The sequence below is a fragment of the Marmota flaviventris genome, chromosome 1 (assembly GCF_047511675.1).
Source record: "Marmota flaviventris isolate mMarFla1 chromosome 1, mMarFla1.hap1, whole genome shotgun sequence".
Lineage (NCBI taxonomy): Eukaryota > Metazoa > Chordata > Mammalia > Rodentia > Sciuridae > Marmota > Marmota flaviventris.
In genome coordinates this window covers 29196277-29340455 of record NC_092498.1, presented here as the reverse complement: position 1 = coordinate 29340455, position 144179 = coordinate 29196277, and the positions used below count along the sequence as shown (strand labels likewise).

Sequence of the window (144179 nt, the reverse complement as noted above, 5' to 3'; positions counted from 1 at the left end):
CATTTTATTTAGAGACAAGGTCTCACTGAATTAGCACCTCACTTTTCTGAGACTGGCTTTGAGCTCATGGCCTTCTACCTCAGCCTCCTGAGCTGCTGGGATTATAGGCGTGCACCACTGCACCCGGCTCATTTGTTCTTTTTTGACTTAAAATATTTGTTATAAACATTTAGTAACCTTTAATAAATTAAGCTCAACAAAGTCGAAATCTTTCTCCTTAAATCTGCAAACTTCAGAATTTTAAAAATATACATATGCTTTATTATATATCCTGTTATTTGTCTTTTGTTACTTACTATGCTTTCTCCAAGAGTAATGCCAGTTTTAACTTATCTCTTGTATTTGATCAACAGATGTAGACAGTTCAATATGGCTAAATGCACCATTTTTTTCAATGATATCTACTTTATAATATCTGATTTCCAAAATTTGTTTAGGAAATTTTGTCTGGCTGGGCGTGGTGGTGCATGCCTGTAATCCCAGAAGCTTAGGAGGCTGAGGCAGGGGGATAGAGAATTCAAAGCTAGCCTCAGCAATTTAGCAAGGCCCTAATCAACTTAGTGAGACCCTGACTCTAAATAAAATACAAAAAAAGTCTGGGGATGTGGCTCAGTGGTTGAGTGCCCTGGATTCACTCCCCAGTACAAAAAAAGAAAAAGAAAAAAGAAAGAAAGAAAAAAGAAATTCTGTCTGATTGCAATGTCATAGATATTTTGTGTTTTCTTGTAGTAAAATTTAAATTTTCATATTTAGATCCTTATTTATGGCTTATATTACTTTGGGGTATGAAGTAGAGATGTTCACAATTTCATCTCTATATGAAAATTACAAATCCCAATATTATTTCACTTATTGATATGAAATGTCTCCATTTTACACAAAACTAATATTTGTATTTGTGTCTGCTTAAGCCCATATAATATTTCTCCTAATTAATTGTCTCTCCAAAAAGAATAGAAATACTGATTAAAGGGGATGGATTCCAGGTGGCCATATTCGCTACTCACTCTCTTGGAGTGGGCACATCATAGGTCAGGTGTCATTTCTGATGTCATAGTTTGTCTTCACACCTGCCTCCCTGACTTGAGTAAAGGGCAGTGATGTCCTTCACCTCCACATTGCCAGAATCTGGCAAAACGCCTGGAGCTTCAGCACTGTGCACAGTTTTTTGAAGAGCAGAGGAGTTGGCATGGTGATAATGGAGATGACTCCTCAGCGGATGTCTACTGATCACCAATGGAGCTGGACACTGACAACCACTGTGCTCTCCTCCACTGCCTCTGCACTTTGTGATTTTTAAGTCTGAACTCTAAGACCTTCCCTGAGTCAGCTCCAAGAGTAGAGCCAAACCCAGCTTGGAAGCCCTAAGGTCTTGACTGTAGCTTAACAATCTTAGTTCTTTTCAGCCCTTCTTTGATGAATTGGCTCAATATCATTTTCTCACTATCAGTGTCCTGTTTCTTGTAAACAAAATTGGATTTGGCCATTTGCTCTGCATTGACTGCTGTGAGGATTTGTGGGTAACTCCATAACTAATATCTTGAGCCAGGGAAACAAGAATATTGGAAGAGCACTTGCATGGGTGAGGACCTCAGTTCAATCCCATCACTGCAAGAAAGAAAAAAAAGAGAATGCATTATCTGATTGGTTTATGGAAGACTGAAAGATTCAGTTTCTGTAAAAATGAAATGGATTCTGGAAGCATGAAAGATTAGGCTGAGTGAAGCCAGAATTAGACAGGCAGTCAGTATAGATAGGTAAATTGTGTCAGGTCAAACCAAGGAGGCTAATTTTGAGTGAGTCTGGGAAGTTGGACACTGTCCCCTGAGGGATTGAAATGTTAATTCCTTCAGAGCCCTTCCTCCACCCTTCTCAAGAACCTACCCCTGCTCCATCCTATTTCCAAGGTAACCTGTCCCAGGAATTGCCCCTTCCTACGGTGGCTCTGCCACTGAGCCACAACCCCAGCCCAGCTATAAGGTTGTTAATGTGTCCTTGGCTACTCCATCCTGCCCTTCCCCCTTCTGCCCCTGTTTCCCACCTTTGGGCCGTCCCACCAAGCATTCCTGGGCCTAGTTCTGGGCCTAGTCATATAGGCAGGAAGGAGAAAGATAAAGGGGGGGAGGCAGGAGAACAGGGCTGAGGTTGTGGCTAGCATGTGCAGGGTTCTGGGTTTGATCCTCAGCACAACATAAAAATAAATAAATAGAATAAAGGTATTGTGTCCAGCTACAACTCAAAAATAAATATTAAAAAAAGGCAGGAGAACAAAGGAAGCCTAGGACATACAAAAAGGGCAGAACACCTCACTTCTTTGGATACCAGGATACCAGCTATGGCCCTCTTCTCCCTTGAGGGAGAAGTCTGTGTTACCCCTTTTTAAATAAACCCTGCTTTATATGCTTGCCTCCATGTGAAAGGCAAGTGACTTACCCAAGATGGAGATTCAACCAAGAGATTTTATCAGGGGGCTGCCCGAAGAGGAAGAAAAGGAGAGGCAGAGAGCAGAGAGAGGAAAGGAGGAGGGCAGAGAGAAAGAGCAGAGAGCAGAGAGAAAGAGAGTAGAAGAGAGGAGAGAAAGAAGAGGAAGAGGGCAGAGAGGAAGAGGGCAGAGAGTGTGAGCTTGCAAGCTTCGGCTTAAAAAGGGTTGCATAGGCGATGTGGAGGGTGCTGATTGGCAGGGTGACTCAGGAACAGCGAGTGGACACTGTGTCCTCTCGCTGGTTAAGAAAAACCTTTGAATTTGGTGCTCTTCAGCTTGGCGCCCTTTGGAGAGGAGGGGGAGGGGTAAGGGATTCCGTGATGTTCTGGGAGACTTAACTTCAGCGGGGAGTCTCCCACACACCCAACACGATGTACTTTTCTAATGTTCAAACTTCAACATGTGAGGAAGCAGAATTTGTCACTGGTAACCGGGGGTATCACAAGGACAGGCTCCAACTGGTAAAGAATCGAACCCAGTGCCTCCCACATGCTAGGCAAGTGCTCTGCCACTGAGCCACAACCCCAGCCCTGGTAAAGAATTTTTAAAAAGCAGCAGCAATCACTGGTAATAGCCAAAGTAGGGAATATTTGGTCATTTTTTTTGTGTTTAGGACCATACTCAGGATTTTATCTGTGTTCACAAGTGATTATAGAGTTGTCTTGTATTCATGTTGACTCACTATTGGCACAAAGGGTCTTGTCTGATGTTGAAGTTCTTTGAAATTATTCAGTAGGAGAGCACAAAGGGCTAGCTCCTTGCCACACATTTGAGCATAGTTGAGTAGCATCCAGCTAATGGATCTCAGGACTGCTTTTCTCCTTTTAATGTGGTCTGCCATTATGTTTCTTAAGGTAAGCCTGAGTGTACACATTGGAGAATGAATTCATTTTGTGCCTGAAGTAGCAAAAATAACATGCTGTGGTCATAATGTGGGTTGAAAGTAATATCTTTTTGACTAACCATGGGCCTGTGAGAGCTTTCATACTGAAGAAAGGCTCACAGCACAATGGGTAGCACAGAAAATTGGACTATAGAAAGGTGAAGTGAGAGTAGTATAGTAATTAAATTTACAAAAGTGGATCAGAGCTCAATGTTTCAGGTCCCTAGAGTCCAAATGTTGCAAAATTTTTGCTTCAGTGAAATAACAAAAATAACAATTACATTAAGTAATTGTAATGAATACTTGACAAACAATTTCCCTATGCTAGATTGTGCTAAGGTCTTCTAATATATAACTCTGGGAAGAAAGTGGATTCAATGAGTAGTATAATTATAGCATCTATTTGATTAAGAAGGAAAATGGTGGATTACTTCAATTTGCATCAGAAACATTATATCCTGTAGCATATAAGAGAATGAATGAGCTTGGTTTTGAGTCAACACATGAGATGGTAGTTTCCTAGGTTTTTAAGTCCAGGTATAAAAGTTTGGTCCCTTGGATTGACATTTATATTTGTATTTGTACTTGGTATTGGTGTCCTGGGTTGAAATTTCACCCTAAGTTCTTTTTCATGAACTCTTAGTTTGGCATTCTTCCTTCATCTCAAAGGGCTTTCTTTTCTTTTCTTTTCCACAAATATTTTGCACACAACTTTGATAGATCCCAAACTCCAGGAATAGTCCTTGCAGATTCAGGGAGCTCTGTGACTAGTATCACCAATGCAGCTCCAGACACATGCTTCTTCCTAGACTTCTAGATAGTTTCTTCTTCCTGAATCTTTTTTTCTGTTACATTTGCTGCTGACAATCTAGAGCTATATTCAGAGATTTCCTTCCCCCACCAAAATTTCACCCAGTTCTGACACCTGATACATTCTTGCCTAAAAACTACATAAGTATTTCTCCTAGAGCAGAAAAGTAATGATGCTTGGGGACAATGTCAACCTGGGATTTGAAAAGGAGAGTTCAGATTACACAGGGAATCCTGAATTCTTAACTATTATGGTGCTAGGTGGAACCATAAAGAGATGTTGTAAGTTCAAAAATTTAAAATCATATTTGAAGATTCTGCAAGAGAACAAATTGGGATGAATAGTACAGGAAGAAAAAAAAATGGATGTGAATGAGGCAAAGAGGAAACAAAGAAAACATAAGAACTGGACAATGTCTTTGAAAGTACTAAATATTGATAATTAAATGTCATCGATATCATATAGGCTATGCATATCCTAGAGTCTATTCAGGTAATAGAGGTATTGCAGGCCAGAGAAGCTACTCAAATCACAAAGGCTACTCAGGCCATAGAGTCTAGTTAGGTAACAAAGGCTGCAGAGATCATAGAGCATATGCAGGTCAAAGTAGCTACTTGGGTCATAAAGGGTGTGCTCAGGTCAAAGATGATACATGGGCCTAGAGGCTAGAAATCATAGAGGCTATGCAGATCATAGGCGCTACAAAGCTCATGTAGCTACAAAAATCACTTGGACTACTAAGGCCATTATGCTACATGGTTCATTTAGGTTTTTCAGGCCACAATGACTACACAGGTCATAGAGGGTATGCTGGTTAGAGGCTACTATGTCACAGAGGATATGCAGGTCATAGATGCTACTCAGTTGATAGAGGAGAAGCAGCTTACAGAGGTTACACAGTTTATAGAGGCAACTCAGATCATAGGTAATATAGTCCAATAATATAGTCAGGCTACATAGGCTGCTCATGGGCATAGAGCCCACTTTGGCCACAGAGACATTAGAAACCACAGAGGCTATGAAGGTTATAAAGGCTACTATAGTCATAGAGAGTGCTTAGGATGTAAGGTTACTCAAGCCAAAGAGGCTATGTAGGTTCTTGAGGTTAATAAGGCCAAAGAGGTTATGTAGGTAATAGAGAGTATGCAGGCCATTCCACCAAGGAGAATACTCAGGCCATAGAGGCTATGTAGTTCATAGAGTCTATGCAGTTCATAGTGGCTATTCAGGCCATAGAGACTACTCAGGTCATAGTGGATTCTGTTTTCACAGATACTATTGATGTCATTTAGGCTACACAGGTTATAAGGACTACAGAGGTCATAGAGGCTGTGCAGGCCATAGAGAGAGGCTAATCAGTCACTAGATTCTATGTAGGTCATAGAGGTTACTGTAGTCATAGAGACTATTCAGGTCACAGAAGGAACACAGGCAATAGAGGTGATTTATATCATAGAAGCTACACAGTCCATAAAGGCTCTTTTAGCCTTAAAGATCTTCATAGGTTAAAAAGGGTACCCAAGTCAAGGACGATACAAAGGTCATAGTCTACTAAGCTCATAGAAATACAGAAGACACAGAGGCTTCTTTGCCACAGTTTGTATAGTTTATAGAGGCTCACCAGGTAATAAGGGCTAAGGTCATATGGCCACAAAGGTCATAGAGACTATGCAGGTCATTTAAGCTACTCAAACCATAAAGGCTATATAAGTCATAAAAGCTACAGTGTTCATAGAGGCTACTCAAGTGCATAGCCTATGTGGGTAACAGAGGCTACTAAGGTCATAAAATATACTAAGGTCATCTAGTTTACTAAGGCCATAGAGGCTAAGTAGGTCAATTAGACTACTCAGTTCATATAAGATACAGAGGTCATAGTACATACCAAGGTCATAATAGGCAACAAAGGCTACAGAGAATATGCAGGTCATAGAACTATACAGGTAATATCACTAAGGTCATAGAGGCCACAACAGTTCCTGAAGATACTCAGGAAATAAAGCCTTTGAAGGTCATAGTGGCTACTGAGGTAATTTAACTATTCAGATCATAAAGGCTATGGGGTTTATAGAGGCTGTGAAGTCTATAGAGGCTAATAAGGTCATAGATTATAAGCAGGCCATATGGACTATTCATGTCCTATAAGTTACTCAGGCATAGAGGCTATGCAAGTCATAAGTCCATAACGGCTATGCAAGTCATTGCAGACAGGCAGGTTGTGGGTGTAAAATAAGTCATGGAGGCTACCCTGAAGCTACTCAGGGCATATAGGCTAAATAGATTGTAAAGATACAGTCCTGTAGTCTATTCAGGCCATAGAAGCTATGGCCTAGCTCTAAGGCCATACAGACCACAGAAGACAAAGAGATTAAACAGGTCCTAGAGCTATACATAAATCATAAAAGTTACACTGGTCATGGGGCCTATGCAGGCCATGGAAGACACATATTTCATAGATGTTATACAGGTCACAGAGTTCACTTTGGCCATTGTGGCTATGCAGATTGTGAAGAATATGCAGGCAATAAGGACTTTACCCATCAGAGAAGCTATGTCTTTCAATGAGATTACCTACCCTGGTCATAAAGACTACTTGGACTACAGAGCCTATATATGCCATTGGGGCTCCATAAATCAGAAGAGAATACAAAGCTCATAGAACTACTGAGGTCATGGAGTAAGCTATTCAGTATTGAAGTCTAAAAATGACATAGAATATTCATAAGTCTGCTCAGGCCATACAGACTACAAAAGTCATGGAAGCTATTCAGTTCCAAGAGTCTACTCATGACATAGATGATCCAAAAGCAATAGAGGCTACTCAGGTGAAATATGCTACACAAGTCATAGGAACTACTCAGGTTATAGAGGCTCTGTAGGTCAAAGAGGCTATGCAGTTTATAGAGGCAATTCAAGCCATAGAGGCTACACAGTCCACAAGAACTATCCCGGTCATAGAGGCTATGCAGGTCATAGGGCAAAACAAGTCATAAAGGATTTGTAGGTCATTGTGGCTACTAAGGTAATTTAGGCTAATAAAGGCACAGAGGCTACAGAGGTTACTTCATCTACTCAGGCCATAAAGGCTAGATAGTGTCTATAGTAGTCATACTCAGGTGATAAAGGCTTTGTAGGTCAGAGAGGCTACTCAGAAGAAAGAGGCCACTCAGTACATAGAGTTTACTTTGGCCATAAAGTCTCCCCTCTGCATAGCCCACAGAGGCCACTCAGGTCCAAAAGAATATTCAGATCATAGAGGCTACTCAGCCTGTAGAGGGTACACATTCTATAGAGCATACACATGTTATAGAGGCTATAAAGATGATAGGAGCTGCAAAGGTCATTTAGGTCACTGAGAACATAGAGATTATACAGGTCAATTAAGATATTCAAGCCATAAAGATACTGCAGGTACTAAAGGCTACCCTGATCATACAGAGGCTACTATGTCACAAAGGCTAAGCAGGATTAGTTGTTACTCAGTTGTTAGGAGTTATGCAGTTCATAGAGGCGAATAAGGTCATAAAGGCCACAAAGGCCAAAGAGTGTTCTTAGAACATACAGTGACTCAGGCCATAGAGCTTACTTGTGCTAGAATTCACAGATACAAGACAGGCAGGTTGTGGGTATAAAACCCAAGGTGATGTAAGTCATATATCTGCCCAGGCCATGGAGGCTGTGCAGGTCATGGAAGAAATACAGGCCCTAGATGTTGTGTTGATCATAGATGTTACACAGCCATACAGGCTATAAAAATCTCAGTGATTATGAGGTAATAGCAGTTATGCTGGTCATAGGGGCTAATCAGTTTTCACAATGCACTAAGCACATAGAGGGTACACAGGCATAAGAGGCTTCTCAGGCCAAAGCTGCTACATAATTCATAGGAGCCACTCAGGCCATATAGACTACTTAAGTCATAGAGTATATGAAAATCATGGAAGATATGCAGGTCATAGATGTTATACAGGCCACAGAGGCTACTGAGACCAGACAGAATATACCAGAAATAGAGGTTGTGCAAACCATATATGCTATGTAGGTCATAGAAGTTATGCTATTCATAAAGGCTACTCAGTTTCAAGAGGTTACTTGGGTCATAGGGGCTATTCAGGCTCAAAAGACTTTGTAGGTCATAGAGGCTACTCAAGTCATACAGTCTACATAGGCCATAGAGGCCACATAGGCCATAGAACCTACAAAGATTTAGAGACTTTAAAAAGTCTTAGAAAGTTTATGCTTGTGATAGAGGCCACTTAGTTCTCTGTCTACACAGGTCATAGATGCTACCCTGTAATAGATGCTACTCAGGCTATAAGACTTATGCAGGTCATAGGGGCCACTCAGATCATAGAGTCTACAAAGTTCATGGAAGATACAGGTCACAATGGCTATTTGGGTCATAGAGGCTACACAGGTAGTAGAGGCTACTCAGGCCTTAGAAGACATGCAGAATATTTGGGAGATTCAGTTTATGAGTGTATGAAAGTAATACAGGTAATTCAGGCCACAGATATGGGTAGGTTCTAGAAGCTACACAAGTCATAGAGGCCATTCAGGAAATTGAGGCTACTTGGTCCCTTGAGAGAACAGATCACAGGTTTTACTCAGTTGAGTTAGACTACTCAAGACATAAAGGATATACAGTTATACAGAATTCTCAGGACACAGAAACTATGCAGATCATCCAAGCTACACAAAACATAGAGGAAACCCGGATGATCAAGGTTACTAAAATTATTTAGGCTACACAGGTAATAGAGGAAAGGCTGGCCAAAGTGTTTTCTTGGTCATAGAAGCTCAACATGTCAAAGTGGCTACTGAGATCATAGAGGCTAAAGAGGTCATTTAGGCCCCTGAAGCCATAAAGGCAACATAGGTCATAGAACTACACAGGACACGGAGGCTATGCAGGTCATACAAGATAAGCAGGTCATAGATATTACTTGGTTATAGAGCCTATACTGGCCATAGTGGCTATGGACATCATAGAGGCTACACAGGTGATAGGAGATTCACAATAGAAGCTAAGCATGTCATTGAAGTTTCATGGGTCATAGAAGTTACTCAGATCATAAAGACTATATAGGCCATGGAGGCATCATAAATACAGAGGAATCTCACATCAAAGAGTAAGCCATGTAGGCCATAAAGTCTATGAAGGTCACAGAATAAATGTAGGACAAATAATCTACATGATAAAGACAATACAAGCCATAGATGTCTCAGCACATAGATCCTACACAGGTCTTACTATCTATTCAGGTCTTTAAGGCCATACAGGACATAAAGCTTACATGAGTCTTAGAGGCTGCGCAATGGCATAGAGGTTATGCTTATCATGGAGGCTATGCAGATGTTAGAGGCTTTTTAGATCATAGAGGTGATGAAGGACATGCAAGGTACAAAGATCATAGGGACTATTAAGTGAATTAAGTCTAATAAGGCCATACAGGCTAGGAAAGTCATATGGGCTACTCACATTATAAAAGACATGCAGATCATAGAGGATATGTAGGTCATAGAGGTTACAAAGATCATAATGGCTACTGAGGTTATTAGTCTATTCAAGTCATTTAGGCAATTCAGGTCATAGATACTACACAGGTCATAGAGGCTATGCAGGATGAAGGAGCTACTCAGGCATAGAGACTGCACTGATTATAGGGGTTTCTTAGGTCATAGGGGTTATGCATGTCATAAAAGTTAGGCTAGCAATAGAAGCTTCTCAGTAAAGTACTAAGTATTTTACCCAAGAACAATGGAAGATATGACTTGAGGGCTTCTCAGAAATTACTAAGACAACACCCATCTCAGGCTTAAGGTTGTAAAGGTAATCTGGCATAACATCTGGGGGCTTGTCCGGGATCCCCAGACCCCAGGACCCCCAGACCCCAGGACCCCTGAACCAGAGAGTCTAACACCGATGAGTCTTGTTTGTTATTCGTGTGTCTGTTGTCTGCTTTGTTCTGACTACGGCCCCTGTAGAATCTGAATTCTGCGCTGGCAACAGGCCTTACCATAGGGTCTCCAGCCGGGGCTCCTGGGAGACTTCCCAGACCCCAGTATGAGGGGGATACTCCCCAATCTGAAAGATAGAAGGGAGCAGGAAATCTAATATTTGGTAAATAAACTTACATAAAATAAAATGAGAAAAAGAAACAAAAATATAATTAATTCAAAGAAAACTCTCTCTCTTTCTCTCTCTCTCTCTCTCTCTCTCTCTCTCTCTCTCTCTCTCTCTCTTTTAAAAAAATTGAACCCAAGGGAACTTAAACACTGAGCCACATCCTCAACACTTTTTATATTTAGATACAGAGTCTTGCTAAATTGCTTAGGGCCTTGCTAAATTGCTGAGTCTGGATTTGAACTTGTGATCCTCCTCCCTTAGCCTTCTGGACTTCTGGGATTACAGGCATGCACCATTTTGCCTGGAAAAAAAGATTAAAAACACAAGTCAAAGGATGGAACAAAGTAATAATTATTGTTTCTGATCAAAATAGGTTAAAAACTTAACTGGGTAATATAGCAACTCAAAAATAAATGGAAATGTCAAGAAAGAACATGAGTTCAACTTTTAGTGCTAGAAGACAAAAGAACTTGGACTAGAATTATCATGGATTGCAGGTAGAAGTGGGACAGGGTGGGAATTGATGGATCCAATTACATTATACAGTTTTCTAGGAATAGTGTTCCAACTTTAGGTCTTTTAAGCCCTTGTCAGACATGACCCTGCAGATTCTTCTTCCATCCTGCTCTGTCTTACAAGACTATCTCTTCAGGACTATCTCAATTCCCATATTATATCCACATGATGTCTCTTGGCTTTTATTTCATTGCTCCTCCTGTCTTGATCAAATATTATTGTGTTGGGTGAGTGTATGATTGCTTGTTCAACTTAAAAGCATTTCTGGTCAGAAATTTGGAGGAATGTATCTGTGTATATCTGATCTCACATGATACTGGGTTCCCAGTGTTTTTTTCCAACCCAAAAGCCATACATGGATAATCATAAGATTTTAAGAGCTAACACAATTATCAATACTTTAATGTCTATGAACTGTATTTGAAAATGCATCCAAAATAATCAACTTGATTGTGAAATCCAGTAAACTAAGAAATGACTTAAAAAGTCTACTATATAAGTATAGTAAAGGACTGGGATGAACACTAAATACATTTATATATTAAAAATGAGAGGAGGGTATGAAAATTGTGAATAGAGAAGAAAATGCAAACTTTCCAAGGTTTTATAAAATGAAAATAGCTACAAAAAACCTGGAGATATGCACAGAGGAGGAGGTTAAGATGTGTTAATATCTTCATTGCTAATCTCAAGATTAAATTTATGCTTCCCTGAACGATGTAAAACCACACCCTTTTCAATATCTTAAAGCTTTTTATCTTAATTACATGGAGGATTTTAAATATGAATACACTAATGTTTATGAAACACTTAAAGTTTAACAACATTGTTAGATTCCTGCCAGTTTCATTTTTTCCAACAAATTCAAGAATTATTAAATTCAATTTGTAATCTAAAATATTATCATTCAATTTTGAAGAATAAATTGTTTCACTTTCCATCATCTCTTTTTCTCACATGCATTTATTTTAAAAACTTTATTGATGTATAATTGATATGCATTAAAGAAATACATTTAATTATATAATTGAATGAGTCTGATTCTTCTACCCATTTTGCCTTCTATTTATAGGTAGGGATAGATATGATATTCCTTTGTGATAACATCTAACTCATGTTGAGAATGGTTACATTTGAGTAATAAACTCAATAACAAGTTGAAAGCCAGCCTCAGCAACTTAGGGAGGCTCTAAGCAACTTAGAGAGACCCTGTCTCTAAATAAAATATTAAAAATGTTGGGATGTGTTTCAGTGCACGCTGAGTTTAATCCCTGGGAGAAAAGAGAAAAAAAAATTCTTTGAATTAATTATATATTTTTTCTTTTCTTCATTTTATTTTATCTAACTTTATTTACCAAATATTAAATTTTATGTTCCCTTCTATTTTTAAAAATTTATTTTTACTTTAATTTGTTATATATGACAACAGAATATATTACAATTCATATTACACATATAGAGCACAATTTTTCATATCTCTGGTTGTACACAAAGTAGAATCACATCCTTCATACATGTACTTAGGGTTGTGATGACCATCGCATTTCACTGTCTTTCCTACCTATGCCCTCTCCCTTCCCCTCCCTCCCCTTTATCCCCTCTAGATAGGACAAAGGGGAAAAGGGCTCCCTTCTATTTCTTTCAAATTTTAATTAGGCTATTTATTCAGTTATGCACTTATTTAGTATCAGAGCCCTAAACTCTGCAATTATTTATTTATTTTTAACATTGATCTGCCATCTGGTCTTGGAGTTCTTTATTAAATTTTTTGCATGATTTGTATGGCACAAAACATTATTTTGTAATTGCAATTTCATTCCTTCTGTTAATGTTTAATTTTCAAGTGACATTTTGTTTATTTTATTCTTCTTTGTTTTGTTCATTATGTTTATATCGCTGTGTCATTTCATTTCAAACTTTTGCTCAATTTCAGATTTCTGCTCTCACAATATTATATTTTACTAGAGGTGACAAATTAATGTAGATTCAATGAGATCTATTCATTGATTTTGATTCATAAATAAGGATTCATCATATCAATTCATCAATGTAGATTGATTGATATCAATTTGTCTATATAGATTCATTGACATTAATTTATCAATATATTTTAGAGATATAAATACACTGATTGGTGTATTGATTTAGATTCATCAATATAGATTTATTGATATAGATATCTTGATATAAATTTATTAATACTGTTTTTTGTTTTTAATATTTTTTGTTTAGTTGTTGGTGGACCTTTATTTTATTTATTTATATATGGTGCTGAGAATCAAACCCAGTGCTTCAAACATGCTAGGCAAGTGCTCTTCCACTGAGCTACAACCCCAGTCCAATATTGACTCTTTGAGATAAATGAATTGATAATGATTCATTCATAACAATTCATCATAAACATTTGATATTGATATTTTAATATCAGTATCATTGATACAGATTCATCAATATTGATTAAGTGATATAGATTCTCTGATGGAGATTGATATCATTTCATTCATATAGATTCATTCATATAGTCATTGATATTGGTAAATCAATATCAATTCATTAATATAGATTCATTGATATGATACATTGATACACATTCAGTGATATTGATTCATTGATATATATTCATTGATGTAGATTAATTGATATCAATTATTCAATATCTCATTTCATTGATATAGATTCATTGATAACCATGAATTGATACAAATTTATCAATGTCAAATCTTCAATTTAGATTCATCAATATAGAATCATGGATGTAGATGCCATGCGGTCTGCATGGTGACTGCTGTAAAGAGATGCTCCGACAATGGCAGCTCATCATGATCGTGGGGATGCTACATGAATACAATGAATAAATCTTTGAAAAGCACACAGAAGGGGGCCTGACACTTAGGTAGCACTCTCTGGGGGGCTGTTTTACCAGTGTTATTCCAGCTTCTCTCGGTTAAACTCATTTGTTTAACCCTCTGCAGCCATGTTGATCCCATTTAATAGACAGTATCCCTGCACCTCCATTTGGGTAGGTGACCATGCACTGAGCAGTGAGATGCTCTTTGGAAGGCAGACAGATGTCCTCCCTGACAAGGGTAGGCTCATGGAAAGGCCCCTTACTTTCCTGGCTTTCATTCATGGCCAAGCACCACCTGGGACGTGGAGCAGGCTTGGGGGTCAGGTATTATGTCTCTCGGGTTAGACTGTATTTTCACTCATGATATTCTTTCGTGGCCAATTAGGATCAACACCTTGTGTGCCCAGGTGTCACAGAGCCACTAGCATGGCCTTGCTGACCAGCATCAGGCTTTGAGCCCTCCCAGCCTCCCATGGTAACAGGTCTCTCAAGTAGCCCTGGCTCCATACCAAGACTGTTTTTCCCCAGTGTTGAAAATGCTCCATCTGTGAGAGTGAAGTTTCCCAGGATGTGGAGCTGGCTTCTGTTCCATTTCCTAAAACCTGAGTCCCCACCTGTAAGATTGACGTATCCCACTGGTGAGCCTGCTAATCAGTGAAGGCCAGATCCCCTGGAGCTCTTCCCAGGAAATGCTGGGAAGAGCTCCAGGGGATCCAACAAATAATTTGCTCGCTCTTGCTGAAAGCAAGGCTGAATGCTAGATGCTCATTTGGGGTATATTCATGTTTTCCTGTTGGGAATCAGTGTGACCAGAAGAACAGGCCAGGTGTGAACATCCACAGTCCTTGGCACTTTCTATTCTGGGCATGTTTTTTAATTGCAGCTCCCCACCTCAGAGAAAAACCTTTACCTGGAAGGTTTTCTGGCCACCAGACTCCCTTCTTCCCATCAGTGAGGCATGTTGGAAGTGTCAGGAAATCAGCATCTCCCTGGAGCATCCCTCAGCCCATGGCTGACAGTGTTGGTGTATAAATACTCAGCTCCCTCGCACCTCAGGTGAGCAAGCTCTGAAATGTGCATGCTTTGCACAGCCCTTCAGGGGTCCCCAAGAAGATTAGGCACAGTTGCCTCTCATTGAAACCTGCTTGGTAATAGCCCTCTACTCTTGACCTTTACTATCCTGTCTCACTTGACCTTCCTGATACCCATGCTTCTCAGGAGCACCTCCCAAATTATCAACTTATACTGGGGTCCTTTTCTGAGGAAATCCTGATGAAGCAGTGTATTTAGGACAGGGCTTCTCCACCTTAGCTGCTGTCATGGCTGGAAGCATCCTTCATAGGATGGGGTTGTTCTGTGCATGGAAGGATGCCTGAGCAGTGTACCAGGGCTCCACCCCTTGCAGCCAAGTAGCAAAGCTTTCATGTTCCTCCAAGTTGTGACAACAAGAAATGTCTCTAAATATTGCCATGAGTCCTCTTGGTGGACAGAGGGTTTGCAAAATTCCACCTGCTTGAGAACCAGTGATTTAAAAATAAATCTATTACTTTATTCTGTTCTGCCACTGCAGGACACCCCATGACCCTTCCTGTTCAAGTCTCCTTTTCTAGTCTGGAGAACAGGGTAACAACACTCCCTACCCATGTTGAATTCTTAGGGGCCAGAGCAATGATTTGTGAAATACCTTTCACCAGGTGTAGGCCCTATCTTTGGCAGATGCTCAGGTCACAGTCGCAGATTTCCTGTACCAAGCACCACCCCAGGCCCACCTCTGCACTCTCTGTCTTAATTCATTTAATCCCCACCACAGCCCTCCCAGGCAGGATGTCATCACCATCCCCTGTTGTGCAGAGGAGAAAACTGAGGCATGGAAATGTAAAGCAATTGATCCAAGATCACACAGTTGGTTTTTGTCATGGCTGGACTTTGAATACAGGTGGTCTGGCTCCCAAGCCTGTGCCTCTAACCACCAGTCCAATGCACAATGGTCTGATGGTGAGGGAGACGGCAAAGTGGTTTCACCCACTTCATCCACAAGTCAGAGGCAGCCTCCCAAAGTGGTGACCCCGTCCCCATTCTTGTTTGAAATTTTCAGGGGCCTGAGCCACACAGGGTTTACAATAATAATAATAATAACAATTTAAAAATTATTAGATTATTATTATTAAAGATGTACCTTTGAAGTATTTTATTTTGGAAGAGAATTGAGTCAGGTCTGCCTGGAAAGAAAATGAAAAAAAGAAAAAAAAACCAGAAGTCAACAAACACATTCCCTTGGGCCACATTTTGCAAATAAAGATTTATTGGATCCCAGGCACATCTGTTCATTTACTTATTGACTGTGGCTACTTCCATGCCTTAATAGCAGAGTTCAATAATTGTGACAGAGATCATATGGCCCACAAAGCCAACAATATTTATTTTCTGGCCCTTTGTCAAGAAAGCATGCAGATGCTTGCCTTAAATGAGAAGACAATTATTTCATTGTGAACCATGGCCCTGTAAAGTTACTCTTCAAGGAAAAAAAGCCCCTTATTATTCTACCCATAATATCACTTTAAATATTATTGCAACCATTTTTTAAGTCAACAAACTCATGGATGGATTCCAGGTCTCCTACCTGTCCATAACATAATGTCTTATCTATACCCAATGATGAATTAATATTACTTAGTCACATTTTCTTGCTACTCTCATAGCCACTATTATTGCTATCACTATTGCAGTAGCAACTGTTTCTATAGCTGCTAGTGTGTTAGCCACTTCCTTGCAAACAGCTCATAAATTGAATACTTATATGAAACACACTACATCAATCACAATTATGAGAACAGATGAATATTGATCAAAAAATATTAAAAAGATTATTAGCCAGGGAAGTTAAAATAAAGAAAATAAGGAAGGAAGGTAGGAAGGAAGAAAGAAATAGTTTTGTTTTGGAAAATATGACAACAATATGAGGGAATGAAATCTTTAATATTTGTGGCAAATACTTGGTATCATTAATGTATAAAGAGTTCTTAAAGACCTTTAAAAAAGAAGACAAATACCACAATAAAAACACGGGCAAAGAAAATGAACAGGCAATTCAAAAAGGGGGAAAATTCAAGTGATTGATTATCAGCCTTTAAAGGTTCAAACTCACCAATGAAATAGAAACATGTGCTGGGCATGAGGGTGTACATCTGTAGACACAGTGACCATGGAGGTCAAGGCAGGAGGATAGCAAGTTCAAGCCCAGCCTGGGCAATTTAGCAAGACCTTGACTCTCGAATGCTTTTATGTAATTCTGAAGTCAAGGCAACCCTGTGTGAGAGAACTGGTAAAAAAAAACAAAAAACAAAAAAACAACTGACTTTATCATTGTTTACACCTAGAGCACGGGCTCTGTTAACTTCGGGGATCTCTGAACTTTCAGGCAATTTAAACATGTGTTTGAGTTTATGGGTTTCCTTTTATTTTATTTTTGTTTTTTGGGAGATCAACTGTAGGTTTCCAAAGGGGTCTAAGATTCATGATTATAAGATTATTTAAGGGGTATGGAAAAGTTGAATACACCCATGTCAGTTAAAGCTTGAGGATCATGAAATTAAAGATGTACCTTTGAAGTATTTTACTTTGGAAGAGAATTGAGTCAGGTCTGCCTGGAAATTTATAGCAAAACTAAACAGGAAAATGGGAGAATAGCTGAGAATTGGATTTAGACAGGCCCACAATGTAAAATAGGGTAACATTCAATTATATAGAATATTAAAAATATTAAAAGTGACTTAGCAAAATAAAAGTTATTTCTCATTCACATAAAGATCAGTGTGGAAATTCCTAGTTAGTAGGCAGTCTTGTCTGCCATCATTCAGAGAACCAGGCTCTTTGCATCTTGCCTCTGTCTTCTTGTATGGCCTTGGAGCCAGCCCTCTATTACAACCCTGTATCTAGACAATCTGCAGGGAAAGAGAGAGAAGGTGTGGGGTCAAACGAAGGCAGGACATCATTTCTGCCCACATTCCTTCAGTTGGATTTCAGTGACATGACCAAATCTAACTGTAAGGGAAGTTAGAACATGTAGTCTAACTCTACACTCACAAGGCAGAAGAAATGAGTTTTGGTTAACACATAGCATCTCTACCACTTAAACGAAACAACAGTATCAGAAAGCAGCTGGAGGTGAAGATGATACACTGCTTTAAACACCAAGATAAAGTCCAATGTCATAGGCAGACAAGATAGTCCACAGATGAGGCAGAGTAGGCAGGCTTACAGGAATAGGAAAGTGTACAAAGGACAGGATGGTCACAGTGACATTACAACCTATGAGCAAAGTGCTCAGAGTTTCAGGAATGGAGGAAGGAGGAATTTGGGGAATCAGTCATGACTAGTGGAGACCTAGTGACCCAACAGGTATTTAGGAAGACTAGGGGTAGGAGTGGGGAATAGGAATAGGGTAAAGCAGGAGCTGGGATGGAATAACCAAGCTCTGGGAAGATCACAGACATGGGGAACAGAGCACAAGTGTGGCTAGTCAGGACAGGTTATCTGTGAGATGGCTTATTCATGAATAGCATGTCAGACAAGAGCTGGTCAAGTTCCTTTTGCCCAGGATCAGCATCAGTCCCTGAGTAATCAGAGCCTCTTGAGAGGAGTCAGCTGTAAGGAGAGGCATAAGGGAACAGGTAAGACCTGATATAATCCCTCAAGTGTTACAGTAAGTTTTCTCAGCTTCTTGGTCACCAACAACAGCCCTAACTAACCCTAACTTCCTCACAAATGTCCTGGGATGAAATAGCATCATCGAGTCAGTTCAAACCCTCTAGAGCACAAAGCAAATGCCCATTAAGAGGATGGAGGACCTGGGGTGGTTTATTTACTTAGAAGAAACAATAATAAAAATAATGTTCAATATGTGCAAGGCACAATTCTTGGGCTTTTGACATGTTTAAGCATTTAATTAAATGTTTAAGCATTTAATCTTGATTAAAAACCTATGATTAAAAACCTACAATTTACCCCAGTATTACAGATTAAACACTGAGCAATGGAGGTTTACTAAGTGATTTATAAAAGCAAGCATTAGAGCTGGGAAGAGAACTGACTCCAGAGTGGATGATCTCAGAAAGGCCACGTTTGACCAAAGTTTCATGGGAACCTTTACTCACTCAGTGGATGAAGATGCACCCTGAAACTCTTTCCCAAATATCTGATCTAACATTTTGTTGTCAGAAACCTACCCTATCCTTGTGCAATGAAGACTGAGTCTCCCACCTCCAAGAAGACATTAACAGTTCCCTGATGAGGCCATACTCTCAAATAATGTAAGCTATCTCCACTAAAAAGCTTTGAAGTAAAATATGTCAGGAATGATTGCAGAAAGTCAGGGTTAGAATAAATTTCAGACTGATCTACCTGCACTAGGAAACCACATTACTCAGCATAACTGAGTCAAGAGGGTTATGACTCAAAAACTTCTGACAGTGATACAACTGCTCTAGTTCTTAAATGGCTAAGGGACAATGATAAAAGGGCTCAATTTCATAGGATTTATTTTTTAGGAATTGAGGAATCTAGTATCTTGTCTAGCTAATCAAGAATTATATAGTAATTCATCCATCCATCTATCCATTTATCTGCCCATGTATTTATTTATTTGCTAAAATATTCACTCATTCAAAAATATCTACTGAACCAAAACTTGTACTAAATCCTATGTGTTTCTAATTTTTTCAAACGGGATTCTTCCTTATGCCTTGTTTTTGAGATTTTGTTAAGCTCAGAGCATGGGATTCCATCATGTTAATAAAGTTTATATTAAATATGTTTCAGGAATCATATCAGGTCATTAATTATGGCACAGTTTGAAGGTTCCTGCCACTAATCCAAAGTGAAGAATTCACTTTTAACTTTGGAATTCTAAGAGGATATCTTAGAACCCAATTATGCTCCAAGATGTCTTTCCCATGCCACATGCTTAGTCTCAAGCCAAACGTGAACAAGGTTCAGTCAACAGTATATTGTTTTCAGAACCAAAGAAGTACTCAGTTTTCTTTCTTTTTTTTTAAGTTTTCTTTTTTTTTTTTTTTGTCTTTATTATTTTGTTTCCTTATTTTTATGTGGTGCTGAGGATCAAACCCAGTACCTCATATGTGTGAGGCAAGTGTTCTGCCACTGAGCTACAACCCCAGCCCCAGTACTCAGTCTACAAATAAGGTCTACAAGAATGGTAAGGTTCTTGCTGTCCTCAGTGAAAAGTGCATCCCCCATGACAAAGACATGTATTCTGAGTTACCACCCTAGGCTTGCAGGAGAGCAGGAAAAAGGCCTAGAGAATGACTCATGGTCTGGAATACTGACTGGCTTGAAAGGCTTTTTTACTATCTGGTCATCAAAGTTATATGCAATAGCCATGAAGAACTCACTTGGCTAGCAGCATGTCAATCATTCAAAGACTGGACAAACAGAATTCCAGGATGCTATTTCCATTTTGGTTTTCCAAGTCATATGGTTCTAACTGATGATCTTCTAATGTTACATGATTTACTTGTTTTTCCACTGGAGACCATGCACACCACGGTGTTGACACAGCCAATTTTTACTTGTGGTATAATTGATGGAAAAATAAAAGTTTCCTAGCAGAGTAGAAAAGAGTCAACTCATTGCTCTTGACTAGATTATTTAAACAATCAAAGCAAGGTGACGAATCTTCTTAGGTAATTGAGCCACTGTCGGTTGAAATGTGTTTGTTTTTATTATATTATATACTTAATTAGAATCCTGAAATTGAACTCAGACTTTCTCCTCATGTGAAAGAACACTGTAAGACAAAACTGGCTGGAAAAAAAAACAAGAGAATGTCTCTAGGCCTTTTTCCTGCTCTCCTGCTAGCCTAGGGCGGTAAAGAGGCAAAGGAAACCAGTTAATTCTGCAGAGGGGTGCTGGGTCAGTGTTTTTGATGGGGACAACACTCACCTCTAGGGAGAGGTTGGAAACTTGCAGGAGCAGTTTATGGTTATCATAATATCTGAGGTTGCCAAAGGAACGTACTGCTGAATTGTTTTCTTTTTCTATTTCTTTTGGTACCAGAGGTTGAACCCAGGGTCCTTTAACTACTGAGCCACATTCCCAGTCCTTTTTATTTTTTATTTTGAGACACAGTCTTGCTAAGTTGCTATGGCCTCGTTACGTTGCTAAGGCTGGTATGAACTTGCGATTCTCCTACCTTAACCTCCTGCACCACCATATCTGGTTGGTATTTACCTAGGTGAAAACATCACCTTTTTATCATTTTCTGAGTCTAGATAACAACTCTGACTTACACATTAAGAATCATTGTGTGGTGTAGATATACACAGAGTATACTAGCTTCAGTTCTATCATCCACTGGCACCCTTCCTTATTTTTTGTCTTTTGCACATGGAATAGCTTCTAACATTCTTACTTGTCTCACATCCAATATTTTTATTATCTGTATAAGCATCTGACAATTTTTATATCTTTTCTCATGAAGATGTGCATAATTGTTATATTGAAAGTCATATTATTAAAAATTACTTTCTTCTTATTTCTCCAGCCTCAAACTAGTTCCTGAAGCAAGATTTATCTGTCCTACAATAATCTTTCTGCTCAGTCCTCCTGCCCATACCTATTGTGTTTTTTTTTTAAATGTTGTTAAATTCTGAGAAATGTTAGCATTATTATTGTGAAACAGGTAGCTTACAAACATCTACCTGGGCTTAAAGAAATAAAACAATTCAGTAATATTACTGAGGTAAAATTAAATTTGAAACCATAATATATAAAAACTGTATAGTCATTTTAATATAAAGGATCCTAGGATAACTTCTTCCAGAAGGGCCTTAAATTTATATTTCCTCAGTTTGGAAATCATTGTTATTCTGATCTCACTCTGAACTTTAATCTATATGATATACCATATTTATTTTAATTAATGTGCATATTATTTGTCTACAAGTTTTGCTTAATTTCTGATTAAATTTAATTTAATGGGCATAGTCCCTAATAGAACTACATTTTTTAACAGCTTATGAAAGCAGTGTGATGAAAAAAAATCTAAAATATCTAAAATGAGCCATAGAATGATACAATCAAGCCTTGAAAGCATCTTAATATTGATTTCAATTATGCAGATAATTTGCACAATAAACATTTTTTGGCCTTAGTCTTGTCCTTTTGCCTAGTCATGTAATTCAAGTAGAAAAAAATTTATTTTTATCTAAGATGTAGAAAACTTGCACATATTTCTGGAATATGAATTGGTGAGAAATTTTTGGCTATGATTTGAGAGACATTTACTAGCTACCTATGCCCTTCCTTCTATTCAGCAAGTCTATTCATCTAGAGTCACTGTCACACAGTAGCTTGAAAATACATGTTCAAGTCTTTTCATTGTAACTTTGTTTATAACAAAAGAAAATTGTTAAAAAAAAATGAACCTAGCCTCAATTATATATAATTAAGACATGCATGTTCTTTATTCCAATCTTAACTTTTTACCCTACTCAAGTAATTGTCCTCAAGGCCTTCTCTCCATGCAGTGCCTCAGAGGGAATGTGAGCCAGGTCAGCAAAGCCACACACACCAACAGTTTGACCCAGGGCTCAGGTGTCTGAATCTTCTAATCTTCAGAAAGTGGGCTTTTAGAAATCTTCCCTCCCACCTTATCTTAATGGGAAAGATTTTCTTGAGATCATTCCTGCTTTAAATCTCATCTGAAACTTTTTTCATGCCATGTATTCACAGAGAGTAGAGAATACACCAGGCCTTGATTCTTACCTGTATGTATTAATTCTATTTCAGAGACATCCAGTCTTAGTATTAGCTCACATAGAGAAAATACTGGTGTGCTGACCTAGTTTAAATTATACCAGGTGTTGAACAGGGGCTCTGAAATTCCATGCCAGCTTTGAGTCCTGGGAAAGCACAGTGGCCACCCATGGCAGCTTCCTTGAGTGGTGGTATCACACTTGTACAGCTTGGTCCTGTATTCCAGCAAGCTCAGATTCAGGGTTTGGTAAGTAGAAGAAAATGCAAGGCATGGTGGGAATAATGCCATCCTTTATTCAGAGGCAGCCATAGCTGCTGCAGTCCGGCTGCAGCAAAATAACCGGGGGGGTGACGAACAACTTGTGTACGTTGATACAGCAGGAGTAGGAGCCTTTTATTGCAGGACAGGAGCAGTATTTATACATTCCACACAGCTTATCTAATTAACATAAACTAGATACAGCAGTCAACCAATCAGGAATCTCCACACTTAATGGCTCGCTTTTGTTACTTCTCAAACCACTCCCTCTGGCATTTTGCCAGGCACCATCCAGACTTGTTTACGAACTCTAACATTCCCCTGGCAAAATGCCAGGTGTTATTTTGACTTGTTTACAGACTCTAACAATAGCAATTAGCCAGCACCCCCCTTCAGCTTCAGCCCCCAGCCAGTTCCATTTTAGTCCCTCCTCACACCCATTTCCATAGACCCTTTTTATATGCAGTCCAAACAGAGAAGGCACACTGCCAACAGGTTACATGGGGGGGGGGCGGGGGGCAGGGGATGCTCACAAGTTCATGTTTATGACCTTGAGTCTATATGCTGAATCACAGTGTTCCTGACTTTAACTAACCATAACAGCCAATTCCTAACTCTGGCTATATAACATAGCCCACCAGAATTCTCAGTGAGGAGCCTAACTATAGTCATTTCTGGCCTGCCCTCAAAGTCTACCCCTTTAGGATTCCTCATTGTATTATCTACACATTTGAAGTCTTCTGCAATGATTCCTTTGTAAGGAGAGCAGAGCTCTGTATTCATAACAACATAAGCTGCAACAATATACAACCAAAAGACAAGCCCCATCCCTTATGATTACTAAAAGTCATTGCCAGTTTCATCCCATACTGAGGTGGCAATTAAAGTCTTTCCAGCCACGTTCAATTGTTCAGGGACAGACTTGATTCACCTGGGTTGTCCAGCAAAACTTGCAAGCATTTCAGTGCATACCCAGAAAGAATCTCTGGTATAGGTGTGTGTCCAATTCACAGTGGTGTTGGTGAGGACACACCTACAGATGAAACAACAAAGCAATTACAAGCATTAGCACAGGTAAATCACATCCATCTGGGAAAATCCATGCTAGCTTTGAGTCCTGGGAAAGCACAGTGGCTGCCTGTGGGGGCTTCCCTGATAATGATATCACACTTGTACAGCTTGATCCTGTACCCCAGGAAGCTCAGTGTGCACCAGCACCAGGGAACTCATAATTGGTCAAAGGGAAATAACAAATGTGCACTTTAAAATCTGTGTCCCATCTGTGGTACCTGGGCCAAGTCATTCAGGGGGAGGGGCTTCATTAATTATCCATGGCATTACTGTGGGGCTAACAGTGCTACCCAGTGAAGGTGGGAGAACTTTTCTGTCCAGAGTCATGTCCAATCCACAGTCTGCCCCTCTAGTCATTCCAGTGGGAACAGGCAAAAAAAAAAAAAAAAATTCTCGTTTCCCAAGCCCAGTCTTAAGTTCAGCATCCTTTGTTGTCACCTGGATGCATATTGGTGCTGCTGTGTGACAGCAAAGCTTCCACAGTAGCTGTTCCTCCTCACTGGGGACCCTCATTTAGAGCTTTCACAGCTAACCATAGGCACTGTGACCACCCACTTTGTGGAAGGTGTGTTGGCTGCAGACCTAAGTCCTTGCTTTAGCAGCCCATTGTATCTCTCTATCATGCCTGCAGCCTGTGGGTGACATGGAACATACAGCTCCCATTGAATCTGAGTTGCCCATCGCTATACATCCTGACCTATAAAATGTGTACCTTGGTCACTTTCTATTGTGATGTGCTGGTTATATGAGGCTGTCAACACAGGGTGCAAATCATAGTGCACTGACTTGCTTGACCACTGGGTCAGGCTAACAACAAGCCTGTGGTCATATCCACTGCTGTCAAGGCAAACAATACAGGGTGATTGTCAACCTACCATTGTGTCAAAGTGATGTGTCTCCACATTACCTGGCAATCTAGGACTCCATGGCATGGTAGGTTTGTACACCCCTGAGCCCAAACCACACATGCCTGGCAAGCCTCTACCAGGGCATCCCATATTAAAGGCAGACCCCACTGTTTGACTACACTCCACATCATCTTCATACCTGCATATTGAAGGTGGCAGTGCAACTAAGCCACTAAGTTGGTGGGAGGCAACCACTCTAACCACTGCACCCTCGCCAAAACATCTGCTTCATCATTCCCTGGGCTAGCCGGGGGAGGGGGGGCATGGCCCATACACGCCTTATAGTCACCTGTTCTTGGTGGCTTAGCTCCCAAGGCTCTTGACACAGAACTTGTCCCCAATACACAGCACAACTGTCAGTACACATCACTATGGGGAATGCTTCATTTGCTATCACCATTTAGCTCAGCTCACTGGCTTCCTCGTCTTTACCTATATCAAACCAGACAGTGCCTGTTTCTGACTTCAGAGCCACAGCCATCCACACGGGCAGTTGTTCATGACTGGAATCATTAGTGTAACCAATATTGAAGAGTATGGGTGCCTTACTTCTGAGGTATGGGCTTGTTTCTGGTTCACCTACATAGGTAATAGGCCCTAGCACCTCTCTCTTTTTTGGTTTATGCCAGCTCCTAATACACTTGGGCTCTCTTGGCACCTGCTGGCTCCTGGCACATTTGGGCTCTCTGGTGCCTGCCAGCTTCTAGTATACAGGGCTCTCCTGGCTCCTGATGGCCTCCAGCACATCTAAGTCAGAAGTTTGTACAGGATCCATAACATGTAGCACATGGGGTGTCTTGCCCTTCTCAGCCAGCAGCACCTTTAAATCTCACAGGCATAACAACAAATTGGCCAGGGGCTCTCTTGGCCTCTGTCCAAATTATTTTCCCAAGTCCACCAACTCCAACTCTACTGGCAGAACCGGGTGAACTTGGTTACTGGGCCAGCCCTGCTGGCAGCTGCCCATTGGAGCCATCAGCTGCGCTGTTTGATTTTCTCCATGACCATGGCTGGGCTTGCAGGTGTTAACCTTCCTCCTCCTACTGGGACTCCATCAGTGTGATGGGGGAGGCTGAGGGGTATTTTCAAGGTAGGCAGATCCTCTTCTGGCAGCCATACTCTGGCTCTCAAGGCCTCTTCCTTATCTTGTATCTCCTTCTTCTTGGCAGTCTCTGGTAAAGCTGCATCAGTTTTTGCTCTCAGAGCTGTAAGACACGTTTACCCCATGGCCCCAGCAGCTGTGCACACAGCTCCTCAGGCTGTTTCTCTGTCTCACTGGCACCACCACTGCCATCTTTGTTCTTGGCCATGGGCTGGCACCTGGGCTACACTGCTCAGTTCACAGTCTGCTCCAGCGGGTCCACATTCACTGCAGGACAATCAGAAGTCTTCTCTATGCCCACAAGGGACCCATTCACCATATCCCAACTCTACACAGGAATTTGTGCTAATAGGACCTTGGCAACTGAGTGCTACAAGTTGCTCATTGGCCACAGGTCCCTCCTGTCCACTAGGGTTAAAAATCTCTCACCTGTGGAACATCCTGCCAACTATGTCAAGTGTCATGCGGGGGCTCAGACCCAGGAAGCAAATTCAGCAGGTAGAAGAAGATGTAAGACATGGTGGGAATATTGGTCATCCTTTATTCAGAGGCAGCCATAGCCATTAGCCAGCTCAGCTTCAGCCCCTAGCCAGTTCCATTTTAGCCCCTCCTCACAACCATTTCCATAGGCCCTTTTTATATGCACTTCAAACAAAGTAGTCACACTGCTGACAGGTTACATAGGGAGATGGGGATATATGCTCACAAGTTCATGTTTATGACCTTGAGTCTATACCCTAAATCCATTTCCTGGGTCAGAGTCCCTGCACAACAGCAGGACACAACTAACAACATGATTGTCTGCTTTGCAGCTTCATTACCTAGCTGGTGAAGTGTCTGTGGTGACAGGACAGGAAAAAGGTGTGGTCCGAACTGACTGAGATTAGACACTGGTGTTTTAATTTCTATTTTACTTTTGTCTTTTTAAAGTTAATCAGACATTCCTGTACCTAAAGTACAGGTATGGGAGTGACTTCATAGAAATATTTTAGGTAATCCCCTGCACACACACAAACATGCATACTTGACTAGTTTGGTAATAAGGATCAGTAATTTCCACCCATCCTCACTGACCTGAGCACAATAAAGACATGAAAAATCCTCACTTGTCCCTGACAAAGAAGATCTGGTTCTGTTTGGCAACTGTGCACTAAATCATTTCTTTACCATTGACCATTTTTGGATTTCATAATTTAACTCTGGGTCCTAATGTTATGAGCCAGGCTATCTAGGCAATGACCAAACAGACTCCATCTTGCCCTGAGACTCCATATCATGTAAGAAATGCTTCTCCCATGGAAAGCCCCACCTCTGTACCCATCAACAGTTGCTGAGCATAGCATGTTTGGCAACACAAAATGGCAATTTTTATACAATGTAAAAGTGTTCTCTCTTTGGTTCCCATTTTTTTCTTGAACAAGACCAGAGATTGATTGTGTAGATGTTAGTAACCATTCTTTAAATTGTACTCACCTAGGGATGTTTTGGCCCACTCCCTTTTCTGCTTATGATTTTAGATCTCATGACATTTGTTTATGGTTTTGGATCATAGTAACAGCCACTTTTGCTTTAATAGGGTTTGGGACTATAAAAACTGTACTAAAACCCTGGGAGGGGGTCAAAGGGTGTAGACTTGCAGCCTACCCTTTGGCCCACCAGTTGGTGGATCCGGAATGCTGGCTGGTGAATAAAGTTTCCATCTCCTGCTTTAAGATTGACTCAGTGATTTATTGCAATCTCTCCTTAATACTAATGACTTTTGAGAGGATGTTTAGCTGCTAGAAGTTAAAAATATTCAACAGTTCAGTAATGTTCTGGGAAGATTACCACTTTGCACTTTGGTTTTAATTTTTTTGTTTGTTTTGTTTTTACTATGAGTAATACGCTTATATGTGGAAACCTAGTTTTTTATTATTATCTATTATTAATTGATTAATTGATCATACAAGCCATTGGGAAAACAAAGAACAGAGATTCATTTTAGCCCCCAAAAGAAAAAAGAAAGAAGGAACTGTGTGTGTGTGGCGGGGATACACATGAAGAGGTGTAGCTTAGTGTCAGAGTGCTTGCCTATCATACAAGAGGCTCTGTGTTCAATCCCAGCAGCAAGAGGGAAAACAGTGAGTGGGGGTGTGCTGGATGTGCTCAGTACACCCGTGTTCTCAAGCATGTTCTCAAGACCGTAAGTGTTCAGTATACGCTGCTGAATTGAATTGAAAAATCATTAAGTGCCAGAGAAAAGCAATTATTTATAGATAGACTGCTTGAGTGGTATTGGACTCACAGAGCTTGTAAGCTCAAAAAATAGTTGTGAGAAGCTGGATACGCTGGTCCACCTACTTGTAGTCCCAGCTACTTGGGAAGTTGAGGCTGGAGAATCACTTGAGTTTAGGAGTTGGAGGCCAGCCTGAGCAACACACTTTCAAGGAGATACTTTTAAAAAACATTCATGTAAAACATTGGAAATGTGTGATTTTGCCTTGGTCCCCCTTCCTCTCAGCTGGGTGACCATGGGAGCTTATGTGATCAGCATGGATACAGCCACTCTGCACTTGACTCTTTCCTTCAGAGCACATGCTTAACTTCATAATCCTTAGCCCGGATTATTTCAACCAGTTGGTGAAAGTATCATGTATGATGAGCCCTTAAATCCCCTGGGTAAGAATCAGAGAGCTGGGGCACAGGAGGATTGCATCTTTAACCTGGTTCTATTGATATCTTTCTTCTTTATTGCTAAAATGTAGATAAAATTTTCAAGAAATCCTTTAAAGGAAAAATAAAGCAACATTATCTGTTGAACAAATATGAAGGAAACACCATGTACCAGACATGGTGCTAGGTTCGTTTCACTAAAATGGTGAGTTGAAAATAGGTTCAGTCTCCCATCATTTACAGTCTAGTGGAGGAGACATCTAGATCAACTGTCAAATGAGATTATCAGCATTAGAATCCCATCATTCATTGAATGCACATTATTCCACAGGAGTACTGTCTAAAAATGCAATGGGAAAAAGCATTTGACAAAATACAGCACAACTTCATGTTCAAAACACTAGAAAGCCTGGGGATAGTAGGAACAACACATCTCAACATTGTAAAAGCTATATATGCTAAACTGAGGACCAGCATCATTCTAAATGGATAAAAAGTTAAAGTATTCCAACCACTATGGAAAGCAGTATGGAGATTCCTTACAAGACAAGGATGTTCTCTTTCACCACTTCTATTCAACATCATCTTTGAAACTCTAGCCAGAGTAATTAAAAAAAGAAAGAAATTAAAGAGATACAAATAGGAAAAGAAGAACTCAAACTATCATTATTTGCTGATGACATGATTCTGAATCTAGAAGATCCAAAAAATTCCAAAAGACAACTTCTAGAACTAATAAATGAATTCATCCAAGTAGCAGGATATAAAATCAACACCCATAAATCAAATGCATTTTTATACATCAGCAATGAGTTCACCGAAGGAGAAATTAGGAAAACTACTCCATTCACAATAGCCTCAAAAATAAAATAAAATAAAATAAAATACCTGGGAATCAATCTAACAAAAGATGTGAAAGACTTCTACAATGAAAACTACAAAACACTAAAGAAAGAAAACCTCAGAAGATGGAAAGATCTCCCATGTTCCTGCATAGGCAGAATTAATATTGTCAAAATGGCCATACCAGCAAAAAGAGTTATACAGACTTAATGCAATTCCTATTACAATCCCAATGACATTCTTCATAGAAATAGAAAATAAATAAATAAAATTTATTTGGAAAAATAAGAGAAATAAAAATAAGAAGATGCAGAATAGATAAAGCAATCCTTAGCAAGAAAAGTGAAGCAGGACACATCACAATACCAGACCTTAAACTATACTAGAAATTAAAATGGCATGATATTAGCACCAAAATAAACTTATAGATCAATGGTACAGAATACAGGACACAGAGACAAACCCCCATAAATACAGTTATCTCATACTAGACAAGAACTCAAAAAACTTAACACCAAAAAAACCAGATAACCCAATCAATAAATGGGCTAAGGAACTGAACAGACACTTCACAGAAGAAATGTAATTGATCATCAAATATATAAAAAAATGTTCAACATCTCTAGCAATTAGAGAAATGCAAATCAAAACTACTCTAAGATTTTATCTCATTCCTGTCAGAATGGCAATTATCAATAATAAAGTCATTAATAAATGTTGGTGAGGATGTGGGGGGGAAAGATACACTCATACATTGCTGGTAGGATGGCAAATTGGTGCAACCACTATGGAAAGCAGTGTGGAGACTCCTTAGAAAATTGGGAATGAAACCACCATTTGACCCAGCTATCCCACTCCTTGGTTTATACCCAAAGGACTTAAAACATACTATAGTGACACAGCTACATCAATGTTTATAGCAGCTCAATTCACAATAGCTAGACTATGGAACCAACATAGGTATCCCTCGATAGGGGAATGAATAAAGAAAATGTGGTATATATACTCAATGGAATATTACTCAGCCTTAAAGAAGAGTGAAATTATGGCATTTGACAGTAAATGGTTAGAGTTGGAGAATATTATGCTAAATAAAATAAGCCAATCCCACAAAACCAAAGGCTGATTTTTTTTTCTCTAATATGTGGATGCTGATTCACAATAAGGTGAAGGGAACTAGGAAAGAATAGCATTACCTTAGATTAGGTAGAGGGAAATGATGGGAGGGAAGGAGAGGGAATGTGGAGATAGGAAAGATGATAGAATGAAACGGACATTATTACTGTATGTTTATATTTACGTGACCAATATGATTCTGCAACATATACACTCAGAAAAATGAGAAATTATATCCCATCTATGTATGATATATCAAAGTGCATAAATTCATTCTACTGTCATGTAAAACTAATTAAAGCAAATTTTAAAAATTTAAAAATGCAATGGGAGTTATATTTAAAGGGCAAGAGTGCTGATATTAATTAGAGAAAATAGAGTAAGGGAATTATAGCAATGGATTCTTTGATTTTACTAAGTGTTAAGTGTTTTTAAAAAGCCATAGTTCGAATTCTATTTTAGATAATTAATACAGGCAACTGTGATGGAATGCTGTCTCATTAGGGAAATAATCTTGCAGCACCTTTCCCACCACTATCCCATGTTCAGACAGTTATGTTCACAGTAGATTGTGTGGAATCATAAGAATGTTTATGCCAGTTTCATAGAACAATGATGTAACAATATATTAATGTAATATTTTATATTTAATTTTTATTAAATTTAGGTTTTAAAACTTAAACCATTAAAATACCATAATAATATTATACATTAAAATATAAATTTTATATTAATTATTATATATAAGTATACAATATTAATATGAGAAAATATAATATTTATAATTTAATAATATCAAAAGATATAACATAAAATGCTATAAAATAATTTTATATTATATTATTATAAATATGATAAGAAGAATAATTAATACAGAATGATTTTCCCCTATCTCGGAAGGGTCTGATAGTCAATTTCTCCCTATTCTTAAAGACAGGAAAAGGAATGGGTTCTTAATTTAATGTACTTCAGTCTATTATGAAGGAACACAGACTAGGTTTGGGAAAGAGAAAGAAGAATTTTAGGGAAGTCTATGAAATTTTTTTTTAAAAAAGCAAGGATGTTCCTAAGACCAATAGGATATAAGAGGATGAAGGAAAGAGAAAGTGGAATTTGAGGGTGGGCTGGGGGCCTGGAAAAGTTTCTTAAGACTTTAGAGCTCCGTGGTGTGTGCCTGTAGTTTCAGCTACTCCAGAGACTAAGACAAAAGGATCACAAATTTAAGATCAGCCTGGGCAAATTAGCAAGATCCTATCTCAGAAATTAAATAATAATAATAATAATAAAAGGGTTGGGTATATATCTCTGGGTGGAATGTCCATGGGTTCAACTACCAGTACCACCAAGAAGATAAAGAAGGAGAGGATTAAGGAGAAGGAAAGGAGTAGTTGGAAGCTATGGTTCAAACCTGTAATTAATCCCAGTGACTCTGGAGGCTGAGGAAGGAGGATGGCAGGTTGGAGGGCAAGCTCAGCAATTTAGTGAGTGAAGGGAAAGTGAGGAACGAGAGATGAGTAAGCCAGAAATGAAACATGGAGACCAGGCAGAGATACACATGACAGTTTATTTGTCAGAGCTAAAAAATAAAGGCCATCTCTCTATAAGAGAGAGGCAAAACAGGCTTGGGTTCTGGGACTTTTGTAGGGCAGACTCAGGAATCAGAGCTGAGCGGGTCCTAATGTGGGCAGTTAAGGGTTGGGTTGGTATGAGGGAGTGGTGAGCCTTTCTGAGAAGTGCCCTTGGGCAGGAAAGAAACTTTTTCCTTAAAATGAAGGCTGTCACTTAAGATGGTCATCCAGATGCTAAGCAAGGACCTTATAGTAAGACCCTAAGCAACTTATTAAAACCCTGTCTCAAAATAAAAAATAAAAAGGACTGGCGATGTAGCTAAGTGGTAAAACATTCCTGGCTTCAATACCCAGCACACCCAATAAAAAGAGAGTGGGAAGAACATCGCCCAGGATGATCTGGGTAGATGGATGTCACCAGTGGCACTATTAATAATTCCTCGGGGGTGGATTGTCTTTAAATGCAAGCGTATATTCAATCACACCAAACATCAAATATAAACAATTAATGCAAAAATGTTGAGTGTGCTGGAGCACCCCAACTAGCATTCAATGTACACTAATTAAACACTATAAGCTAGTGACACAATCCTAAGGGCAACCATGAGCCTCCAAAATACCTCCACTGCCGGATGACTACTCTTAGCCAAAGAGCAAAGTTGTCCCTGTCTGGTGGTTCTCTCCAGCCAACAATTGGATGTCAGGAAATGGTGGAGTTGATCTGGGGATGGACAGCAAGGCGGCCTGTCTCTCTGATATCCTCAGAATAGCCTTGTTGATGTAGCAGGACAAGTGATTTAAATATAGTTCCAAGTTGGTGGTGTATGTTGGTGATTGGTTTCACCCAGTGAAAGTCAATGTCCACTGGTTATGTCCAGTGAGATAATGTGTATTTGCAACAAGACATGTTTTTTGTGCATGTCCATGGAGCTGTGCTCCCTATCAATTGTAACGGGTCATTGTTAGGTGTGCCTATTGCTAGTGCTCCTTACAGCTCCTTATCAATTGCAACCAGACATGACAGAGCATGCCTATGGCTGCTGTTCCTTATGGTCAGCAACTTAATGAGTCCCAAGCATGTTCCAACAAGTCCATGGCTGATGCTCCTTACAATGGAGAAAGCACCTTTATGAGGATTATTGGTCTTGCACCCAGGAACTTCTTGGGAACTGAGCCAGCACTTGCAGTTGTCTTGCTTTCATTCAAGAAAAAGTCTCCAATACCTGTACTAGGGGACAGTTATAACTGCCTTCCCTTGGGGTCCATGAGGATGTCATGCCTCTATAATTTACCCCTATTAGGGATAGGAGGACTTGCAGTCAACACCATCTCCTACCTGTTGTGATGGGCAAATGTGCAACTTATGCAGTCGAGAGGGAGAAATAAAGAATGTCCACATGCTTCTGTACTTTCAATGCTTTATTTACTCAAATCACTCAATATAATTTCACTCTATAGGTTCTTTTTAAAATTTTATTTATTTTATTCATTTTAGTTGTTGATGGACCTTTAGTTTTTATTTATATCTGGTGCTGAGAATTGAACCCAGTGCCTCAAACATTCAAGGCAAGCGCTCTACCACTGAACCACAAACCCACCCCCATCACTCTATAGGTTCTTAATCAAGAAAATGACAATCCTAATGCCAGGCACTGCAATAGACATAATCAATCCACAGCAAACAATTCTAGATTAATTCTAAACACTGAAAACACTCTTAATCATGAGAGGCTCATGACAGACATTCCCTCTACATGCTAAGCTCAAGTGTCAGATCTAAAGTCCCAAACCTTAGGCTCTAAGTTCACCAGATGCACACACACTCAGGCTGCGGTGAACAGGTCAGGGACTGATGTAGGCTTCTCCTGGGGTGGTGCTGATGGCCAGTTGAGGAGAGGGTCATGGGGAGAAGTTGCATTTCTCACCAGGGTCAAATTGTGACTATAGAGTTTGAGAGTGGTGAGGAAGATGTAGAGGATCAGGCAAACGATAATAAGAGTTGGGATGTCAGTCCAGGTCCTCAGCAGGCTCTCTGGCATGAGAGAATTAGTGTCGGCTGGTGAATGTCTGTTCATTTGCTCCATCATTCATACTAAATTTGGGGGCTTCTGGGGGCTGGGGTTGTGGCTCAGCAGTAGAGCACTCGCCTAGCATGTGCAAGGTGCGGGTTTGATCTTCAGCACCACATAAAAATAAATAAATTTGGGGGCTTCTGACCACCCTTTCAATCCCTGTCAGCTACTACCAGATTTCTCAGTGATGTCATTTGCCCTGAGGTTAAATCATCTGATGGTTAAAGTATCAGGTGGTCCCCACCTGGATATTCTTGCCTTTCCCCCTTATGGGACAAGGGTAACATGACACAGACCTCACTCTGAGTTTGTCAGGTTGGGGAGAAGTTGCCTCTAATTCCAGGAGCTCGGGAGGATCACCAGTTCAAAGCCAGCCTCAGCAATGGTGAGTTGCTAAGCAACTCAGTGAGACCCTGTCTACAAATAAAATACAAAATAAGGCTGGGGATGTAGCTCAGTGGTTGAATGCCCCTGAATTCAATCCCTGATACCAAAAATAAATAAATAAACAAACAAATAAATAAATAAATATAAAAATAAATGCTGGGGAGTGGCTAGGGATATGGGTTAGTGGTTAAGCACCCTTGGGTTCAATTCTTGGTACCTCTGGCCTTGCTGTACCTCAGAAGGATTCAATCTGAGGTCAAATAAATAAAATATTTAGTCACCAAAGTAACAGATTAAATAATTCAAGTAATCTCCTTATTAGCAGAGACAGAATATTTGTGAGCCTATGAATATTCATTATCATTGCTTTGTTTAATAAATAGTTACTTTGTGCATTCTCTGTGCTAGACACTATTTTAATTCACCAAGAATTTGCGTGGTAGACATTATTTTAAAACAGTGCAGATATTAATTCATTTGATCCTCATAACTGGCCTACGGGATGATGACGATCATCATCACCTCTCATAGATAAGGAAATTAAAGTCCAGAGGTTAAGTAACTTCCTTGAGACAACACAGTCAATAAGAGTAAGAGCCAGGAATTAAAATTCAATCAATCCACTTCCACCAACTGTTATTTCCCCACACCCTGCCTGGCACTGGGGATTGAATGCAGGAACACTGTACCCTTGAGCTACACCCCAAGGCTCTTTAAATTTTGAAACAGAGGTTCTCTAAATTGCCCAGTCTGGTCTCAAGCTCAGCCTCCATAGTAGTTGGGACCATAGGAAAGCCCCAACCTCTATGCCTGGCCACAGAGCATGCTCTCAACTAAATCAGGCTTCATCATCATCCTTGCCATCATCGTCGTCATCACCACCATCGTCTTGAACCATAAACTGAGGGTGACGCACAAGGCATTAATGTGTACATATTAATTGATTATTAAAGTTTTGTTTACACAATAAATATTTTCATAAAATGAGTACATCACTTAGGTAACCTAAATCATATTTTAAGTAAAAATTTTGACTTGCAAATGAAAAAGTACATATGGAATCATTCAAGAAGGTTAAAAAAATGTTAGGTCAAAAACTACAAGAAGGGATGGTGTTGTAGCTCAGTGGTAGAGTGCTAGCCTAGCATGTGTGAGGAACTGTGTTCAATCCTCAGGACCAAATAAATAAATGAATAAATGAAATAAAGTTATTGTGTCCAACTACAACTCAAAACCATTTTTTAAAAACTGTAAGAAAACTTAGGGCTCATTCCTTATCTTTTCTCGTTTATTTGTTTTGTTTGTACTGAGGACTTAACCCAAGGGTCTTTACCACTGAACTACATCCCATGCCTTTTTGATTTTTTATTCTGAGACAGCAATATTAAGTTGCTTAAGTCTTTGCTAACTTGCTGAGGCTGGTCTTGATCCTGTAATCCTCCTGTTTCAGCTTCCCAAGTCACTGGGATTACAGGCATGTGCCACTGGGCCCACCTACTTTCTCTTCTTATAAATTTGCTACAAAATTGTTTCATTAATAATTCCTACTCATGCCATGCCCAGTGGCACATGCTTGGAATCCCAGTGGCACATGCCTGTATTCCCAGTGACTCGGGAATCTGAGAGGAGGATCACAAGTTTGAGACCACCTCGAGCAATTAGCCAGGACCTGACCAACTTATCAAGACACTGTTGCAAAATTTAAAAATAAAAAAAGCATTGGGCACTAACAAAAGAGATGAAAGATCTTTACAATGAAAATTATAGAACCCTAAAGAGAGAAATAGAAGAAGACCTTAGAAGATGGAAAGATCTACCTTGCTCATGGATAGGCAGAATTAATATTATTAAAATGACCATACTACCAAAATCACTATACAGGTTCAATGCAATTTTGATCAAAATCCCAATGGCATTCCTCATAGAAATAGAAAAAGCAATTGTGAAATTCATCTGGAAAATAAGAGACCCAGAATAGCTAAAGCAATTCTAAGCAGGAAGAGTAAAATAGGTGGCATCACTATACCAGACCTTAAACTATACTACAGAGCAATAGTAAAAAAAACAGCATGGTACTGGCACCAAAACAACCTAGTAGACCAATGGTACAGAATAGAGGATGCAGAGACTAACCCAAAAAATTACAACTACCTTATATTAGACAAAGGTGCCAAAAGCATGCACTGGAGAAAGGATAGCATCTTCAACAAATGTTGCTGGGAAACTGGAAATCCATATGCAACAAAATGAAATTAAATCCCTATCATTCACCATGCACAAAACTCAACTCAAAGTGGATCAAGGATCTAGGGATTAAACCAGAGACTCTGTGTCTAATAGAAGAAAAAGTAGGCCCTAATCTCCATCTCGTGGGGCTAGGCCCCAACTTCCTTAATAAAACACCTATAGCACAAGAATTAAACTAAGAATCAACAAATGGGATGGATTCAAACTAAAAAGTTTTTTTTCTCAGCAAAAGATATAATATGTGAGGTGAATAGGGAGCCTACATCCTGGGAACAAATTTTTTACTCCTCACACATCAGATAGAGCTCTAATATCTAGGGTATATAAAGAGCTCAACAGGATAAGCACCCAAAAACAAATAATCCAAATATATGAAAAAATGCTCATCATCTTTAGCAATCAGAGAAATGCAAATTAAAACTACTCTAAGATGCCATCTCACTCCAGTAAGAGTGGCAGCATTATGAAGACAAACAACAACAAGTGCTGGCGAGGATGCGGAGAAAAAGGTACACTCATACACTGCTGGTGGGACTGCAAATTGCTGCAGCCAATTTGGAAAGCAGTGTGGAGATTCCTTGGAAAACTGGGAAAGGAACCAACATTTGACCCAGCTATTCCTCTTCTCGGACTATACCCAAAGGACCTAAAAACAGCATACTACAGGGACACAGCCATATCAATGTTTATAGCAGCACAATTCACAATAGCTAGACTCTGGAGCCAACCTAGATGTCCTTCAGTGGATGAGTGGATAAAAAAATGTGGCATTTATACACAATGGAATATTACTCAGCTATAAAAAAGAATAAGATCATGGCATTTGCAGGGAAATGGATGGCATTAGAGCAGATTATGCTAAGTGAAGTTAGCCAATCCCAAAAAAACAAATGCCGGAATGGCTAAGATGGTGGTGAAGGGAGTGCATCAGCCCCGTGTACCGCGTCACTGTGTGGGAGAATGACGAGTTAGAACGGATAAAAGCTATCTTGTTAGGAATTTCCAGCAAAATTGGGGTGCTCCAAAACCTAGAGGAAGGATTTCCATTGCACGAGGATCAGCTACGGGGGCTCAAACGCGAGAGATTTGTCCGCACAGAGGGTCACGCTGCTTATTCAGCAAATCGCCCCGCGGCTAGAGTCTGCGGCGCGCGCTGGGAAACGACGAGATAGCAACGCAAAGATACAGCTCTGCGGGCTTCTGCCAGCTGTGCAATCACCGTGCTCAGGGATGAATTATGGGTTTGAGATGGGGGAAGGAAGTGGTCCAATTCAGTTCTCCACACCGGTCAGACCACAGAGGAAGCCAGCTGCCACCATCTTGGAGAGCTGACGTCACCATCCCTGTTTTCGACTGATCGCAGCTCATTCAGCCATAGAACAGGTAATTTCAGGCTGCCATTCGCCTGCGTCTCGCAGACAAATTACTCAGGCTCAGTACTAAAGAACCTGCGGAAACTACTTCTTGGAGCCTGCTCCTATCAGAACATACACCGAGCCCAGAGCAGCCGAATTCCGGCTCCTGGAACTGCTCTGGCCCAGGGCTAAAGAACCCGCGGAAACTGCTTCTCGGTCCGGGTCCTACTGAATACTGTGGAGGTAAATACCAACCGAGGCTTCATAGGCAGTGGCAACAGGATTGAGACAGGGCTTGTGAGGGCCGGTCAGGACTCACCCGTTGCTTTGGTCACCCAGAAAATGGAACGAAATGCTGCCATTCACATGGGATATCAACATGGCAGAGATCTGATGTCATCAGAAACCGGCGGAGGAGAGAACTTCATCGATACCAGCGGCGACAGAAACAGTTGGTCTCCTGGTAAAGAAAGTGAGTCACAAACACCAGAGTCTTTCTCACTTTGTCATCAAGCCAGAGGGGCAGAGCAGAGCCGCTGCCCACGCCCGGAACAGGCCCAGCAGCCCACCGGCGCGGTAGTCACGTCACCCCAATTGGAGTAGGGGCAGAGCAGAGCCGCCACCTGCGCCCGCAAGGTAGGCAGACCTGCGACCGACCGGCAGTACAGGCCCAGTGGTCCGCGGGCGTGGTAGGAGGGGCAGAGCAGAGCTGCTGCCAGTGCCTGCAAGGTAGGCAGACCTGCGACCGACGGGCGGATCAGGCCCAGCGGCCTGCCGGCGTGGTACACACGTCACCCCAATTGGAGTAGGGGCAGAGCAGAACCGCCGCCTGTGCCCGGAACAGGCCCCGCGACCTGCCGGCATGGTAGTCACGACACCCCAGTTGGAGTAGGGGCAGAGCAGAGCCGCCACCCGCGCCCGCAAGGTAGGCAGACCTGCAACCGACCGGCAGAACAGGCCCAGTGGCCCGCCGGCGTGGAAGTCACGTCACCCCAATTGGAGGAGGGGCAGAGCAGAGCCTTCGCCTGCACCCGGAACAGGCCCAGCGGCCCACCGGCGCGGTAGTCATGTTAACCCAATTGGAGTAGGGGCAGAGCAGAGCCACCGCCCACGCATGGAACAGGCCCAGCGACCTGCCAGCGTGGTAGTCACGACACCCCAATTGGAGTAGGGGCAGAGCAGAGCCTTCGCCTGCGCCCGGAACAGGCCCAGCGACCCGCCGGCGTGGTAGTCACGTCACCTCAATTGGAGTAAGGGCAGAGCAGAGCCGCCGCCCGCGCCTGCAAAGTAGGCAGACCTGCGACCAACCGGCAGAACAGGCCCAGTGGCCCGTCAGCGTGGTAGACAGATCACCCCAATTGGAGGAGGAGCAAAGCCGCCACCCGCCCCTGCAAGGGAGACTTTTCAACTATACAAGAGCAATATAAATATATAGGGGGGAAATTTCAAAAACACAACAGTTTCACCAAGCAGAAAGAAACGCGAGCAGTATGAAAAGACAGGGAAAGAAAGGACCACAAGCAATGCAGGTCAACTCAACTTTAGAAGAGGTAATAGCTGCAGCAGATGGAATGTCAGATAAAGAATTCAGGATATACATGCTTCAGATGATCTGGAGTCTCAAGGAAGACATTAGACAGCAAACTCAGACAATGAAAGATCACTTCGACAATGAATTACATAAACAAATCCAGGAAGCAAAAGATCAACTATACAGGGAGATAGAGGTTATAAAAAACAAACAAACAGAAATCCTAGAGATGCAGGAAGCAATAAACCAACTTAAAAACTCAATTGAGAATACTACCAGCAGAGTAGAACACTTAGAACATCAGACAATGAAGACAAAGTATTTCAACTTGAAAAGAACATAGACAGCTCAGCGAGACTGTTAAGAAACCATGAGCAGAACATCCAAGAAATATGGGATAACATAAAGAGACCAAACTTAAGAGTCATTGGGATACAGGAAGGTATAGAGGTCCAAACTAAAGGAATGAGCAATCTATTCAATGAAATAATACGAGAAAACTTCCCAGACTTGAAGAATGAGACAGAATCCCAAATCCTAGAAGCCTACAGGACGCCAAATGTACAAAATCATAAGAGATCCACACCTAGACACATTATAAAGAAGATGCCTAACATACAGAATAAGGAGAGAATTTTAAAAGCTACAAGAGAAAGGAAGCAGATTACATTTAGGGGTAAACCAATCAGGATAACAGCTGATCTTTCAACACAGACTCTGAAAGCTAGAAGATCCTGGAATAACATATTTCAAACACTGAAAGAAAATGGGTTCCAACCAAGAATTGTGTATCCAGCGAAATTAAGCTTCAGGATGGAAGATGAAATTAAAACCTTCCACGATAAACAAAAGTTAAAAGAATTTGCAGCTAGAAAACCATCTCTTCAAAACATCTTCGGCAAAACATTACAAGAAGAGGAAATGGAAAATAACAATGAAAACCAACAGAGGGAGGTAGGACAGTAAAGGGGGGAAAATAATCAAAGAGGAAAACAAACCATGTTTAGTAACATAAATAAACAAATATGGCTGGAAGAACAACCCATATCTCAATAATAACCCTAAATGTTAATGGCTTAAACTCACCAATTAAGAGACACAGGCTAGTAGAATGTATCACAAAACAAGACCCAACAATATGCTGCCTACAGGAGACGCATTTGATAGGAAAAGACATACATAGACTGAAGGTGAAAGGTTGGGAAAAATCATATCACTCATATGGGCTTCGGAAACAAGCAGGAGTGTCCATACTCATATCAAATAAAATAGATTTCAAGCCAAAGTTAATCAAAAGGGATAAAGAGGGACACTACATACTGCTTAAGGGAACCATACACCAACAAGACATAACAATCATAAATATATATGCCCCAAACAATGGTGCAGCTATGTTCATCAAACAAACTCTTCTCAAGTTCAAGAGTCTAATAGACCACCATACCATAATCATGGGAGACTTCAACACACCTCTCTCACCAATGGACAGATCTTCCAAACAAAAGTTGAATAAGGAAACTATATAACTCAATAACACAATTAATAACCTAGACTTAATTGACATATATAGAATATACTACCCAACATCAAGCAGTTACACTTTTTTCTCAGCAGCACATGGATCCTTCTCAAAAATAGATCATATATTATGTCACAGGGCAACTCTTAGACAATATAAAGGAGTAGAGATAATACCATGCATCTTATCTGATCATAATGGAATGAAACTGAAAATCAACGATAAAAGAAGGAAGGAAAAATCATGCATCACTTGGAGAATGAACAATAGGTTACTGAATGATCAATGGGTTATAGAAGACATCAAGGAGGAAATTAAAAAATTCTTAGAGATAAATGAAAACACAGACACAACATATCGGAATCTATGGGACACATTGAAAGCAGTTCTAAGAGGAAAATTCATTGCTTGGAGTTCATTCCTTAAAAAAAGAAAAAACCAACAAATAAATGATCTCATGCTTCATCTCAAAATCCTAGAAAAAGAAGAGCAAAACAACAGCAAAAGAAGTAGAAGGCAAGAAATAATTAAAATCAGAGCTGAAATTAATGAAATCAAAACAAAAGAAACAATTGAAAAAATTGACAAAACTAAAAGTTGGTTCTTTAAAAAATAAATAAAATCGACAGACCCTTAGCCATGCTAATGAAGAGAAGAAGAGAGAGAACTCAAATAACTAGCATACAGGATGAAAAAGGCAATATCACAACAGACACTTCAGAAATACAGAAGATAATCAGAAATTATTTTGAATCCTTATACTCCAATAAATTAGAAGATAGTGAAGGCATCGATAAATTTCTTAAGTCATATGATCTGCCCAGATTGTGTCAGGAGGATATAGACAACCTAAACAGACCAATATCAATTGAGGAAATAGAAGAAACCATCAAAAGACTACCAACTAAGAAAAGCCCAGGACCGGATGGGTATACAGCAGAGTTTTACAAAACCTTTAAAGAGGAACTAATACCAATACTTTTCAAGCTATTTCAGAAAATAGAAAAAGAGGGAGAACTTCCAAATTCATTCTACGAGGCCAACATCACCCTGATTCCTAAATCAGACAAAGACACTTCAAAGAAAGAAAACTACAGACCAATATCTCTAATGAACCTAGATGCAAAAATCCTCAATAAAATTCTGGCAAATCGGATACAAAAACATATCAAAAAAATTGTGCACCATGATCAAGTAGGGTTCATCCCTGGGATGCAAGGCTGGTTCAATATATGGAAATCAATAAATGTTATTCACCACATCAATAGACTTAAAAATAAGAACCATATGATCATCTCGATAGATGCGGAAAAAGCATTTGACAAAGTACAGCATCCCTTTATGTTCAAAACTCTAGAAAAACTAGGGATAACAGGAACATACCTCAACATTGTAAAAGCAATCTATGCTAAGCCTCAGGCTAGCATCATTCTGAATGGAGAAAAATTGAAGGCATTCTCTCTAAAATCTGGAACAAGACAGGGATGCCCTCTCTCACCACTTCTGTTCAACATAGTTCTCAAAACACTGGCCAGAGCAATTAGACAGACGAAAGAAATTAAAGGCATAAAAATAGGAAAAGAAGAACTTAAATTATCACTATTTGCAGGTGACATGATTCTATACCTAGCAGACCCAAAAGGGTCTACAAAGAAACTATTAGAGCTAATAAATGAATTCAGCAAAGTGGCAGGATATAAAATCAACACGCATAAATCAAAGGCATTCCTGTATATCAGCGACAAACCCTCTGAAATGGAAATGAGGACAACCACTCCATTCACAATATCCTCAAAAAAAAAATAAAATACTTGGAAATCAACCTAACAAAAGAGGTGAAAGACTTATACAATGAAAACTACAGAACCCTAAAGAGAGAAATAGAAGAAGATCTTAGAAGATGGAAAAATATACCCTGTTCATGGATAGGCGGAACTAACATCATCAAAATGGCGATATTACCAAAAGTTCTCTATAGGTTTAATGCAATGCCAATCAAAATCCCAATGGCATTTCTTGTAGAAATAGAGAAAGCAATCATGAAATTCATATGGAAAAATAAAAGACCCAGAATAGCAAAAACAATGCTAAGCAGGAAGTGTGAATCAGGCGGTATAGCAATACCAGACTTCAAACTATACTACAGAGCAATAGTAACAAAAACAGCATGGTACTGGTACCAAAACAGGCGGGTGGACCAATGGTACAGAATAGAGGACACAGAAACCAATCCACAAAACTACAACTATCTTATATTTGATAAAGGGGCTAAAAGCATGCAATGGAGGAAGGATAGCGTCTTCAACAAATGGTGCTGGGAAAACTGGTAATTCATATGCAACAAAATGAAACTGAATCCCTTTCTCTCGCCATTCACAAAATTTAACTCAAAATGGATCAAGGAGCTTGATATCAAATCAGAGACATTGCGTCTGATAGAAGAAAAAGTTGGCTACGATCTACATACTGTGGGGTCGGGCTCCAAATTCCTCAATAGGACACCCATAGCACAAGAGTTAATAACTAGAATCAACAAATGGGACTTACTCAAACTAAAAAGTTTTTTCTCAGCAAAAGAATCAATAAGAGAGGTAAATAGGGAGCCTACACCCTGGGAACAAATCTTTACTCCTCACACTTCAGATAGAGCCCTAATATCCAGAGTATACAAAGAACTCAAAAAATTAGACAATAAGAGAACAAATAACCCAATCAACAAATGGGCCAAGGACCTGAACAGACACTTCTCAGAGGGGGACATACAATCAATCAACAAGTACATGAAAAAATGCTCACCATCTCTAGCACTCAGAGAAATGCAAATCAAAACCACCCTAAGATACCATCTCACTCCAGTAAGATTGGCAGCCATTATGAAGTCAAACAGCAACAAGTACTGGCGAGGATGTGGGGAAAAGGGTACACTTGTACATTGCTGGTGGGACTGCAAATTGGTGCAGCCAATTTGGAAAGCAGTATGGAGATTTCTTGGAAAGCTGGGAATGGAACCACCATTTGACCCAGCTATTCCCCTTCTTGGTCTATTCCCTAAAGACCTAAAAAGAGCATGCTACAGGGACACTGCTACATCGATGTTCATAGCAGCACAATTCACAATAGCAAGACTGTGGAACCAACCTAGATGCCCTTCAATAGATGAATGGATAAAAAAATGTGGCATTTATACACAATGGAGTATTACTCTGCATTAAAAATGACAAAATCATAGAATTTGCAGGGAAATGGATGGCATTAGAGCAGATTATGCTAAGTGAAGCTAGCCAATCCCTAAAAAACAAATGCCAAATGTCTTCTTTGATATAAGGAGAGTAACTAAGAACAGAGTAGGGTCGAAGAGCATGAGAAGAAGATTAACATTAAACAGGGATGAGAGGTGAGAGGGAAAGGGAGAGAGAAGGGAAATTGCATGGAAATGGAAGGAGACCCTCAGCATTATACAAAATTACATACAAGATGAAGTGAGGGGAAAGGGAAAAATAATACAAGGGGGAGAAATGAATGACAGTAGAGGGGGTAGAGAGAGAAGAGGGGAGGAGAGGGGAGGGGAGGGGAGATAGTAGAAGATAGGAAAGGCAGCAGAATACAACAGACACTAGTATGGCAGTATGTAAATCAATGGATGTGTAACTGTTGTGATTCTGCAATCTGTATAGGGGGTAAAAATGGGAGTTCATAACCCACTTGAATCAAAGTGTGAAATATGATATATCAAGAACTATGTAATGTTTTGAACGACCAACAATAAAAATTTAAAAAAAAAAGAAAAAGAAAAAAAAAAAACAAAAACAAATGCCAAATGTCTTCTCTGATATAAGGGGGGTGACTCAAAATAGGGTTGGGAGGGAGAGCAAGCGAGGAAGATTACCTCTAGATAGGGAATAGGAGTTGGAGGGAAAGGGAGGGAGAAGGGGAATAGCATGGATGATGAAAGGAGACCGCATCGTTATACAAAATACATGTATGAAGATGTAAATTTGGTGTCAACATACCTTATATACAATCAGAGATATGATAAATTATGGTATAAAGGTGTATTAAGAATTGTAATGCAAAAATAAATAAAAAATAAAATTTTAAAAAATCACACACATAAAAAGGGTTGGGCAGGTTGAGGCTACAGCTCAGCAGTAGAGGGCTTGCCTCATAGATGCAAGGCACTGGGTTCAATCCTCAGCACCACATAAAAATAATTAAAGATATTGTGTCCATCTACAACTAAAAAATAAAAATTAAAAAAGGCAGTAGGGAGGCTGGGGATGTGGCTCCACGGATAAGTGCCCCTGAATTTAATCCCCAGTATGAAAAAAAAAAAAAAAAAGAATTTCTACTTGCTCTCAAGTTAATAGAATGACCAAATACAAATATAAGCCATTCTAAAAATACAAATATAAGCCATTCTAAAAATAACAAAAAACTGTAGAAATATAAGCTACATTATCTGCCATTTATACCCCAACAGAAACAGAGCAGACTTTATTTGTATCCATTATAAATGGACACATAGATGCATATACCTCCTTGGAAAAAAATCTTAAAGCCTGGGGCTGGGGTTGTGGCTCAGTGGTAGAGTGCTTGCCTCACATGTGTGTGGCACTGGGTTCAATTCTCAACACACATATAAATAAATGAATAAAATAAAGGTCCATCAACACTAAAAAATATTTTTAAAAATATTTTTAAAAAACCCTTAAAGCCTAAATAATAACATTCAGTTCGTGTTGATTGCCACTAGGGAAATGTGATTACCACTCTGACAGGGACTTAAATTTTCTTGAATCTCTCTCTCTTTTTTAAAAACTGAGATCAAATAATGATATAAAGAAATAGCACCAGACATAATTTGACCAGAGGGGCAATAAAGAATTCAATTTCTGGGGCGGGGCTTGTGGCTCAGTGGTAGGGTGCTCCCTAGTGTGTGTGAGGTGTTGGGTTCGATCCTAAGCACCACATGCAAATAAACAAATAAAATAAAGGTATTGTGTCCAACTATGATTAAAATTGAAAAAACAAAGGGGAGGGGGGGCTGGGGATGTGGCTCAAGTGGTAGCACGCTCACCTGGCATGTGTGCGGCCCGGGTTCGATCCTCAGCACCACATACAAAACAAAGATGTTGTGGGGCTGGGGATGTGGCTCAAGCGGTAGCGTGCTCACCTGGCATGCGTGAGGCCCGGTTCTATCCTCAGCACCACATACAAAGATGTTGTGTCAGCCAAGAACTAAAAAATAAATAAATAAATATTAAAATTCTCTCTCTCTCTCTCTCACCTGGCATGCGTGCGGCCCGGTTCTATCCTCAGCACCACATACAAAGATGTTGTGTCAGCCGAGAACTAAAAAATAAATAAATAAATATTAAAATTCTCTCTCTCTCTCTCTCTCAAAAAAGATGTTGTGTCCACCAAAAACTAAAAAATAAATATTAAAAAAATTCTCTCTCTCTCTCTCTCTCTCTCTCTCTCTCTCAAAAAATAAAATAAAATTTCTGTAAATTGTAGTGGTACCCACCTGTAATTCCAAAATAAAAAGAACTGGAATGTAGCTCAGTGGTAGAGTGCTTGGCTAGCAAGTGGGAGGCACTGATTTTGATCCCCAGAACAAAATAAATAAATAAATAATAGTTACAACTTCAAAAGTTCTAGGCACAAATTTAGTAACTTATTTACATCATTGCATATCTAACGAACCAAAATATTGTCCAGAGCTTCTTTTTTTTTTTCCAAGCCAAACTGTATCCAGCTTTATTAAAGGTACTTTTCATAAACAATCATGGTATTTCAGGCAGGACATGGGCAGTCAATCGTTAACAGTATACAACAACTTTCAAACTCCCTTCTTGAATGGACTACCAAAATCAGAAAGCCACTATAAAACCCAATGAAGTCTTCATTTGATGCTCTGAATAGGGAAAGTTTAGAGTGAGGGTTGACATTTCACATTTAGCATGTTGTTTAACAACTTTTCACAAGCTGACCCTGACTTTCAGGAAATGAAAGGAAAATGGCAAAAATTTTTAATCTGAAGATCCACAATCTAGAAAAGGAACTGCTGCTCTTCTGAGGGACATTATTCTCAATGATGTCACTGGAAAGTCCAGATCCCCCCCCCCCACTGGTAAAACCTGTTAGGGTCTGTAAACAAGTCAAGATGGCGCCTGGCATTTTGCCAGAGGGAGTGGTTTATGAAGTAACGCCAGCAAGCCATTAAGTGTGGAGATTCCTTATTGGTTGACTGCTGTATCTAGTTTATGTTAATTAGATAAGCTGTGTGGAATGTATATATACCCCTCCTGTCCTACAATAAATGGCTCCCACTCCTGCTGTATCAATGTACACAACTTGTTCGTCACCCCCCAGTTATTTTGCTGCAGCCGGACTGTGGCAAAAACCAATCGTTGGGAATCAGGTCCCAATAGGTCTGAGTTTAGGGGAATTAAGTCTATGCCGATGGCAGAGAGGGACAGGAGGACATACAGATGAGTTTGAGTTTTTCCATACCACAGGGCATTTGTGCCAAGGTGGCTATGTGTGCCAACATCAGGGAATCCCTTCCTCTTGGGAACAAAGAGGAAGTCTCTCAAAACTAGAAGGGAAAGGTGTCTTCCCCCACAGCAATCCAGCTTTGGAGACATTCTACTAGTGACATATGCTCCTTACCCCCAAAACAACAATGAAGTGTTCTGTGTGCTAACAACATAGTCTAAAAGAAAAGTAAAACAAAATTCTGCATTTTTATAAAACTTGATAAAAAATAGTATTTCAAACTGTACAGTCACCAGAAGTACACAGTTATCAAAAATGCACACACTTCACTTGGCATCTCCAGCACCTCAGCTGTCTGTGCCTGGTCTGTTTGGGCATCTCCATTTTCTGCAGGGTTATTCCCATCCTTGCCAGCGTCAGCTTTTCCCTTTTTCCCTTTGGGTACCTTCTCTCCCTTCTTTGCAGGGGCCTTTTTAGGCTTGGGCTCTGGCTTTGGAGGAGCAGGTTTGGCAGACAACCTTGCTGATCTTCTCTGTGGTTCCTCTTTCACTTTGGCTTTATCTCCTTTAGCATCCCCTTCAGCCTTTCTCTTGGGCATGGTGGCGACCATGACGGAGGCAGGCGCTGGACTCAGGGATGCAGCGCGCTCGGCTTTGGTCTGTCTGGGGGTCGTTCTCGCTTCTTCTTCTTCACACTGCTCCTGTCCAGAGCTTCTTATGGTTCACATTTTGTACCTGATACTTTTTTCCCCTAATTTTTATTTTTAGATGGACAAAATATCTTTATTTTATTTATCTACTTTTATGTCGTGCTGAGGATTGAACCCAATGCCTCACATGTGCTAGGCAAGCACTCTACCACTGAGCTACAACACTAGTCCTGTACCTGATACTCTTCAAGTAATAATGGAATTAGAGGCCAGTGCTCAGCTGTGATGAGCAGCTTCCCATCCTGACTCCTAACCAGAGCTCCTGCCCTGGAGGAGCCCAGGCTGTGATAAGAGGTGGTTGGGATATAGTGTGACACAACTATGTGGCCAGGGTATTGTGTCCAACCCCCGCTCAAGGCTGTTCGTCTAAAGAGTATGACCCATGTTAAGACATTATGGAAGGATATTAATATGAAATTAATTAATAATCCACATTTAATTTTATTGTATAAATGGAATGATTACTAGGATATTGTTGTTATTTTAAACACTTTGGTGTTTTTCCATATCACAACTTTATTACATTTAAGGACGTAATTTCTTCTCTCTCTCTCTCTCTCTCTCTCTCTCTCTCTCTCTCTCTCTCTCTTTTGTCTAAGAAATGAAAAAAATACTGGGAGAAAGTGGTATCCTTTGATTTGGTCCTGTACCCCCTCCCACCTCAGGTTATCAAGTAATAAGATCCTGATAAGTGTCTCTTAGTTCTTGGAGATGCATGTCAGAGTTGCCTAGAATAGACAGGGCTTTTATTTTTTTTTTAATAAAAATTTATCTGACTCTAGTTAACAGAGTAAGGAAGACTTTATTGAGGACTATTGTGATAGATCAAAGTGTTAAGACTTTGGCAGTATGGAAGATTTTTTGTTTGTTTGTTTTTGTTTTTGACATTGAGCACAAGTATAGTTAAGGAACAGGCTGGTGGTAATGGTGGATGGAAAATTACTACAACACATCAAGGGTAGGGAAGATTCTTACTAGAATTACTAAGCAGGATTCTTGCTAAAGTTAGGTTAGGGTGATGAGACATCAAGGGCAGGGAGAGTGAAGAATTTGATTAAATACTGACAGTGATAAAAAGCCAGGGTAGGGAGATTCTGCCTAAACTGTTGTAGGGAAAAACGAGGCAAAGCACCGAAGATAGCAGGAAACAGTTTTATTTGGCTCAAGCTAGGTTCAGAGGGTACAGCTTTTGCTGTAATCAATGAATCCTCTGAACCTTGAGTTCAGGGAGTTTCAGAATTTTATACCCAGCATATAAGGGGAGGGCCTCAGAAGTTCACAGTCTGCAGAAGTTCACATAAACCCGCAGCTTTTTCTTTCACTGTTCTGGGCAAGTTAACCCTTCAAGGACAGCACCTGGGAAGGGGAGAGCTGCTTCTCCCCTCTCTTTTTTCCCCCTGCCAGCTGTTACCATGGAGCCCATTTGTAACTTATCTTAAAAATGTAGAAATCTCTGTGAAGCCCAGATCAAGGTCAGAGGCCTTGTTTGCACATTTCTCAAAGTACTATACTGGATGTTTGTGAAAAACTAATAAGGAGGTGTCCAGCACCTGGAGTGCTGGTATCTTCTCAGCCAGTGGCCAAGTAAAGTAGGATGATATGAATATAAGAAGTTTATCACATTGAACTCTTTTTTTTTTTAAAGAGAGAGAGAGAGAGAGAGAGAGAGAGAGAGAGAGAGAGAGAGAGAGAATTTTTTAATATTTATTTTTTTTAGTTTTGTATGTGGTGCTGAGGATCGAACCCGGGCCGCACCCATGCCTTGTGAGCGCACTACTGCTTGAGCCACATCCCCAGCCCTACATTGAACTCTTTTGCAGAGACTCTTTTGCTGACAGTCCTAAAATCAGTCATGGTGAAGAGGGCTTTTCTATGGAGAAAGGGGTGCCACTTCAAAACTAGGCTATGGAATGTGAGGCTTAGTTGAGAAAAGTGCTCAAAGGGACATGGTTAAAGTTGACCAGAATGAGGATCTGTTCAATTCAAATGTATAGACAGCATTGAAACAGGTCCCCTTTGAAATTAAGAGCAAGTCCTGACCAAGCTCCTGCCAAGGAAGTGAAATTCACATTCTCTGGCTACATAGCAAAGCTACATCTATACATATATATCTCCTGTCTTTTATTTCTATAAATTGTAACCAGTTTCTTTAGGGCCTGGAGAGAAATAATCTAGCTGCTTCTTCCCAGTTTGGTCAACAGGCATAAAATTTGTATTTCCTTGCTTCCATATTTCTTATGCATTGGGGCAGCTGAGTCTTGCCTGCAGGATTGCTGGCCAGGTGGATTATCTGGCTGACTGTCAGTATCAGCATCAACACCTAAAATTAAAGCAGAATCTGGCTGGGCCCTGTTGTCTATAATCCTAGTTACTCTAGAGGCTGAGACAGTGGGATCAGGAACTTCAAGGCCATCCTGGGCAACTTGGCAAGACCCTGGCTTGATATAGGAAAAGATGGGCTGGGTAGGTATAGATCAGTGATAGAACATTTGCCTAGCATGCACAAGGCCCGGTGGAATCCCCAGTACCCCCCCCCCCCCCCGACACACACACATACTGAAACAACAAATCTAAAAAACAGAATCTGGCTCACTTAGGGCATCAGTTTGAATTGAATTCTTGCCTGTCTTGGAGAATGGAAGGCAATAATCAAAATTTGTAAGTGCAACATGAACTCCCTTTCCCAAAAGTTTTTAGCTGGTGTGTCACCAGCCACCCCCATGTTTGAGTAGAACTCAGGGCATCACCCATGCTAGGCAAGCACTCTACCACTGAGTTACACCCCCAGCCCTAGTTTTCACCAGCATCAAAGGTCCACTGAACTGTCCTTGAGTCCCGGGGTCTCAGAAGCTCCTCTACATTGTTGAACTCCTTGTGAGTCTTCTGTTTGTTCTGAATCATCAAGAAGCTCCAGGCCCCATGTCCACAATCTGCAACACCTATTTACCCCCCTGACCTAGGATTACTCACATGTATATTACTCTCCTAAACTTCTCAACTTCTTATTTAATGGGCTTGACATTTCCCCTGAGTACACGGATTTCTGAAGACATAGTAGCAGTTCTGAAAGGGTGAATAAACAAGAAACTAATCAGAAATCTAACTAAGGAAACCCTGGAAAGGAAGTTTCCAGAGCTATTTCTACCTCTACCCTGCTGACTTTGGCATCTCTGGCTGTGCTGTCCCCCATCCCCTCCAAAAAAAATGCCTTTATATTCTCCAAAGAAGTAGCCTAAGAGATGAGATGGCTCTGGATTACTAAGAATCTTTTATCCCTGGTTTTGTGATACCATGAATGTACCCTTTTCCTCTTCCCCAACACACATGCAGCTTGAGTAGAGGGCAGGGATTATCACGCTTAAGCAATCTCTGCAGTTTTGCACTTCCAAAGAGCCTTGAGTTCCTGGTTTGTAGACATGGGTTAGCAGAGCTCTTCCAGACCTCCTGGAGGGTACCTTAATGTAATGATTTCTTCAGGCAGTTTTACCTTTAACAGATGGAAAAGTGACTTCCTTTGGAGTTGTAATAACCAACTCATTTGAGGGAGTGGTGGAAAGGGATAAGTAATGGTTAGTGTGGAGATGATTATTTTGACGTGAAGGCAAATACCAGTCTGCCTTCATTCATCTGCAGTGTTTAGCATTATTGTAATTCCAGCCACTCCAGAGGCTGAGGCAGGAGGATTGCAAGTTCAAGGATGGAAACTATCCTTATGCCTCCGAGTCTGAGCTATCTGTCTTATTAGAAAACTTATGGGTGTTCTGGCTGTTCAGGAAACATCCCTTCTCCCCCTAGATTGTGACCTGTGCTTCAACTCCTGTATGACTGGGTGGCGTCTTTGGAAATTTACATTATTTGCATAGTATACTATACTTAGCATTTCCCTTAGGTCCTGGATATTTTGCTCAATTTAGATGCAGCCTGCTCTTTCTTGCAAAAGGGTCTTGCAAAGTTGCTTAGGGCCTCACTATGTTGCTGAGGCTAGTTTTGAATTTGCACTCCTCTAGCCTCAGCCTCCTTAGCCATTGGATTACACACATGTGCCATCGCACCTGGCTCTTTCCCTGCTACTGTATGTGACAGTTTGTCTTAAGGTTTTTCATGTCAGTAAATGGAAACATAAATAACTTAAAAAAACATTTGTAGAACATTTTCTTTCTTTCTTTTCTTTTCTTTTCTTTTTTTTTAGTTTTGATGGACATAGTACCTTTATTTTATTTATTCATTTCTATGTGGTGCTGAGAATGGAACCCAGTGCCCCATACATGCGACACGAACGCTCCTCCACTGAGCCACAATTCCAGCCCTGGAACATTTTCGATATTCCCAAAAGTTGAGACATTGTGCTTTTGCCACTTTTCCCCTCTTCAATAGTTATTCATGCATGGCCAGCAAAACCATTGCATTAAATGTTCTCTTATGTATCTCTCAAAGCTAAATCTTCTTAAATATTCAAGACTATCAACAGTAATCATTATTATTGTCACACTGGTGGTGTTTGGATTTCCTTAGTTGTCTCAAAACATGAAAAGTTTGTTTGCCTCATGGTCTAAATAACTTCCCAAAGGCTGAGTGATATTTTGTTTGGATGCACTCTAATTTACTCCACCGTATGGAGGGAGTGGTGGTGCCAGAAGTGTACCATTAGTGTGCTGAAACTTATCTCTTAGGGGGAGGACCCTTCGACCTTGAGGGTGGAGTCCACACCCCAGGATATGGATGTGGCTATGTAAAGGAGGTCCAAAGTGATTCTCCCTTTTGTGAGGAGCCTGCAGGAAGGTGTCTTAAGCAATTTGGAAGCAGTCTTCAATCTCCAACTTTTACACCTGCAAAACGGTAAGAAATAAACGGTTGTTTGTAAGAAAGAGATGCAATGAGGTTCTGTTTTAGAAGCCTGAATAAGCCAATGCACAGATATTGCCTCATACTAGTCTGCTGTTGTTTGTTTAAACTATTTTTGCTAATGGGGATTGAGCCTAGGACTACTTTATCGCTGAGCTACATCTCCAGCACATTTTTTAAAAAATAGTTTTTAATTGCCAATGAACCTTATTTTATTTGTTTATATATGGTGCTGAGAATTGAACTCCTTGTCTCACACATGGTAGGCAAGCGCTCTACCACTGAGCCACAACCCCAGCCCCGCTTTTTACTTTTAAAGACAATGTCTCCCTCAGTTGCTGAAGCTGGCCTCAAACTGGGATTCCTCCTTCCTCAGTTTGCAGAGTTGTTGGGATTAAAGGAGTGTACCTCTGTAACCGGATGGACATTCATTCAGTTGTGTGTGCGTGCATGCGGGTGTGTGTGTGTTTGATACTGTGGATTCAACCAAGAGGAGTTTCACCATTAAGCCACATTCATGTGGTTTTTTTTGTTTGTTTGTTTGGTTGTTGTTGTTGTTTTTTTACTAAGGATTGAATCCAGGGCGCTTAAGCACTGAGCCACATCCCCAGCCCTTTTAAAATATTTTATTTAGAGATAGGGTCTCACTGAGTTGCTTATTTAGTGACTTGCTAAGTTGTTGAGGCTGGCTTTGAACTCACAATCCTCCTGCCTCCCCTCCAGAGCCTCTGGGATTACAGGTGTGCACCACCTTGCCTGGTTCAGCCATGACAATTTTTATTGCTTATTTTGGCAAAAGGTCTGAATTCCCAGGCTGCTCTCTAACTTTCATTCCTCCTGCCTTTGTGCCTTAGTTCCCTCTCAGTGACTGAGAGGGGATTACAGATGGTCACCTCTGGGCCTTGCTCTCATGTTTTCTAATGAATACTTTTCCTTTTAAAGTATTTATGATAATCAATGGTAATCTTATGTATAGTAAGTTGTATTGGTGATTGGTGCTGGTAGTAATGTTTCCACAGGAGTGTCACTATTGTACATATATCTTTTGTTTGTTTGTTTGGGGACCTATCCTTTTGTTTGTGAACTGCTTTATTTTTTTTTTCTTATTATTATTTTTTTTCTGGAACTAGGAATTGGACCCAGGGGTGATCTACGACTGGGCTTTATCCCTGGCCCTTTTTATTTTTTATTTAGAAGCAGGCTAGCCTGCAATTTTTCATCCTACTGCCTCACCTCCGAAGTAGAGCTATTTCATATTTGTTGTTGTTGTTTGTTTTCTTTTTCTGGAAGAGGGTCTTCTTATGTTTGTCCAGGCCTGCCTTAAAGTTTGGGGCTCAAGTTGTCCTCCTGTCTCAGCTTTCTGAGCAGCTGGGATTACAGGCTTGTACCGTCTGGGTCCAGGATTAGGTGATTGTCTTTTGTTTTCCTTTTGATTTTCATCCAAATAGAGATTTGACTCCAGCTGGGTGAAGTTTTTCATCATGTTTTGCAGTTTTATAACTGTAGAGTTTGCTTCAGAGTTTATTCCTAGATGTTATATATTTTTAACCATTGCTTATTTCTGTGCTGAGGGTCTAGGGTGAATGTTGAGTATGTGTGGAGGCCCTGGGTTTAATGTATAGCGTTTACGTGGCACGGTGGTGCCAACCACCTCCGCATCCCTAATAAGTTTTTCCCCATTATGTTCTAACTGGTTATTATTGTTTATAAAGATATTTGTTTTCTAGTATTCTTATAACTTAAAGAATGTCTTTTAATATTTTTTGACATTATAGATGAACACAATACCTTTATTTTGTTTGTGTATTGTTTTATTTGGTGCTGAGGATCGGACCCAGTGCCTCAAGCATGCTAGGCAAGCACTCTACCACAGAGCTACAGCCCCAGCCCACTTAAACTATTTAATGAATGACATAATCTATGTACTCTGTTTTTGGCAGGACTGGGGATTGAATTTAGAGCTGCACTCATGGACCAACATCCTCTTTTTCTTTCTTTTTTTTTTTTTTTCCTGTTGGGAATTTAGGGGTTGAACCCATTTATTCTCTGTCACTGATCTATATTCAAATCCTTTTTGCTTTCTGTTTTAAGACAGTGTCTCCCGCAGTTGCTGAGACAGGCTTCAAACTTTGATTCCTCCTTCCTCAGTTTGCAGAATTGCTAGAAAGGTGTGTACCTCATTAACAAGTTGGACATTCATTCTTGTGTGTGGTGTGTGTGTGTGTGTGTGTGTGTGTGTGTGTGTGTGTTTGATACTGGGGTTTGAATCCACTGAGCTACAGCCTTTGAGTTTTTTGTTTTGTTTTGTACAGGGGATTGAACCCCGGGGTGCTTAAGCACTGAACCACATCGCCAGCCCTTTTTAAGTATTTTTTTACAGACAGGGTCTCACTGATTTGCTTACTGACTCATTAAATTGGTGAAACTGGCTTTGAACTGTCAATCCTCCTGCCTCAGCTTCTGGAGTCACTGAGACTATAGGTTTCCACTACCTCACTTGACTTGGCCATGGCAGATTTTATTGCTTATTTTGGCACAAGGCCTAAATTGCCCAGGCTGTTCACTAATTTTCTTTCTTCCTTCCTTATTCCCTCAGTGACTGAGAGGGAATTACATATGGTTACCACTTTCATGTTTTTTATTTGTTTTTTAATATTTTTTTTATTTGTCAATGGACCTTTATTTTATTTATTTATTTATATGTGGTGCTGAGAATCGAACCCAGTGCCCCTACCTGCCAGGCAAGCTCACTACCACTGAGCCACAACCTCAGCCTTCTCATGTTTTTTAATTAATACTTTTCAAGTGTTTATGATAATCAGTGGTAATCTTATGTATAATAAGATGTATTGGTGATATTTGCTGGTAGTAATGTTTTCACAGGAGTGTCACTATTGTGTCTATATCTTTGTTTGTTTGTTTTTGGTACTGGGGATTGAACCCAGAGGCAATTAACCACTGTATCACATCCTCAGCCAGTTTTTTATATTTTATTTAGAGATAGGGCCTTGGTGAGTTGCTTAGGGCCTTGCTAAGTTGCTGAGGCTGGGTTTGAACTTGCATTCCTCCTGCCTCAGCGTTCCATATTGCTGGGATTACAAGGCACTGCAGGCTTTCTATTTTTTTTAATGATTTTATAGAACTGTTTTAAGGGTTAGTAAGCAATTGGAGCTTTTATTTAAGCAAGGTATTAAAGCATTCAATAGAGACAGAGGGAGTAGGATTATAAAGAATGTGGAAATTTCATCATTAGCCCATGAGTATGTAAATTTTTCCTGTGAGATGAGTGCCTTCACAACACTCAGTTGTTTGGGTTTTCATAAAAGGCAGTGTGTATTCTTGATGTCTTAAACCCAAAAAGAGACTTCTAAAGTGCATATATAAGCCTTGTTCTGAGATGTAGACAGGTTCTAGTTGAACCATCATGATCTGAAATTGTCCGTCTTTAATTTACTAGGTGTAGATAGTAGAGATCTCCATACCTTAATTTGCTGAACTGGGGTTATATGGGTGCCCTACCAAGGAACTATAGCCCCAGTTATTTTAAACTTAATTTTGAGACAGGATATCACTAAGTTTCCTAGCTGGCCTCAAACTTGTGATCCTCCTGCCTCGGACTCCCAAGTCACTGGGATTCCATGCACATACCTCCATACCTGGCTTCCAACTTATTGTTTTATGTATACCATTCATTTAAAATTTGGTAGTTTTGCTGGGTGTAGTGGTGCATGCCAATAATTTCAGAAGCTCAGGAGGCTGAAGCAGGAAGATCACGACTTCAAAACCAGCCTCTGCAACTTAGTAAGGTCCTAAACAACTCAAAACCCCATCTCAAAATAAAACACAAAGTAGGGCTGGGAATGTGGGTCAGTAATTGAGTTACTCTGGGTTTAATTCCTGGTACCTAAATAAATAAGTAAATAAAAATTTCTAGTTTGTTATGATATAAAATAGTTTCCAAATTTCAAAATGAAAATAATAATAATAATAATTTATTCACTTACCTTTATATACTTACTGGTCAAAAAAAACACAACCAATTATGCCATCATCCTAAGGTACTGAGTAGTGCATATATCACGATTTATAGTAAGAACAGGTTTATGCTACTCAACTAATTTGAACGAAGTGTTTGTGATAATGGCACAGAATTCTTATACTTTGTATCACTTTGCCACTTTCAGAAATTCTTCCCGGCTCATCAAAGGTGAAAATACAGTGGAATATTGAGAATGAAGAAGAATGCTATGCAATTTCCTTTCTCTATACTTTCATTAAAATTAAAGTTAAAATTTGAACTTTGTTTAACCATTCACCTCTCTGCATTGTGAAATCCTGCTGACTGCCATTTGTTGTGTATGACAGAAATGAGGAGATGATTTAATGAATCAGAGTTTATTGAAATACAATGAGAATTGTTGTGTAGGTTTACAATGCTCAGAAGGGAGAGAATAATGTAAAAAAAAAAACCTCATAGAATACACCATGTAGATGAAGTACTTTAACTACATAGTAGGGTTTCCAAAATTCTTAAAGTCCACTTGTTCAATTAATATGGAAACAGACCCTGTGAAAAGTCAAGTCTCATTGAAGCTGAGGTTTTCCTGTACAGGAGCAGTACTTGGAGAAGCCGGCTTGACCATCTCGGTGGACAGTCACGATAACAGATAAGGTCTCTTATTGCTAGTTGGTAGCAGGTGGTATTGGTGGGTGATTAATTTGCAGCTGATGAGGCTTTGCCTTGTCACTTCTTGGCTCTAGAGAACTGTCATGGGCTTTCACATGACAGTGTGGCTCTACCTTAACCTAAACTCTCAAGGTGTCTGTAAAACTCTTGAGTTAGGATCTTTTCTGAAGTTCAGTAGTTTAGATCAGTAGCTGACACGTGGGAAGTCTGATGGGACATATGAGGTCTGGCAACACATCATGCTGTAGCAAGGAGGAAACACACTTCAAAAACATCAAACTTTAGAAGTATTTAGAATCATTTCATAGTTACATAACACACAGTCCAACACCAAAACCAAGCCACCCTCTGCTCTGGTTCCAGGCTCAACCCATGGACAGGTGGACACACGGTATCATTATTCCAAGCCTTTGTACATTCTGGAGTCTGAAAAGGCTATCCCGGAACTATAAGGAAAAAGTGGGTAGAGAGAATGAGTTCTTAGATGAAGAACCCGACTGGTCTGGTGGCCCATGCCTGTAATTCTAGTGACTTGGAAGGCTTAAGCAGCAGGGTCGCAAGTTGGAAGCAAGCCTCAGCAACTTACAAACGCTGTTTCCAAAAAAAATGGCTACAGGTGTTACTCCATGATAGAGTGACCCTGGGTTCTATCCCCAGCACTGCCTTCACCACCTCCCTCCACCTCCAAAAAGCCTGTTTGCTCTTGCCAACAGGGCTGTGGGGTTCAGAAATAGACAAAGCACTCACACCGGGTTCCCTTTGATCACAGCCACTCTTTTTTTTTTTTTACATTTATTTTTTAGTTGTAGTTGTCAATACATTTATTTTATTTATTTATTTTTATGTGGTGCTGAGGATCAAACCCAGGGCCTTGCACGTGCTAGGCAAGTGCTCTACCACTGAGCCACAACCCCAGCAACCCCCACTCCACTCTTTACAAGGTTGGCCTCCTTCTCCACACCTCTTCAAAAATCTTTTCCAAGGACTTTATCTTACCCCCAAAGTTTGTAATACTGATTAAAATTACATTCATTGTGACATCTTGTTTTCAAAATTAATGGTTTTTTGACCCAAGCAGGGCATGTGTTCACTCCAGTCACCACATGTGCCCCTTATTGAAGTTTGACTCTGCGTATTTTTTATGTTGCTTGTTCCTGAGGACTTGAACTTTTTATGTATGTTGTGAAAGGGACTTTTTTTTTTGGTGGTGGTGGGGATTGAACCCAGTGTGGTGTGTATGCATGGCAAGCACTCTATCAACTGAGCTATATCCCCAGCCCTGAAAGGGACTTTTATACGAGGTTATTGCTGATTCAGTGATTTTTCTAATGATTTTCATGAGAATGAGGAATGAGGAATTTTCTCTCTCTCTCTCTTTCTTTCTTTTCTACTTTGTGTAATTGGTTCAGGTATCATCAGGTAGTAGAAATGTTTTTCAGCACTCCTGTCTGGTTCCTGAGTGCTTTTGATCTTTAGCTCGTAGCCATGAGGCTGGTTATAGAATTCAGTTGTACATGTGTTAAAGTCTTATTCAGGTCAAGTGGGTGTTGACCTTATAAAATATGTTCCTGAGGCTGTGAGGTTAGATTCAGGTTCCTAATGTTTACATTTGTGGTCTTGTCTCTAGCTGGAAATGTGGCCTCTTTTATTTATTTATTTATTTTAGGTACTGAAGATTTGAATCCAGTGATGCTTAACTACTGACTCACCTACCCAACACTTTTTAATATTTTACATAGAGATGGGGGTCTCATTAAATTGTATAGGACCTCTATAAGTTGCTGAGGCTGGCATTGAACTCATAATCCTCCTGCCTTAGCTTCCTGAGCTGCTGGAATTTCAGATAGGAGCCACCATTCTCAGCCTGAGGCATTATTTTCAGGTTTTTGCGTCACTATTAGACTTTTTAAAACCTCTGCCATTGTTGTTGTTGCTGTTTGAGAGATCCACACAACCCAACCATGGCATTTTTCTCTGTACTTGAACTTTATTTCATTTAGTCAATGACTACCTGTGAGTCAAATTTGGCCTACCACATGTTTTTCTAAGTAAGGTTTTATTGGAACAGTCATGATTGCTTTCTTGGCACAGGAGCACAGTTAAGTAATGGTGCAGACTGGATGACCCACAAGGCAGAATTATTTACTGGTTGGCCCTCCAAGGATGCATTTTCTAGTCTGTGTATCCCTATATCCTTCACCTCCTCTGGACAAGGCTTGTGGCCTGTGTTAGTCATGTTTTTGTCACTAAGAACAAAATACATGACAAGAACAACTTAAAGGACTAAAATTTTATTTGGGCTCGTAGTTTTAGAGGTTTAGTCCATGGTGGACATACTCCATTGCTCAGGGCCCAAAATGAGGCAGAATGTCATGGTGGAAGGTCATGATGGAGGAGTGCTGCCCCATTGTTGTTGGCCAGGAGACAGAAAGGGGAAGGGGAAGAGGCCACAGGGAATATGGGCCCATTCAGGAAAGGTACCCAGTGACCCACTTCCCCACCTGCTTATGATTCCTACCCACTTATTCTATTCAAAATAAGGTGAACTGATTTAGGTCACAGCTCTAAGTCTAATCATTTCACCTTTGAATAGTTCTGCATTAACAGTTTTTCAGGACACTTCATGTCCAAATCATAACATGATCCTTTTCAATCTAGACTGCAGGGCCCTTGCTTCAGTAGTTTCCTTACCAGGAAAAATGCTGCCCTTAAAAGGGTATACTCTCTAGTGGGGGAGAGATTGGCAATAGGAAATAAATTAGTAGATGGTGCAGTAAGTTGCAAAGTGATTGAGCAGAGGGTTGAGAGGAAGCAGTGGGATAGCACAGTGGACACTGAGGTTCTTCCCAGGCCTGGCATCCATGAGCTCTTCCATTTGTCCTTCAGCTTTGACCCTTCAAGTGAAACTGGACTTTTCACACCTCCCTCCTTCACCTCCCCAGCTGCAGCCAGTGCCCTTCTTGGTCTCTACAAACTGTGAGTATTCAGGGGAAGAACCTACTGGACAAAGTCCTAGGGTGAGTGCAGCTGAAAATGCACACAGGGGTGTGTGGTTGGGGGTGGGGAGCTTCTGGAAGAGGGAATTGGAAGGGAAGTGTTGTTAGGTGGCCTGGCCCATGCAGATGCAACAAGGTGGACCCTCTTTCTGTGTCAGACCCCTTGGTGGGTCTCTTGGTAGTCTGTCTTGCTTTGGAGTTTGTATTTGACCTGTGGGCATTGACCACATGATATTGACATGGGAGTTATAAGAATTTTGGTCACTTGTGTGTTTTATAAAATGATAGAAATAATGGACCCACGTTAGGACTGTAATGGAAATTCAGTAGAAGTTATTTGTAAAGTCTGGCACATGGTTAAGTACCAGCAGCATTGGCCAAATGAAGTAAAATAGTTGTATTCCATATAGTTATCAGTGCTCAGGAACTTTGTTTTTATGCTTAACTGTTAGTAATAGTTGAGTTTTATCTTCTATAAGATGGAAAGGAATGATCAACTTTAATTTCCATTTACTATTCACTCAAATGGTTAAATATAGGTTTTTTAAAGAAAAATGAATATAAGATGTACTTAAGGAATACATTTGTTATTGGTTTATGTTAATGTTTTTAGCCATGTTTCCTTACTGGGAGGCACATTTATATTTTCAGTATAAAGATTTTATAGAAAAATAAGCCAAGTGCCTTTATCTTAAAATTAATTATAATTTCAGTTATGTATTTAAAAAATTAAAATACTTTTGTATTGGTACTTGTCGTCAAGTTCCTTTAGATTAAAGCCTCCAAGATATTAATTGTGAGGAACAGAGACTTAGGCAAGTGGTATATTTCTGGTGGTGTAACTAATAATTTTATTAAGTCAATATTTGTGGTTATATGATTGAGGTTTTATATATTTGCTAAATATTTTTTAAGAATAAGTTTAGGGCTAGGGTTGTGGCTCAGCAGCAGAGCGCTTGCCTATTATATGTGAGGCACTGGGTTCGATTCTCAGTACCACATATCAATAAATAAAATAAAGGTTCATTAACAACTAAAAAATAAAAATAAATAACAAAAGAATAATCTCACATGAAAAAAATATAAAGATGCTATGTTAGCTTTTCATGGCTGTGATCAAAATAACTGAACAAGAGCAATTTGGAGAAAGAAGAGTTTATTTTGGCTCATGGTTTCAGAGGACTCAGTCCATGGTCAGTTATCACCATTGATCTGGGACCCAAATGAGGCAGAATATCATGGCAGAAGGGTATGGCCAGGAAAGCTGCTCAGCTCTTGGCAGCAGGGAAGCAAGGTAGAGGAGGAAGGGGCCAAAGAAAAATACAGTCCTCAAGGAGGAACCCATAATGACCTACTTCCTCCATTCATGACCCATATGCCTATACTCTTCACCACCTCCCTGTGGTCCATTCAAATTATTAAGCCATCTATTAGATTGACCCACTGGTAAAGTCAGAACCTTCATGAACATTCACCTCTGAACATGGTGGCATTGCCTTAATCATGGGCTTTCCAGATTAAAAAAAAAAAAGTAACAGATTATATTATTGGTTCTAATTAGGATAATTTAGTGGTTATAACTGAGTTTCATGATGTAATTTGTTTCATGACTTTGTATTATCCAAATGCGTAGAGTATCAGAAGACTCATAAAGGGCAGGACATGAGGGAGGTTATTAGGGGCAAGGTTATAGCAGGGGCATTGATCCTATGAAGTTACCAGAATTGACATGTTCACTGTAGAGCAGTACATATCTGAGATGAGAAACAGCAAGTTCACTTGAATTTGTTCTGGTTTGGTAGCCCCATGTTTTTGGTGGAATTAGCAGACTAAGGCTCTAGGTCTTGTTTCGTTCTTGCCATTCTGGTGATTAAAACCATTTTTTTTTATTGCTTTTTCCTGAGGACTTGAACTTTTTTTGTATGTTGTGAAAGGGACTTTTTGCAAGCTAGGCAAGCAATCACATGAACAAACTGAGGTTTGAGAAGAAAGGAAGGGCCAGGTTGACCCATTCCTAACCAGTAAGCTCTCTGGGCACCTGATGTGTGAGAATCATGTGACTGAAATGAAGAGGAAGAAGCCCTTTCCATAATGAGGAGCTATACTGGTGGCCAACCCAGGATGTTCCTGCTTCAGATGGTAAGTCTCCTTCCCTCATATAGTGGTGGGGTGGGGTGGGGGTAGGGGGTTGACTAGGACTTTGGGTTTCCTGGGATTGGATTGTCAAGGTACTGCTGGGTTCCTGTCACACCTGGGGCTGAACAATGGGTCACAGTGGCAGAGCTGGAAACATCACAGGCAATCTAGCCCTTTAGCTCTACCATGCAAGTGTGAGAAATAGGGTTATGAGGAAAGGCGACAGGTGCACAGTAGGTATGAGTGCAGGAAATAAGATCCAGCTGGACAGTGCAAGTATGGGCATTGAAAATGGAGATGTGGTTGGGCAGTGCAAGAGTTGTGGCCTTTTTCGGAGGAAGCTGCAAATACTCCCTAAGGCTCCCTATGCCCCAGCCTCTCTTCCTTTTGTGTTACTGGCTCCTTACACCTAGATTTCTTGCTTTGGACCCTTGCTACATTTCTTTGCCGCAATCCCTGCACCAATCCTGTGCCCTTATCCCATTCCCATGTTTACTTCCTGGTCTTAACAACTTGACCTCACAAAATTACCATGCCATTGTGTACAACTTTCATGGCCATGGATTTGCATCCTTGCTCTCGGTGAAAAGACCCTTTCCTTAGGCCCATTGCCCCAATACTTGCATGGGCCACTTATTCTATATACTTGTCCAAGGTACAGACAGTCCTGACCCTTGTAAGGGACTCTTATCTCTGTTGCCCAGTCAAGTGAATGTTACTGACAAAACAAGACACAGTGTACCCCTTGCCTGGTTGCCATGTACTCTGTTGACACTTAGCCCTGATTCCCATCCACTGAGACCTTAGAGTGGGTGATGTTTTCATAGACCTCCTCCTACAGGATTCCTTCCTTTACCTCCCCCTGTTCTTTGCATTGGACCTCTACCCCTCCACCATGTCCTTCTGTATATGTCCTCTGTACAGATCACCTTGTGCTTGGTCCCTGGAACTGATTCCTCCTTTGAGGACATTGCTACAATCTACCCAACACATCTGGAGGCGAGCCCTTGCGTGGGCCTTCGGGTGTAATGCTCTAGAATCACCTTGGTCATCTCATCTGTTGGCCTGTCTAGCCCCTTGCTTAGATTCCTGTTTTGATCCTTAGCTGCCTGTCCATTTGCATGGAACTAATACATGCTACGTTGCTGGGCTCCTTATTTGGGTCCATTCTCTGAACCCTTGCAATACCATTCCTGTTCTGACATTGTGCCCTTCCAATGCCCTTCTCCCTACCCTAAAGCATGTAGGCCCATTTACATGATCCATATTTAAGAATAGCTCCTTCGCACTGGAAGAAGGAGAGATGGAGTCGAAAGTGCCATGTCTATTCCAGGGGCTTGTCCCAGGACATTAGCCCTGCCACTAGATGGGCCCTTGGACTTTCAAAAATTAGCCCTGTTCCCCTTGAGCAGGTCATTCTCTGGGTGTCCTTGATTGAAGCCCTGGTCACACATCTCAAACCACAACTCCCATTACCTGGGGGCTTCTTGCTTTGGCAGCCTCCTGTAGTCCCCTGTTTCCTTATCCTCCATCTGCCCTGGCCCTCTCCTATCTGTTTCCTCTTAACAAGGCCCTTGGACTTGCTCCCCAAGCCTGGCACCCAGCATGGACCTGGGCTTTAGCTTACCTCCCCCTACACCATCCCCTCCCCTCCCTTCCCTCCCTAGCCCTCTCCTTTCCCTTGAGCCCTGGCCCTGGCCCCCACACATGGCTCTCCATTGCAAGGCTCAGCTTCTTGCTTGAGCCTTGGTTGCCCTTCTGGAGGACCTTGTCCCTGTCCCATGATCTCAGGCCCCTTGCTTAAGCCCCCTCCTGTGTTTCCCCTCTGTTCCACTTGTGCTATGTATCCTTGCACTGCCCGCACCCTCCCCTCCCCTGCTTGCCCCTAGTCTGGGCTCCTTGATTGGGTCCTGCTTCTCCCCACACCCCCGTTCGGGACCTGTGTATCACCACACAGTGCCCTCCTTTGGCCTTTGTTTGTTCCAGGTCTGTTAGTGAGGATCTACTGCCCTGGTGCAGTGGAGTGGATGTGGCTGGCCTGTGAGCCCTGCAGGCTCCCTATGGGAAACACAGACCTTGCTCCTTGACTGGGCCCTCATTGGCTGCCTGAACACTGACATCAGGCAGTGGACGTGGGCCTTGCGCCTATTTCCCCTATGCGATGCCCTCCCTACCCGTCCCCCAAGCTCTGATCTTGCATGCTTCCCCCTATCCCAACCCAGCCTTCCCTAAGCCCGACCCTTCCCACTCCAGACCCCTAAAACCCTGACCCCGTTCCTCAGGTCGCGTGGCACGGAGTGGCATCCTGTCTGAGCTTGGGCCCACTTGCTTGGGACACCTACCACACTCCATTTGGTGCACATTGCACTGCCCGTCCGCTGTCTCCTTCTCCTAAGGCAGCCCCTTCCTCCCTGCCTGCTTTCCCCTTACGCGGTCTCCCTGCTCCTTGGGTCCCTCTAACTCCTAGGTCCGCTCAGTCCCTAGCCTGGGCTCCTTGCTTGGGTCCTGGCTCTCACCCTCTCCACACCCACCGTGACCCTGCGTCGAGCCCTCCATCCCCTCCTCCTGACCTCATCCCTTGCCAGGCCCCCGGCCCAGGATTCTCATCTGGGCCAGAGTGCCTATGGGAAACACAGCCCTGCCCCTCACCTGGGGCCCTTGCTCTCCCTGGCCCCTTGGTCCTGCTCCAGGGAACCCTAACACCTGGCAGTGGCCCTGGGCCTTGAGCTTGCCTGCTCCCTGCTGGATGCCCTGCCTTCCCTCCCCAGCCCTGTCCACTGTCCTGAGCCTATTCCCTGGCCTGGCTACTCACTTTAGCCTCTCTGGTGGCCCTTGATGCCCAGCGCGTCCCTGGGCGTTGACTGTGGGCCCCTTGCTTGGGCCGCTTCCCTGTTCCTCTTGGCTTCCCTGGATGGCAGTCCATAGTGCCGCCCGCTCCTGCTCTCCCTTGGCATGGGCCCTTCTCTAGGTCCCTCGCCTGGGCTCCTTGCTGGGGTCCTGGCCCCCACCCCAACAGCACCCATCCTCCAGCCCTACCTGCTGTGTCCTCCTTTGGTCCCTGCCAGGACCCCTTTCCTGATCCCTGTCCCAGGATGCTCACCCGGGCCAGGGGAGTGGCCCTGGCCTCCTGGCCTACCTGACTCCTTAGGGGAAAACGTAGCCCTGCCCCTTGCCTGGGCCCTGTGGCCTCCCTCATCCCGGGCCTTGCTCCCCAACTCTGACACCCTGCACTGGAACTGGGCCTAGATAAGCCTTCCTCCCCCTGATCCAATCACTCCCCTTTCTCCCCTCCTTCCCCTTCCCAGCCCTATTTTCATGCACCTTGGCACAGGCCTCAGCACTTGGCCTCCATTCCTGGGCCTGGCTCCTTGCTTGAGCCCCTGGCTGCCCTTCTCGAGGACCCTGTCCCTGTCCCTTGATTTCAGGCCCCTTTTCCCACCCCCCTGGTGTGCCTCCCTTCTGTTCACCTTGTGCTGTGGTATCCTGGTACTGCCCGGATCCTCCCCTCCCCCTGCCTCTCCCTAGCCTGGCCTCCTTGAATGTGTTTGGGTTTCCCACCAACCTCCCCACCAGCATTCCTGGACACAAGGTATACCCTCACAGTGCCCTTCTTTGGCCCTCATTTGGTCCAAGTCCTTCTCTGAGGATCTACTCCCCTGGGGCAGAGGAGTGGAGTTGGCTGGCTTCTGCACCCTGAATGCTCCCTATGGGAAACAGCCCTGCCCCTCACCAGGGTCCCCTTCACCACCAGAACCCTGACTCCTGGTAGTGGACGTGGGCCTTTTGCCTAACTTGCCCTGCGAGATTCCCTCCCTTCCCTCTTGCCTTGCATGCTACCCCTAACCCAACCCAGCCCTCTCTAACCCTTACCCTTTGTGCTCTAGTCCCTGGGCCTGTCTGCCTGCCTCAGCCCCTGACTGCGATCCTCAAGTCGGGTTTGACCTGGGGGCCCCTTGCTTGGGCACCCTAGCACGCTCCCCTTGGTGCCTGTTTAGCCGCACACTGTCTCCTGATCCTTGTTCTGTCCCTTCCTCCCCTTCCCTTTGCACTTTCCCCTAGCATGCGCGGGCCTCCTGCTCCTTGGGTCCCTCATCCTCAGTTGGTGGGTCGGTTTCTTGCCTGGGTCTGGGCTCTCACCTTCTCCGCATCATGACCCTATGTCCTGCCTTCCCATAGCCCTCCCTCCTTGCCAGGCCACCTTTATCTGGCCCTCCATTCTCATCTGGGCCAGAACTCTATGTGGGGAACAGAGCCCTGCCCCTGGATTGGTTTCCTTGCTCTCCCTGGGCCCTTGGTCTAGCTCCCGGAACCCAGACACCTGGCAGTGGCCCTCAGCCTGCCTCCCCCTGCCTTCCCTGCTCAGCCTTGTCCACTGTTCTAATCCCCTTGTCTTGGCCCTGGCCCTTGGCTCTGCATTCCCTAGCCTGGCTCCTCGCTTGAGCCTCTGGTGGCCCTTCTTGCTCCATTTCTGGGCTTTGTCTGAGGGCCCCTTGCTGGGGATGCTTCCCTGCTCACCTTGGCTTCCCTGTACCCAGTACCCTAGTGTCACCCGCCTTCCCAGCTCCGCCTTTCCCTGCTCTGGGCATGGGCCCTCCTCTAGGTCCCTAACCTGGGCTCCTTGCTGGGGTCCTGGCCCCCACCACCCATACCCATCCTCAGGCCCTTCAGGCTGTGCCCTCTTCCAGCCCTCCTGTCGTTCCTGTCCCTGCCAGGCCCCTTTTCCTGATCCCTTTCCCAGGATACTTAACCGGGCCAGGGGACTGGACCTGGCCTCTTGGCCCTGCGGGCTCCCTTTGGGAAAACGTTGCCCTGCCCCTTGCCTGGGTCCTTTGGCCTCCCTCAGCCCTGGCCCTGTTCTGGATCCCTGACACCTGACAGTGGACCTGGCCCTTGAACCTTCCTCCCCCTGTGCCAACCGCTCCCCTTTCCCCCCTCCCTTCCCTCCCCAGCTCTGTCTTTTTAAATGCACCCTGGCTCTGGCTCTTGCACTTGGCTCTCCATTCCTGGGGCTTGGCTCCTTGCTTGAGTCCTGGGCCGCCCTCTTGAGGACCCTGTCCATGTCCCTTGATTTTAGGTCCCTTTTTCCAGCCCCTGCCTGTGCCTCCCCTGTTCCCCTTGTGCTGTGGTATCCTGGCACTACCTGGACCCTTGCCACCCCCTGCTTCTCCCTAGCCTGGGCTCCTCGAATGGGTCCTCCTCTCCACCGACCCCCCCCATCTTTGGACACAAGGTATCCCCACACAGTACACTCCTTTGGTCCCATTCCCTCTCTGAGGATCTACTCAACTGGGGCAGAAGAGTGGAACTGGCTGGCCTCTGTGCCCTGAAGGTTCCCTATGGGAAACAGAGCCCTGCCCCTCGCCTGGGCCCCCTTGGCTGCCCGAACCCTGACACCTGGCAGTGGACGTAATCCCTGCGCTAACCTTGGCCTGTGTGATCCGGTCCCTTCCCTCCCTTGCCCTTTTCGCCTTGCATCCTACCCCTACCCCCAGCCCTTCCTAACCCTGACCCTTTGTGCTCCAGTCTGAGGTCCTCACTGCTTGCCTGAAACCCTGACAGAGTTCCTCCTGTCTCCTGGAGTCGCTTCATGTGGGGTATGACCTGGGGGCTTTGTGTCGGGTATGACCTGGAGCCCCTTGCTTGGGCCCCCTAGCGGACTCCCCTCGGTGCCCCTTGCGCTGACTGCTGTCTCCTTGTCCTTGCGGGGCCCCTTCCTCCCCTTCCCCTGGCGCTTTCCCCTGTGCCTCACCTCAAGTCAAAGCAGAGGAGCCAGCCAACCCTGGACTGAATCCTATGAAACCATGAGCCAAAATAAATTTTCTTCCTTCTAGTAGATTTTCTCAGGTATTTTGTCACAGCAACAAAAAGCAGACACAGTAGTTATATTTTTAAATTTCATGAGGAATCTTGATACTGTTTTCTATAATGGTTGGATTAATTTACATTTCGAATGAGTGCCAAGGTGGAAAATATGATTTTGAGATTCTTAATTATTCAATCAAAATGTTGTGGTGCTGAAGAGAGAAGTAGGAAAATCCTAACAGTAAAAATCTTCAGATTATTTTCAATGTTTTTCCCATTGCAGGAGAAAGCTTATAAACTATTTACCATGACACCTTCAAATAACATTGTTAATTATAACACTGTGTATTAAACAGTGTTGTGTTACATAGATCTCCTGCAGTTGGCCAAAATGTAAGGAAGCTTGAATTTTTTTCAAAAGAGATTCTTGAGAAAATTTAGGACTAGTTCAAGATCAAGAGTTTTCTCTGTAGAGAACGATTCCATGGCAGATGGCTCTTTAACAAAGGGAAGAAAAGAAAAACTACAACATCATATGAAAATGGACTCCTGTTAAATAAAAATAGAGAAAGGAATTTCAATTTATTTCAAAGACTGTGATAACCTAATATCTTTCCACAACAGGTTAAACCAACACAGACCAAAGTTCAGCATAAATATAAACCTTGGGTAAAAAACATAGAAACAGACAAAACACCAGTGGTTCTCTGTTTAAATTACATAGCTTCCTTACCCTAGCTTTTGCTAAAGTAGATATAACACTACTACAATGGCTACAATTATAAACTATGATTATATATAATAATGTTATGCCCAAATCTAAACAGACGTCCTACAGAAACTCTGCCTTCCTGCTAGGTGCGGTGTTGTATGCCTTTAATGCCAGTAACTCCAGAGGTTGAGGCAGGAGGATCACAAGTTCAAAGCCAGACTCAACTAAAGTGAGGCACTAAGCAACTTAGTGAGACCCTGTCTCTAAATAAAATACAAAATAGGACTGGGGATGTGGCTCAGTTGTTGAGTGCCCCTGAGTTCAATCAACAATACCAAAAATAAACAAACAAATAAATAAATAAATAAAAAGAAATATATAAAAAAAAAAAGAAAAAGAAACTCTGCCTTCCTAATCCTGTTAATCCTAATTCCGTTAAGTTAAATATTATATATTACATGCTTTCAGAAGGCCTGCTTACTTAAAATGCATTCTTTATAACAAAAGTATTATACTTTAGAATTTAATTTGATAGTTATATTAAATATAATGTAAATATTCTTAAATTAGGTATCAAAAGATTGAGTTGATATTTCAAGTAGTTTGAGGGGAGGAGTTATCTGCTGAACAGTGTTTTCTGCTGGGTTTTGATGTTAACTCTTACAACTTCAGGTCAAGAAAGACTTTTAGTTTGCATGTATTTATGCGTATCTGCTGCATGTATTTTAAGAGTATCCAAGGAACACCAGTAGAAGGGGATTTTACTACACAAAACACTGCCCAGAAATATGAAAGCGGGGGTAATGTCCAAGAAGAAGAAACAAAAACTTTTAGAAACAGAACCTAAAATGTCCCTTTCATATCCACTGGGTAATGTTTTAAAATGCTTCTTAAGTTAAAAATATATCTAGAGATAGACTGTGTTGTTATTTTAATATGTCAATGCATTAAATATATTTTTGATATCCCAAGCCTCTGAAATAGAATTGTTCTCCTATCAAATCCTACAAAACACACACATACACACACACACACACACACACACACACACACACCCCAAAGTTTTCTTGTCCTGTTATTAATTCTTTGTTGTGAAAAAACAAATAATATCTAACACCTTATGAGCATGTCTTATTTACCAGATACTACTCAAAGTGGCTGACTTAAGCAAAAGCAATGGATATTGGCTATCTTTCCTAATTTTGCAAGTTAGCTTAATCTAATATTATCAAGTGATTTGATTTATATTGTCTTCATCCTTCAAGTTGGTGATTATGAACAAACATATGGGCATTTGCCAGTAATTTTGTAAGTTGATATGTTAACCCAAAAAAGATTTTGTACAAAATGCATTGAATATGCTACTATAATGTAAGGTATGGATGAACCTTGAGGACATGGAATAAAATGAAATGTCAGCTACAGAAAGATACCACATGATTCTACTTAAATGAGGTATTAAAAATAGTCAAATTCATAGAATTAAAAAAGAATGGTGGTCACTATGGGTTGAGAGGAAGAGGAAATGAAGATCTACTTATCAACAGGCATAACATTTCAAACAAGATGAATAAACTCTAGAGATCTACTGTACAACATTGTACCTATGGACAACACTAGTGTACTGTACTCTTAAGAATTTAGAAAAAGTGTTGATCTTATGTTCAATGTCCCTATCATAATAAAATAAACATTAAAAAATTCAGTTAATATCTACAAGGGACTACCACTTGCCAGTGCTGTGTTGTCATCATTTTATAAATACTATATGGGCCAGTTGCTTTCTACAAATATACTCTTTATCAGACTACTAGACAAATCCCTTCCCGCATCCCACACTCTACTATGGTGATTTTTTTTCTCATCTTTCTAGTCTCTGTTTAAACAAGCCTTGTTCTGAATTGTCTATGTAAAGTTTACTTTCAGAGCACCCAAACTTTTATATACTTGGATGAGAGTATCTGAAATCTTAGATCTCCATTCCCTAACAGAAAAGAGGAATCTGTTTTTGCTAAGGGCTCATTAATAGGTCTCAGTAAAGATCTACTGTTAAAAAGTGAAGATGGCAACCAGGCTCACAAATTAAAAGGGCAGTGAAAATGAGACTCAAGCACAAAATGAAGTGTGGGGGAAAAAAGTTATGAAACGAAGTGTCATAAGGTCTGGAGGAAAGCCCACAGAAGAATCCGAGACAGGACTCTACCTACAAGATCGTGGTGTATGGAACTAACTAGGACAGTTTGTTCATTCTTCTGTTAGCATACAAATCCCCATCAACTCTCTAGAAGTTCTTGAGGACCTTCTGATCCTCAAGAGAATTGCTCAGTGATTGTATTTTGCTTTTACTTTGAAAATATATATATTTTTCTGAACCACACCATCCAGCACATGACATAATCATGAAACAGCAGAACATGCTTCTCAGTATTTGAAAACACTTTCATAAAAGAAAAAAAGATTCATCAATATTTAATCACTGATTGGCTTCATGAAAGTATTATAAAAATTCTGGAGTCTAATAGAGGTTATCACATCTGACAAATGCAGCAAATACCACTACTGTGCTGTAAATACTTTTAAAATACAATAGCTTCTGTTTGCAATAGAAATATTCCTCATGGCTTTTCCACAAAACATTTCTAATTAGGTTAATCCTAGGATAATATTTAAAATCTCATGTATTCTCTAGGTACACATTGATTAAACAAATGAGGTAGATATAACTGCAGAAAGATGTTCTAGGATTCAAATTTGTATTACAGAATAGTCCATACATTGATTATTCAAGTTAAAAGTATAGAGGTGTTATTAGGATAATAGATAGATTAGGATAATAGATTTTTGAAATTATCGACATTATGTTATATATATATATATTTGGTTTTCATCTATGGTTCCTAGCTCATGTTTCCCTCCCCAAGGCATACCATAGAAGCTAGTATTCCTCTTTCCTAAGGTGGGTCATAGAAACTTAACTCTAATTCTTCCTGTCTTGGAACTGGCCATAAAGAAATTCTCTGACCTATCTTATCTAATAGTAGATAGTAAGACCCCTATTTTAGAGGGAATCCTGCCCCTACCCGGGAGGAAGGAATGCTGCACAAAGGTCAAGAAGAACCTAAACAGCAAAGCCTTGTTGGGTTTCCCCACTCTATTAATATTAGATCACATCTCCTTTGTCCTATCACATTTCAAAATGGTTGTCCACGCTTAAATCACAACTACGCAATGATGTCTCTGCAATGAAAACCCAGGACAGAGTTCAGAGAGTCCCTGGATAGCCAAACACATGCAAGTTTCTGAACAGTAGCACATCTGGAGAGTTCATGGAAGCTCCACAGCCCCTTCCTCCATAACTCCATGCATTTCTTTAGCTGTGTCCTTTGTAATATCCCTCATAATAAATCAATAAACATAAGTAAATATTTCCCTGAGTTTTTTTGTGCTATACAACCAAATTAATTGAACCCAAGAAGGTTGTAGGAATCCTGATTTGTTGCCAACTGGTCAGAAGCAGAAGTAAATGAAACTGGGGCTTGCAACTGGCATCTCAAGTGTGGGAGGGGTAATCATTTAACCAGTGGGATCTGAAGCTACCTCTAGGTAGACAGTGAAAGAATTGAACAGGAAGACACCCATTGATATCTGCTACACAACTGATCTCCACACCTCTTATTTTTCCCATACAATTTTGCATTAAGCAAATATTAAAATATACCTGTCTTTTACCTTTTCCCATCAGACCTTGCGAAAAGGTAATTTAGAAAGAAACTCAACCAGAAAGAGAGAATTTCATTATAAGAACACATAAGACCTTTTAAGGGCATTTTAACAGCAGGATATAGGCTTGCCTAAGCTTTTGCAGAATGAGCAGCCAGACTATAATTTAGATTTCACAACTTTATGCCTCAGTGAAAAGAATCCTATATAGCTGTTTCAAAAAAACATTGCTAATTAGGAACCACCTTCTCATAAATGTGTCAACCATTCTGCATAATCATTATTTCATAAAAACTGGTGTTTGGGTAGTTTAACTGTTTTTCTGGCTTAGGAATTTTGGTCTCATTTTTTTATGTTTACTATGTCAGGCTTTGAAGGTAAATCTTAAGTAACATACTCACTGTTAAGCAATGGAGACAAATTCACACTCAGATCTAACTCCATTACCTATACTACAATTCTATCCTGCCTCACAGTTTTACTTAAACATTACTATGTACTCATTAAAAAAGTGAAATGATGTGTCACAGCTCCAACAGGATGCAGAAGGTACCAGAAATTGGGTACTAGTTGCCAACACAATAAAATGCTGCTTCTGACATTTATTTTTTTAAGATTGGTTAAACATGTCCATCCTTCAGTTGAATAAACAATCTGGAGGCTGGTTGTAATCTTGAGAAGACTCTTGCCAAAGCATATTTTGTGAGCTAAAGCAGGGTAGTTCAGAGAATAGACTATGGCGCTGAGATGAGACAATTCTCTATCGCTTGCTGTGTGCCTTTGGACACATGCCCTCACTTATCTTTGGTTCCTGTGTAAATTAGGACTCATTTGTAATAACTGTAGTGACACATTTGGCACCTGTGACCATTAAGTGAGTTGAATACATTTAAGCATTCAACTGACACATAAGCGAAGAATGTTGTACAATATTCAAATCCAAAGGCTTATTTAGCCCTTGCCTATCTTTTTAAAAGTATACTTCATTTTTTAAAAGAGTAGTTTTAGGTTCATAGCAAAATGGAACACAAGGAGTCATTCTTGGTAATACCTATTTTTATGGATTTTGATAAATGGATACTGTCATACATCTATTATCATAGTTCCCTATAGAATAGTTTTTGCTGTCCTAAAAATCTTGTGCTCTGATAGTCCCTGCTCTAACCCCTGGTAACCACTAATCTTACTGTCTCCATAGCTTTGCCCTTTCCAAATGCCATAAAGTTATAATCATATAGTACATAGTTTTTTCAGCTTGCCTTCTTTCACTTGGTAATATGCAGTTGAATTTTCTACATGTCTTTCAAGGCTGGACAGCTCATTTCTTTTAACTGCTGAAAAATGTTCCATTATCTGGGATATACCACAGTTTATCTATTCACTTATTGAAGGACATCTTGTCTGCTTACAAGTTTTGGCAATCATGAATAAAGCTGCTGTAAGCATAGCACACAAGTTTTTGTGTGGACTCAAGTTTTCAACTTATTTGTGTCAATAACAAGGAGCCACTGCAGTTCCATACCATAATAATGTTTAAATTTGTAAAAAAAAAAAAAAAAAATTGCTAAATGCCTTCTAAAGTAGCTGTACCAATTTGCATTCACATCAGTAGTGAATCAGTTTGTTTTCTCACAACCTTTCCAGTATTTGTTGTTGTCAATATTTTGGCTTTTAACCATCCTTACAGGCATGTGCTGTTATCTCAATAGTTTACATCCTTATTAGTTTTTGTAAAATACATTTGCTAGAAAGTTACCCCCAAAGAATGTTACAGTAATACTAACTACTGATGCTGAAAACCTAAGCAAATGTTTATTTTTCTAAATTCATTTCATTGTGGTTTGCTTATTTTTTTTCCCAAAGTTTCTTTGATGAATTAGTGTCACAGTCTTCCAACTACCCTTCCTATACAAAGGAAATCCGGATTGCACAAACAATTGAAACTGCTAAAATGATACAGAAAAAGAAGTCACTAATTATTTACTTATAACTGATATTGACTACAATCTCACACAAAGTAGTGTGAATCTCCATAGTCGATAGATATAAGACTATTAGTCGTCTTTTAAAAATTTCTTTCATTCCAGTAAAGAAATCAGAGTGTAACTAGTTTCATAAACAAGTAAAATGTGATTAAAATTTTAAAAAGGGCCTGTAATACGCATCAGACTGAGGGCATTATAACCCTTTAAAAACTAAAGATTCTGAAAAATTGGTCTGGGGGCGGGATCTGAGTATAGGTCGTTTCTAAAAGCTCCTTAGATAATCGAAGAGTGACCAATGTTCAAAACCTGTACTAAACTTTAAAAGGGCGGTGCACAACACAGTAGCTTCTTCCTAGTATAAAACAGCGAGATCACAGTCTCCAAGAACTGCATCAACCGCCCAAGCAGATAACACATTTTAAGCACTTTAGCAAGGCTGACCAAGCACGACGGACTAGATACACACTCGGTTTTCTTCCGTACTTCAATCCGCTCCACGTAGAGGCTCCCAAGGCTCCGATGCTCGCGGAACTAAGAAACTCGTACCGCAGAGCCTAAGTATCTCCAGAGCCAGAAACCACGGTTGCGCCAAGCTTTCCTAGCCTGAAGAGAGAAGACGAAGGGCCGACAACAGAGACCCCACTGACCCGCATAGAAACAATCCCGAATAACCTGGAGTCTTTTTTCGCGCTCTGATTTAGCCGGAAGTGACGCTAGCTCCTGGAGCGCGGCGCCGCCCCGCGGGAGAGAAGGGCGGGAGGGGGAGGGTTTGGGAGACTGGGGGCGGGGCGCGGCCGCAGCTCCGTTTCCGGTGGCTCGTTGCGTTCGCTCACTCCAGCTGCAGCCACTCTCGCCCGTGGCTGCTTCCTCCATCCTGGTATTTTTTGGAGCCTCCATCCTGGTTCTTCCAAAGTGCCCGGACCCAAAACAGGAAGTAAGTGCGATGGAACCTTCAGGTCCCAACCGCCGCCAGGGCCGCTCCGCCCAGTGGAGCCTGTCCGGCCCCCTGGCTACCCGCTAGCTCTCTCTGACCAGCGCAAGCTGCCGGCGCCTGGGCACAGCGGGCGGGGTCAGAGCCGGGCCTTCGAGAAGCTGAAGCTGCCGTCCCCGCACGCTCAGGCCAGGGCCTCCTTCTCAGGGCTGGGCCGGCTGTGGTGGCTCGAGCTGCAGAATAGAGGAGCGAGCGGCCGCCGCGGCACCACAGCGATCCGGCGGGGGCGGAAAATGGCGGCGGCTTCGGAGGAGCTAAATGGCGCCGGGACCCCTGGGGGTGGGGTGGGCCGGGAGCTTTGGTAGAGAATTGGGCCAGGGAGTGGGGCCAGTAAGGAAACACTACTTGTTTTCTCGTGGTGTTCCTTTTTTGGTATTATTTTTTGTTACTGTTTCTAGTTTGGTGGTGTAGTCCCACGAAGAAGAGGTGGGCTTGGGTGGGGTTGAGTGGGGGCGGGTCTTGCCCCAACCCCCCAACCCCTTTTTTTCCTTAACCTTATTTGCGTCGTAGACTCTTTCCTCATCTTTTTTGTGTTCAGTCTTTCTCAGCGGTTCACGGCGCCAAGCAGAAAGCATCGGGGTGTCCGGCCAAACCATTTCTGTCAGTTCGAGAGTGTCTTTAGAGGAGGAGGGACCTGGGCTTGGTGTGGGGAGTGTCCTAACCGAGCCTAGAAAATGCGTCTGCAAGGGAGTAACTGTAGAGTGCGGAGTTCCGAGGAAGCTTAAAATTTGGTTTAAAATTTTTTTTTGTCCCCCGAAATGGACTTTGTTTTGAGAATCTCTTCGGGGACATATGTAGAGTATTTTAGCCTAGTCTCGGGTAGATTTGAGAGAAGTGTCTAAGTGCCGTCCTATGCAGTTGAATGATTCAACATGTTTTTATAATAAAAATATTCGGTGAGGATAAAGATAACAGTGATAATTCTATGAAATGTGTCCATCAGAACTACTCCCTTTTTCTGATTGAATTTGTTTGTTTGCCTTTCTCGTGTCTTGATTCATCTTTGTGTACCTCCTTTCTGACTGTCGGCGACGCTGCTCGTTGGGACATCTGAAAAAAATTCATGTCCTGGACTAGTACTTTCTAATGTCTTAATCTTAAAATGTCACTATGGACTTTTTAAATTAACTACACCTATATTTTAATTTGTGTACAGCAAGCATTTGTAGCTTTTTTAAAAAGTAATTTTTAGTTGTTGATGACGTTTATTAATTAATTTTTATGTGGTGCTGAGAATCGAACCCAGTGCCTCACAAATACTAAGCAAGTGCTCTCCCGCTGAGCTACAACCCCAGCCCCCCATTTGTACCTTTTAAGCGCTAGTTCAAGAAAGAAAATAAACTATGTTGAAGTTTTCACAAACAGAAAATCCATTTTTCTTTCTCAGTTGCGGATTTTCATATTTTTCTATTCACATTTTTTAAGCTGGTTTAAATTTACTTCAAATAACTTTTTGAAGATTTTTGCATCTTGCTTTTTTAAGATAATTTGAGTAATTTACCACTCTCTATGTTAACGTTTAAAGATTCCAGCTGTGGGACTGGGGATGTAGCTTAGAAGTGAAGTGCAGTCTCCAGCACTGCAAAAAAGAAAAAAAGGACTCCAAAAACTAAAAGGTTAAAATTACATTCCTTTATATAAAGATTATCATGCTGAGAAATACCAGTCTGGTGAGAGAATAAAGAATAAACATCTTTCCATTCACAAAATACAAAAAATAGTTTGATCCTATCTGGGGAAAAATACTTACAAGTTATGAAGAACAGTACGTTATATGATTTGTGATGGTTTTATCTCTAATTTTAACTTATTAGTATCAGGTTTCTGTGTGCTACCAAACAACATAATTTTTATTTCACTACATCAGTTGATAGGCTCACCCCAAAAATGCTTTTGGGATTAATATTACAGTTGATTTAGATGGTGGAGCCAAAATACTGTGGCCCTTTCTTTGTCAACATTTAAGAGTAAGTACTGGGCATTCATACTTCTAGCAGTTACAGGAATAAGTATACTATTGTGTATACATATTCATGCTATATTAACATTTTTCTTTGGGTGTTAAGGCTTTAGAAGTTTTGAAGGAAAGAAATTGTAGTTTTGGATTTAGGAATTGAGCTTTGAAAATAGAGCATGGCTGGGAAATGGTTGCTGAGAGAAACATTTAAAGTAGGTGCAGGACCATAATCCTAGTGGTTCAGGATGCTGAGGCATGAGGATTGGGAGTTCAAAGCCAGCCTCAACAATTTAGCTAGACTCTTTTTTAAAATATAAAAAGGGATGGGGATGCAGCTCAGTAATTAAGTGTCCCTGAATTCAATCCCTGGAACCAAAAAAAAAGTAGGTATGTATGCTCTTTAGTGTTGTAACACCCCCACTTTTTCTTAGGTACTGTTGTGTTTTTGTTTTTCCAGCTAGATAAAGTTTATCTCATTCCACCTCAAAGGTGCTTTTAAAGGGGAGGGAGATTCGTGTATTTATAAAGTTAGGTAGTCATTAAATTAACAACAAACTTCCCTTATCTTCCCCCCACATAATGCTTATCTTTCTATTAGACTCACTTATCTCCCCCATTGACTATAGACCCTACTGTTTATTGACTGTATAATAAATTTATATGTCCTGAAAATAACATCTCTTTATTTTGAACAGTTGCTTTTGTCATACTCCATTAAGTACATTAGTTTAAAATTAACATCTGTGAGGATGAATAGAAGAAACAAGTGTCTCTAAGAACTTACAGCTTGGCACATAAATGTTAAAATATTGAGGGAGATTAGCAGTGTTTTTTGAAGTGTGGAGGACCTAGATCACTAGTATTCAACACACATCTCTCTGTTGCAAAAACGTAGAAACTTTAGAACAGCAACAACATTTAGGAAGGATTCATTCCACTTATTTATATCATATAGAGGCTGCCTATTAATACAGAGTTGTAAAATACTGTATTCTCAAAATGAAGTGTTCCTTTTTAATGCTCCATTTTTTTTCTTATCACTATAATTTTCAGCACTGTGTTCTGTATAAAAAAGATTCCCTGGTAATTGGTACATTTAAGTGTTTTGTAATTTAAACTCCAAAAACTTTTTCTACCTCTTGAATGATATAATAGGAAAAAGTGTTAAACCTACTGCCAAGGGTTACTTGGAAAATACAGATAGTTATATAAGATGTATGTACATTTGTTTGCTTTCATGTCATTTCTTTGTTTTTGAAGGTGTTTTTGTGAAGAGATTATGACTCCCTAGAAGTAAATGATGATAAAGTTTAAATAAAAGGACAAATCTATTTTTCATGTTTTTTCAAGTTTGTGGAAAGATAGCCCATTCTGTGTGTGAAAAACAGAAAGGAGTTGTCAGGAAAAAGCACACTGGAGAACTCTTGATGACCAGTTTTCTTTTTCTTAATGTCATATTTTAAAATGTCATTTGATTATGTACACTGTTGTCAGGTCATTCTTCCAAGCACCAGTAGTGAAAACTAATTATTCACTTACTAACCATTGTTATGTAACAAAAGAAATGGATTTTTGTTTTGTTATAATTGCCTATGTGTATTTTTGTAAGGAAGTATGCTTTTTAAATCAGGGGTATGTGGTGATAATTTGTGGTTCCCATTAAAGAGCTTCTGATGGTAACCTGTATAAAAAGTGCTCAGTTTTGAAAGGATGAAATCTTACAAACACACACTGTAATCTCTTCAATTATGAGCTGGATGAAAAAGAAACTCCTTAATTAAAACTGCCAAGCCTGATATGAGTCTTATACCAAGATATGACCCATATTACCAAATAATTCCATTTTTTTGAATAACAATGACATTTTTTCAATAGTTGATAATTGAATCAACATTTTAAGCGATTTAAATTTTATTAACAAGTCTATTGATGCATTACTGTGTATTGTCATATTTTTATCTTCTTAAAACCCAAGTCTTGCTGGGCATGGAGGCTCACACTTGTAATCCCAGCAGCTTGGGAGACTGAGGCAGAAAGATTAAAAATTTGAGGCCAGCCTGGGTGACTTGGCAAGATCCTGTCTCAAAATAAATTAAAAGGTCTGGGGATGTAGCTGCATGAAAAAACACCCCTGGATTCAATACTCAGTGCCATAAAAATAAAACCAAACCATGCTGAACATTAGGTACCTTAATTTGTTATGCTTTCATTGATTTAAAAATCTTCTCAAACTTTCCCACAAGGTATACAAAGGAACCAGTTTTAGGGGTCAGCAATTATAGTCCAAGCATTCTGCCTTAGTGAAGGTTCTGTTCCTATTGGGGAATAAAACTGATGCTTAGGAAGATGTTATTTTTTGGCTTTGTCTGTTTTCTGACATCCCTCTATGTATTTTCAGGATGTAGGAATTCTTATGTTTTATCTGCCATGAAGATTTTTGTATTTAGTAAAGTTGTATTCTTTCAGAGTAAAAAAAATTGTAAATGTATTTTCTTTGAATTGTTATATGTTACTATGCAAATCCTCAAATATTTCCTAAGGCATTACTTATATACAATAACAGATATGGTGTAAGCATTATGGAATTTTTATAATAGCATAATCTCAGAAAACTAAAATGTTCATTAATATGTAATGGTTAGACAAATTTAGATGCTATGTATCTATTAAAAGTGGGAGAATAAATATTAGAATTGAAAATGATTTTAAAAAATTATAAAAGATCTCGATATTTTAAGAACTAAAGTTGGTATATAGATAAAAGACTTGGAAGGCGTTCAAAAAGAGAAATGTGGATAATTTTTTCTTATGCTACATTGGGTCAGGAAATGTGAAAACTAAATGTGTCTTTGAATTATGCCTTTTAGCCAATCTTTAAATTCATTCAATAAAGTTGTTATATATTCTATACCTTGCTAAATTCCCCGTTATGGGAGTATTTTGCTGTACTGAAGGTTTTTCATGCCATATAGTTTTCATCCCACCTCCCGTTTTAGAATCAGCTCTAGGCATTCAGGGTGTATAGTGGTGCCTCCTCTGCTTCTCATGATTTGCCACTGATAGTACCTTACTTACCTTACCTAGCCCCCAAAACTAGGAAGAAACATGACTTTTCCCTGTTTGGTTTTGAATTCTGTGTTAAATTAATAAATCCAGGAATGGTAACTTCTTTATGCATAGCCCTTTCTTTTTGTTCTACCAGGTTGTTTATATATTAAATAGGGTCATCTTAATCCCTCTCCCCCACATTTTTTATTGGCATGTGATAGTTGTGCATAATGGTGGATTTGTTGTTACATATTCATACATGCACACAATATAACAATATAATTTGGCTATTATCATTCCCCAGTATTTTCTCTTTGCCTCCCCCTGGTCTCTTTCCTCTCTTTTATGGTTCACCCCTGGATTCTTATGAAATCAGGGTCATCTTATCTATCAGGAGCTCTAAATTGTTACAAGCAACTGTATTTTCCTGTTGTGAAGATACATAAAAATGCCATTATAAATGTTTATTACACTTAACGTGTTTATTTCTTGAATTTATTAGGGTATTGTTGTTTAAAGATATTTACTAAATGATGGGAATATATTAAAATGTGAATTCACCAGTTAGAATAAAATGGCTGTTTAAATTTTTTTCATTATGTCTTCTCATTGCTAGTTAGCGTAAAAGTGGTACTTAAGGTATAGCCCTTTAAAACATAAGAAGGGAACGCTAAAATATGTTGATGATGTTATATTTGTGTGTTCCAAAAAGTTTATGATAGAGTTGGAATTCTTCCTGGTATATACCCCTGATAAAACAAAGACTGGAAGGTTCCAGAAAGTAAGCATAGTTTCATGTATATTAAAAAAAAAATTGAATAAAGGCACTAAATTATTCAACTTCTTACCTTACCATTATAAATTGATGTATCACCAACATTTCTCCATTTTAACATCGTAACATTAATGGAAGAACTCTTCTAAATAACATTCTTGACCCCACTTGCTCCTTTCATCCTTTTCACCCTCAAAGGTAATGCATATGAAAGAGGTCTTTCCAACTTTCCAATTTCTCAGTTTTCTAGTAGGCCTCTGCCCCTTCTATTCTACTGAAATGACTTTATTCATATTGCCAGATCATATAGTTATTTCTCTGTCATCTAATTCAATATAGTTGACTAATGTTCATTAAGAAAACATTCTCGTGCTTTTTAGTTCATCATTAGTTTTTTCTTTGTGACTAGCTGGTGCTTCCCAGTCTACTTGTCTTCCTCTTGACTGTGAAATGTATATAATAGAGTGTTCTAGAGATGAGATCTAGGCCACCTCTAAATTCTTGGTAATCTGAAAGAGTAGTTTGTGGGCTGTGGATTTAGCTCAGTGGTAAAAGAGTGCTTGCCTAGCATGCATGGAGCCCTGGGTTCAGTCCCTAGCACCACATACACATATTAGTTAGCATGCCACTAACTCCAATTTATAGGTAAAATCCTGTTCTGTTGAGCTTAGTTTATATATACCAACTATCAATTTAGGATTTTCTTTTGGATGCTTTGAATCTTTTTAAACAATAACACTGATATTTAAAAAAATTAATGTATAATAAAACATCTCTAGATTTTAAGTGTCTCAAAAGTTATCTATTCAAGTCAAAAGTCTGGGAATTATCTTGAGATAGCCCCTCTTTTCCTAGTCTCTGTCTTTTATTTAGAAAATTCTTTTGGCCCTTTCCCTGTATCCTCTGTTCAGCCCCTTCCCTTTGCGGCCACTTTTCTAAACCACACAGTCATCTCTTGGACAGTATATCTTTATAACATTGCCTTGTCCATTCTCCATACTGTATCTCAGTGAAATTAAAAATGTAAATTTTTGTTATAATCATGAAATACCAAGGCGGACTTACTTTAAAAAGACATATAATTCAGTTTTGGAGGCCTGGTGCTGGCTCTGGTGAGGGTCCCATGGCAAGTGACAAAATCCTGTGCAGGAAGAACAAAAAAAAGCCAGAGACTGAGGGGGTTGAGGTTGTAGAGTGTACTTTTTTAGCATGTGCAAGGTGCTGAATCCAATTCCCAGTACCACAAACAAAACAGGAGACTGAGTTCCCACTATCCCTGAGGGTTTGCTTCCAATTTAACGGAAGACTTAACACTAGGCTTCACCTCTTTAAGGTTCCACACCATCTATCGCCCAGCTCCCAACACATGGATCTTGGTTGAGGAACCACATCTAAACCATAACAGGCAGTAATGACTTTGCACCTGTCAAATAAGTAGTTGTGTTTTGCTTTGAAGTTTTTACTATAATTTTTGGTGCTGGGAATCAAACCCAATGTCATGGGTCTGCTAGATGGGCACTCTACCACTGAGCTACCTTCCTAGCCCTGAAGTTTCTTTTTAAATAAAAATGGCACGGTTACCAAGGGTAGAGTTTAAACCGAACGTTAAGTTTGTACAACCTTTTTGGAAAATAGTTTGCTGTATCACTAAAAAGTCTAAAATTTCATCATATCTATAGATTAGTTTTCAGTTACTAATGCTATTTAAGTAAATTGTATTGAATGTTTTGGTATGATTTAAGGAAATTAAATACAGGGAACAACATACATGTCCAGTGATAGAGGATTTGTTAAATAATGTCATATTTTTTATGCCCATAAGTTTTAAATGTTACACAAAAATTCCTGTGAAATTATTTCCTTAGCATTTTTCATTGTGAGTGAACGCTAAAGGAAGATATAAAATTGTAGTCTTTGCATATAAACAGGAGATAAGAAGGAACCACAACAAAAATGTGTAATTTTTGATTTTTTTTCATATGTTTATGTATGATTTTAAACTGTCCCTTTTTTAACATTTTGTTCCTCTATCTTCTGTAATTGGTATTATTGACCAGCTTTTTAAAATAATTTAATGGATTCAGATATGAGAAGAATGTGGAATCTAATATCTGGAGTTCTAAAGAGCTCTAGCAGAATCTATATCTTTTCACTGCAAATTTATGTACAACAATTTTCTAATACAGCCATTCTGAAGAGAAGTTCTAATTAGAATGCTGAGAGAAATGGAAATTTTAATTCTTAATTTTTGTTGAAACAACCCCCATAAACCTCAGATCCTGTCTTTTTAATTAGTTGGCCTTTTCGGATGAAGATGAGAAACCTATTGAAAGAAACCATTAAAAACTGATTATTTCAGATTGTATAATATTTTATATTAAGAATAGTCGTAATTTACCTTTTCTGGTCTGATGGGGTTTTTCTCCACAAATTCCTAGATGTAGTTCACCTGTCTTCTTAAAATGGTTTATGAATGAAGATAGTTGTGTAGTTTTTAGTGCTTTAAAATAAAATCGTGGTATTATAAAGAATTCACCATAAAGAAAAAATATTGTTACTGGTAATATTTATGGTAATTAGTTGGTTGATATACACACCAGATGATGCCACAGTAACCACTAGCATTGCTAAACCTGTTTTTTCAGAGAATGTTTAATTGCTTGATGAGAGACAGCTTGGGTTAAGAAACTCATCATTTCTGTTATTTCTTTATTGGAGAATACATTTTGAGGCTCAGTGCCAAAGGTTCTACTTAAAAAAGTATTTTGTTTTTGTCTTAACTTTTTTGGTTGAGACATCACAGAGGCTTGAGGTTAGAGTATTTTAGAATACTGTTAGTGTTCAGTTATTAAGTCTCATTTTGTAATGCTGTTAATTTTTCAGTGTTGCAGAACATGGGGGAGAAACAATCTGGATAACATGAAAGTGATGCGGCTGGATAAGGGAAGGCAACTTGATTCTGTGGGAAGGGCTATAGCTGATCCAACCGTTGTTTAGGTAAGAATACCTTTGTTGCAAGGTCCTTCCCTCATGGTTTGCAAATTTTAGTCATATCTAGATCATGATTTTCATTCATCTTTGTCTTGAGAATGTCATCAATACAATCGTAAGATGAATAATGACTTTTTATAGTAAAATTTCAGTGAACCATTGGATTTTCACAGTGTAAATGTTATTTCCAGTGAAAGGAAAACACATTAACTTAAAATGGTAAATACCATATATGAATGGATTAATATCTTGTGTGTAAAAGTCAAAAAAGCAAATATTGAGTGACTGAGTACACATCAAGGCTAAGTCTTTCTCAGTTGGCAGAAAGTATGTGGACAAGACCAAAGCTAAATATTGAGACAGGAGCTCCATTGAACAGTATAAAATGATTCTGAAGACTTCAACCAGACCATAGATTGTAATCCAATATATTGACCCCTACCAACCATGAGATTGTATTTCTAAGACTGATCTGTGAACAAGAATAAAATTAGAAAAGACAATGATGGATATATTTACTTGTTTCATATTATGAAAAAGACAGCAAGAATTATTATTTAATGTTCCTATTTTTTAGATAAGAGAGCCTAAATACCTATAAGAAGTGTCTTGTAAACTAATTTGTAGATCAGAATAAAAGTTTTGATGAATTTTCTACTAAACAGTCAGAAGTTAATATGACAAGGTGCCAATAAAAACAACCTGCTGGGCACAGTGGCGCACACCTATAATCCCAGCAATTTAGCAAGACTACTTAAAAAGTGGGGGGCAGGGATGGTTGGAGATGTGGTCAGTGATAAAGCACCCCTGGGCTCAGTCCACTAGGACCCAAAGAAATGAAACAGATTATTTCAAACAGATTCTCATTCATTGGGTATAGTAAAAACAACTCTTTTTTAAAAATACATGCTTTGTTTTCGAATTAAACCAGATTCTTGCAGATGATCTGATTCTAATTCATGAATATGAACTATTAATAGCAGTTTTTGAAATCTGAATTTATAATTTCACATAAAGAACACTATAGGCAATACCCAAATAAACGTGGGATATTTGGTTGAGGGAGGGGTTACCACTTCATGTTTCTATCTGGAAATAATTTTTAAAATTCTAATGTGGAGTCTATTCTTGTACAGATTTGAGTATGAGCACAGTTGAAGAGGATTCTGACACAGTAACAGTAGAAACTGTGAACTCTGTGACATTGACTCAGGACACAGAAGGGAACCTCATTCTTCATTGCCCTCAGAATGGTAGGAGAACTTGCTGAACATATACTTGTGACTCTTGGGATTTCTGAATTCCTTATCAGAAATACCCAGACAGACAGTATAGCCTAGCAGGGTAGAAAAGGAGTTAATCTCTTTGGATCATGGCTTAATCTTAGTTCATATATTTTTAAAATTTACTTTTATGTTTTTAAATTTATCGTAAATTTTAGACTTTATCAATCTCATAGTTATTTTATAAATGGGATCTATCAAATATCCAAAGATGGTGATGGAATAACTATAAGACACATATATATGTATATATATGTATGTATGTATATATGTGTATATATATGTATGTATGTATATATATGTATATATATGTATGTATGTATATATATGTATATATATGTATATATATATGTATGTATATATATGTATATATATATGTATGTATATATATATGTGTATATATATATATGTATATATATATATATATATAATATCAATCACTTGGTGCCAGCAGTATTTTGCGTTTAAGTTCATCTTTATTAATATGGATTCTGTTTTCTTTCTACTCTTTAAAATTCTTGGGTTACTTTATTCAAACTTGTGGTTTTTAACTAGCACAAACCCATTCAAATGATCTGTGCTTCCTATAGCCACCTTAAATTTCACACATCCCAAATAGTTCTTTCAGACACTTCCTAAACCTGCTTCTTTTTTATTTAGTGTCCCAGGTCATAAATTACTTAGGAATACATTCCTTCTCTCATTTCCCACATTCATTCCGTTATGAAGACTTGTTCATGCTATAATATTTTAAAAATCCATTTCTCTATTTCAAGTCCCTCTTTCTTAGATCAGATACTCTTTTCTCATCTAAGTAACTCTAATAGCCTTTAACCAGTCTCCCACCTCAAATTCATCTTTCAGACTGCTCAAGAAATTGGTCATGATACTCAGTAGCTTAAGATTTTTTTAAACCTTCCAGTGTTTAGAATATAGTAAAATCCTTTAATTTAGCACTCAGGCCTTTCATCATGTTATCTTTCTTACTGGCCTCACGTCCTGCCACATGTCATACACTTATGTTTTAGTAGTTATAACTATTTTTTGTTTCCATAGCATACCTCAGTACCATTGCACATATTGCTCCTACTGCCAGGAAGAATAATCATTTACCCTGCCTTGCTTTCAGATTTAAGATACTCTGTTAGGAATCATTCCTTCACCTCTAGTCTAATCTCTTCTGTATTCTCAAAAAGGCTCTTCATTCCAACTTTATAGCTTTATTGTTACATTACTTTCTACATTATTTTGAAATTATTGGTTTAGTCATCTCCACTGCACTGCAAGTTCCCTGACAGGCAGGATATCCTTCATTGTTCTATTTGCATTTAGAACACAGTAGGCTTTTAGTAAATATTTGTGAATTAATTATATAACTTGCTTTTGTCTTTGTACATGAAATGTTTTGAAAGTCAGGTTGGTTTAAAAGGTGGCGTCTTTGTAGTTCCTAGACATAATACTTGTAACAGTACTACAGTAGGCATAGAGAAGATTATGTTATTTGAGGCCTGTTTGCATAGCTGGGTTTAAATAAGCTAATGGGTAAGAAAATCATTGTAGAATCACTACTAGCTGGAGATTTTGTTTTTTCTTTATTGGTTTGAAGTTTTTGAGATTTTTTTTTTTTTTTTTTTTGGTTTATTGTTCTTTTCCTTCCATTAGAAGCTGATGAAATAGACTCAGAAGATAGTACTGAACCTCCACATAAGAGACTTTGTTTGTCCTCTGAGGATGATCAGAGTATTGATGATTCTACTCCTTGCATATCAGTTGTTGCGCTCCCACGTAAGTCACTATATATTAAGAATGTAGAATTCCCTTTTGAAACCAAATTTTAGCTTTCAGGGGATTCAGTTGGCCTTTTTAAGTAGATGTAGACTCTTTACTTTATGAGTGCTTACTATATGCCAGGCATAGTTATTAATGCTTTTAAATATTGCATAATATAGTCTTCTCAACTCTTTTAAATTCTCAACCTGTTGATAGACTCCATAAAGAGCCTTTTAGACATTTTTTTGTTGAGTACTCTCCCACCATGTACTGTATGTATTTTTTAAATGTACTATATGAATATCTTTACTTTGTTCATAAATATTTTTTCAACTTACCTGGTAAGAACCATATTTACATAATTGAGAGAAAGCATGTTCTATAATAGGTGCTATTTTTATTAACATCCCCATTTTATAAATGAAGAAAATTAGACACAGAGAAGTCTAAAATAATATTCAGACATTGTGGTTCCTATAGTACATATTGTTAATCCCAATGCTATAGTGCCTTTTCCTTATGTGGAAATTCAATAGATACCTAACTAGTTTATTCTCACTAAAAAAAGTTCTTGTTCTTAACATGTTTATATCTAAGATCATTTAAGGTAGACTAGGTTCTAGAGGACATATAGTATTTCAGGATTTGGTTATACATCTGATTTTTTTAAGCAAAGAGTCTGGAATCCTATTGAAGAGTGGTTATCCTACAAAGCCAGATGTCTTAGTCCATGGTGATCAGAATGGGGCAAGTGGTTGTTGGTGGCCCTCTTAGCACAAAGGAGAGTTTTGCCATACCCAGGAACTCTTGACTTTGCACACAACACCAAGCAAGATGACATCTTCATCTAGTGAAATAAAACCAAGAGTAGATTTTTAGCATGAAAAATCATGTCTTAACAAATAGGTATGAACTTTGTATTCAGAGTTAATTTATTTTAGGCAGATTATTTACCACTGGGCTATATATAATCCTAGCTCATTTGCTTGTTAAATTGAACAGAAAAGAAGCCATTTTGTTTCAATTGACTATCACATTTATTGAAAAATTAGTGTTAGTATTGCTTCCAAGTATGACATATACAAGCATCACATATTTCTAATTGTTCCTTCTAAAAATGATTCTTATGTTTTTTTCAGTTCTTTCAATTGGACTGTCATTATGTTGTTGATTAAATTCTGTAAATTGCTTGGCCTATTTCCTAATCTATGTGGATATTTTCTACTAGAATTTTTTAGTTACTTTGGTATAAATTATGATTAATACATTTGGTTGAAATAAAATGCCTTGTTCATGATCATAGGTTCTGACTGGGCATTTTGTTCTCTTTTATGGTATTGAACTGAATTCTTCATACCTTTTTTCACTTAACCCCAGGTAATATGGATATACTAATACTAAAGACATGAGTTGTGTTTTGTGTGTGTGTGTGTGTGTGTACTAGGATATTGAATCATAGCAATAGTACTTTTGAAATACAGTCTGGAGTAAAAGCATGAACTTCAGCCAGGCGCAGTGCTACATGTCTAATCCCAGTGGCATAGGAGGCCGAGGCAGGAAGATTGTGAGTTCAAAACCAGATTCAGCAAAAGTGGGGCACTAAACAACTCAGTGGAGATCCTGTCTCCAAATAAAATACAAAATAGAGCTGGGGATGTGGCTCGGTGGTCAAGTGCCTCTAAGTTCAATCCCCGGTACCCTCCACCCCACCCCACCCCACCCCCCAAAAAAATAAAAGGCATGAACTTTGTTCACTCACCTACCCTCATCAGTTTGACCTGCTAAGTCCCACAGGAACCATCAAGGTAACCCTGCTCACCTACCCATAGCTCTGGAAGCAGCTGGGCAACCCACTTACCCTGTGCCACTCTACCTACCAAGGACTCCAGAAAGCAGCTAGGCATTTGGTCCTGAGAAGTTCAACCCATTAAGACCTTGGGAAACCTCCAGGTACTCCTATATACCCACAATTCAGGAAGTAGGCAGCTAGTAGCCACCCTGAGCAAGCTAGCTCTCGAGACCCTGAGAAGTATCTGAGCTTCCCCCAATACACTGATGGGTACACTCTCTGTAATGTATACCAGTCATCACCACTGTTAGTTATAGCTACTATACTACTACACCTACCTGGAACCAAAGCCAAAGTAGCCTTCTCAACCAGTACCTTAAGACACATCTCCAGGAGAAATTTTTCTACTACAGAAACCACCTATGAAATGTGTAGAGGCAAATGATCTGACAGATGTGCAAACATAGGTTCACAAGAAACATGAAAAAGAAAGATAACATCATGCCTCCCAAGGGAACACAAAGCTCTCTAGCAACAGACCCCAAAGAAAAGGAAATTGACAAATTGCCTAAAAAAGAATTCAAATTAGTAATTTAAGGAAACTCAACAAAATAGAAGAGAACATAGGCCAATAATTCAACAAAATTAGGAAAATAATATGATCTAAATATGGATCATGAAAAAAGAATCGAAAAAGTCTTAGAGCTAAAGAACTCAGTAAATTGAGTAAAAATATACTTGAGAGCTAAATACAAAACCAAACAGAAGAAGGAATGTCTGAGCTTGAAGATAAATCTTTAGAAATAACCCAAACACAAAGAAAGCCTGGAAGACTTACAGGATATCATTAAGCAAATGTTCATGTTGTAGGTGTTCTAGAATAAAAAGAACAGCATAGAAAACCTATCAAAAATAGCCAGAAATTTTCTAAATCTTAGGAAAAAATACATAAATTCAGGCCTAGGAAACTTAAAGAAAGAAACCTAAGAGATTCAACCAAAAAAGATATTCTTTGAGGAATATTATAGTCAAACTGTCAAAAGCCCAAGACAAAGTGAGAATTCTGTAGGTAAGTGTCAAGTTATATATAGTTACATAAGTGTCAAGTTAATCCTCATTAAACTAAGAGTTTTCTCATCAGAGTCCTTATAGGCCAGGAGAAATTGAGATATATATTCAGATATCTGAAAGGAAAAAAATGCACACAAAGAATACTATGCCTAGCAAAGCTATCATTCAGAAATGAAGGAGAAATAAAATCTTTCCAAGACAAGTAAAAACATAATTCATGGGCAGAGGCTGTAACTCAGTGGCAGAGTGCTTGCCTTACATGTGTAAGGCAATGGGTTCAATCCTTAGCACCACATAAAAACAAATGAAGGCATTCTGTCCATCTATAACTCAAATTTTTTTTTAAAAAAACGGTAGTATTTATGAAATACAGTCTGGAGTTAAAAACTGCTTTAAAGCATGAACTGCAGCCAAGCACAGTGCTGCATGTCTAATCCCAGGTGCATAGAAGGTCGAGGCAGGAAGATCGTGAGTTTATCGTTATCAGATCAACTTTACAAGAAATGCTTAAGGGAGTTGTTCACTAGGAAAAAGAATAGTAACTACCATGAAAACATGAAAGTACAAAACTCACTAGTAGAACAGATGCACAAAAGCAAAAAAGAACATAGTTAAATCTTATGTATGGGAAATACCACAGAAATGAACATGAGAGGAAAAAGGTATGTACAAAAGAACCAGAAAAAAAAAAATTAACAAAATGACAGGACTATGTCTTATCAGTAATAACCATGAACATAAAAATGGATTAGAATTCCTAGTTAAAACATTTAGTTAAGCAAAATGAATTTTTAAAATATCCTGCTTATAAGAAATTCACTTTACCAATCGACACACATAGGCTGAATATGTAGGTGGAAAAATATTCCACACAAATGAAAACCAAAAGCAAGTGAGAATAGCTGGGAACAGCCATAAAGATAGACTTTAAGTCAGAAACTATAAAAAGAGACAAGATCACTCTAATAATTAGAGATTATTTCAACAAGAGAAAACAACAATTGTACATTTATATGCACCTAACACCAGAGCACTCAAGTATATAAAGCAAATATTGTTAGATCTAAAGGGAGAGAGAGAGAGACTGTAGTTTAATAATAATTGGGAATTTCAGTATTCCACTTTCAGCTGTGAACAACTCAGACAAAAAATCAAATTTTGTAGTTTACTATAAATCAAGTGGACCTAAAAGAGAACATTTTATCTAATAGCTACAGAATATACATTCTTCTCATCAATGCATGGAACATTCTCCAGAATAGATAAAGCAAGTCCCAACAATTTTTTTCTTTAAAGTTGAAATTATATTATGTGTCTGACTACAGGATAAAATTAGAAATTAGTAAGGGGAACTTGAGAAATTATATAATCACATGGAAATTAAACAACATGCTCTTAAATGAATAATGAAGAAATCAAAAAGAAAGCAATTTTTTTGAAAGAAATGAAAATGGAAATAAAACATAACAAAACCTATGGAATACAGATAAAGCAGTACTAATAGGGAATTTGATAGCAATGAGGGTCTACATTTAAAATAAGATTTCAGATAAGCAAACGTTGTACTCAAGGACCGATAAGAGCAAGAACAAACTGAACCCCAAATTAGAAGGAGAAAAAGAACGGATCAGAGCAGAAATAAATGAAATAGAGACTAAAAAGATAATATCAAGAAAACAAGGAGTCGGTTTTGTTTGTTTTTTTGTTAGGGGTTGAACCCAAGACCTCATACACGCTAGGCAAACCCTTGTTGAGCTAAATACCCAGCCCAAAGAGTTGGTTTTTTGAAAAGATAATAAAATGAACAACGCTAGACTAACCAGAGAAAAAAAAAGAAAAAAACCAAATAAATAAAGCCAGAGATGGAAAAGGAGACATTGTATCTGACACCAAAGAAATACAAAGGATCATTTATAGGCATATACAAAATATACTATATTGTAAACAACTTATGTCAGTAATTTGGAAAACCTAAAAGAAATCGATAATCTTCTGACACAGATACCCTAATAAAATTGAATTACAAAGACAGAAACCTGAACAGACCAATAATGGGTAACAAGATTGAGATATCATTTCACCTCAGTTAGTATGGCTATAGTTAGAAGATAAAAATAACAAATGCTGGTGGTGATACAGGAACAGAGGAACTCAACAGAGGAACTGTTGGTGGGAATGTACATTAGTACAGTCATCATGGAGAACATTGTGGATATTGCATACCAAGTAGAACTCTGCCATGTGGTCAAGCTGTCCCGTTACTTGGTGTCTTTCCAAGGAAAATGAGATCAGCATGTTGCAGAGATGCCTAGATTTCCATGTTAGTTGCAGCACTGTTTATATTATCTATGATATGGAGTCAATCTAGTTGTCCATCCATAGATGAATGGATAAAACGTACACAGTGGAATATTAATTCAGCAATAAAAATGTGGAATCCTATCTTTTGCAAAAACATGAATGGAACTGGGATATTCTCTTTGATGAAGTGAGCTAGGTACAGAAAGTTGCGTATTGCACATTCCAATTCATTTGTGGAAGCTAAAGGGTTTGATTTCATGGAAATAATGGGGTAAAATGAGGGTTGCCAGAGGTTGGAAAGACTGGCGAGAGAATAAATACTAGGATACAGTTGCATGGAAGGGTGGGTTCTAGTCTTCTGCAACACAGTAGGTTGACTGGTTCCTAACAGTTACATATTTTGTGAAGCAGAAAGGGGCTTAAGGGTTCCCAGTGCAAGGAAATGGATGTTAGGAGGAGACAAATGCTGGTTGCCTTTGTTTGATGTTTGCATGTTTTGTGCATGTATCAAGTTGTCACACTGCCCTGTTTGCATATGCACAAGTACATGTTGATTTAAAAAAGAAGAAGAAGAAAGAATACTTGAAGTTCTATATCCATCACAATGATCTGGTACTGAGTAAAGCATTATTTGCTAGACTTCATGGAGTTGAATTTGTTTTCTAAAAATTATAATTAAATTTAATTTTAATATTCAAGTTTTCTGTTCATGCATTATAAGACTGATAAAATATATATTAGGGCCTGAAAAGTCTTCTCAGCATCCATAGTTACCTCTCATGTTAATCATTCTAGCTCATTTACCACTTGTGTAGTCATCCACTACTGTTGTTTATGCCATTTACTATTCATAGTGTTATATGGTGATTATTGCATTCATTTAGAGGATTCTTTCAGTACCTTAATTTCTTACTCTTTGTTCTCCATTTTCATTCCCTTTACCACTCTTGCCATTACCTAATGAATCTATTTGTTATCTTTTTCAGTTTTGCTTTTTTTTTCCCTAATGCTACTTCCTTTCCATCTCACTTTTCTGGTACTCTGTAACTCCTATAGTCCTTTGCCCCATTGGAACCCATTGATCTCACCACTTTTTCATTTCATTGTTCCTTCTGTATTTATATCCTTTTTTCCCCCTTTACCCAGTTGTGGTTTCATGATTAATCATTATAATCGCTGTCTTGCATTTACCTTCAAATCCTTTTTTCTTCTGTACTTTTATTGTTCTTTAGTGTTAACATAATCCTATCAAAATCTGTCTTTGTTTATGTCTTTGAAGGTGCAGCTAATTGAAAGCGATTAGAGAAAAACAGGACACACAAACTGATAGATCTTATTCCTTATCAATAACCAAAGTGGGCTCATAATACTGCCCACCAGTCATGCCATGCCTCTCTAGTAATTCTTTTTCCTCACTGTAAGATGACCATTTCATGTTCTGAAACTTCTGATAGTTTTTCTACCTTTCTTAATTCTCAACTGACAACCTTGATTTTTACTTTACTGAAAATATTGGAGTAACCAGAAAATAATTTCCATACATTCCCATTACCATACCCATGTGTACCTATGTCTGTATATTCTGTTATTCTAGCTGAGGCCTATTCTTTCTTCACCAGATCCCATCCATTTTGCCTACTGAAGTATATTTTGTGGGGAGGGATACTGGGGATTGAACTCAGAAGAACTTGACCACTGAGCCACATCACATCCCCAGCTCTATTTTGTATTTTATTTAGAGACAGGGCCTCACTGAGTTGCTTTAGCACCTTGCCTTTGCTGAGGCTAGCTTTGAATTCACAATCTTGCAGCCTCAGACTCCCAAGCTGCTGGGATCATAGGCATGCACCACCTTGTCTGTGAGGATGTCCAACATCCTTTCTTAAGGGTGTTGTTCCAGTGATTCTTTCTTCCTCTCTTTTGCAATCATTAATTTTTTATTCTCTACCTGAGCCACTCCTATCAGTATTACAAAAAATATTTTAAAATGCCCTTTAACCTACTTTTGGCTCCTATCCAATTTCCTTTCTTTCCTTTAACACAGAGCATTTGAAATAATTGCCTGTACTTGCCTCCATTTTTTTCTCCAGTTTTCCTTTTCTTCATGCTCTCCTCCTTACCAAACCTTTCTTCCAGGTCTCCACAGACCCCCCCTCCCCCACTTTTTTTAATGTGGTACTTTGGAGAACCCAGTGCCTCACACATGCTAGGCAAATGCTCTACCATTGAGCTACAACCCCAGCCCTCCACAGACCTTCTTGTTGCTAAATCCAGTGGTCATTTTTGGTCTTTGTCTTACTTGATCTATCTGTAACTCTTCATAGTACTTATTTCCTCCTTCCTGAAATATTTTGTCACTTGGCTTCTTAGTGAGTACTTTTTCTTTTTACACTTCTGTTCATTCCATAGTTTGTTTCTTTTTCTTTTTTGAGGATGAGGGTGGTGGACAGTACTGGGACTTAAACCAAGGGGTGCTCTACCACTGAGCTACATCCCCATTCTTTTTTTTTTTTTTTAATTTTGAGACTGGGTTTCACTAAGTTGCTTAGAACAGCAATCCTCCTGCCTCAATCTCCTGAGTCACTGAGATTACAGGCATTCATTCACCACCAAGCCTAGCCATTCCGTAGTTTCTCATGTTAACTTTTCCATATCACCCAAACTTCTAAGTGTGGATCACCCCATAACTCAGTTCTTAGATGCTTTTTTCTTCTGTTTTTACTTATTTCCTAGGTGATTGCAATTCATTGTTGTAAATACTTTGTCTGGTGATGACTTCCAGATTTATTTAAGTCAGATTTGTCTTTGAAATCAAGTGTATTATCCATTATATAAAGTAGCCAGCCCCAGCATTCTCTTTAAATTCTCAGGGTTTAGTAGGTATCTCAAAGCAGTATGTTTAAAACTAAGCTCTTGAGATTCCCTAAATGTTTAAATGTACTGCTTCTGCACTTTTTTCCTCGTCTCATTAATGGCATGTCCATTTTTCTATTTGTTCAAATCAAAAAAAAAAAGTATCATCCTTGTCTCTTCAGTTTTTCCCACATCTGGTTGTTTCTGCAAATCACATTGTCTCTACCATTAAAATACATATAAAATTTGAACTACTTAAACCTTCACCCTGGTCCAAACCACTGACCTTTCTTATCTGAATTACAGTACTACCCTCTTAACTGATCTCTGTTTAGCCTTCTGCCCTTCATTATTTTTCTCCCTTCATTATTTTTTTCCCCATAGCAGCCAGAGTGAACCTGTTAAAATAAAAATCAAATCATATCACTCCTCTATTCAAAAATTTGCAATCATATACTACCTCATGGGTAAATTCAAAGTCTTTACAATTGTCTGTAGGGCCCCATACAGTTGCCTACTGTTATTGTTCATTCTGCTCAGTCACCAATGGTCTTATTGCATATACACATGAACACTCTCCAAGCATGCCATATCTCAGAGCCTTTGTACTTGGCTCTCCTTGAAATACTCTTCCTTGCATGACTAGCTTTCTTCCTTACTTTGTTCCAATTCTTGGCCACTTTCCCTAGCCTCCTGTCTACAATTTCAAACACTCCATCACTCCAGCATATCTCCTTCCTGCTTTACTTTTTCTTCTTGTAATCACTATCCAACATAGAATTTTGTTCATTTTGTGTCTATCCTCACTAGACTATAAGCTCCATGAAGGCAGGATTTTTGTTTTGTTTTTCTCACTGCCATATTTCCAGCACACAGCAATACCTAGTATGAATTAGACGTACAATAAACATGCAACAAATTAAAATGTACATGTGGGGATGTATTGACAAGGAATGTGTTAAGAAATTATATGGCCTTATTTTTTCAGTAGATATTTTTAACTAGATCCTGCCATTATTATTCTGAAGATGATGAAATTTTTCATTGAAGTTTCAGAAAATGATCAGAGCTTTGAGGTGACTATGACCGCAACCACAGAGGTGGCAGATGATGAGATTACTGAGGGAACGGTGACACAGATCCAGGTATAGTACATGTTCTAACTGGCCTCAGGAAGGTGATCACAGTTTAGGTAATAAAATGATACTTTTGCAAAATAGCAACCACAAAATTGAGGTAAGACACCATTTAATTCAAATTCAGTCTCCACATGAGTCTTAGATTATAAAAATTGATGCCCTGTAGAGTGGTTCACATCTCTTGAAACAAAAAATGATGCATATACATTCACTACTTGTAGTGATCTCTTAACAATAGTAATGATGGCAATACTATTCCTTTTGGTACATGCAGAACTAGATAAATTTACCATGTGTAGAGAAGTTGAGTAGTAGTCAGATCATACTATTTCTTAAGTGAACTTTTTAATTGTCTCTTACAAGCCCTAGCTGAGATACTTGTGCCAAAAGTAGACAGACATGGTGGCTCTGGAGGCTAAGCCAGGAGCATTGCGAGTTCAAAGTCAGTGTCAGCAATTTAGTGAGGCGCTAAGCAATTCAGGGAGACCCTGTCTCTAAATAAAATACAAAATAGGGCTGGGGATGTGGCTCAATGGTAGGGTGCCCCTGACTTCAGTCCCCACCCCAGTACCCCCCCCCCAAAAAAAAAAAGTAATAAGTATTCTTTGCTATCTTAGATATTCTGAAGCTTAACTCTATATTATAAATTTACCTTTGGCTGATTGCCCCTTTCTTTTTTAGTAGCTAATTCTTTTGCTCATCCCTTCATTTAATAAAATATTTATTTAATAAGATATTTAAGGTGGAGGCATGACAGTATTTTTCTTTTAGAAAGCATCACATTGACCATTTAAGAAGTATAATAGTTGGAAATTGATATGTAACATCAAGGACTGAGGATATCTCAGATGTGTGTAGTCAACCTTCTGTAATAATAAGCTACTTTCAAAAATCACACAATTTCCAGAGGAGTGAATCTCATATAGATCAGACAGCTTTGAGTGAGGATGGAAATCTTCATAATTAGTCCTTTGATATCAATGGATGATTTGGACAGGAATTTTTTTCAAGTCCTCTGAACCAGTAGATAAATCCTTTCTTCGAAATGAATGTTGTCAAAGTTATTCCAAATTTAAAGATTATGTAGTCTCACTTCATTCAGTTTTCACACAGTAAAAATAACATCCTGTATGTGATTTGATTTACAACATAGTTATTATAGGATTGAACAGTGGTACAATATTAGTCCTTAGTGTAAGAGAAATTATGGAGTTTTGTTTAATTTGTGCCCATTGCCAAAAAGTAAATGAGTTATAACTTAGTATTTAGTTTCTTGATTTGTTATTGTTTTAGTGAGTGAAAAACTTGATACTAACTTCTAATATTTATTTAATAAGATTAGCATTGGGTTGTGAATTGAAAGCAAATTAAATTGTTCAGAAATAGCCTGCTTCTTACTACTTTTCTGTAAACTAGGAACATATAGCTATTTGACATAGTTCAGTTGCTAATACATTGCATCTCATTCCAGTGATGAGATTAGCTTGACAAAATAATAAACTCTAGAACATTCCATTATACTCAGTACTTTGTGGTTTTAAGAGACTTTGAATGGGTTCAATGTTTATTTTTAGATTTCTAAGTCCTTTATACATTACAGACATGAAATCCTGCAACTAACAAAGATTTAAGTTTAAAACAGAGGCCTACTAATAAAGCCTGTGTAATGGCTTTATACATAAAGTAGGGAAAATGGAGAGAAGATACTATGAAACTACATATAATACAGATACTTACCCAAGTCCCCCACTATACTCAGCAAACTCATTTGTTATAGACAGTGTTAAATATTACTGCTTCTGCTTGATTATTTGCTCTTTTGATAGCTATTTACAAAGATTTTAAATAATAATTATAACTCTTCATCAGGAAAATTTGAGTCATAAGGCATTAAATGCCCAGAGATAGCAGTTAATCATCAAAACAGACTTATTCTTAAGGTTCATGAAATTGGCTCTATTACATATTTAGACACACTTTGGAAGGTAGTGATTTGATTGTCTTATCCAGCTGATAAAGAGAGCATCTAAGAGTATCATCTGCAGTTCTTAAAAGTGTATAGTGTGGCGCATGCCTGTAATCTCAGCAGCTTGGGAGGCTGCGCAGGAGGATCTCAAGTTCTAAACTAGCCTCAGCAAAAGCAAGTCCCTGAGCAATTTAATGAGACCCTGTCTCTGACTAAAATACAAAATAGGGCTGGGGATGTGGCTCAGTGCTCGAGTGCCCCTGAGTTCAACCTCTGGAAAATCTATCCTCCCTGCCCCCTCCCCCCCCCCAAAAAAAAATTGTGTAGTGTATGTCAAGGTCTTTTGATAGCTCTCTATTTCACCCTTTACAAATGCATAATTCCTGTATCACATTTCAAAGAATTATTGACGAATACAATACATTGTCTGATCTGTCTCAGTTTTCTGCTCAATCTTGTATAAAAAATCTAAATATCACACATAAAATAATAGGGCTTTAGAATTGTTCCCATAATTTTTAGCTGGATTTAAAAACATTCATAAATACAGCATATTACCACCAGCTATAAAAATAAAGCAGCAACAATAGAGACACAGCTTTCCTTGTTGTGTGCTGGTTGTTCCCTGACAACTCTTTCCAAGTAAGATGGGTTTCAGTTCCTTTTCAGATTAGAAATTCAGTTTCTTCTTATTCAAGAACTATTCTAATCTTTGTTAGAATTTACCTCTAGCGAGTTATATAATTTAGTAGTTTATCTAAATCAAGAGACTGATTGAGTTGAATGACCACCAAGCATTTGGTGGTCCACTTATCCTGGTCTGCCTATGAATATGGGCTCATACCTGAGATGGTAGCAATATTCTTAATTTACACTGTAGCTTCCTTTTGGCCAAGGTCAAATCTGTTCAAAGATTCTTTGTTCCTGTATAATTTGCTAAAGTATGTCTGTAATTGAAATGTACTTAGTGATGTATCTTAACTGCAAGAATAATATTATTACTAATTATTTCTTTTAGAGGAAGAAACATTAATAAGGCTGTGAATCAGCTCTAGAGATAGGCTAAAACAAAGTTTCCAATAAATAGTAGCAGACAGTGATTTTGCAATAATGTATTTTGATTATCCCTTTAATCCTTTAGGTTCAGCAAGAGATTACATTATGAACAACTGTGTATAGTTTAGGCAGCAAACTACCTCCAAGGACAATAACCAGCCATAATACTCAACCCTAGTATTTCCATTTTCTTATCTGGAACTGATTATAACTATATTTATAAACTCATTTATACATGTACACAAGTGTTTTTGGAATAGCCTGTATTAATTAAAATATGTAATGCATTCTTGACCCACATTATTAAAACTTGAAGCCACTAGTACTTTCTAGGTACTTTCTTAAATGGTCATATATATTAATGTTAATGTTTTTATACTGCCATAATAAAAGAAGCAAGAAATATATGTCTTTTAAATTGAATGTATTTTACTATACCTAAAAGAGTGAATTCCATATTATTACATTAGGTTTTTAGAATGCCTAGCATCACAAAAGGTAATCAAGTTTGGTATTAAATCAAGCTACTACTTAGCTACTACTTTTTTTTTTTTTTTAAGATTTTACAGAATGAACAACTAGATGAAATATCTCCCTTGGGTAATGAGGAAGTTTCAGCAGTTAGCCAGGCTTGGTTTACAACTAAAGAAGATAAGGATTCTCTAACTAACAAAGGTAAGATGTACTATAAATTTTAGTGCCCAGTGGAATCAGCTGAGGGACTTGCAGACATTAAGTTTCTGAGTTGGACCTTTACCATTGTGATTTGAGTAGTTACAGTATTTGAGTTTTTGTAATTGAATTAAATTTTGCCCTGAATGTCTTTGAATGGGACCATGAAACCAACATTTGCTTTTCAATAATTAATCATTATTTTTCTTTTTTTGATACAAAGTAGATTGTCCTGTTAATTTTTGAACAAATGCATGATTGTAGTATTTAAAAGACAGTACAGTCATTGCTTATGAGAATAGGTAATCAAGCCTTTTCAAAGGTCTACTTACTGGTTTAAAAGCATCTTAAAAGATTATAGTGTTTGTAGAACTGCTGTGCTTTTGAATGTAGCTAGGGAAATTGATACTAAAAAATGAGGGTATGTACCACTTTGGAGTAAGGAGAAGAAGCAGAAACAAGTACATTTATTATTTTCTACCCACTGTGCAATAAATATTCTAAGAAGACATTCACTTGTCATCATGTTTACCTTCCCTTAGAATCTTTTTGTACATATCCCTTGCCTATAAAACTTTTTTTTTTTAATGGGGGGGTACCAGATATTGATTTCAGGGGCACTCAATCACTGAGCCACATCCCCAGTCCTATTTTTTATTTTAGTTAGAGACAGGGTCTCACTGAGTTGCTTAGCAGCTCACTGTTGCTGAGGCTGGCTTTGAACTTGCCATCCTGTCTCAGCCTTTCAAGCTGTTGGGATTGTGGGCAGGCTTATTTTTCGTGGAAAAAATTTTCAAAAAGTTTTAAGAATAATTTGATTTTTCTTAATTTTATAAGTCTCTTTTTAGCAGTTACATACTTTTGAAAGGATGTGAGAAGTAAGTAATAGTTTTAAAAATCTTTTAGTTGTCATTGTCTTTATTCAATAGGTCAGATGTTTTCTTACTTAAAAACCAGAAGGTATGAAAGCATCTTTACTTTAGGATCTTTCAGGTTTAAAATGAGTGAGAAATTAAATTTGCTGTTTTATGCCCACTGATAATTTAATCACAAACCACATCTTTAATATTTTCTTCTCACAAAGTAGTATTTTCTGAATGTTTGTTGCTTTCTTTTAAAGGACATAAATGGAAGCAGGGGATGTGGTCAAAGGAAGAAATTGATATTTTGATGAACAATATTGAACGCTATCTGAAGGTACCCTATGACATATTTTTGTGTTTCACTAATTTGTTTATTGCCAATTGCAAAAGTAGTGAAGCAGTATTCCATATAATTATTATGAGATTTTCACTAATTTTTGTAACAGATTATCAACTAATATGTTATAGCTTAATAATACTAAGGTGAATGATTACAATATAAAATTTTTAGCCAATTTTGAATTCTGAATTTAAAATAGTTTTGTTGCTTTTAGTTACCATCTGAAGTTTAGACAGTCTTAATAATCTCCCAGCATATTGAAGTCTTGTCTTTTCAAGTAGCCTGTAAGTTAGAGTTTAATTTATATTGTTTAAATCCTAAGATATACATCTGCTTTGAACTTAAGATTTCATAATAGTTCTTTGCTTTTAAAAATCTTTAAAAATAGTTAATTTTCATATTCAGACATTACTTGCTCGTTAGTTCTCTTCGTTAAATGCCCTTTTAATGTAGTATTGTTGAAATAGGACAGACAGGACTCTCCTTAACATAGAATGTTTGCTTTTGAAAAGCTGTGGGTTCCTTTGGGAAAACTGAAACAGGTGAAGAGTGACATAAGGCGTTTTACCATGTGATTGATATATGTTAGTCACACTGCAAGAGTTTAGAGAGGGAATAGTTTATTCTTGGGATTGGAACAGTTAGAAATTTTTGTAAGAATTTGAGCTGAGTCTTCAAGGGGTAGAACTTGAACTAGAATAGGACTAACTAACTGGATGGACTAGCATGCATAAATGGTAAACAGCAAGGAATCAGAGATCAAAAGACCCTGCAGATTAATTCCTTTAAATTGAATCTTCATAAATGCCTCCAGAAAACTAGCCTTTAAAAACCAGACCAGAGAATTAGAACTTTATCCTATAGGAAACAAGAGGCATTGAAGTATTTAAGAAAAAGGCTGATTGCTTAGTTAAGTGAGACATTAATAGGGCAGATCCAGACTTTTCTCCTGGAAGTCTCTTCCTGATACTTTCTACCTTTCCCCATAATGGCATTAAATTCAAATAGTCCAAGTTTGAAATGTGGAAATTAGTATTGTTTGAGAATGGGAATGTACAGCATCTATTTAACCATTAATTTTCTTATTGTTTGATATATGTATGTATACAATATAAATGCATCATTGCTTAGAATATGAACAGTCTTCCCAAGCTAAGTTTTATAAACTATAAAGTTGATAATCTTTTATTATTTACTAATGAGTGAAGATTCCTCTACCAAGTTTATGGTTTGAAGATAAAACAGTGAACATTGAAAAGTATATCCAGAAGTATATTAAAGGTGGTTCACAGTACTAGGGTTTTGGCTCAGCGGTAGAGCACTCGCCTTGCACATGCAAGGTCCTGGGTTCGATCCTCAGCACCACATAAAAATAAATAAATAAAATAAAGATATTTTGTTCAACTACAACTAAAAAATAAAGATTAAAAAAAAACAGCTGTTCACTAGTCACATATACTAGTTAAAACTGAAAAAGTGCTGTATATTTAATTGAGGCAGTAAAGCATGATTTAAAAAACAACAACAAAAATACCACTGGGCTTGGGGAAATAAGATGGTTTCTTGTATAGGAAATAGAATAAATGATCCCAAAGACTCTTCCAACATAGTGATTAATTGGTGAGTGGCAAGGACTTAAGTAGAATTATAATATACAGGGAAAAGACAGATAAGCAAGTAGAGTCTATAAGGAATCCTGGTGCTTAGGTGTTGGGAAAGAAGTAGGAGAAGAGTTGGAGTAACTTAAAAGAAATTTTAATTGGGCAATTGGGAGAATGATGATAGAATTGACAAAAATAGGAAATGTCTACAGGAGACCCTGCCCTGATCTTGAGAAAAGATAATTTGTTTGGTTTTAATTTTCTGACCGTGCTTTTTATTATATAATGCTTTTCTAAAAGTGCTGTGGAGCCATTTTTAAACCTTAGAGAATTCTGAGTAAATATCATATATTCTATTTATATAGAAAAGACAAATGAAATTAACTACCACAAGCAAAAAAGTGGTGGTAGGAAGAAAACTCTTTAATCTTTGTGGTTGTCCTGCAACACGGTACCTTGCATGTAGGTGTTTAAATGTTTAGGTTTAATCATTTACAAAAGTGAAACTGCATAAAAGAGAATTTTAGAAAAAATTCCAAAATTGAGAAAGTTTTCACCATGAAGATTCATACCTTCAAAAGTATCTAAAATGCATGCCTGTATAATTTTACCTGGTTTTGAAGGCTACCCATATTCATTTAACTACCCATATTCATTCTCAGGATATTTTGTAAGTTGCCCTTTTACTCTGCATTATCATTTTGATATCCATCCCCTGTTGATTTAACTGTTTTATTGTGCAGATATACTACATGTTACTCATTCCACAGTTAATGGTCATTTGGGTTCTTTCTGGGTATTTTTGCTATTAATTTTCACATCTAATGTTTTGTGAATGGTTTCAGTTTATATTCCTCCAATAACATTTTTATATACTTATTGGCCATTTGCCTTTCTTCTTTGAAACTCCTCTTTGTGTGCTAAATACCAATAATGCTTTATTGGTCATTTGTGTTATAGCTATCTTGTGTTAATTTAGTGGCCTATATTTTCCTTTTTAGGTATATTTGATGAGCAGAAATTTTTAATTCCAGTATTAAATTTATCATTTTACTTTTATGTTTTGCATGTTTAAGAAATCTTCCCCTAGCTTCAAAGGCATTAAGATTTTTCTCAATTTTTCCTTTCATATTGTCACCTCCATAAATGTGAAGTAGAGTTTTAGTTCTATCTTATTATCCTAGCATTGTTTTGGGGGTGTCAGTCTTTTTCCCAGACTACAGTGTCTGTTCTATCTTAAACCAAGCTTCCATAAGTTTCTTTTTAGGTTTTCTAGGTTCTCTTTGTTATACTTGCTTCAGTACAACACTGTCTTCAGAAATCCCAATATGTGGTCGGACAAGTCTCCTCATGAATGTCTTAGCTCTTCTTGGCTCTTTACTTTTCTATATAAATTCAGAAATAGTTTGCAGTAAATTAAAAGCTTTGATAGAATTTTCATTGGCATTACATTGAACCTGTACATCAGTTTGGGGGAATTAACATCTTTTCAGCATTTTATCTTCCTCTTGAATGTGGTATAACTCACCAGTTTTGCTAGTTCCTTGTTAAATTTTTTCAATAAATTTTATGTTCTTTGTATAGGACTTTTCATAACTTGGCCTAAAATTTAGTCTTGGTGCCTTTAATTTTGTTGCTATCACAAATAATGACTTTTAAAATATAAGCCTTGTATAGAACTGCAAATAACTATATATTGATTTTATATCCAGCAACCTCGCTAAAATTTAGCCTTTTTGAAATCAACGATTTTTTTGTTGAAATTGGGCTTATACATGTATTGCATATTAAAATGATTACTTTCCAATCTTTTTCCTTTTTATTATTCTTGCATTAGACGACCAGAGCAAATTGTAATTTGCTCAGCTTTATTCTATATCAACATTGAATTTTTATGAATATTTTCCACATTTCTTGAGATTTTATATTCTGTAAATTATTGATGAGATTAATTATATTAGTAGTTTTTCCTGGAGTTGACTCAAGTTTGTATTCCTGTGATAAACTCACTTTTTGCAATGATGTATTAACTTTATACATTGCTGGATTCATTGCTAAAATATTAGGATTTGGGGGTCTATGTTAATAAATGAGGTTGGCCTCAAAATTCTTTTCTGAAACTGTCCTTATCTGATTTTGCTACTAAGGTTATGCCAAAATGACTAAAAAGTATCTTCACTATTTTCTTTATTGTAGAATAGTTTTAGATCAAAGTTATATGACTTTTTGGTATAATTTACCTGTAATGACAGTGGTACCTGGAGTTTTCATTGAGGGAAGAACATTCTTGTTGGTTTGTGCCTATTTGATTTTCTGTCTTTTCCAGAGTCTGTTTTGGTAAGTTGACTTTTTCTAGGAATTTACTTGTTTTACCTAAATTCAAATTTATTGCCAGAAAGTTGTATATAATGTTCTTTTATTGTCTGATCTCTCCAGCATCTCTATATAGGCTCCATTTTTTCACTCCTAATATTATTTGTCTTTTTAAAAATTTCACCAGAAATTTTATCATTTCAAATTTTAATTGTAATATATCTTTTCAGAGAACCAATTTCTTGATTCATTTATCCTTTCTATGCTTTCTTATACTTTCTGTGCTATGATTTCCAATTAATTTAGCTTTTATAATTTTCTTCCTTCTACTTTATATTTGTTTTAAAAATTTTAATATAGTTTTAAAAGGAGTTAGCAGAAATTGAATTTATTGAACCTAATACAACTTGCTTTTGGAGCATTTAAGCATCACTTTATTATCTCAACATTTTAAAAGTTTATATTTGACTTACTAATGAATTAGCCTTATACTCTTTTTATAAATGCAATTAATGAACTTTAACATTAAAACAAGTTTTAAAAGCATAGTATGTCCAGATGCATTTTATCAGAAATCCCTAAATCAAAGAAATGTAACCCATTTAGGCACGCGGAATAAAAGATGCCACAGAAATCATCTTTGAGATGTCAAAAGACGAAAGAAAAGATTTCTACAGGACTATAGCATGGGGTCTGAACCGGCCTTTGTTTGCAGTTTATAGAAGAGTGCTTCGCATGTATGATGACAGAAACCATGTGGGAAAGTATGAAAACTTGTAATGCTGCATGTTTTCATGTAATTAGGGGAAATATTTAAGGAATTGTCTTTTTTTTTTTTTTTTTTTTTTAGCTGAATTATGACTGGGGGCCTCAAGTGAAGACAGCTATGAATTATAGTTAATATTTTTATCTTTCAGGTCTACCTTCATTACATGATTAAAAAACCTCATCATAAGGCCTCTTAGAAATTAGAATCTGAGTCTATATATATATATGTCTTAGAATATTTAATATGGCAGAGTCTCATTTGTAGTAAATAACAAAGTATGGTAATGTTAAAAGAACTCTAAATTCATTGATGTGAATTTCTCTTTTTTGGGGGGTAACATTACTAAGTTTCTGGCCTTTCTAAAATAAAACCAGAGAGGAAAATAACTAATTCTGGAAACAGTGCTTGAATTTCTGTTATAGGCAGCATTTATGGGAAAGCATCATTAATTTTCTTCAGTGATTATGTGGTGTTACTGACATTTTAAATTTCTGTTTGGGAATTTTAGGTGGCAGTAGTCTGGCTTCCTAGATATTACCAAGCTTCAAGTGCTGCTTTTCCTCTAGCTCTTCAGCTCCTTGCTAATGAAAATATATTTGAAAGCTGAAGGGAACTAAATAATGAGTGGAAAAAGAAATTTTTAAAAAGTGAAGCAAGAGTGACTAAACTTTCCATAAGTCTTCCAAGTGGTTAAAAAGTGATTGGCCTTTTATAATTTTTAAATAAATGGACATTTTATAAAAGAAGAGTGCACTGGCTGTATTGAAATAAAGAGCAAGTTTATGCCAGAAGTTCATGCTTGACTAAATGAAAGGAAGATAATTTTAATTTTTTCAGTGCCTTGAGAGAATTTTCCTTTAGCTAAGTTATCCATGAGTCTTTCTGAAATAGTTACAATTTCAGTGTGTCTAAACTAAACTTTGTCATAAAGGAAGAGTTAGGAGCATAGGAGCAAAATCATTTTAAATGTTGAATTTTCATAGACAAAATTGCTAAAATCATTGTTTTTTTAAGACAATAGAAGCATTTAACTTTTGAGTCATTTTAAAATGGGTTACTTTAAAATATGATACATAAGCTGACTTAATATTGAGTTCCCTAAGTGAAATTCTGATTTTTATTAAGGTTTTTAGCATTCCTTCTGTTAATTTATCTCCTTTTTAAAATTTCTTTGTATTTCTAGATATACACCTGAAGAAATTGAGAAACTCAAGGAGTAAGTTTTAAATTGTTTTCATTATCTCTGATTGTTGGGGTTTTGTCTTGGGTTTTTTTAAGTTTCAATTTGAAATTTTGAGATTTTTGGTAGACTGGTATAGTTTAATCCTGCTGTTAAGCATGATTAACCATAAAAAGAGCTTATCTGATCTAGACTTGCACAAAGTAGCTATGTCCATAGCATACCAATTTAGTCTCCTATTGACAATCACAGAATACTCCTCAGACCACTAATAGGTTTCAGAAGAGGGCCATTTTTGGTTTGGGGAGTTTATATAATAGAATCAAAACCAAGGTTGTGCTTCACAACTTAAGTCTAAAATGGTGAGTTGGCAAATGTTTCACTGAATATCCTTGCTAACTACCTTGTAAAGGTTGTTGAAGTCTCAGAAATATACTTTTGCTTCATTGAGTTAGGGTCATAAAAAGCATGGTTTAATGGACTATTATAATAGATCATGGAAAAAAACACTGAAGGTTCTTATTTTCAGATGTCTGAAGAAGAGTTTGTGAAGTGTTTGCTCAAAAGGGAAAAATCTGGGGCTTACCTGGGAGATTGTGTCAATAACCTGAGGGGAATTTGGTCTTTTTTGAACACATATCCAAGTTACTTATTTCTTCTCTGACCCAGGAAAAGGGCAATTGCTGCCTGTTTTTTTTCACCCACAGACAACTGTGGACCCCAATAAAAGGCCACACTTTCAAACTTTGGCTCTCAAAGTATTGCTGCCCACAACTTCCAAACCAATCAAATGGGAAGAAGAAGAATGAAGAATAAATGATGAAATTAAAAGGGAGAAAACAGTTGAACCAAATGCTGATTGGCAGACTCTTGTTTTAGGCTCCGGATAAAGCATGGCAATGACTGGGCAACAATAGGGGCGGCCCTAGGAAGAAGTGCATCTTCCGTCAAAGATCGGTGCCGACTGATGAAGGATACTTGCAACACAGGTACTTTGAATGCTGCTGGTGGGGGATTTGGTTTTTTTTTTTTTTGGCGGTGGGGTCACTATTTGAGCTTCTTGCCCTGCAGATACTGCTTTTTCTTCTGAGAGGGAAAAAAAATTATCATTTGCTTAATTCAACTTTTCTAGTCTCCTTCTTTTTCTTTCTCCTCTCCCTGCCCTTCAATTTAACAGATCCAACTAATCTTAATTTGTGTGCTTTATTTATTTTTTTAAGGTGACATTGTTCACAAGGACACAGAATTTCTTAAGTTTCAAAAGGACTTTTCAGGGCTGGGACTATAGCTCAGTTGGTAGAGTGTTTGCCTGTCATGCACAAGGCCCTGGGTTCAATCCCCAGCAAAACAACAACAAAAAAGGATTTAGGTCTAACATGTTTTCACTTTTGTAACAATTCTTATTGTCCCAGTTGAGAAAGTATTTTAAGGCATGTATATAGAAAATGGATTTTAATTCAGGTCCGTTTAACTTAATATTAATAGTACCGAATCATCTCATGTTTATAAAAAACATTGGTTGTTGGCAAGTCCCAAGTTAGGAAGGAGGTGTATTCAAAAGATTTATATGTGTTTTGCTTATCTCAAAGTATATTTTTCCATTTTTAAAAAAAACAGCTTATGACTATTGGTATTTTAATCTCCAGGCCAAACTACAAATATACACAAATTTATTGGTGATAATGTTAAACCTAACCTTCAACAACAGTTTTTAGGTTCTGTTGTTAACATTTAAAATATCATTTTGAGCCTCTTTCTTTAAAACAGAGATTAGAATAGAGGGGAATTAATGTTCTCTGAAGGTTCTCTAAGTCTATCTTTTAAGTAAAAACAAAAACAGTTTTCCAGTTTAACTTCAGCTTCTAGGGTATATGTAGCCTCACTACACTAAAGTGAAATCAAGAATACATCCTCCTTATCTACTCTACCTTGGGTATTAAAGCACCCCTGGATTTTATCTCCAGTACCACACATACACACAAAAAGGAATATTTGATATTATTTATTCATAAGTTCATGAGTTTAAAAAAAACAGGAGTAAAAATGGGTATGAATACTAGTGTCAAACTTTATTGATCACAGTAGTGTGGAGTTGGGATAGTGGGGAAAGAAGATAGTATAAGTTTAGTCTTTAATTGGTAGAGCTGGTAGATGTCCCTCATCATTCATTCTTGTGACTGTTGGCCTCTTAACTTCACACTTCTGCAGAGTAGGAGTTTAGTGAAAGCATTAGTTTCTGGCCTGTTGGGCCATCATTGAGGCTCTTTCCATCTTACTGTTTTTATATAAGTTCTTGGTATAACTTGAGAGTACATAATTCTTCATAGTTATATTTGGGGTAGTTTTTCTCGACTTAAAAAGTCAGTTGGTCCTTTCCATTATGATTCTTTGCTTGTGTGTGTGTGTTGAGACCTTTACTGTGGGTAGTAAAACAAAATTATCAGTAGGTATATGTGGTTTCCTACCAGAGGGCCATTCACCAAATAAACTCTTAGTACTACTGCCTATTTCCCAGTACTTGGAAATATAAGGCTGAATCAAATTTGTAAAAGAAGGTAGCAGTGGTAGTTTGGATTATTTCCTTCTTTCAGGGAAATGGACAGAAGAAGAAGAAAAGAGACTTGCAGAAGTGGTTCATGAGTTGACGAGCACTGAGCCAGGTGACATAGTCACACAGGGTGTGTCTTGGGCAGCTGTGGCTGAACGTGTGGGTACCCGCTCAGAAAAGCAGTGTCGTTCTAAGTGGCTCAACTACTTGAACTGGAAACAGAGTGGGGGTACTGAGTGGACCAAGGAAGATGAAATCAATCTCATCCTCAGGTTTGTGTCCTAATAGAAACTGAATAGTTACTATGGATGTCTTGATTGACTTTCCTGTTTTGGTTTTCCTAGATGCCTAATGTCTGAAAAACATCCTTTCCATAGAGAGCCATTGTTTAAGATCTAAGTACTTCATATTGAGCTCTTTTGTTTTGTTTTGTGTTTGTTCCTTTTTAGTGGATTTAGTGCCCGGGCAAAGTACCAGATTGAAGGCGTGGAGACTGAAGTCCTCTATATCCACAGAACAGGTATGGCACAGGCAGTGGCAGTGCAGCTTTTCCACTGTCTCACCAATGTGCCTCAGTCCTAGCCTAGGGGTACATGTTTAGGGTAATAGAGCTATTCAGTCTCCATGCCCTTCAATCCTTGGCTACTGTGCTAAGATTGTCAAGAAGGGGGACCCAATCCATAATTACACACACCATCAGCTTCGCACAAATTAAACACCTTTAAGATAATAACCCCAATTTTATTTTTTTTTTTTTTAATTTGTTGGTTTAACCATTATGACTCAGTGACTGAAGTGAACAAAAACAGCAGCAAGAAAATATTTAAGACACTGAAGAAAGAAACTTTTGTGGCTACTGTGCTTAAAATCAAGATCATCATAATAGTTAATACTGGAAATGGTTAATAGACCTTTAAAACACACAATTTAGCCAGGCATGGTGGCACTTGCCTATAAACCCAGCAGCTCAAAAGGTTGAAGCAGAAGGATCACAAGTTCAAAGAGAGACTCTGATTCAAAATAAAATATAAAAAAATGGGCTGGGGATGTGTTTTAGTAGTTAAGTGCCCTTGAGTTCTCCGTACCAAAAGAAAAAAAAAAATTTTTTTTTAGTTGTATTATTGGTAGTACAACTAACAATTTTGGTTTTGTCTTTGTGTCTTAAAGGGTATTTTATTACATTAGTCATCTTTATAAATAGCTCATTTCTAAATCCATTTGTTTTACAAATGAAAAAGATGCAGGAAGTAATATAGTAAAGGCCATACTATGAAACACTGAAGAACACTATACAACTAAACCTGTTCTTATTCTAATCTTTAGCCTACTCCCTTTCCTTCACAGTGCTTCATCTGGTTATACCTATTTGCAAGGGTTAGTGCCCTGGTTAATATGGCTGATGGTATTTCTTAGCTTTTAATTCTGGAAGCAAGTCGGCATTCCTGGAATCCTTTCCCCATGCAGCATAAGACTGGCATAATCTGCCATTCCTTTTATTACCAGAGTCGTCATCACCTAGTCAAAGGAGGGTTCTTAGGGAGAAATTAATTTAACAGCTAACACATGGTTTTTTGTAACCTGTAGGATAGCAGAGCTTGATGTAGCTGATGAAAATGACATAAACTGGGATCTGTTAGCTGAGGGATGGAGCAGTGTCCGTTCACCACAGTGGCTTCGAAGTAAATGGTGGACCATCAAAAGGCAAATTGCAAATCATAAGGATGTTTCATTCCCTGGTAATGTATTACTTGCCTTTTTAATTCCTTCCCTTCTCTTACCATATTTACTCTTTAGGAGTTAGAGGTTAGAAGTTCTGTGCCATGTAAAGATGTATCATGGCAGATTTTTACTTATGCCCTATTTCTTTGAGTAACTGTCTTCCCTAGAGAAAAGTTAATGTGATTGTAATACCTGAAGCCAAAAGAGGAAAATATATACATTTACACATTCTTGTTTGTCAACATAAACTATAAAAACTATAAATAGGAAATAGATTGTACATGTTTTACTTTTGTACAGATTTCTTTCTCAGTACTTAAATGTAAATAAATGAGTTTTATAATTTTAAATATCTTCACAGGATTATTTAGAGAAAATCTTTGACAATGTATTCTGTAAAAGAAAAATTCTGTAAATTTCTAATTTCATTTGTTATGTAAATCCAGAGATCCTAAATTGGGTTTGCTTAAAGACAACATACTTTTCATTGCATGTTTTGCGCTTATGCATTAAATTGAGTCGTATAGCCTATTTAATTTAGGTTGTTAAATTCATTCCCCTTAATGTAAAATTCCAACTTAAATTTTTCCCAAAAGAGAATTAAATGCTAAGGAATTTTCACTTGATTAAAAAAAAAAATCTATATTAGGCCTCCCTGTGCAAGACCTTAAGAGAGGCTACATATTACATATACTTTCCTCTGCAGGTATAAGCATACAGGCAATCAAGTGCCCTTGAGTCACTGAGAGAAAAATGAATACTGTTTAAAAACAAGTTGCTTAGCATTGACAGTATTCTTCATAAATTATAGGAATTCTGTCAGTAAGCCCTGGGAAATTAAAAAAAAGAAAATGTTTTATTTTTACTTTTTTTAAAACAATGCCCACTCTTGGTTTTTGCATTATTATTCTTGGATCGCAAAAACATGACATTAAGAATTTTCTAAATCTGCTTGGGCATGGTGGCATGTATCTGTAGTCCCAGCTGCTTAGGAGTGGAGGATTACCTGAGCCCAGGAGGTCAAGACCAGCCTGGGCAATGTAACAAGACCCCCTTTTCAAAAGGGGGGGGGGAAAAAATCTGTTAGATGGATAATGTTTCCAGATTTTCAGAAGAGATTATGGTTTTAGTATTTTTATTGTTATTTTGATTAGTTTTCACATTCATTATGCAATTATTTATTCCAAATACTTTCCCTCCTTACCCCTCCTACCCCACCTCCCTTGTTGCTTAGATGGTGGTCTGTCGGAGAGTCATGTTCTTTTTGTCTACCCATCTCCCTTCAGTCTTAATAAAAGGTCTTAAACAGTTACATGAGAACCAAAAAAACAACCCAACACTTTTGGAGAATAAATCAGGATCTGGAGTTCCAAACAGTAATTCCAATTCCAGTGTACAGCATGTTCAGATCAGAGTTGCCCGGTTGGAAGATAATACAGCCATCTCTCCAAGTCCTATGACAGCGTTGCAGATTCCAGTTCAGATCACCCATGTCTGTAAGTGTTGGAACCTCAAGGCTCCTTGCCACTGGGATTTGTATGATTTGGTTTTACCTAAGTTGGTGAATTAAGGAAAACTAACATTTTATGTTTAGCTCAGTTAATATTTGTACAAAGAAAGAATGTGTAACAAGAAGGACTTAAAACCTGGCTATTGTAAATCATTCAAAACCATCTTTCAAGATTTTATAATTAACGATTCAATATGGGACTTAACTTTCCTATGTTCCTGTATGAATACACAACCAGTGTAGTAACTTCACATTATGTACAACCACAAGAATGAGAAGTTATACTCTGTATGAATAATACGTCTAAGTACATTCTATAATCATGTATAACTCAAAAGAACAAAAAAAAGGATTCAATAGAAATCAATTAGAAATTAAAATTAATAATTAATAGAAAACTGTCTAAAATAATGAATTAATGGAGCAGAAGATATGGAGTTCACAAGGTTAAGCACATCATTTATAGCAACTTTATCAGAAGACACAAATAGGGGATGGATTTATGGTCACTTGTAGGATGGGTTTTGTTAAGGTCGAGAAAGATTTTCGTATGGGAGATAAGTCAGTTTCCTACAGGAAAAATTTTTTTTATCCCTCAGTTGTTCTTAGCACCTGATTATTTTGTGCTTAATGAGATTAGGGAACCCAGCAATTATTGTGGGGAGGGGAAATACTTTCTCTTCAGCTCTAAGCAAAGTTGACACTTCTCCCCTTTTTTCCATCGTTCTTGGATTGTAATGACAGAAAAGGAATGAGAACAATCTTTACTTATCTTTATCTCACTTTTTTAATAAGAGGTCTACATAATGCCTATGAAAAGGTTATTACCCACAAGCATACCAGTCACTTGAGCATTTTGCGTGAGGCATGTGTTCACATTGCAGGATGCTCAGTATCCCTTGACCTTACCCACAAAATGCCAATAGTGCTTTCCAATCATGACAAGCAGAAACATTTCCAAATGTATCCTGTGGTTGAGACTTACTTGGCTACCTGTTGGCTTTATTATTAACACCATATCTGTATATGATTATAATGACTGAATGGGGTAGGGGGTATAGCTGAGTAATAGTGTGCTTGTCTAGCATGCGTGATGCCTAGCATGTTCCATCCCCAGCACCCAAAAGCAAAGTTACCTTAGAGACATTTAAACTAATCCTATCTCAAAGTTCTTGAGTTTATTTGCTTCACCTTCCTTCCATTATAATAAAGCATTAAGAATTTTATTTTCTTTTGCCTTTCTTGTTTCTGTTTTATAGCCTAAGAATTAACAGAGTAACTGCAATTACTAGTTAAAATAAAATGTGCGCTACTATATTGGTTGTAAATTGATTGTGCATGGAGAATTTTAGTTTCCCGTGGGCTGACAATACCTATTAGGAAGATAGCAAACATTTTATAAATAGTAAAATAAGTTATTTGCCTAGGTTTATATTGCTAGTAAGCAGTGTTGCTAACACTTGCAGTGGGCCAGACTTGGCTGTGACATGTGTGCCATCCCAGATAAGTTCATTAGATTTCTTTTCTCTTCTAAATTTAAATGACTCAGGTTTACAGGCAAATTTTTCAAAATGAATTTGCCTTCATGACAATTGAGTACACTGTAGAACTTTTATAAAGCATTTTATTATTGTCCTTGTTCTTACTACAGCTTCAACAGACTCCCCTGCTGCTACTGTTGACTCAGAAACAATAACACTAAACAGTGGAACACTACAGACATTTGAGATCCTTCCAGTGAGTAATACTTAATATAATGGATATTGGCCATTTTTATGCATAAGAAAGATGAGTTGGTAACATTTTTAAAAAAATGTTATATATGTCATATAAAAGATGAAACTAAATATTTGAGGCCAGATGAGTAGCCGACATTAGATATAAATCAGACTTCCACTTTTTTAATTCATTTAAATTTGCTTTTTTCTCATCTGTACGTAATCCCATGTATTTTTACATATGAAAATGACAGTGCTAAAGAGTAGAGCACATAACATGGACTGTACTATACTGAATTATAAGTTCATTCTGGTTATTTGAGAAAAGGGTTATAGACAACAAATCACGAGCTTGAATAAGATTGATTCAGTAAACACTTCAGTAGCCACTGGGGGTACAAATTTTAAAGTTCCAGTCTTAACTGGTTTGACCACTTTGGGAAAACAATCTTATAATTTCTAAAAAGATCAAATGTAGTGTTGCCAAACATTCCACCAGTTCTAATCCCAAAGAATACCTAAGAAATTGAAATATATTTCCACATAAAAACTTGTACATGAATTTTGATCATGGGTCAACACCCAATATTTTTGGTACTGTGTGTATCAAGTAAGTATCAAGCAACTGCTATGTTGTTAGTGGGTTAGGGATATAAAATGCATTTTTTACTAAGTGGCATTTTCAGTTTATGATGGGTTTAGGTAAAAGTGTATCTCTGTAGGGCTGCCATTTTCTTGAAGAGTAATGGCTGACTCTGGCCTGATGAAATGGGTCATGATTGTTAATATGTAGTCCTAGTCATTGTTCTTTCTAAAACAAAGAAACCCAGATTAGTTCATATTTCATTAAGTAGAAAATAATAAATTGTATATAAATTCTCTCCAGATTCATTTACTTTAAAAAACATAAGGGGTATTAGTAGAAGAGTTTATTCGTCCACTCCACAATCAAATCCCAGGAGGAAGATGAACAAAGCAAAAGGTTCTCTTTCTATCCTTAGAACTCAAAGCTTGCTTAATTGGTTTCCAAAATAGGAATATATACAAGAAAACCATATGAAACAGGTAGAAAACAACTTAATTTTATGTTTTTTTTATACCTTCCTAAGTAAAAATACACTTATACATACAATTGAGATTTGTGTTCAGGTTATTATAACTTAAAAGGTCACATTCAACTATTCAGAGATTTCTCTCCCAATTTATTTGTAGGGGATGATACCAGTAACCAAGCTTCAAAAAATGGAGATTTAAATGTGTTTTATTAAAACACATGTGACTTACAGACAGAGTATTTACAGTTATAACTGTCTATATGTGATTAATACATGTAACTCTTAAGGAAAATTATTAGCTTTCACTTTTTCACTTTTTTTTTTTTTTTTAATGATTGTCTCCCTCTTGGGTGTTAGGCACTTTCATAGTCATTTCTAATCTAAACTCTTCCCATGAGATATAGGTATTATTCCCATGTAAGGAATAAAGAAACCTGTATTCAGGGATTTATTACACAGGAGTTGACAAGATGATATTAGATCAAACAGGCCACAAAATTTCAACCCACAGCCCTATTTCAAATACATACACTTCTTCTAACTTAAAATTACATAGAAGCTTATGGTTTGAAAGGTTTATTGGTGAGTAATTTTGTTACACTTTAAAATCTCAAAAGATAAAAATGTTTGATCAATTAACCAGCTTTCAGATAAGCATCTTTTTTCTTTAGAGCATTGCTATTGACATTTTGGTAAATTTTCCCTTAATATGAAACATTTCTTAAAATTATACTATGAAAATTTGAGTTCAAGTAAGTAACACTGCTGTTGTGCCTTTTAAAAAATGGTAACTTTCTTTTTTAAACTGGGATACTGCCTGTTTTTATGTGTTACAGAGAAAGATTAAAGAGGGATGATTGTGTATATGCTGGGTTATTTATTGCATGTGCATCTGTGTCTTAGTGCCCTGAAACAAATAGCTAAGACCAGACCATGGGAATACATAGGAACAAAGAGTAGGATAAATGCCTTACCTGTTAAATCTCCAGACTGAGTATTACACCCTTCATTTTATTATTTGTTTGCACCCTCATAATTGGTAAGTACATTTGTAGCTATAAATTAGTCAGTTCATTTTAAGATGTAGAGGTAGACTTAATCAGTAGCCTATTAATACATATATTGAGCTGTCTCCTTTGTTTCTCCTTTAGTCTTTCCATTTACAGCCCACTGGCACTCCAGGCACCTACCTACTTCAGACAAGTTCAAGTCAAGGCCTTCCCCTAACTCTGACTGCTAGTCCCACTGTAACCCTGACAGCTGCTGCTCCTGCTTCTCCAGAACAGATCATTGTTCATGCTTTATCCGTATGTTACATAATTTTACTTGATTTTTTTTTTTTAACTTATTATAAACCAGGACTAGTTTGCTAACTAATGTCTTGCATTATTGTCCCAGGCTCAGTATTTTGCACCCTCATTCTTCCTTCACTGGGATACTGCCCTTTATTCCTCCTTTTATGAGACAGATGTACATTATAGTAGGGAATTTAGGAGAGCCCTACTTGGTAAAGAATTGAGGTTCTAGAAAAATAGTATTCAAACATTTCAGTTACAGAGGTGAGAAATAATGGGAGGGACCATGGGGTACTACCTATAAATGTTATTTGTTCAATAATTTAAATCTAGTGTTACTTTCTCATTTTGCCATTGATAGTTGTCTTTAATGTTTTATAGCCAGAACATCTGTTGAACACAAGTGACAGTGTCACAGTGCAATGTCACACACCAAGAGTCATCATTCAGACTGTTGCTACAGAGGACATCACTTCTTCCATATCCCAAGCGGAACTGACAGTAGATAGTGATATTCAGTCATCTGATTTCCCTGAGCCTCCAGATGCACTAGAAGCAGACACTTTCCCAGATGAAATTCATCAGCCTAAGATGACTATAGAGCCATCATTTAATGATGCTCATGTATCCAAATTCAGTGACCAAAATAGCACAGAACTGATGAACAGTGTTATGGTCAGAACAGAAGAAGAAATCTCTGACACCGACCTTAAACAAGAAGAATCCCCCTCTGATTTAGCCAGTGCTTACGTTACTGAGGTAAGCAACACTTAATAGAAAAAACAGCTTAATGGGTTCTTGCCTTCAACCTCAAATCGGCCATTTGGAAATATCACTAAAGTGATATTTTAAGATCTTCCTTCCTTTTTTTAGATCCACAAAACAAGTACAAAGCCCTACCTCTGACCACAAAAGTATGAGTGAACAAACACTGATGTTTCTCACAGAAGTGGGCAGTCAGAGATTTCTTGTGGCACTCGAAGGGAATAAGAAAGCTATGCTCTGTCTTAACAGTTCTTCACTACAACTTTTCCCCTCTCCACCTCGGTAGATTGAGAAATGTTTGTTAGAACAACTTCTGAGTGTGGTTAATAGTAGACTTTTATGGTTAGGCTTAGGAACCTTATCCCATGGTGTTAAAAGTCTACTTTCCTCTGTATTCAGGTGACCTGTAACTGAATTAATTCTTTTTTGCTCCTTTTTTGTTAACATTTAGTAAATTAAATTATGAGATTATGAAGGTTAACGGGGCCATCTTTTTAAGCTCTTAATCTTTATGTTTGAGAATTAAGTACTGTCAAACCTAGACATACTTGGGATCTGGAAAACCGACAAGGAATATGAGTCAAATCTTTTTCTTTCTTTCTTTTTTTAAAAATACTATTTAGGACTTAGAGTCACCCACCATCGTAGAACAAGTTGATCAAACAACTATTGACGACGAAACAATACTTATCGTTCCTTCACCACACAGCTTTATCCAGGCATCTGATGTTATTGATACTGAATCTGTCTTGCCTTTGACAACACTAACAGGTAACTGTAATATACCTCTTATATCCTGTGCTTGATAAATCTTAAGGGGAAAATTTGGGCCTTAAGTCTTTTCTTAATCCAACACGAAAACTCTAATCCCCTACACCATGGTAGAATACTTACAAAAATTCCTGACAGTCTTTTCCTATATATATGCAATTTTTAACCTAAGTTGAAACTTAACTCATTACAGATCCCATACTCCAACATCATCAGGAAGAATCAAACATCATTGGATCATCTTTGGGCAGTCCTGTTTCTGAAGATTCAAAGGATGTTGAGGATTTGGTAAATTGTCATTAGTTCATTCTTAGAAACAGGTAGTTAAAGCAAAGAAGCCACACTGTTAATTACAATATCTCCAAAGAAATAGGAGCAACCTCCCTTTTACCATTCCTCTGGCTTTTAAATAGCTACAATGCTTAAGCCATGCACATTGTTGCTGCTATGATTTTTTACCTCCTTTTAAGTATATCATCTGAGGTCCAGTTTAATGACAGTGTGTAGGTGAGTAGAATCTGGAAGATTTAACTGCACAGATCCTTGTGTTTACTGTTAATTGTCAGGACAGAATTTCATTTACTTAGCTACTGAGAAGTTTTTTTAAATCACCAAAGCAGTAATATTCATCTCTGCAGATAAACAATGGCACTCTTAACATTCTCAAGTAGGCCTGGTTGTATTTCAGAGAAAGCTCTCAACATGGTCTAGAGCTATCAGTGACCTTCTTCAAAAAGATTAAATAGTTTTGAGCCTTGACCAGCATAAAATACAGAGACCTAAGATAATTGTGTTGCGGTTACTTTTGGTTAACCCATTGCTGGCAGTGGGAGCTGGTTCAGGCAGGGTAAAGAGGACAGCATTAGAGTCAAGAAAATTCACTACAGGTTTTTTATTACTTTTAAAGGGAATATGGGTAAGAGTAGTAAACAACCCACTGGTAACTAAGCAGTTTTTACCCCCTCAACAGAAACCACTGTTATTAGTTTACAGAGTTAGCACTTTGAAGTAAAATTAAACCAAATATGGAAAGAGATAATATCCCCAATATCATGACTGTTTATTACATGTTTTATGACATAGACTATCCAGAAAATATTTGAGGGGGTATCAGAGTTTGCCATTCACTTAGTGCACTAGCTGGTGGAGGTACAATATAACTGCTCCCTCTCCAGCAATTTTTAAAAACAAAATAAAATTTGCTTCTGTAACAAAAGGAAATAAATCAAGAGTCATTCCTACTAGAGAAGGGTTAAGCCAAAACTAGCCTCTAGGGCTTTAATGAATATGACCCCTATAGAAAAGTCACAAAAAAAACTTGTATAAATTATTTTATTTATTATTGTAATTAGATCTTCACAATCAAAGTTGTCTTTTCACTGTCTGTGTTTTGTTAACGTGAAATTGTAGTTATAAGCAAAAGTTGGTTGCCTAGGGAACAATAATTGTATATTCAGTTTAACAGAAATAAAAGAATATTTGTCTTAAAATGCAAGATTTTGAGCGTTTGCCATGCAATTGTAAAAAATAATAATAATTTCAAAGTGAAAAGTACTTGTGCTGTATGAACTTCTAAGTTTTGGAATGTTTTAAGTGCAACATCAGCTCCTTAAAGAAAAAGCAATGAGATCTATGATATGTCTCCCTTTCAAGAGGGAATTTAAATTTACAATTAACATGAAAATCATGTATCAGACTTCTGTAGAAGATTCTTCAGCATATATCCAACATTTATTCACTGTCCTAATGTATAGTTTTGAAGAGTCTTGGTAAGTATTTCTCCTTGGCAGCCTCACCTTCCCACATCATGGAAGTACAGGTTCGCACATATACATAACATGATGATAGAAAATATGATATAGTAAATTAGATTTCTAAATTTCGGTTCTAAGTCTCCTTGTCGATACCAGTAGATCTAAAAGAAGAATTAAATAAAAATTAAACTAATAGCCACTGGGCCAACTGTTAAAATTTAAATTACAAAATTGTTTTTCCACCAATTTAACCAGTGAGACAGTCTTATTAGCCTACATCAATTTGTATGTATTTAGATAAAACTACTCAATGTTAGTCACTCAAGGCTTCAAGCCAGGGGAGACAAGAAGGTTCCCCAAGTGGGATGGGTCAGTTCTTCAGGTCATAGGACTGTAGTAAAACCAGTCCTATTTAAACTCAAAACAACCCAGAGGCACTTAGCAACTGAGTCACATCCCCAGTCCTTTTTATTTATTTATTTGGAGATGGTCTCACTAATTTGCTGAGAGTCTTGCTGGCTTTAACTTGTGATCCTCCTGTCCCGGACAGGCATGCCTAACTGTTTTTAAAGGTTTACTGTTTTGTTTCAGTTTTTCAAGGGTCATGAAACCACTACCAACTACTGAATAAATACTGAGGAGCCATTGTGGAGGGAAGCACAGAGATTAAAATAAATTATGTTATTAGAAATAAATCTAGAATGCTATCCCTTCCATTAAAAGTATTTCTCAAAGCCTGCTGGGCCCTGAATGTAGCCCTTGAGTGAAGATAAGTATATCAAAGTTTTTTAGCTACTAATTTCACTAATTTCTTCCTTCACTTTTTAGCTAAGAGTTCCAATTGTGGGACTTCTGAGTAAAAACTAATGTGCAATTAATAATTGGGACTTCTGGCATCTTGATGCAGAAACTAATGAGGACGAGTGGGGAGGTGGTATTAGACAGAACCTTTATATAGACACAGGGCTGGGAATCTATTCTAAGGACTGCAACATTAGGCCCTCAAGAATACTTCATTTAAATTCTAAATAGTACTCACAAGTATGCAGGCAGTAATACTACTCAAAGAGATGCAGACAGCAAAAAATATATTCAATGGTTTGGGAGGTAGTTGAGGGAAAACAAAAGCACTGATCAGCGTTACCTGTGTGGAGAGAAATTATATAAAGCCTTAGAATTAATTCTAAGATTTGGTTAGGGGTATAAGTCAGAAGGAGAACCACCTGTTTAGCATAATTGAGGCCCTAGATTCAAATATCAGCAACACCAAAAAGGGAAAAAAAAAAAAAAAAAGATGACTTATTAAGATCAAATCTAGACAAGGTAACGATACTAGAAGAAGCTTCACATTATAAAATTATTTCTACCCATCATGTTTGATTTCTGGAATGTCAATACAATATTTTATAAAGTATTTGTATATATGTTCAAATTCTTATAATAATTCCTCCTTTTCTATCCTTTCCTTGCTTATGAAAGGAGATGAAAGATCAGTAAAGCTAGCTAATCTCTATTAGAAATCATTTAAACCCTATTCCCAGAACTAATGACTGTACTGGTAAAAATGCTGACATTCTTAATCTGAATACTCCTACCAAAAATGAAGAATATAATCAGAGCTGGTTTTACTTTCACTATGAAAAATACTAAAAGGTGGGTTCCTAAAACCCATTTCTGCCTCTATCATAGGTACATAGAACATTATACCCATTCTTTTTATTAAGAAGTCATGAAAAAAACACTTAAGGTTAATAAGTGAAAATATACCTAAAAATATCACTATCAAACTATAAAAATATACCTTTATTTTATTTTATTATATAGTACCCTAGTTTTATTATACAAAGTGGAAAATCACTATATTATATGCTAACCAAATCTTTTTAAACTTAACCAGTGATAATTAAGATATTAACAGAAGTAGGGAGTTACCATGGCTTACATCTGAAGGAAGTTGATGGTAGCCACTGACATTTTTACAAACTTACTAGGCAAGGAACCACTGGCAAATTCATTTGATTTGTACTATTTCTTGTATTCAACTGGGGAATTGAGGATGAAAATCAAATTAGTTGCATCAGTTGCCAATTGCAGTTTTGTAGTAAAGTTGAAAGCATGAACACTTAACATACTCATGTATTAGCTCTGAAAGTTGTTGTTGTCTTTTTTTTTTTTTTAATTGAACCATAATACTAAATTTTTCAGAACTTTGAGAGCCTGAATGAGGCACAAAATAAAGATACTTACTAGAATCAATAAGGATGTTAAGCTGCCAACAACTAAATTGATGATTCGGTCCTGAAAGAGAAAAGAGATTATGAGCCACATGACTTGGATTCCCAGCACTCTCACAATGATACATATCAGGCCTTGGGGGTGGTTTAAAATGAAAATACTTCTATATATTTATGCTTGCCTTAAGGCAAGGTGTTCTGAGCCATAGGAATGGAAAAGGTACTTTGGAAAAATCAGGTCAATGAAGGAGGTTTCTTGAAAGTTGAGAAATTTACACTAGAATCTTGAAGAATGCAAAGAACTGAATGGGAAAGGAGGTTTACAAATAATCTTGTGCTGTTGGAAATAGTATAGGGAGGACAGAGTGCTAGAATTGTCAGGCCAGAGCTAGATTTTGTAGATGAGATATCTGAGTATGGGGTTTTTTGTTTTGTTTTGTTTTGTACTGGGGATTGAACCTAGGACCACTTGAGACAGGTCTGGTTAAATGCCGAGGCTGCCTTGAACTTGTGATCCTCCTGCCACTGAGCTTATAGGCGTGTGCTACTGTGCCTAGCTTCCATTGAGTTTTCTTGTCTTTTTCAAACCCAACTTGTGATCCAATTCTAATCCTAATCCAATCCTAATGAATTTACAGGTTAGCCAACCCAATTTGTCCTCCTGTCAGATGTGGAATACCTATAAAAAACATAATATTGTATAATATCATTCTAGATTATGATTTGCAGTCTGTTTTAATGCACCTGTGTCAATTTCATTGACACAGTCACAGAATTGAAAACTTCATCTGAGCAGGGAACATAATATGCAATGTGAGCAGCCAATAAACACCTCAGATGGGAAGGATCACACAGCAGCAAACTGAACCCTCATTTCCAAGTTGTCTGCTTTTAAAGATAAGAATCCAAAGAAGTTAGAGAGTCCAGCAGGCAAAGCTGAAAGGGGAAGTATATGTAAGAAACATGTACTGGTTGTGCCTGATCTAACCAAGGACCAACCACAACATGGCTACTGCAATTTGAAGGTTACCAGACAAAACTAATTCCATCCATAGCCTCATTATTCAGACAGATCCCACCTGGAGTCTGAAATTATGACCCTCTGTTAAGGATAGATCTAGGGCAATTCACTTATTACTACATAAGGTATATGTATATGAATGAATGTGTTTAATAAAAAATGTGTATTAAGATTAAATACATGAACCCCACTGCTTCTGCCTTGTGAAAAAGGTTCAACTACATTTTCTTCATGTTTATTCCAAGAATCTGCTCTCATCTCTACAAAAGCTAAGGAGTTGCAAAAGTTTACAAAGTCTGCTGTTTCACCAGTAGAAGCCAGGGAACAGGTTCAGGTAAGAGGTAGCTAAGAAGAGGAATCACTGATTTTCAAATGTTACAGCAACTTGTCTATCAGGATCAAAACAAGGGGAAAAATAATGGTGAAGGGATGGTAACTATCTTAACTTTCACATGTCTTCTCAAAAATTTTGGAATGAAATGGTAATGTCTATTTTATAGGTGACAAAACAGGTTCATCAAAATTTATATCTTGCCCAGGGTCTCATATTACAAATAGTAATGGAAATAAAATTCAATGTCAGGCCTGCTTTCCCCCAACAGAGAAGATCCCATTTATACTCTGCTGGATGAGCAACTACTGGTCTAGACAAAAGAAGTCAAATGGCAGATGACATCTCAAAGCCTATTAGTAAAGCATCCTGGTAGCCTATTAAGAATGAAGATTTCTGCATATGTGGGTCTTTTTTTCAAGATTATTGATTAACCATATAAGCATAATGTTTTAAACATTCTTATGAAAATGTATTTAAGTTAATATTTTCCTGCCTGCCTTTTACACAGCCACTGAAGAGAACTGCAAGTAATTTTCATGAATATCAGTTATTATACTGATGTAATGGTAGTGGTTCCTTGGGGCTCCCAAGATGAAGGGAACTACTTAGACATGGTAGAAGGGTTTCTCACAAAATGTTCTTATTCCAAACAAAAGCCTATTAACATATCCATGAACCCAGGTCAAACTTTGGGAGATATCCCATTTCTAATGCTATCTTCTAAACTCTCCCTACTGCAAGTGTGGTATATGGACCAGCAGCACTGACCTCACTGAGAGCCTGTTAGAAGTACAAAATCTTGGACCTTGCCCCAGACCTAATGAATCAGAATCTACAGTTTAATGAGATCTAGTAATATGTGTATGCACACTTAAGAAGCATTGTTCAGAGTCTTCAAATGAACTACTTTGAGTGAACTATTATTAAATTCAAATCACAGGGTGGAGACCCTTCCTTGGACCAGAGATTATTTTTAATTAGCAAGCTCTTCCAGCTCCTAATTTCCAACGACATTAGAGAATAATTCAAAAGCTAGGTAATTAACATTTCACAGGAGAGTTCTGGGATCAATATATTTCAAATTAGAACTAGAGTTTGTTTATGGACATTTCTATTTCTCCAACTCTATTAATTCTGTTTCTACTACCTGTTATATGGTTTTTAATTTTATTTTTACCCTAGCTCCATCTACCAAAACTGTTCTCCCCTCCCAGAGTTTTAAATCTTGTACTATTACTTAATGCCCTATGTAGGCCAGACAGGAGCAAGATCAGCCTGGATTCTTACCTGCTGAGAGGAAAAAGATAAGGATTTAGAATATCCCTCTCAAAAAACAAAACATTCAACAGAGTTTTCATTAATACTTCATGTACACTGTAATACATGAACATAAAATACATACTCATGTACATATATGTATTATTTTGAGAAGGATTCTATATATTACTTTGTAAGTTATTCATTTAAACATTAGTGTATGCTAGATAAAACCATCTCCACTCTCCAGAAATTTATACTATCCAGAGTTCAGGAGGCCACTAAGGAAAAAGGGAGAAAGGAATCTTGGTAAATCAGGGAGAGACTACCAGAGAAAAGTCAACCAAGGACTAGCAAATCAGAAGGAAAGGTGGTTCACTAAGAGGAATTCCACAAAGATCCAGGGAAGAACAAAAGCACTGCTGTTACCAAAAAAAAAAAGGGGGCGGGGGGGAGGGGAACAAATGGAAATAGATGAGCAAACTTCATGAGCTGAATAAGAAATGGGAGAGGGCTGGGGATGTGGCTCAAGCGGTAGCACACTCGCCTAACATGCGTGCGGCCCGGGTTCGATCCTCAGCACCACATGAAAACAAAGATGTTGTGTCCGCCGAAAACTAAAAAAAATAAATATTAAAATTCTCTCTCTTTAAAAGAAAGAAAGAAATGGGAGACAATGTACTCTGAAGAGATCTTCCTGAACCCAAAGGAATCACATCATTGTTTTCCTCCAAAGAAAGGAGAAAAAGATGATAGGCATATGTAAATAGTTTGTATTTGTATTTGAGATGATAGAAAATTACCCTGCAGCAGCTTGGGAGGCTGACACAGAAGAATTGTGAGTTCAAAGCCCACTTCAGCAATGGCGAGACACAGTGAGACCTGTCTCTCAATAAAATACAAAATAGGGCTAGGGATGTGGCTCAGTGCCAAGTGCCCCTAAATTCAATCCCCAGTACTACCCCCACCCCACCCCGCAATGAAAAGAAAGAAAATTACCCTGTAAAGCAAGTAAGCAACACATTATCTCCATTTATCATTGTGTGACTGTAAATGCAAGTCTAGTGAGCAGATCACAAGAATTCCTAGACAGAGGATGTGGGCACTGAAATTAAGAATCAAGAGACCAATATTCTCATCCCATTATGCCACTGGCTAGCTGTATGATCTCAAGTGGATCCCCTAACCATCTATCAGATTAGAAAATTAGGCTAAATTATGTCTTGTCCTTTTCAGTTCTAATAATTTACAGTTCCAAAGAGTAGGCCTAGCCTACTTCCTTGGTTATCAAAAAATAGGGAAGCCCCCAATCTTGCCTGGTCAGTCACTGGCCAGCAATTTGATATAAGACTGAATCCCAAACTCATTCCAGAAGCTCAGGTAGTAATGATCACTCAGAGGAAATTGTTGTCAATAACCAAAAGCCAGCATCTGTCTTTAATTTTAAGGATACAACTCTAGTATTCTAGAGTTTAGAATGCTATAAATACCTTGTTCAACCTTCCATTTCCATGGCAATTCATGTTTTGCCTAGTCCCAAAATGGATTTGAAGGGCATGTGCTAAATATAAGAAAACCCTAACCCATTTAAGCAACAATAAAAAGATGAGGCCAAAATTTCTAAAGAGGTTTGGAGAATGTAAAAAAGGAATAAAAATTATCTGTGGTCAACAGTGGTCCAAAAATATTAAATGGGAAATTTCAGATCTAAATAATTTGTTAAGTTTTAAATTGTACATCATTCTGAGTAGCATGATGAAATCTCAACACTGTCCAGCCCTGTCCTGGGAAGACCTGTATCATCCCTTTGTCCACCATATCCACAGTTAGTCACCTTAGTCACTTAGTCGCCATCTCAGTTATCAGATTGTTGCAGCAATGCAGTATTTGTATTAAAGCAACCCTTGTTTTACCTAATAATGATCCCAAAGTACAAGAGTAGTGATGCTAGCAATTCAGATGTGCCAAAGAGAAGCCATAAAGTGTTTCCTTTAAGTGAAAATGTGAAAGTTCCTTACTTGATGGAAAAACTGTATGCTGAAGTTGCTCAGATCTACAGTAAGAAAGAATCTGTTGCCTGAAATTATGAAGAAGGAAATTAAGGCTAGTTTTGCTGTTATATCTCAGACAGTAAAAGTCACAGTGCAAGATAAATGTTTAAAATGGGAAAGATGCTAAATTAATAGGTTCACGATTTCCAGCATCTCCTATGGATAAAGGAGGATACTGTACTAAGATTCCTGGCAGCAAGGTGGGAAATTCAATGGGGTTTTAAATTCTAGCTAATAAAAGTAACTATGTTAGATCACTAGAGGAGGCAAACTTCTGGCTCTGAAAAGAATTTGTTGTATAAGTCTGTATAAAAATACAGGGATACAGGAAACAGGTATTTTGTATAGTTGTTTCTTACACTGGTCCGCAAGAAAGGCTGTGTCAGTTCTGTCACAAGAGAATGTGTCCACTATGCTATAAGATGGGCATGCAACAGCACAGCAGAAGCTGTGGCCAGGTCTTGCAACCCAAGGTCATGCTTTTGCCAGCCACAGAGGCCCAACACCCTCACAGGTGCTTCTAAGAATAGGCTCTTTTGATTCCAAGGAAATATCAATAGAAAACCATGAGAATCTCTGGGGTCCAGGTTCTCTTAGCCTAAGTACAAGGCCAGTCAATTACTTTCTGATAGAATAGGACCAAGGCATCACAGCTCTGAACTCCAGCAAGGCATACATCCAGCTGGAGGCCACATCCTTCGACAATGCTCAATCCTTGTAGGAAGGAACAAAGCAAAACTGAAGGCTGCTGCAGAAAAGAAAAATCCTAGATGAACAATGCCACTAACACATTTCCTTCCATTCTCTTGAGGGAGAAGGTGTGGTCAGATAGAGAATTCTGTTTTTGGCGTTCAAATTTTCTGTGTAGCTCCATAAAAGTCCTCCTTGGTATCACAGCCCTATCTAGAGCCACATCCCTCCCCAGGTGCTCTCACTCCTACCTAGGTCATCTCCCAAATGTCTTCCATCCACATCACCTCTAACACCTGTTCCAAGTAAGCAAACTGCATCATGGACTACTCAGAGTTCTCCCATGCCCTGACTTTCCCCTCCTGCCCATCTCTAAATGTTCTCCCCCAGAAACCCATGCTCCTAAGGACTTTTCCTAGGGCTCATTGAGCCAGGAAGTACTGGAAAGACAGGGCATTTCCAGTTCTCAAAGCCAGCCTCAGCAATTTCAGTAATATCCTCCACTTCTAAAATGTATGGCTCTGGGCATTCTCATACCAACTTTTTCCTTTCCTCTTCTCAGTTACCTCAATTTCAGCATTTGTTATCCCTCTTCCTCCAATCTTCTATTCTTCCCTCACTCCTCTACTGCCCCCCATTCTGGCCTTCGCCCACATTCACTGACTAGAATATTCCTAATCTGCTACATCAAAGCTCTGATTTGAGGGCCTCCTAAACAATCTCTGACCATGATGCAGCAATTTCAGCAAGGCACAGAAGACTCCTCAGTGGATATATTCATCTGCTGTAATGACTTTCTTTGAAGATCCAGCCCCAAGTCACCTACAAGCCCCCAATCATTTCTGGGCAATGTTTCTAAGCCTTGTTCTGATTATTTTTAAACTGTCCTAACCATAAATGCTACTTTACTTGTCTGTCTTCTCTACAAACAAGGTCTGGAAGAGTCAAGACCATGTCTTCCTTTTTCACTCTCATTCTGGGGGTCACCGCATATGGCAGAAGTTCAGCCCTGATGCTGCTCTTTCTAAGCTTGCACCCTGACAACAAGCTCATATCCACCTAGAAGAAGGAGAGCCTTATTCTAATTCAAAGCCAAGCCACATGCCTACAGAGGCTGCAACTACCTCGAGTGGAAATACCTTCTGATTGGACAAAGATGCCACTGTACCCATCTGCTAGCCACAATGTCCAACACATTTCATATGATCAAATACTAGTTAAAGGAACAAACTAACTGGGAGAGTTCATATGGATAGATCCATGCTTTCTATCCTTAGTTGGGCCTTCATATGTCTCCACGGCCTTTTGAGTTGTCAGCCTCTGACTCTTCAGAAAGTGGTTTGAAGCTCCACCTCTCCTCCATCTCCCCATTCCACTCCTGATGTCTCAAGACAGTAGACATTCCTTCAAAACAAGACACCAAGAAAGAAAGGAGGCCACCAGGCATGGTAGTGCATTCCTGTAATCCCAGCAACTGGGAAGACTGGAGGCAAGAGGATTGTGAATTCAAGGCCAGACTCAGAAACTTAGTGAGGCTCTAAGCAACTCAGCAAAACCTGTCTTAAAATAAAAGATAAAAAAGGGCTAGGGATGTAGTTCAGTGGTTAAGCACCCCTGAGTTCAATCCCTAGTACAAAAAAAAAGAAAAGAAAAGCAATTAGGGCTGGGGATGTGGCTCAAGCGGTAGCGTGCTCGCCTGGCATGCATGCAGCCCGGGTTGGATCCTCAGCACCACATACAAACAAAGATGTTGTGTCCACCGAGAACTAAAAAATAAATATTTAAAAAAAAATTCTCTCTCTCTCTCACTCTCTTTTATAAAAGAAAAGCAATGAGAGGAAGCCCTTCCTCATCAATGTCCATCCTTCCAGCCTAAAAAGAATCCAAAAGTGACCTGCTTCTTCCCATACCCTTGCTCAGTTCACCAATTCCATTCTTACCTCCATTGAATCTCTCCTACATGGAGGCCATCTCTGACCCAAAAATCTCAAGTCCCTCCAACGTCAGAAGGGCCTTCCATCTATCATGTTTCCCTCTTAGATGTTAAGCATTCATTTTCTTTCTACTTGCTAAGCAGTAAGAAGAAAATAAAACAGGGTAGATGAAGGTAGAGATGGGGAGCTATATAAAAAAGGGAGATGAAGCTGGATGCAGTGATATACACTCATAATCCCATTCATGAAGTATTCTGAGGCAGGAGGATCCCAGGTTTGAGGCCAGCCTTGGCAACTTAGCAAGATCATATCTCAAAATTTAAAAAATAAGCCAGGTACTAATGGAAGAAAAAGTAGACCCAAATCTCCATCACGTCAGATTAGGCCCCAACTTTCTTAATAAGATTCCTGTAGAACAAGAATGAAAACCAAGAATCAATAAATGGGATGGATTCAAACTGAAAAACTTCTTCTCAGCAAAAGAAACAAACAGTGAGGTGAATACAGAGCCTACAGAATGGGAGCAAATCTTTACCACAAGCACATCAGACAGAGCACTAATCTCTAGGATATATAAAGCACTCAAAAAGCTAAACACCAAAAAAAACAAATAACCCAATCAATAAATGGGCCAAGGACCTGAAGAGACACTTCTCAGAAGATGATGTATAATCAATCAACAAATACATGAAAAAATGTTCATCATTTCTAGCAATTAGAGAAATGCAAATCAAAACTCTAAGATTTCATCTCACTCCAGTCAGAATGGCAGCTATCAAGAATACAAACAATAATAAGTGTTGACGAGGATGTGGGGAAAAAGGCACACTCACACATTGCTGGTGGGACTGCAAATTGGTGCAGCCAATCTGGAAAGCAGTATGGAGATTCCTTGGAAAACTGGGAATGGAATCACCATTTGACCCAGCTATCCCACTTCTTGGTTTATACCCAAAGGACTTAAAAAACAGCATATTACAGGGACACAGCCATATCAATGTTTATAGTAGCACAATTCACAATAGCTAAATTATGGAACGAACCTAGATGCCCTTCAGTAGATGAACGGATAAGGAAACTTTGATATATATATATATATATATATATATATATATATATATATATATATACACACACACACACACACACACACAATGGAATACTACTCAGCATTAAAAGAGAATAAAATTCATGGCATTTTCAGGTAAATGGATGAAGTTGGAGAATATAATGCTAAGTGAAGCAAGCCAATCCCAAAAAACCAAAGGCCGAATGTTTTCTTTGATATGAGGATGCTGACTCCTAATAGTGATGGCAGGGAACATGGGAGGAACAGAGGAACTTTAGACAGGGCAAAGGGGGAGGGAGGGGAAAGGAGGGGGCAAGGGGATAGGAATGATGGTGGAATGAGTTAGATAGACACATCCTTACCCTAAGTACATGTTTGAAGACACGAATGGTGTGAAAATACTTTGTGTACAATCAGTGACTTGAAAAATTGTGCTCTATATGTGTAATATGAATTGAATTGCATTCTACCATCATGTATAACAAATTAGAATAAATAAATAATTTAATGTTTAAAAAGATACATTCAATTTTAAAAAATAAATAAGTAAATAAGCTGGGTGTGGTGGTGTATGCCTGTCATCCCAGTAACTGGGGAGGTTGAGGCAGGATGATTGATTGCAAGTTTGAGGCCAGCCTCAGCAAAATATTGAGGCCCTAAGAAACTCAGTGAGACCCTGTCTTAAAATAAAAAAATAAAAAGGCTTGAGGACATGGCTCAGTGGTTAAGTACCCTATGAGAATGCAATTCCCTGGTACCAAAAAAAATAAATAAATAAAAACACTGGTGTTGTAGCTCAGTGGTAAAGTACCCCTAGGTTCAACCCCCAATACCCCCCCCCCAAAAAAATGGGGTCAAGTCCTGGGGATGTAGATCAGTGTCAGACCATATGCAAGGCCCTGGGTTCAATTCCTAGTAATTGCAAAAAAATAAAAGGAATTCTCCCTGGGGATATAAAAATTGAACAGGAAATTTGTAGGAAAAAGCCATGAGACATACAAGGATCTAAGAGAAGTGTATCGCAGACAAGCTAGGACAGGAAGTTCAAAGTCCCTGACTGAAGCAGGAATGAGGTTGTCAAATTGTCCTATGCTGTAAATAATGCTGTCCCCTCCAGAATTCTTACTGAATTTAATCCCCAATGTATTTAAGAGCTATGGCCTTTGGGAGGTGATTAAGTCAGAAGAGTTCTGCTTTCATGGGTGGGATTAGCACCCTTATAAAAAAAAAAAAAAAAGACTTCAGGTTGAAGGGAGTGCTCTCTTTCATCCATCCCTTCTACCATGTACAGATAGCATTCCTCCCATCGGAACAAGGGAACAAGGCACCACTTTGCAAGCAGTGCTCACCAGATACCAATCCTGCTGACACCTTGATCTGGGACATACCAGCCTCTACAACGGAGAAAATAAATTTCTGTTTTCTATAAATTACCCAGTGTGTAGTATTTTGTTACAGCAGCACAAATGTACTAAGACAAAAGAACAAAAAGAAAGCCAGGATGACTAAAGTTTATTATGCAACAGAGAAAAACAAAGATTTATTGAATACCTTTCTATCTCCCCCATAGTAGATATGCTCCATGAGAAAAGATATACTACCCAGCACCTAGCCTATTTCCTAGGATGAACTTAATAACTGAATAAAAGCATATATATAGCCAGGAGCAGTGGTGCACTCCTGTGATCCAGCAACTTGAGAGGCTGAGGCAGGAAAGGTCACAAATTCAAGGACCCTGAGCTAACTTATTGAGACCCTGTGAAAATAAAAATAAGGGCTGGGGTGTAGCTCTGTGGCAGAGGCAGATCACCCCTGGGTTTAATCTCCATTATCACAAAGAAAAAAAGAATAATATATGCATTCAAACTCAACAACCTTCCATGTCCAGAGCAGTCGAGGGTCTAACTGTAGCCCGGTCAAGGGTCTAATCACAGACCAGCAAAATTCAAATCTCCAGGAAAACTCAATAGACCATCAATTTCAGAGCCAAGTCTCAGTTTAATTTTTTTTTATACAATATTGTCTTACACACTCATTCACAATCCTCTGACCATTCCACCCTAACTCTAGGCTCTAATCACAAGGGAAAACTCACATTCCTTCACATCCTACACTTTCCTGCTCCCAGCCCCTTAGACTCAAAGCTGCACCCCATGCTTGGTATTCCCTGTCACCTCCTCCTATCAAAAATCAGTCCTCTGATTTACACCCTTGTAGAACTATTACTTCCATGTTCTCTGGCACATTGTTCATTCTCTGTGAAAGGGCTCCATCCCATTTTATATTCTATACTCACTTATCTTCCATATTCCACACATTCTTCAGGTCTCTGTATTAAATCCCAAAGGGTACGAATTTCAAGATGTACCTAGACTGAAGCATCCAGATCCTTGAGCCACTGATAATTTTGCCTCTGAACTTTTGAATTTCTCAAACTTAAGGATTCTGATATCACAAATAAAAAGTTGATTCTTCAAAAAATGACTTTCCGTGCCAAATCAGAGGAAAAGTTCATGTCAAAAATGTTCTAGAGATGGCCCAGTGAGAATAATATATACATTGGGATGTGAAGTGTGGAAGGGGTTCTCTCTCTTTTTTTTTTTTTAAATCCAGCTGCAGCAAGAAACGGGAGGCCCTGTCTAAGGTTTAAATTTGGTTCCTCCAGAGCTGTATGGCTTTTCCCAAACAGGAACTTCCCTTAGAGAGTCACCAAAGACAACCAGAGGGACTGTATCTGCATGTGTGAAGATCAAAGACATCTTCCCTTACAGGCTAATTCCAGGGCACAGTGAATTCTGCTCATTGGTACAACTATTCTGAGACTTGCCAAAGAATACTGAACTTTGAACATTGCCCAAAGCAAAGATGCATGAGAAAGGGTTTACAAGAATGCAGGCACACCCACCTTTTACAACTCCCTCCCTCTGAACTTTCTCAAACACAGGACCTTCACTGCTATATCTGGACCTGAATACCAATTTTCCCCTCATTTATATCTACTATATCCCCTTATTTCACAGATTCATATTTAAAAAAATTTTTTTTAGTCGTAGTTGGACGCAATACCTTTATTTTATTCATTTATTTTTATGTGGTGCTGAGGATGGAACCCAGTGCCTCGCAAGTGCTAGGCAAGTGCTCTGCCACTGAGCCCCAGCCCCAGCCCCCGATTCACATTTTGAAACCTCTTTCAGTTGTAGATATTTTTGTATATTTATTCTTCCAGATTCTCCTCACAGAAATACACATGTTTACTCTAAGTATCATATTTATGGAAATCAGATCAGAGTAAAAACAGAACAAACCTACCCAACATGTTTACAGGGAAACTGATCCCTAGAGTTGGTACCCTCAGGAAGCACCCTAATTTGATGTTCTCTGAGCTTCAGAATGGGAGGCAGAGCACAAAGACTGAGGTGGGAGCCTGACAGACCGGACTTACTCTCGTGACTACCTGCCAGTGGCCTTGGGTAAGTCACTTAACTTTTAAGTCTTTTAGTTTCTATTTTTATACAATGGTCTAACATCCAGGGTTGCTTTAAAGATTAGGAAATAAAACATTTGAAGCCCCTGCAACAGAGCACTATCATCTACTGAATAGTAAAGCTAATTTGGTATTAGTATTATTTTTACCATGTCTAATGGGGAGTATTACATTGGGCCCCTAGTGGGAGCTGAGCTGACCCCATACCCTGGCCCCAATTTCTAGAGCAGCCCCAATTTTAATATATTCCATCACTCCCAGAGGGACATTCAGGTTTGTCATTTGGCAGCCCAGAAAATGTAATAGTTTTATCTATACAATTCGTAACTGACCATAAGGAAAAAATGACACAATTCAGTAGACCCAGCCAATTATCACAGACCAGCAAAATTCAAATCTTCAAAAAGGAAAACTTAGTAGACCACCAACTTCAGAGCCAAGTTTCAGTTTAATTTTTTTTATACAATATTGTCTTACACACTCATTCACTATTACCCTCTTTGCTATACATATATAGCTCAGCAGGAAAAGGAGAGACAGTGATGATTTTAATTGTATGAGTACTTGAAATGCCCCTTCCTGTTTTGATAGCCAGTATACTTAGGTTTCTGAACATCAGCCTTTGTCTTCTGTTGCTTTAGAACATCCAAAGAATGCAGGTTACTTTTTGATGATGCTAACCAATTTCTCCTGAACCAATTATTTAGCACAAGAAATTAAAAGTGATTTGGCAGGCTGGATGAAAGAAGGCAACTGTTTCCAGTCTCTTAGGTGACTAGCTCTCCTCGGAAGAAGAGAAGAGCTAGAAGCTCTGTCAAGAGAGAAGCTAGAAGTCTGCACTGCTTGAAGGATAGCCTTGGGGGCTCTGGGCAGGGAGGGGACTGGCAAGCACATATACAGCAATTGTTTGACTAGTTCTACAGTTCATGAGAAGACTTTTGTTTTTTTCCATTTTTATTCACTTGCTTACTTATTGGAGAAAGGGGGAATGCAGGAAAAGGTTTTTGCTCTGAGCCTCAAGGTCTACTAGATTGCACCTTTGTAAAGTTCTTCCCTTCCCGGTGTTATCTTCTGGGAAGTTCTGCTGATATACCTCCTCACAAAGTCACTTACTTCACACATCACATCTAAGAAGGGATAATGGGACTAGAACTGTTACCACCCTTGTTGGATGATCAATCACTTATTTTGTGATCAGTGAACATCAAAAGAACAGGCTGGTCTAGAAACTGGTTTAACTACATCCAACAGGGGTTATTCTTTCTTTTCCCATTTACACTAGCTAGGAAAATTTTGCATTCTCTCCCAAACAGAACCACTCTCACCTTCCCTCCTAGGTTCACTAATCTGGATTGGCTGAAACTGATTTTGTATGTGTTGGCAGCCAATTCCAGAAATGAAGACTGAGTCTCACAAACCCTGAGAATAACTTAATGCCCTTCTCTTACATGGACAGAAGGGGGCCACTGCCCCAAGTGTGTTGTCTTAAAGCAAACTTAAAGACAGCTATGGACACAAGAGGGAGGAATAGCTCCAGTTCACAATGGGGAGAAGAGAGGATGAAAGAGGAAGGCGATTCTAGAGCAAAAAGTGTTCTACAGAAACTTCTTATAAATGTTCCTGCAGGGAGAAGCTGTGCTGAAGCCAAAAAGATCATACCATCAAAATATCTGAGAACTACTAACAATTCATCCTGGTCAACTAGAGTTACAGTGGAAATTAGCATATTAAAGCTTCTCAAAATCCCACAGAGAAGAAAAACATTTCACAAACATAACTACAGGACCAGCATAACTAGTAATTCACTTGCTTTTTGAATAGAACTATTCAAAATAGTAGTACTAGCCCTATGTGGCTACTTATGAGCATCTGAATTGTGGCTAATTTAAATTTAAATGAGCTATGAATATAAAATACATACTGGATTTCAAAGGGTTAGTACAAAAAAAAGTAAAAATATCTCAATTTTTGTATTGATTATATGTTGAAATAATGAATATATATGGGTTAAATATAGTTATTAAAATCAATTTCATCTGTGTACTTTTTTAAAAGGTTAAATCTAAATTACATATATGGCTACCATTATATTTCTATTGGCTAGTGCTCATTTAGAAAATGCTAAGCTACAACACAGGTTTAGAAAACTTTGGATATTTCTTTTCTTTTTTTCCCACCCCAAGAGATTTATTGTCAGTAGTATGGAGCAAAACGACAAGGCTTTCCCTCTGAGGAGAGCAGCCTGGATATTTCTTATTATCTTGATTTCTTTGCCATATTTGTTTTTCATCTGAAAGAGATGTACTATAGCACAGAACTTAGGAAGTGTTTAAGACATGAAGAAAGCATCTGGACACATGACCAGGATTTATTGCAATACATAATTCCAAAGATATCAAGGAATGAGGGATGTGTTTCTTACAAAAGATGAACACTTTTCCCTTTTGTCAGTAACTCCTAAGATATTTATTTAACAACAGAAAACTATTTTACTTTGCCTTTCACTCCACAGCTGTTAAGGTCTGTAAACAAGTCTGGATGGCGCCTGGCATTTTGCCAGAAGAAGTGGTTTGTGAGGTGGCACCAGCGAGCCATTAAGTGTGGAGATTTCTTATTGGTTGACTGCTGTATCTAGTTTATGTTAATTAAGATAAGCTGTGTGGAATGTATAAATACCTCTGTTGTCCTACAATAAACGGCTCCCACTCCTGCTGTATCAATCTACACAAGTTGAACGTCACCCCCCGGCTATTTTGCCCAGCCAGCCGGACTGCGGCACACAGCTCAATCTGTAAAGCTATTCCTAAACATCATATTGAAGAATGAATAAATTTAGTGTTTCGGTTACTGAAATCACTATATGCGCTCAGTATAGGTGAAGAAATAAGTCCTTTCAAGGCTTGATGACAAAGGTACTTACTGTTCAAGGCCCACTCTGTTATGTATTTATTGTTCAGTAGTAGATTCCAGTATTTTTCACTATGTAACTTAGAGCAAACCACTTCACCCCTATTACCTAAGGACTGGCAATAGGAACATGAATGCCTACAGTGTTTTGAGAAACATGTGGCTCAGGCTGCATAATTAAGACACTATTTACTCGACTTTCAACTCATAAGATAGTAGGTAAAATACTACCAGAGAACTAGCTGTGCGACTGAACAAATAACCCTCTACAGTTCTACTTCCTTAGTTGTACAATAGAAATAACATCTATCTTATGAGAAGGAATCTGATGAAAACAAAAGGAAAGCTGAATGCCCAGTGTGTTACTTAGCACTGAGAAAACACAAACTCCTCTCCAGACTCTGCTCTTTGGTCTCAGTCTCCACTACCCTAAAGTTAATAGCTGCACCAAAACTGACAGGCTATATATTGTAAGTTGTTATAGCAAGAAAGATTTTTTTTAATATATATTTTTAATTTTAGGTGAACATAAAACCTTTATTTTAGTTTTTGTGTGGTGCCGAGGATCAAACCTAGTGCCTCATGCGTGCTAGGCGAGCGCTCTACCACTGAGTCACAACCCCAGCCCATAAGCAAGAAAGATTTCTAAAAGCTCAGAAAAATCTGTCAGACAATTACAGGAAGTGGGCTTTGCAAAACCCTCCTGGATATTCCTCAGAGTAGAGGTTCACTCTTAACAGGTTTCCATTGTAAAGTGGCTATTGTGTCCCATTTCCTGGCACCTAAAAGACAGCAAGCTGGGGATGCCCACATACAAGGGCCAGTGATGGGTTTTTCAGGGTACCCAAGAATCCCCCATTTCCAGCAGTTACTATCCTCCATAGGAATGGCTCCACTGCACTGTGGTTTACCCTTCGAATATTTTTTTTTTAATATGTTGCTGAGAATTGAACTCAGGGCCTCGCACGTACTAGGCAAGCACTCTATAGGTGAGCCACAACCCCAGCCCTTAACCTTTGAATATTGAGGCTCCATTCCTGTGCCTTGCCCACCCAAGGCCCTCAAATAAAATTTTCATTTGACATAAAAAAAGATAGATGCTTCTCCTCCTTTAGATTGGCATCCCAATTTATTAGAAATATATTTTCTTCCACCTCAGACCTGGGATCTCTGCTTTCTCCATTCTGTGGAATTTCTCTATATCCAATGACTGTCAGCCTCACAGAGTAAGCTAAGAGGATCAATTTTGAAAGTTCTGGAATTATATATTATTTATTCTTAACTTTTTCTTTCAGAGTAGATGATTCTATTTTAATACCCTAAAGTTGCATAAGTAATGCAGGAGATATATATGCTTGGACTAAATAAGTATACAATTATCAAGAGAGATATCTGGAAGAATAAATGTTTTAGATGGATTTCAAATGTATCATAGGCAACAAGAAATTTAGGCATTGGATATTTCAGCCTTGGCTTTTCAGAAAATGTCAATATTTCTCAGTATCTATATTGTTGTTCTGGATTGTTTTGTTATAGGGGTCTCACTACATTCCCCAAGCTGGTCTAGAACTCCTGAGCTTCAGTGATCGTCAGGCCTCAGCCCCTCAAGTGGTAGAATTATAGCTGCACACCACCTGCCAGGCTTCTAAGTGTCTATATAAATCCACATCCATTACCAAGTCATCTACCTCTGTACTACAGGGCCTAATGGGGTTAAAAAAGGTCAGAGATCTGAATCATCCAGACTCCCAATCTATGTGCAAAAGTATATGCAGGAGATAATGAACCCACTTTGGAGGACAGCTGGACAGACTTCCCATATAAAAGCACCGGTTTTTTCTCTGTATCCCTAATGTGTCCCCTCTGTGCCCCTCATGGCCCAGATTCAATCACATTACATTTGTTCACATATTTCCCCCATCTAACTGGGTTCTTTGAAACCCAAGGACCAAGCACATTAACTAATACTCAGTAACATTTGTAGAAGTAGGAACATCTACTGGCCTGGAGCTAACTGTCTGAAATTATGAAAAGCCACAAGGTCCATCTTCCTGGAGATCAAGCTTAAAACGTTTTCTCACTAAAACTGTAAGATGAAGCAAATCCACATGGAGTTTAAAATATAGTCTTTTAATAGTGGCAGGCTGGCAGCTTCCAAATTCAGGACTGTGTCCCTGAATGCCAAGTATAAAAGTGCCTTATTCTTTGTGGTAGAGGGACCCTGCCAAAGCTAAGATATCCAGGAATCTGGATTCTCCAAGTGCCTTAACTTTTAAGAAGCTGACAGCACTTTATCCAGGGGTCAAAGACCACTAATGCCACTTGTAGATGGGGGTGGGGCCCGCGGGTGAACTGGCTAATATTGCCCAAACTGCTCAGAAAATTAATGCTGAGTATAGGAAGAGAGCTCTCATCAAAAGCTAGCCCAGAACATTACATAACCATAACTAAACTTTTTTGAAAGGTGTTAAACTTAAAAGCCTACCTATGCTTCCTTGGGCCCTGGGACCCTTTGATCACTTCCTGGAACGGAGGCCATCACTAAAAACACCTCTTTTAAGGCCTCTCTCCACAGCAGTACGCCCTTAGGGGCACTGCATAAACGGGAATCAGAAGCACCTCTCCTGGGCGCTATCCATGGGCACTTCCAGCGCACACCTGCAGCCTCCAGGAGGTCAGAACTCCGGATGGAGGTGCGGTTGTGCAACCACCACCTCAAACTCCCTCCAGAGAGGGCTCCCGCACTACAGCGAAAGGCTTCCAACAGCCCAGAACTTTCTGAACTTTTCTCCACCCCCAACTTCAAGGCTCTTGGCCAACTCCGTCCAAGAGCAGGGCGAGTGGCAGGGCAAACATCCTGAGAGGGGAGCTGGACTGCAGGACCGGCTCTCCAACTACAAGTGCCTCCGGGGCCACTGAAGGACCGGGACTCTGGAGGGCCGAAGGACAGGGCACACAGAGACACGTACTCCCCGCCCGGGGACAAGGTCCACCACACTCACCTTGGCCGACGTCTCCCCGAACAGAGGTCTGTTGTCCAGGCCACTGGTGCCGTAGGTCCTAGTAGGAAAGTCCTCCATTTTGGGGCTTCTTCACTCGTCCCGAGCCTCTCAAAAGCCAGCCCGCATGACTCGGTCCACGACTCCAAACGCCTTCTCCTCAGGGCGCACGCATGGCGGCAAGCCCTGGCGTCCGGGAAGTCCCCGAGGAGGCGGCGGGTAGCGCTCACTCCCGGGGGACGCGGCCGCGCCGCCCGAGCGCCGCTGTCCTCCTCATCCTGAGCAGCTGCCGCAGGAAGTGGGAGGAAACAAACACCGCTTGGCCGACTCTCCGCGGGACGCCCCGCCCGGGCAGCTCCCACTTCCCCAAATCTCGGCTCTCTGCCCCGGCGCCGCTCGCCGCCGGTTGCGGGCGGCAGGCGAGCCCGGCTCCCCGTCCCACCCAGCCCCGCGTCTCTACAGTTCCCGGGTTTTCCAGATGGTCTAGTCAGCGCGTATACCTTCGTGCTCACGGGGGTAGTTCTCATGGGAGAGAGCGCTAGGAGCCCCTCTGCGAGCCCGCTGCGCCCCTCAGTCCCCGAGAGGCGAGAGGGGAAGTTATTGAGCACAGCCGAGGGCTCCGCACACCCCTCCCGCAGCGCGAGGACTCGGGACGCGGCCGCGCCAAGCGACTGGGATCCCCTCGCCTGTGCGGCCGCTACCCGGGGCCGGCCGCGCGCGCCGCAGGAGCACCCGCCTGACCCCGCACATCGTAGCTGCCCTCCCGCGCCCGCAGGCCAAACCTCGGCGTCCCGGGCCGCCCCCGGGACCGCAAGTCCCCGGTCCACGCCCCCGTCGGGATCCCGCGCCGCAGCTAGCAAGGAGGCGGACTGGCCGCGTGGGGGAGGAAGAGCCTTTCAGCGCGGCGCCGAGCGGACGCGCCGGCCCAGCGCAGCGCTGCGGGTCCGCTCTCAGCTTTCCCGGCTCGGACCCGCGGCCACTGTCGCAAACAGGCCCGGCCCGCCCCGTCCACGTCACCACCGAGGCGGCCAATCCCGCAGGCAGTGGCGCCGCACTGGCTGCGGAGCTTTATTTCTAGAGGTGCCAGTTTATCCTCCGCGGGGCGGCCAGTCTCCACGGCTACACATTTCTCAGCCTCTTAGTAATTAGCGTCAGCGCGATCCACGTGGGTGAAGCACGTTTCCGAAGATAGCCTGCATTTGGCCGCAAGCATCTTAAACACAATCGGCCTGCTTTAACCACTCCAGACCGCGCAACTAATACAGTCATTGGCAGTTTGTGTTGCTTGTATTTTTGTCTTGCGTTATTCTGTGGAAAGGACTCTAGATTATTTACAGAAACAGTCGGGAGGTATTAGTGCTTTGACTGTCTGCTCATGCTGCCAGGGATGGTGGCTGACTGAGCATGTTTACTGCCACAGAGCCAGAGCTCCACGTTGTCAATATCTCCTTCGGTTCTTAGGCCATAGAGAATTGATCAGGCCCTTAAAAGTAACATAGCTTCACTATACATTTGGAGTCATTTATAAATATTCAGAAACACAGCCATGCTAAATTCTCTGGACACTATACAATGCCTAGATTGAAAAGAGTTCTACAAATGTTTGTGTTTAGGGATTGTCTGAGTTGGAACATTGTAGCCACACACCACTTAGAATCAAAAGCCATGATTCCAATTTAGGACCAGGATGGACCAAGAACCACATAAAATTTGCAACCCTGAGTAGAATTGGGGATGAAGAATATCTGATCTATCAGTTACATATTTTACAAATGATTTGTTTGTTCAGTGCTTTTTGTCAAAAGAGCAATGCTACACAATCCTGCACTCCGTTCTATTAAAAGGTCGATTGGTTTTACCACTAATAACTTACATTTAGCCACAGTTAATAAAATACTTTTGAGAATCTGTTATATACCAGAAAAGTATCAGTTAGAATAATAAAGTGATCAAGATGGGTTTGAGCAATAATCCTGAAAGACACAATCTTGAATGCGGTAATCCCAAATGTTGAAATACAGAAAGCTCAAAATCCCTAAAGTCTAAAATCCTGAAAGATCAAAAACCTGAAAATATAATTCTGGAAAAAATAATTTTAAAAGTGATTTAAAATTTACATTTAGAAAAATTATTGGAGTAACAAAAAGAATAGAACACTTCATAGGCAAATTTACACAATAAAATAGGCAATGATAGTACACAGAATTTTTCAATTATATGCACTCTGGCTATCCTAACAATAAGCATATACTAATGACAGCTCCATGGGTAGAGTTATAAGCAGACATATTCATAAAGAAATAGGTCAAAAAGCAAAATGTATAAGTATATATCGCTATTGTTAACAATTGTGTGCACCCAGCTTTATAACTGGTCATCTGAAATACCTCGTAAGATAACCTACATCTTTTATTTATTTTTAATTAATTTTTATTTATATATGACAGTGGAATGCATCACAGTTCATATTACACATATACAGCACATTTTTTTCATATTTCTGAACAACCTATTTTAATGGGATCAATCAATCATGTATGCAATTATTCAAAGACCCGAGATTTCAAGAATTTTATCTTTCACAAAAATGCAGATGTTCAAAAAGAAATATCTTCATTTATTCAGGAAGTTTCAATATTGTAACAGTGCATTTGTTACTAAAAAATGCATAATATCTATAAAATTCTTTATACTCTTTATACCTCCAACATTGACAATGATGTGAAAATGAAATACAGAACATAGCGAATTACAAAAGCAAATAATGCTGACCATTTTTTAAGTGGGTAAAGTTTTAAGCCAAAAAGAGAATTCAAATTATGAGAAAGCATATTACAGGGGAAAACTATGGGCAATTGCATGGACATGGTCCCTAAGAACTGGCCAACTTTCACAATCATTAACTATGTTTTGAAGTCTCGCCCCTCAGTGAATAGCTGGTTGTTGGTTTTTGCTTCGTCTTGTTTTGTTTCCTTATGGCATGGCTGTTCTCAAAGAATGCATTCACATTCATTTCCTCTTTTTGAAATTCTTCTGTGATTTGACATATACCAACTTGAGCATTTCCTATAAAAATTATCTCTTCTGTGTCATCCCTGTCTGTTGTTTGAGATATGGGGAAATCTGTCTACATGCAGTCACATACAGGCCTCAACCTTGGTGGAAATAATT

The 144179-nt window shown here is 38.9% G+C and overlaps 2 protein-coding genes, 1 long non-coding RNA gene, 1 other non-coding gene and 1 pseudogene across 7 annotated transcripts; 2 read left to right on the top strand and 3 right to left on the bottom strand.

Annotated features, from left to right (window-relative positions):
* Window positions 1-47887: 47887 nt before the first annotated feature.
* LOC114082041 (non-histone chromosomal protein HMG-17 pseudogene) lies at window positions 47888-48174 on the bottom strand (annotated as a pseudogene).
* Window positions 48175-52502: 4328 nt separating this feature from the next.
* LOC139705755 (uncharacterized) lies at window positions 52503-84420 on the bottom strand. 2 transcript variants are annotated; one of them, XR_011707564.1, is made up of 3 exons: window positions 84335-84420; window positions 83002-83077; window positions 52503-53111 (listed from the first exon to the last, which is right to left on the bottom strand). It is a non-coding gene; the product is annotated as an uncharacterized lncRNA (long non-coding RNA). The 2 variants fall into 2 exon arrangements; XR_011707565.1 differs by lacking the exon at window positions 52503-53111 and adding an exon at window positions 58075-58260.
* Dmtf1 (cyclin D binding myb like transcription factor 1) lies at window positions 83905-119704 on the top strand. Of its 2 annotated transcripts, XM_027956096.2 has the most exons (17): window positions 83905-84933; window positions 86064-86180; window positions 87873-87995; window positions 97045-97139; window positions 100716-100830; window positions 101948-102024; window positions 106551-106708; window positions 107897-107929; window positions 108773-108882; window positions 110485-110713; window positions 112026-112177; window positions 113447-113656; window positions 115322-115407; window positions 117595-117750; window positions 118120-118497; window positions 119127-119274; window positions 119468-119704. In XM_027956096.2, exons 2-17 carry the CDS (start codon window positions 86072-86074, stop codon window positions 119575-119577), a joined length of 2289 nt encoding a protein of 762 aa, XP_027811897.1. In that variant the 5' UTR covers window positions 83905-84933; window positions 86064-86071; the 3' UTR covers window positions 119578-119704. The 2 variants fall into 2 exon arrangements, with proteins under 2 accessions (XP_027811897.1, XP_071468267.1); XM_071612166.1 differs by lacking the exons at window positions 83905-84933; window positions 97045-97139 and having other exon boundaries at window positions 86090-86180.
* Window positions 88358-141995, bottom strand: Tmem243 (transmembrane protein 243). Of its 2 annotated transcripts, none has more exons than XM_027956097.3 (5): window positions 141791-141995; window positions 141012-141294; window positions 123276-123326; window positions 122068-122172; window positions 88358-88827 (listed from the first exon to the last, which is right to left on the bottom strand). In XM_027956097.3, exons 2-5 carry the CDS (start codon window positions 141087-141089, stop codon window positions 88687-88689), a joined length of 375 nt encoding a protein of 124 aa, XP_027811898.1. In that variant the 5' UTR covers window positions 141090-141294; window positions 141791-141995; the 3' UTR covers window positions 88358-88686. The 2 variants fall into 2 exon arrangements, with proteins under 2 accessions (XP_027811898.1, XP_027811899.1); XM_027956098.2 differs by lacking the exon at window positions 88358-88827 and adding an exon at window positions 120593-121189 and having other exon boundaries at window positions 141791-141982.
* Trnad-guc (transfer RNA aspartic acid (anticodon GUC)) lies at window positions 109177-109244 on the top strand. The gene has a single exon. It is a non-coding gene; the product is annotated as a tRNA-Asp (tRNA).
* Window positions 141996-144179: the final 2184 nt, after the last annotated feature.

What these genes read in the sequence shown, in the direction of transcription:
- Dmtf1 (XM_027956096.2), top strand. Translation starts at nt 86,072, where the DNA reads ATGAGCACAGTTGAAGAGGATTCTGACACAGTAACAGTAGAAACTGTG. An exon ending in GAAGGATACTTGCAACACAG is followed by an intron (nt 108,883 to 110,484) that starts GTACTTTGAATG and finishes TCCTTCTTTCAG; the next exon opens with GGAAATGGACAGAAGAAGAA. An exon ending in AGACATTTGAGATCCTTCCA is followed by an intron (nt 115,408 to 117,594) that starts GTGAGTAATACT and finishes TTTCTCCTTTAG; the next exon opens with TCTTTCCATTTACAGCCCAC.
- Tmem243 (XM_027956097.3), bottom strand. Translation starts at nt 141,089, where the DNA reads ATGGAGGACTTTCCTACTAGGACCTACGGCACCAGTGGCCTGGACAAC. An exon ending in TCGGGGAGACGTCGGCCAAG is followed by an intron (nt 123,327 to 141,011) that starts GTGAGTGTGGTG and finishes TTTCTCTTTCAG; the next exon opens with GACCGAATCATCAATTTAGT. An exon ending in TAACATCCTTATTGATTCTA is followed by an intron (nt 122,173 to 123,275) that starts GTAAGTATCTTT and finishes CTCTCCACACAG; the next exon opens with GTAACGCTGATCAGTGCTTT.